This window comes from Onychostoma macrolepis, chromosome 21, assembly GCF_012432095.1.
Source record: "Onychostoma macrolepis isolate SWU-2019 chromosome 21, ASM1243209v1, whole genome shotgun sequence".
Lineage (NCBI taxonomy): Eukaryota > Metazoa > Chordata > Actinopteri > Cypriniformes > Cyprinidae > Onychostoma > Onychostoma macrolepis.
The window spans coordinates 29,075,694-29,196,570 of NC_081175.1; the positions used below are offsets into that span (position 1 = coordinate 29,075,694).

The 120,877-nt window shown below is 35.4% G+C and overlaps 4 protein-coding genes across 8 annotated transcripts; 3 read left to right on the forward strand and 1 right to left on the reverse strand.

The window, feature by feature from the left end:
• The first annotated feature begins 6,931 nt into the window (after positions 1–6,931).
• Positions 6,932–35,252, forward strand: scarb2b (scavenger receptor class B, member 2b). 2 transcript variants are annotated; one of them, XM_058757410.1, is made up of 13 exons: positions 6,932–7,265; positions 14,596–14,756; positions 19,569–19,716; positions 20,114–20,308; positions 20,439–20,530; positions 20,616–20,735; positions 25,229–25,407; positions 27,849–27,967; positions 28,123–28,196; positions 28,319–28,370; positions 28,456–28,608; positions 31,914–31,946; positions 32,063–35,252. In XM_058757410.1, exons 1-13 carry the CDS (start codon positions 7,143–7,145, stop codon positions 32,105–32,107), a joined length of 1,494 nt encoding a protein of 497 aa, XP_058613393.1. In that variant the 5' UTR covers positions 6,932–7,142; the 3' UTR covers positions 32,108–35,252. The 2 variants fall into 2 exon arrangements, with proteins under 2 accessions (XP_058613393.1, XP_058613391.1); XM_058757408.1 differs by having other exon boundaries at positions 31,914–35,252.
• Positions 35,253–37,508: 2,256 nt separating this feature from the next.
• On the forward strand, positions 37,509–39,669 carry LOC131528873 (UPF0729 protein C18orf32 homolog). Its single transcript, XM_058758313.1, has 3 exons — positions 37,509–37,628; positions 38,214–38,376; positions 39,330–39,669. Exons 2-3 carry the CDS (start codon positions 38,227–38,229, stop codon positions 39,402–39,404), a joined length of 225 nt encoding a protein of 74 aa, XP_058614296.1. The 5' UTR covers positions 37,509–37,628; positions 38,214–38,226; the 3' UTR covers positions 39,405–39,669.
• A 1,111-nt stretch (positions 39,670–40,780) lies between these two features.
• Positions 40,781–90,363, forward strand: ric1 (RIC1 homolog, RAB6A GEF complex partner 1). 2 transcript variants are annotated; one of them, XM_058758312.1, is made up of 26 exons: positions 40,781–41,341; positions 51,644–51,751; positions 67,773–67,852; positions 68,544–68,651; positions 69,569–69,711; positions 70,876–71,009; positions 71,246–71,337; positions 72,787–72,875; positions 74,237–74,381; positions 74,528–74,576; positions 75,980–76,132; positions 76,238–76,435; positions 76,522–76,560; positions 77,582–77,692; positions 77,780–77,869; positions 77,961–78,121; positions 79,274–79,412; positions 79,535–79,651; positions 80,737–81,450; positions 84,324–84,482; positions 84,576–84,712; positions 85,522–85,817; positions 86,370–86,570; positions 86,647–86,824; positions 86,958–87,146; positions 88,130–90,363. In XM_058758312.1, the coding sequence occupies exons 1-26, from the start codon at positions 41,201–41,203 to the stop codon at positions 88,410–88,412; spliced, it is 4,254 nt and encodes a 1,417-aa protein (XP_058614295.1). In that variant the 5' UTR covers positions 40,781–41,200; the 3' UTR covers positions 88,413–90,363. The 2 variants fall into 2 exon arrangements, with proteins under 2 accessions (XP_058614295.1, XP_058614294.1); XM_058758311.1 differs by having other exon boundaries at positions 40,782–41,341; positions 70,873–71,009.
• Positions 90,364–91,021: 658 nt separating this feature from the next.
• On the reverse strand, positions 91,022–111,397 carry LOC131529390 (endoplasmic reticulum metallopeptidase 1). Of its 3 annotated transcripts, XM_058759074.1 has the most exons (17): positions 111,048–111,165; positions 109,938–109,999; positions 108,788–109,092; positions 105,968–106,095; positions 105,298–105,403; positions 104,054–104,200; positions 103,805–103,897; positions 102,019–102,231; positions 100,679–100,899; positions 96,272–96,446; positions 95,967–96,157; positions 95,074–95,226; positions 94,791–94,993; positions 94,601–94,716; positions 93,263–93,426; positions 93,044–93,184; positions 91,022–92,164 (listed from the first exon to the last, which is right to left on the reverse strand). In XM_058759074.1, exons 3-17 carry the CDS (start codon positions 108,828–108,830, stop codon positions 92,087–92,089), a joined length of 2,172 nt encoding a protein of 723 aa, XP_058615057.1. In that variant the 5' UTR covers positions 108,831–109,092; positions 109,938–109,999; positions 111,048–111,165; the 3' UTR covers positions 91,022–92,086. The 3 variants fall into 3 exon arrangements, with proteins under 3 accessions (XP_058615057.1, XP_058615055.1, XP_058615056.1); XM_058759072.1 differs by lacking the exon at positions 109,938–109,999 and having other exon boundaries at positions 111,048–111,397; XM_058759073.1 differs by lacking the exon at positions 109,938–109,999 and having other exon boundaries at positions 91,022–93,184; positions 111,048–111,397.
• Positions 111,398–120,877: the final 9,480 nt, after the last annotated feature.

Genomic DNA, 120,877 nt, shown 5'->3' on the forward strand with positions numbered 1-120,877 from the left:
GCCGGGAAACACTTCCCAAAATTAACCCCAGAAGCACTGGACCCCCTGAAGCCCTCCAGCAGTGTGTGTGTGTGTGAATTGTTGTCTGGGATTGTGGGTATAGAGTTGTTCCTGTCCGTGGCTTGAACACACGGGCCCTTGTTTGTTTCACGTATGTGTGTGTGCTCATCTGGGCCCCTGAGCGTCTGCTGTTGTTTCAGTCACGAATGAATCAAAGCGACGCGTCTCCTTCTGAAAGCAAACACACAATGGAGGATCTGATCCGGCCCTCCTTCAGCATAAAGCTGGGAAGGCCCCATCCTCCGGCACAGGGGCCCGTCTGCATTCATTATCTGCTCCTTTGATTGAAACACTCAAGGAAAACCTTCAGTAAATGAATGCAAGTTAAAATAATCTTAATAATATATATATATATATATATATATATATATATATATATATATATATATATATATATATATATAACTTTATTGTAATTTGTCATTTTATATATTTTATTTAAATATATTAAATGTAATAAATAATGATTAAATAATAATTTAAATAATATACATTTATATAGTTTAATTTAATAATTTATATTTTTAATGTTTATTTAATTGTCATTTTGTATATACTATAAAAATATAAAAATATTATTTACTAAATTATATAAAATGTAATAAATAATAATTAAATTATTTTAATTTAATTTAATAATTTTGTCCTGTTTTGGCCACTTGATTAATTAATTAATTTCATTAAATCATTTTTATGAAATAACTTTATTATTTTATTTAATTTTTGTGTATTTATATTTACTTTATTATTATTATTACTGCCTTTTATTAGCAAATGTTTTGCTCTTTTGACAGTATGCTTGTTTTGCTGTGATTCCTGTATTTTATTTTTTCTTTACTATACTACTGTTTTTATTGAGGAACACTTGGAATTAGAATCGTGAATATTTTTGAAGCATAAAATCATGGTCATTTCATTTAATGCATAACTTCTCAAAGTTTCTATTAATGAAAATTTTAAAAACGAACAGTGTTGCCATAATTACAGTAAAAATGGAAATACCAGAGCAGATATCTTAGTCCATATGGGCTCCTAAAGTATATTGTGTTGGACAGCAGGGGGCCTTTGAGTTCAAACACTGATGCTTTCCATGAAAGAATGAAAACAACCAGTGAACTCAAAGAAATCAACGCTGTTATTCATTAAGGATACATTAAATTGATGAAAAGTGGAAGTAAAGACATGTAAAATGTTACAAAAGATTTTTATTTCAAATAAAAATGATGTTCTTTTGAACTTTCTAATCATCTGTGAATCCTGGAAAATAAAATGTATCCCATTTTCCACAAAAATATTGGGCAGCACAAGTATTTTCAACATTGATCATAATCAGAAATGTTTGTTGAGCAGCAAATCAGCATATTAAAATGATTTCTGAAGGATCATGTGACACTGAAGACTGGAGTAATGATGCTGAAAATACAGATTTGATCACAGAAATCAATTACAGTTTAACAGATGATTCACATAGAAAACAGCATTTTACATTAGAATAATATTTCACAATTTTTACTATATTGTTCATCAAATAAATGCAGCTTTGCTGAGCAGAAGAGACTTCTTTCAGACTCATTACTATGGGACTCCTCCTGCGGCCAGTAATCTGTCTGTACTGTAAAGGACCTTAGTGAGGCCCCTCATCACGGGACCTGGGACATTCCTGTTCGTCTCCGTGACGACGGCGCTGGATTCTTTGAATAAAGGAGCCTGTGGCTTCACACACCACGAACAGCATACAAACACCTCTGAGCTGCAGCTTCTAGATAAATCAGCAGATGAATCACTAACATACACATTTTTGTGGCTGTTATGAATGGAAATACTCAATATAGTAACCCACTAATCTCTTGTTCTCTCATGTGCACCAGCAGGAGGCGTCAGACGTCACAACATTAACCTGTTCCTCCTCGTCTGAAGGTCAGATGTTTCTCCACACACCTTTCACCCAGAGCTGAGAGCGATTATGGGCTGTATGGAGGTCAAGCGTAAGCACGGAAACAGCTTCTTGCTGTTCTGGAATGTGTGATTGTGAAGAGGAAGTGCTGCATCACATGATCTGAGAGAATGCAGGTAAAAGGGCGAGTGCAGGGTGTGACCTCTGATCTGACCTTTCACTGCTCACACACACGACCTCTGATACACAGTCCAAAACCACAAACCAGAAAGACACAATGCCAGCTTGACCTTAATCATCGTGTAACTGATGTCACAAGGGGAAAAAATGTCTTGATCCTTGAAATTGTTTTTCTTTGTGTGGAAATATAATTTATACACATACATGCATTATTTGTCATATCCTCTATATTCTAGGGGTTAATTCAGGGTAAATGGCAAAAAGGGGCCCAACTGACCTTGATCCTATATGTATTATTTTATTTTTAAAACTATTTACTTTTTATTTAAAACAAAATTTTAAATAGACACTGTCAGGATCTTGCGATAATTTTTTTTTTTTATTACATTTTGATTCGATTTGATTTTTTTAATTAGATTTGATTTTTTTATGTGATTTTTTTTATTTCGTTTTTTTTTTTGTCTAAACATCTTTTTTATTTAAAAGTTTACTTTAAATTATTAAGAAATAGACATGATCAGGATCTTGCAACCAATTTTATGATGTGATTATTAATTTTATTTCTGATTTGATTATTTATACATGCACGCAAACACAAACAGACACACACTTAATAATATCTAAATATATTTATATAAATATTTTGATTACATATTTTCTTTATTTTTAATTAACATGTTGATATATACAGTATATATATATATATATATATATATAAAATCAATTTATCAATTATAAATAAATAAAATATATAATAAACATATTTATGTATATTTTTGTGTTTTATATGTTTTCTGTGTATTTTATAAAATTAATGAAAACATTTATGAAACACATTTTTGCAAAAACATCTATCTATCTATCTATCTATCTATCTATCTATCTATCTATCTATCTATCTATCTATCTATCTATCTATCTATCTATCTATCTATCTATCTATCTATCTATCTAATCTATCTAATCTATCTATCTATCTATCTATCTATCTATCTATTTGTTTTTGTTAGTGTTTACATGCAAAAATGGCAAACTGTGTGTTGATAACTGTAATGTCTTGGGTGATCAGCGGCTGCAGTATCAAGCGTGTGTTGTTTGTTATGAGTGTGCGCTGCTTTAACATCTGCAGGCGTTGACTCTTTAACTACTGTAACTTTATGCTGACTGACCTGTACATGCAGATCTGGAACAAACACTGCGTTCCTCCTCTCGCTCTCTCTCCGAGCGGCCCGTCCACGCCCGGATCCGCAGATGTTTTCCTATGACCCCTCGAGTGTCCGGCGTGGATAGGTCACAGGTCAGCTTTCTTCTTTAGTCTGTATGACACATGAAGGTCACATACTTCCCCTTTACTGCCTGTGATGCACTTAAAACACACCCTTGTTTCTGAATAAAGACTCGCGTGACCAGCAGAGTACAGCAGGGTCATGAAAAATGGGGATGTAAGATGTAAGGAAATAGAGAGGTTGTGATTGTTGTGCCATCAGAGAGAGAGAGAGAGAAAGAGAGCGAGCAAGTGTCCTTGACTTACACAGGGTTTGTTTGTGATGTTTGCAGCTGTTTTGTCTTCATGAACAGCTCTGTGTGGAAAACAGGTATTTTAGTGTGTTTTGCTAAATATTTGAGGATTTTCTCTTCAAACATTTAAAGATTTTTGCCCCGGTAAAAGAAACAGGAAAATACATCACACAATACTGCACATTTTTCCCAAATGCATGAATATAAACACACATTGTCCTTATCAAAACATTAAGAATCATTTTAGCTTAAAATCAAAGAAAGAAAAAATTTATTATATTTTACACATTGTCTTTATCCAAACTTTATCAAAGTTGTCACGAAACATCAAGGACCATTTCACCTCAAAATCATTATATATGTGTGTACACACACACACACACACACACACACACACACACACACACACACACACACACATATCAAATTAAAAAATACATATATATATATATATATATATAACAAAATATAATAAATATAAAATATAATGTAATTTATTATATAAAATATAATAAATTATAAAAAAGGATAATATTTACTGAGTAATCCACAATTTTCTAGAGTCTAGATTCAGAGCCAAATTACAGGACGGAAAAATGACTTCAGAAAGATGCCAGCATCATACTGTTACTTTCTCACAGAGATTGGTTGCTTTATTAGTAAAATCTGCTGACTTTAGCAATCTTTGTTGCATTATGTGTCAATGGGGACCATTCAAAAACGAGGAAAGAGCACTTTTCAAGCTTTTTTTCCAAAGTTTGCAGGCCTGTAACTCAAGAAGTATTAAAGATGTCTTAATGCCCTTTTAGATATTGGGTCTTAACAAACTTTTATTTTGGCATCTTCATTTGTAAGGCCCTATATTGTTCAGTTCCAGAGATATTGGAATTTCAATATGGCTCCAGGGGTAAATAATTGTACACATTTTCAGTGGTCAAAAACCAAATGTTGGTCACGTTGTATACAGCTGATACTTATTGTATTTAAAGCAGAATATCTGAAGTATAAATAATGCTGAAACCATAGGAGTGCATCTTGTTTCCCTCTATCAAAACAATTGCATTGGACATTGGACCTGTGTGAGTGTCATTAATATTCTTTTTTCCAATATTTGCATGCCTGTAACTCAAGAAGTATTATAGATATCTTAATGTGATTTCAGATTCTGCTGCTAAATAAACTTTTCTTTTGGAATCTTCATTTTTAAGGCCCTGAAAGGTTTAATCCTAGAGATATTGAGATTTCAGTGCAGCTCCATGTCCAAAATGTTGTATCCTACTCATTTTCAATGGTCAAAAACCAAATGTGGTTTTGTGTTTATCTAGTCGTCACTGTTGTCACTGTCAAATATGCAAATAATAACAGTAACCCTGGGTTGATGAATGTACAGTGTGACGCATCAGATTATGAATTACCACAATTAATTGTTAACTCTAGGTAAAGTATGAACAGTGTGAAATGTAAAATAAGATTACCCAGGATCCCATTAGAATTACCCAGTGTTAAGTGGGAGAAATCTTAAATGTTTGAGGTACTATCAGTGATTCTGCCAAATACTGTATGCCATTTAGCAGTAGATACTACTTGATGACTATGCTTCACATAGCAATAAAAAAAGAAAAAAGGAAATTTTAATAATTAATCCAGGTTAGGCAAATCTTGGTTTAGTGATGTGAATGCAATGTGTTGCGAAAGCAACCACTTTTTCCTAGGAGACGTGGGATTTCTGTCAAACATGTTACAACACTGCATATCTGAACTCTTGGAAGCTTCAGACGCTGTTAAAATGAACAAAATCCTTCTTCAAAATATCCCTGAAACTGATTCGAATATATAATCTTATGAACAGACTACTGAGAGCAAGGTAATGTGCCTCAACTTGACCATTTCAGAGCATTTTTAGCACCCAGACAGGTCTGTTCTATACGTATTGTTTTGATAGAGGGAAACAAGATGCAGTTTTAATTCCAACAATATCTATTCTTCAGACATTGTTCTTTAAATTAAATAAGTATTAGCTGTATACAGAGTGACCAACATTTGGTTTTGACCAACGAAAATGGGTAATATTCAACAATCTGGAGCCTCATTGAGACCCCATATCTCTGGGACTGAACGATGTAGGGCCTTGAAAATGAGGTTTCCAAAAGAAAAGTTTATTAAGAACTATAATCTAAAAGCATATTGTGATATCTTTAATACTTCTTGAGTTTTAGGCACACAAACTTTGGAAAAATAATATTTATGGCACTCAATACTCAGGTATTTTCAATGCAGCTTTTTTGACAAAAGGAAACAAGGTACATCTCTATTTTCAACATTATTAGTTCTTCAGACTCTCCTCTTTAAAAGTAAAGAAGTATCATATGTTTTGCAAAGTGACCCATGTTTGGTTTTAGCACTGAAAATGTGTAGAATTAAACGATTTACTCCTGGAGCCATATTGAAATTCCAATATCTCTGGAACCGAACCATATGGGGCCTTAAAAATTAAGATACCAAAAGGAAAGTTTCTTTAATACTTCATAAGTTACAGGCCTGCAAACGTTGGAGAAAAAGCTTGAAAAGTGCTCTTTCCTCGTTTTTGAATGGTCCCCATTGACACATAATGCAACAAAGATTGCTAAAGTCAGCAGATTTTACTAACAGACCAATCTCTGAGGGAAAGTAACAGTATGATGCTGCCAGCTTTCTCAAGTCATTTTTAACCCCCTCCACAAATAAGTGGATTACTCCGTAAATATTCATCCACGACATTTAATATTTTGGCTTTTATCACTTAACATGTTTATCTTTAACATGCTTATCTTAACATGAAGAAATATTTCAAATTCAGAAATTTGAGTCGGGGACCTCTGGTTGAGTTGACACGGAATGATATATATATATGAAATAAATATAAATACACACACACACACACACACACACACACACATATATATTGTGAATTTATATTGTGTGTGCATGTTTCTATGTTTTCTTTTTAATTGTAAAATTAACACAGATTTCTATCTTTTATTTTTTACATGTTCTTTCTATTTTTATTTCTGTCTTTTGATTTTTGATGTGAAATGTGTTTATATAGTTGTGAATTTAGTTTAATCTGGTTAAAGCACTAAAACAGTCGTCGGTCACCTTCAAGCACAAGAATCCAAACACACAGCCCTCCTACTCTCTCTCTCTCTCTCACTCACGCTCTCTCTCACGCTCTCTCTCGCTCTCTGTCTCTCACCCTCAGTCCCGCCCACTCCAGTCTGGCCCCTCCACACTGCAGTCATTCATTCAAATAGTGAGCCGGCCGCTGGATCGAGTTTACTCTTCTGAGGAGCTCCAGGATCAAATACCGTGAGAGGAGTGGCACGATCTGAGCTCAGGATCTGATTGATTACCTCCTGCAGATCCGCTGAACTTTCAGTGCTGTGTGTGTTGAGGAGGAGACGCTCTGCTGACTCAGTCTCTCAGTTCTCTGGGCTTTATTGACACCTGCACCATGAGGAAGGGCTCCTGCTGCATGTTCACGTCTGGAGTCGTCGGCGCTGTTCTCCTGATTATGGGAATCGGCTTGTTTGTGTCCGGACTCTTCCAGACCTTGATCCACAACAAGCTGAAGCGGGTAAGAGTCTGTTTTCAACTCACTCTTCAGCTGTCATGAGGACTGGCAAGTTTATTATAGCTTGAGTCACTGTGGAATATTACTTTTCATTTTTACATTATTTTTTAAAATATTTTATATGTTATTATTATTATTGTGTTATAATTTTGTAATATATAATTTTACATGAAAGTAATTATTTTTTTATAACATTTATACTTTATATTTTATATATACATTTAATATATTCACACCAATACTGTTTTATTTCAATTTTAAGTTTTTATGATTTATTTAATTTTCAGTGTTTTTATTTTTATTTATTTTTATTTTTGCATTTAACATTTTTAACATTTTTGGTATGTGTTACTATTTTTACTATTATACTCTACTATTATACACTATTTTTTAAAATAATTGTATAATTTATTTTTAATAAATATTTTATATTAATTATTTTAATTAATTAATTTATTTATTTATATTAATTTCACATTTTATATTTACATTTTAATAAATGTTCTATGTTGATTATATTTATTCTTAAATTGTTTTTATTTAATTTTACATTTTATAATTGAACTTTTAGTAAGTGTTATACATTGATTTTTTTATTGTTTTGTTTTAATTTTACATTTTCATAATTTATTTTTAGTAAATGTTCTTTATTGAAATTATATATATTTTTTTTGTACATTTTTATGATTTATATAATTTTTAGTAAATAAAAATTAATTATTGATTTAATTCATTTTAAATATTTTTACATTTAAATTTTATTTTTGTCTGATTTATTTAATTTTCATTAATTGATTTAAAACTCCAGTTTTTTTTAAAGCGTGCAGTGGCGGGAAACGAGCATGTTTTTTGTGCAGCATGTGCTCGGTGTAATCAGAGTGACGTGTAACATGCGCTCTTTGTTTCTGTCTTCACTGCGGTCGGCATGTGCTCCGATTTCTCTTCCTCTTATGGAGCAGAAAACACATGATGCTGTGTCAGATGATGTAGAGAACGAAGAGATTGTAGCAGTGAATCACCTGCTGGAACATAAACTTTTGAAAGTGAAAACTCTGCATTGCATTAATGTGAAATCAGCCGATTTTTGTGCTTTAACAGCGAATCCAAATGCTCTGTTTGTGTGTAAATGTGAGAGAGATGTGTGTAAATGTCTGCAGAGACTAGCGCTGAACAGGAAACACATTGTGTGGATTTGCTGAATGTGATGCTTGTGTGTGTGTGTGTGTGTGTGTGTGTGTGTGAGTGCATGTGAGTGTGTATGATGTGTGAGTGTGTGTGTGTGTGTGCGAGTGCGTGTGAGTGTGTATGATGTGTGAGTGTGTGTGTGTGTGTGTGAGTGCGTGTGAGTGTATATGATGTGTGAGTGTGTGTGTGTGTGTGAGAGAGAGAGTGTGTGAGAGAGAGTGTGTGAGAGAGTGTGTGTGAGAGAGTGTGTGTGTGAGAGAGAGAGTGTGTGTGTGAGAGAGTGTGTGTGAGAGAGTGTGTGTGTGAGAGAGTGTGTGTGTGAGAGAGTGTGTGCGCGCGTTTTTGTGAAAAGTCAGGACACAGATTTGTATAATGACAAAGGTATGACAGGGTGAAGGTGACATCTCAGGACATTGACAATTGTCCCCACTTTTCAAAACGCTTATAAATCACTCAGAATGAGGTTTTTTTGGGGAAAGTTGACATGCACAGTCTCCTGTAAGGGGTAGGTTTAGGTGTAGGGTTGGTGTAGGGCAATAGCACATACAGTAAGTACACTATAAAAACCATTACGCCTATGGGTTGTCCCCACTTTTCACAAAAACGAACGTGTGTGCGTGTGTATGATGTGTATGATGTGTGAGTGAGTGAGTGTGTGTGTATGTGTGAGTGTGTATGATGAGTGTGTGTGTGTGTGTGTGTGTGTGTGTGTGTGTTTCTCCTCTTCACGGCTGCACATCTGTTCAGCTGGACAGTCTTCAGTTCTTGTATTGCATTTCAGCTCAATCTGCAGCTCCAGAACTACAAGCACAGGCTGTTTTTAGTGTAGATGAAGTTCTTTTAGCAGGGTAGTAATTTAGCATCACAGCCCAGAGCCAGGAATAACGGCGGCTGATTGAAGCGGTCAGACGGCTCCAGGAATGGGTTCGGTTTGTGCCGCCCGTGTTTACAGGCGTCTGCAAACAATTGATTATACTGTGTATATGAGACAGATCAGCCTAGCCTGCTTTCATCTGCGGATCACACACAAGCTTCTGACTGCTGCTCCTACAGAGTTTGGATTACAGGAGGAAAATGGGAAAATGCAGGAAATTCTGAGCCCAATTTACATTGTTTTGTTTTTGTTTTTTAATTAATGAATACTTCATCAAGGATGCATTAAATTGATCAAAAGTGACGATAAATGCATCTGTAATGTTACAAATAAATGCTGTTCTTTTGAACTTAAAATGTATCACAGTTTCCACAAAAAATACTGTGCAGCACAACTGTTTTCAACATTGATAATACTCAGAAATGTTTCATGAGCAGCAAATCAGAATATTAGAATGATTTCTGAAGATCATGTGACACTGAAGACTGGAGTAATGATGCTGAATATTCAGCTTTGATCGAATAAATTAACAGATATTCACATAGAAAATAGCTGTTTTTAATTAGAAATAATATTTCACTTCCTTTGGTCTTTTTTGGTCAGATAAACGCAGAATTGGTGAGTAAAAGAGACATCTTTCTAAAGCATAATTTAAATTTTTCATAAAAAAACGATTATTTAATATTTATTTTTATTTATTTATTTACTTATTTTTATTTGCCAAGATAATATTTCTTATTTTTGTTGAGTTTGTCATGAAGTAAAATAACAAAAAATAATTAATAAAAATTAGTAAAAACTTTTTTTTAAATAAAAAAAATAAATAAATAACAATACAACAAAATGAACACTTTCACTACACTTTCAAAAACAATAAAACATTAATGTTTTTAAATAAATAAATAAATAAATAAATAAATAAATAGATAATGTTATTTAGAAATAATATATATCTATTTTTTTTTTTTTTAGCTAGTTGCCAATATTTTATTTTCACTAATAAATAAAAATATTTTATAAATGTTTTGACAAAAAGAACACTAAAGTTAAAGTGAAAGCATTACATTACATTTATTCATTTAGCAGACACTTTTATCCAAAGCGACTTACAAATGAGTCTAAAAGTCTAAATTAAAAAAAAATTTTTTTAAAGAATAGAAATAGAATAGAGAGTGCTAGATAGAGTTAGAGGGTCAAATAAAGATGGAAGAGATGTGTTTTTAGCCGATTCTTGAAGATTGAGTTGGGCAGGTCACTCCACCAGGAGGGAACAGTTAATGAAAAAGTCTGTGAAAGTGATTGTGTGCCTCAAAAGCAGAAAATAGAAAAATAAAAATTAGTTTAAAATATTACTTTGTAGAAGAAATATGTAGTTTTAGGGCTGCAGATTTAGTCAGAAGAGCAATCAAGCAATTGTCAGACTTAGATATTATGCAGAATAATTGGGCATCAGGACGACTATAGTGCCGCCACACAGTCAGTCTGAGTCTGGTTTGTGTCTGACCTCATTCCTTCAGTTCTCCAGATCATCAAACCCTATCCACAAACTACACATGAAAACAAACATTCTGAGTCCCACATCCGTCTGAGAAAACACACACCTCCTAATTAGTGTGGTTTGCTAAGCTGTATCTTCAGTTGACATCAGCATCCGAAGATTGAGGCTTTTCTGTTTATTTCACTAACTATGCTTGATTGTGCGGTCAGATTAAATGCAGTTTCTCATCATGTTTTTCTCTGCTGGTACCAAACAAACAATTCTACTCTGGCTTTGTTTTGTTGAATAATCGGGTTCAGTGCTTGTGAAAACAGAAGGAAAACAGGGAAATCATGCTGATGACAGGAGAGGGTGCATCTTTCTTCAGTGTGTCAGCAGCAGCAGCATTAATGCAGCAAGAACCCAGTTTACACTACCGTTCACGGTTTCCTCAGAAATATTGTGCAGCACAACTGTTTTCAACATTGCTAATAATCAGAAATGTTTCTTGAGCAGCAAATTAGCATATTAAACTGATTTCTGAAGATCATGTGACACTGAAGACTGGAGCAATGATGCAGAAAATTCTGATTTGAACACAGAAATAAATGACAGTTTAACAGATATTCACATAGAAAATAGCTATTTTAAATTATAATAATATTTCACAATTTTTACTGTATTTTTATATCAAATAAATGCAGATTTGGTGAGCAGAAGTGACCATAAATAAATAAATAAATGAATAAAATCATTATGATTCCAAACCTCTGAATGGTAGTGTGTATGTATTTTTGTATGATTCTTAGCATGTGTAGATGTAGTTTGACACATAAATAATCTTTTGGCTATTAAAAGTGTCTTAAATGCCAGTGAAGATTAGATATAAACACCTCATTGTTCTGCTCGAGCATTTTTTCTAGACGTCTTGGCTGGTGGCTGCTGGATTTTTACATGAGAAAAGACGAGAGGAAAAGAAAAGTTGTGGCAGTTGATTCGAGGAACGAGTGTGAGCCGATGGTCATGTGATCTGTGAGAGGTGTGTGTGTATGTTAATGAGGGTGATTCAGTCCAGCCTTGCATTTGTGAGTGTGTGCGTGCGTGAGTGTGTGTGTGTTTGTGAGTGAGTGTGAGTTTCAGGTTTGGAAGTTAAATGTGATTTAGATGTTGAATGCAGTGACGTCTGTTCATTATCACTGATGTCAATCAATATATCAAACATTTTGCGATTATGAGCCCATAACTGTGCCTGATTAACAGAAGATCGGTATATATCTGCATCATATCAGCCTGAAGGTCTGCTGATATCAGTATCATTGGTCAAACCCGAGCCACTCCGTTATATTCTGATGAATCAGAGCATTCAGTGACAGTGATTCATTCACACTGAGGCATATGGTATGTAAGGTTTATGGCGGGTCATTTAGTTTTATCTGAACATTTATGAATGTGTTTGGTTTATATGAGAGTAAATGATTTTATAATGTGTGGACTGAAATGAGCAACTTAAAATGATTAAATTAAAAACTGTAATACAATACTTATACTTCTTTCAATTAATATATATATATATATATATATATATATATATATATATATATGAAAAAATATTCATATAAATATATCGTTATTATATATTAATATATTATTATTATTAATTATTTATATTATCATTAATTATTATATATCAGATTTGTAACATAAGAATCAGTTATTGAAATATAATTATTGTATATAATATATCATGTTTTATATATAATATCAAATCATTAATAATAATAATAATAATACACATATATATATATATATATATATATATATATATTTAATTATTATTATTATTGTAATGATAACGATAATAAATGAAGTACAAAAATATAAATGCCGTGAAATTGAATATAAATATTTAATAACATCTGAAATATTTAATTAAAACAATAATAATATAAAGAAAATTATATAAAAATACATATGAAATAATTTATGCAAATATGTTTGTGTAAATGTATTATTATTACTAATAATACTTTAAACATATATCAACATATCTGGAATACTTGAGTGAAATAATAATAATGATAATAAATACAATAAACGTGAATATAAATGCATCAAATTACATTTAGAAATTATGTATATATAATGAGTATTATAGTTAATGAAGTTCATATTATTGTTGTTATGAAGTGTTCAGTGGTTATTTAAGCTGTCTTGTATATCAGTTCTGTTTTCCAAGAAATGTCTCTAGTTCTATAAGTGAATAACGGCTGTTAACAGCATTATTATGGTATACTGTCAGTGGTTAACCGTCTTTATTTACAGTTTCTGCTCAAGTGAGGAGAAAAGCGTCTTTAACTGGTTCCTCACACGATCCGATCCTCCTCCATCCTCAGTCGAAACAGTCGTGTTTAAGCTGCTACATTGACTCTTCTGAGCATCAGCTAGTCCTCATCACGTCTCTTTCTGTCTGAATGGATAATCGTTGGTCAGAATGAGTTGCAAAGCGAAGCAGATTGATGCTGACGGTCGGACTGATGATAGTGCTGAGTCACTAGTTAAAGCCGTGCTGTTTGTGATCTCTGTCCTGCTCCATGATCAATGTCTCAAACACACCTCAAGGGTCCAGTTACCCCAAACGCGGCGCCAGCGCTCGGCCGGTGAGAGGTTATCTGCGTTTGACCGATTCAGAGTATCTAATAGTTACTGTCTTTCATACTTCTCGTAATACTCCTGCATGTTTCTGCTGCTGGCTGAACTTATTATGATCCGATTGAGCCAGAACAACTTTATCAGCGTCTGAGGAATTTAGAAATGTTACATTTGAGCTGGCAATAATGTAGCGCTGGAGGTCAGAGGTCGTGACCTCAGGTGAACCGGAATGACCTAAACACTTTTTTAATTTAATTAAATATGTAAATAATATAACTTAACAAAACATAAAACGTGACATACCTCAAAACATGTCATATGTTTTTGTTATAAAATATAACAGCATAACTTAGCAAAACATAATATAACAAAACAACATAAAACTTAACATGCTTCCTTTTATTATGTTATGTTGTTTTATTTTTTATAAACATATATACAAAACATACAGTACACGTATAACAACAAAATATAACAGCATCACATAAAACATAACATTCTGTTTTGCTGATATGTTTTATGTTATTTATTGTTACAAAACAACGTAAAACAATATCATGTAAATAATAACATAATGAAAGGACATATCAAATCAACATAAAATATTGATCCAGAACAAATTAAGTTTATCAGCATCTGAGGAATTTGAAATGTTACATTTGAGTATCAGCAGTAATGTAGCGCTGGAGGTCAGAGGTCATGACCTCAGGAGAACCGGAATGACCTAAATACTTGACCTTTTCCATTTCCAGTGTGATGAATGAAGCAGGAGTCATGTTGGCTGATAATGACATCAATATAAAAGTTAATTTGTCAAATTTCCTATACACTGAAAACAGTTTGGTGTAGGGTTTAATTTTCATTCAGAAATTGCTTGTAAATATCACAAATAATTGTAAAAAAAAAAAAAAAAGCAAATAACAAACTGACTTTGGAAGTAGAAAAACTAAAGCAGTGTTTTAATTCTAAATCATACTCTAATAATCTTTATTTTATTTGCAGCTTTTAAAAAAAATCAGTTTTCAGCGAATGAGCTCAAAGCTGATAGACTTGACCCGAAGCCAAAACCTTTGATTGGGTCTCAAACCGAACAGATGTTTGTGCTGTGATATTTAATATCCCTGTTGTGTTGTGTGTTTTGTGTTCAGGAGGTCACGCTGACGGAAGGCAGTAAAGTTTTCGCCTCGTGGAAGAGTCCACCTCCTCCAGTCTACATTCAGTTCTTCTTCTTCAACGTCACCAACCCTGAAGAGTTCGTGAAAGGAGAAGCCAAACCTCGTCTTACTGAAATGGGGCCGTACACCTTCAGGTACATCACACACACACACACACACTCACTCACTCTAGCAGGGTCACAAAGTTGGTTTTCATGAAATAATAAAATCTTAGTTTTTGTTCTTTTTTGTTAGTCACATTATTGGCTGTTTTAATGGCATTGCACTGATTAGCTCCGCTAATTGGTCTAAAATCCCACTCCACAACTGCATACCATGTGTCATGTTATATTATGTACTGTTATGTTATGCTATTTCAGGTTTTGTATGTTATGTAAATGCATAACGTTATGTTTTGCTATGTTATTTTATGAATTTTGATATAAAGCAGCATCAAACAACAAAAAACAAAATATGACATATTGTAGGAAATTATCTCAAAAGGGAAAATATAGCTGAGTTTACAAGTATGTTGATGCATCCAGACGTTACAATATTGTTTTATGTCATGTTTTGTTATTTTGTTACAAAACAACATAAAACACATTTTATAAAAATAATATAAAACACAACATGCATTGTAACGTGTTGTTTTGCTGTTTCGTTTTATGTTTTTGTTATAAAATATAGCATAACAAAATAAAAATGTAATATAACATAACTTAACGTTGTGTTGTTTTGTTATAAAACAGCATAACATACCGAAACAAAGCGTAACAGCAAAAGATAACAATACATAACAGTTTATTAACAAAACAACATATCAAAACATAAACCAACAAAACTCATAACAAGTTATGTTTTTGTTATCAAATATAGCAGCAAAACATGACATAAAATGTAATATATGGTAACTAAACAACAACAAAAGTATATTTCATTTTGTTATCTTTTATGTTATTGTTATAAAACAATATAATTAAATAAAACAACAAACAATAACAAAACACAGCATACTATGTTTTAAGTTATATTTTGTCATGAAACAATGTAAAAATTACTAAAACTTGATATAACAAAACAAAACATAACATAACACCATCAAATAAAACATAACATAATATGTTTTGCTGTTCTGCTTTGTTTTTGTTATTAAATATTACAAAACAGCATACAGTAGCATAACTTAGCAAAGCATAATATAACACATAACATAATATAGTAAAACAACATAAAAAAATATACCAAAACAAACAACAACAGGACATAGCATAACATAACTAGTTATGTTTGTTATGCTATACTACCTCTTGTTGTTTATTATGTATTATGTATTTTTATTTTTTGTTCTGTTTTATCATGTAAGAGAAAACTGACAGTAGAAGTTACAGTAAAAATCTAATGCACAATCACAGTACATTAGAAATAACGTTTGGGAGCACAGTGACTCGTAGAACCTGAGCTTGTGTAGCTATAATGCATTCATTCATGCTCTTGCACGTGTACGATTTAGACTGCCGTCTTAAGATGCAAAATGCTTATTCCTGCGTAAGCCATTCATGACAGTCCGCTTTACTGAGTCATCTGCTGCGTCGGGAAGATTCAGACATCCACTCACACAGGACGGGAGAGACTGATCGCCAGTGTGAAGCAGGAGGATTTCAATCGTCTTCCAGCTTTTTATTGCTCTCTAATTTAAGAAAGAGAGCAAAACTAATAAAACCTCATAATGTTACCAGTAGTTATGTTGTAAAACAGCTGCTATCTAAAGATATTGTTGGGCTAATATCGCAACACATGTGTAATCTCCGGAAATTACTCTCTCAGCATTATGTAACTCTTTAATCTTGTTTCTTTAGCATCGATCCCATCATGCATCTGAACATAGATGTATTTAAAAGGGCCCCAAAAATGTTCAAATATGCAACATTAAGCGTTCAAATATACAAATTTATAATATATATAAAAATACAAATTGTATTTATGAATAAATATATACGTTTTAAATATATAAAAATATAGGATATCATAGGATATGTTTATATTAATAATATATATATATATATATATATATATATATATATATATATATATTATTAAATAAATATTAAATAATTATTTATTAAAAATAAATCATTGTATTCATCAAACATATTTTTAATATAAATATTAAAATAATATTTTTAAATAATTAATGTTTTTTTTTTTAAATTAATAATAATGCCAAAGTTTACTTCAGCCACCTCTGGTAATTTGCATATACTGAATGTCTCTATACTATAGAATGTGTATGTGTGTGTTATTAAACGCAGAGTTGTGCTGGTTGTCATGTTTGATCAGCATGTCTGCAGAATCATTCATGTCACACCCTAAACAAATATCAAAGTCTGTGCCGTTAACGCTCTCCACCGCTTAACCAAGGACAGTTCAGCGGCCTGACCTGTATTCCTCTGCATGGCTTGTTTGCACTGAACTTGGGTAACTCAGAGCAAACAGACAACACTCCGGCAGGAATCGATACGCTCTGGAAACATCTGATGTTGACCATAGAGAGTGAAACATAAATTATTTTCATGCAAATATCATGTATTATGCATCACATCCTGTACTCTTACATCATTGCTTCGGTCCTGCAATCATCATTTGCATTATACATCCATTTGTACATTATACATCAAACTCACACAATGCCAATATACAAGTCAATCTCATGCCAAATAATTGTGTAGTTTGCACTCAACTAAATAGCATTTTGGTTGGTTTATATGCATATATAAGAAATGTGTGTGTGTGTGTGTGTGTGTGTGTGTGTGTGACCCAGGACCACAAAATCAGTCATAAGGGTCAGTTTTTTTAAATTGAGATTTGAATAAATAATCTTTCCATTGATGTATGGTTTGTTAGGATCGGACAATATTTGTCTGAGATACAACTATTTGAAAATCTGGAATCTGAGGGTGCAAAAAAATCAAAATACTGAGAAAATCACCTTTAAAGTTATCCAAATGAAGTTCTTAGCAATGCATATTACTAATCAAAAAAGTTTTGAGATAATTACGCTATGAAATTTACAAAATATTTTCATGGAACATGATCTTTACTTAATATACTAATGATTTTTGGCATAAAAGAAAAACGATAATTTTGACCCATACAATGTATTGTTGGCCATATATTTGTATATTTATATATGTAGTCTTTGCTACAAATATGCCTGTGCTACTTAAGACTGGTGTTGTGGTCCAGGGTCATATATTTGTAATTATATTTAAATATTTTAATATATAATATAATATAATATTTATATGATATGTATGTACTTATAGATAATTTAAATAGTATTTTGGTTGGTTTATATATGTGTGTGTGTGTGTGTGTGTGTATTTGTATTTGTAATTAATTATATTTAAATATTTTATTATATAATATCATATAATGTTATGTAATATGATATGTATTTATAGATAATTTATAAATAGCATTTTGGTTGTTTTAAATTACAATATTAAGATGTATAAATATACATATATAAAATGTGTACATATTTTAAATTTATAACATAAAATACAGTCATTTTAATATAAACATTTTCTATATTATATTATATTATATTATATTATATTATATTATATTATGTTATGTTATATTATGTTATGTTATATTATGTTATGTTATGTTATGTTATGTTATGTTATATTATGTTATGTTATGTTATGTTATGTTATGTTATGTTATGTTATGTTATGTTATGTTATGTTATGTTATGTTATGTTATGTTATGTTATGTTATGTTATGTTCAGTGTTGGGTAAGTTACTAAAAAAAAAAGTAATCCACTACAAATTATTAATTACTTCTTTAAAATTGTAATTTGATTACATTACTGATTACTGCATTTGAAAAGTAATCAGATTACTAATTACTTTACTTTCAAGTTACTTTCAATTTACTTTACTTTTCACTTATCAAACCTAAAACATACACTACAAAGAGAAACTCATAGTTATTTCATTAATTTCATATTGACTGAAAAAAATACATAAGTAGGTCTATTATTTGTATACCCTGATTCACTCCCAATATCAACAAAACTTTTTCGTCTCCGTGAATATCTTCCTGAAACGAGTCACAAGAATTAATGGAAATGACATGAGAAATACAGTATATCTAAAGAAAGCTTGAAGAGAAATATTCTCTGATGAAATAATCCGTATGTGAGGAATAAGCCTTGAATTGTGATGCCAACGTGGAATAATCCAGCGGATGATCTCATTCTGATTAGTAATTTATTTTTTACTTTATTAGTGTTACTGTGACATAACCTTGTACACATTCACTTGTTGAACTTTTCCCAAACTATAATGCCAGACTAAAATATGTCGAGTGCAACATTTTGAAATATGATAGGCAAACTTTCATTACATCTAAATGTTGTAGGACTCTTATTTTAGCTCGCAACATTCTCCGGTGATTTATTAAAGGGCATTTAACTGACGCGCTTTACTTCATATTTTTTAACACTGCATTTGTGACTTAAGTAACGTAATTTTATTGACATAAGTAACTGTAATCAAATTACATAAATTTAAATGTAACTCATTACTTTACTGCGTTACCAGGAAAAGTAATTAGATTACAGTAAGGATTACTGAGTTGTTATTATATTATATTATATTATATTATATTATATTATATTATATTATATTATATTATATTATATTATATTATATTATATTATATTATATTATATTATATTATATTATATTATATTATATTATATTATATTATATTATATCAATTGCTTTATCCAGCCATTTGTGCCTCATTTTCCTCTGTCATGATTTTCATTGAAGTGCTGTTTTACTGGTTTCAAGCTCATTTTCATTCATGGGTTCTGTACACAATGCCATCAAAGATGTAATGGTATTATTTGCAATCAACTCAGTGGCGTTTTGTCTTGTGTTCCAGACAGTACAGGCCCAAACGCAACGTGACGTTTGTGGACAACGGGACGAAGGTCTCAGCTTATACAGTCAAGAGTTTTGTCTTTTTGCCTGAGAAATCAGTTGGAGACCCGAAAGTGGATATGGTGACGACAGTGAACATCCCGGCCGTGGTGAGTGTGTGTGTGTGTGTGTGTGTGTGTGTGTGTGCGCGTTTTTGTGACAAATGAGGACATAGATTTGTATAATGACAAGGGTATGACAGGTATTACAAGGAGAAGGTGACTTTTCAGGACACTGAAAACGCTTATAAATCACACAGAATGGAGTGTATTGAAAATCTGAAATAGCAGAAAGTCTCCTGTAAGGGGTAGGGTTAGGTGTAGGGTTGGTGTAGAGCAATAGCACATACAGTTTGTACAGTATAAAAACCATTACGCCTATGGAGAGTCCCCACTTTTCACAAAAACAAACATGTGTGTGTGTGTGAGTCAGAGTGTGTGAGTGTGTGTGTGTGTGTGTTTTGTTTTCCAGCTGGTCTTATTGTCAGGTTCTGGTTTCCTCACTCAGGCTGTGATAAATCGGCTCAAAGGTGTGAGTTTCTGGGTTGCCTCTGGTATCTCTATGTACATGGGCTCCATCGGCACGACTCTGTTCATGACACACACCGTGGATGAGATGCTCTGGGGCTTCAAGGACCCGCTGCTCACTCGACTGAAAACCATGAGGCCAGACACAGACGAGTACTTCGGTCTCATGCTGAACGTGAGTCTCAGATCACACACGCCTCTGTGGATCCTTCTGCAGAGACACATTACACACGCACACACACACACACACACATTTTTTTTTCTGTCATATCTGTCTCATATCTGGACTGTTCTTGTGTTTTCAGAAAAACGGCAGTAATGACGGTGAGTTTGTGTATCACACCGGAGAGCAGAACTACCTGGACTTCGGCCGCATTTACACCTGGAAGGGAGAAAAGTAAAGACTCTGATTCTCCTGAATATCATATTTTCACCGAGCAGAGCTGGAGATGATTGACTTCATTGATTGCTTTGTGTCTCAGGATGCTGTCCTTCTGGAAAACCAACCAGAGTAACATGATCAACGGCAGCGACGGCAGCGCCTTCCACCCGTTCCTGAGCAAAGAAGAGCGGCTCAACGTCTTCACCTCTGACCTCTGCAGGTACATTCACAATCATCAGCAACATCTGTAATATACAGTGTCGGGTTATTAGACAGCTAGATCAGCAATGCAATCAGTGAGCGATTCAGAGCCAGAATATTAATGCAATAAAACCACCGTCTATGATATTAGTCAATCATAGCAGTGCTGTGGCGACATTAGTTCTTGTGCTAACTCTGATTTGTGAAAGAGATCATGTCGGTCCAGTTAGATTTCATAAAAAGCTGAACCTTTGTACAGGATGACCTTACGTTTGGTCGTATTAAGGACAATAAAGCACGAAGCTGTTGTTCTCATGTGTGGGTGGCTCTGCTGTACCTGTGGTTATTTCTGAAGACTGATCTCAGTGTGTGTTTGGCAGCACATGTGTTTTCTGTAGCATCTCGATAAGAACAGGATCATAAATCACACACCATCCGGACCTCCAGAACATGCTGTAATATAATGGAAAAGGCATCTGTTCAAGCTATTCCATGGGAACTTCCTGAAATTCAGCACATGCGGATGCCAGTGTCTCCACCACTGCTTATAATAATTAATATTTCATATATTTATTTATAACATTATATTTAAATATTTTTAGAATTAATATTTGATTATAATGTATATTCCGTACATTTTATATTCCAAAGTTTATTGAAATTAAATATATATATATATATATATATATATATATATATATATATATATATATATATATATATATATATATATTTTTTTTTTTTTTTTTTTAAATAACAGATAATTATTTTTAATATAGAATAGAATATATTACTTGAGTACACTATGATGGGTTTTATATGGATTTTAATCCACATATTATTCATGTTATATATAATTAAAAAATTATTATTCATTTTACTTTAATTTTTACTATCTTTTTTTTTTATGTGCTTTCGTCATTTTTGTTAGTATTTGTTATTTTGAAATATTCCTATTTAGGTTAAATTCATTTTTTATTTCAATTTATTTTTAGTTCATTTTTTAATTTCCAATTTGTAATTTTAGTGCTTTAACATAAATTTACTTAAGTTATTTAAATTTTTGTATTTTTTATTTATTTGTTTTGTCCATTTAATAATTATATTTTGTTTATTTCAGCAGTTAGCAAAAATATTTTTAATAGTTTTGGTTTTAGTTAATAATAACCCTGCTGTGGATAATTTCAGAAATTCTAGTTTCTCTTAATAAATCTTATTTAAACACAATCAGTTCTTTGAGCTTGTTCAAACAGTCCTACATGTGCATTGTTTTAACGTAGTTTATGTTTGTTTTTCATTCCTGGATAAACGCAGTTTAGAATTGAACACACTATAATACACCAGCTGCTTCTTTATAGAATATTTCTACAAGAGACATATGAAGTATTATAATTATTCTTGACATTAACACAATAATGCCAATATCTTTGTTAAAATGTCTATTTAAGCTAAGTGTGGCTGTTTTTAGAACAAGAAGTCACTGCTGATAATTTTGGATTGTTTTTAGTCACAGTAGTGATTTACTGTAACCATGGGTTGCGGAAGTGGGGGGTGGGGATGTGTGTGCGCGCGTGTGTGTGTGTGTGTGTGTGTGTAAAACCTTTGAAATCACATCCCAGCCGCTGATCCAGAGAGAGCAGCTCATCATGTAAAGGTTTATGTTTGAAACAGCTTCACAAACAGTCTACTTACACAGTAGGCTACATTTCTGTGTTGCAAACATTAAATAATTACGAAAGTATTGGGATGAAAGTTTTAAATCCAGATATAGACTCTAATGTTGCGGCAGCCGTGATCAAAACGAGTAACCTAATAAAGCAATAATCCCCATGAAGCCATGGTTTACAGTGAATTTATAACAGCTAAGGGGCGTTGTCTAAAACCCCCTTAGCTGTTATAAATTCACTGTAAACCACGGCTTCACGGGGATTATTGCTTTTATAAAACGGTTATTCGATATACTTAGTAAGGTTTCACAAAATAAAACAGAGCAAATAAAGTGTAATATTTTTCCACCAAACAATGAAGTTCCTCAGAAACAGTTGTGGTTGGAACCTATGGTTGGAACAAAGTGGTTGCCGAGCAACACACAAAGTAAACGAAGGTGTAGGTTTGTTGTGTAATTTACAACGGCTTCGAACGCGGCTCAACCAATCAGAATCAAGGACCGGAACTATACGTTTTATAATTAACCTTTGGAACTAAAGATATGCTTCAAAAAAAGATGATGTTACATTATGCCAGTAGGTGGCAAAAAGTGACTATTAAATGTATTTGATGCCTGAATCATTCAAGAGATTCGTTCAAAAACTCGAAACAAGTCTTCATTTATTTTTTTTCGATGGACTTTTTTTTTTTTTTACATAGGCTAGCCTAATTAATTATTTAATTTAATACATATTTTTAAATAGATTCATTTATAACATTTTAGACATGTATAGACTCATTTATAACATTAAATAAAAAATAAATAAATTTAGTCAGGAACTCAAGCAAATTACAACCGTGGGAGAATCATGGCATAAAAATACATAGACTGACATATGATCTAACTAATACCATTAGTACTGTTTATAGCCTATTATGTTATATGTTATTATATATGTTTATGAACCCCCAGAGGTTCTTTGTAAAAACCACCGTGAGTGGAAATGCAGCAGTCGTGAGTCCGTAGATCTGTATTCCTCTGCTCGACCTCTCCTCCACTGATGTGAAATCAGCATCAAATTGAACCAAAGGTCCGAACCTCTCGAATTCCTGCACGACATCAGCGTTCGCCTCAGACTCACACTCAGTGTGGGAACAGAACTTTACTCCAATTATCTGTAATATCATTACAGGAATATACTGTGGGATGGGACATTTTACAATATGCATGCAGTTTTAAGCAAGAGAATAAATTGCTATGGAGCTCACGGCTGGACACTTTACACATGGGAATTAAGGAGTTTATCTTTTTTATTACTTTTCATTTAACTTATACATTTCACAAATATTCAAAGTATTATCAATAATTTATTATTTAAATCAAATTTCAAATTTATTTTTAATTTATTTGAGGTAATGCGGTTAAGTTTTTAATCCCCGGTATGTTAAATTTTTTTATTACCTGTTTGTTTCTTTTTTTAATGAATAATTTCATAAAATGTATAGACTTAATTATGTAATTTTGTATAATGCATTATTTATTTAATATTTCAGTTTTATTTTTATTTATTTAGTGTACTGTTGTTAACAATTTAGTTTCCCCTCTGTTCTTTTTTTTTTTTTTTTTTTACAGGTACTTTTTACTTTATAAAATTCATTTGTAAATATGTAATGTGTTTTATATATAAATATATAAACATTTATTTATTATTTATAATATTATTTCAAATTTCAAGTCAATTATATTTATTTATGTATGTATGTATTTATTTATTATTTATGTAAAGCAATGCAGTTCAGTTTTTAATTCCCCCTCTGTATTTTAGAGGGGTTTTTTAACATTAAAACCTTTTTTTTTTTTTGTTACTTTGACCTTTTTTTTTTTTCTTTTTTTTTTGCATTTAAAAACTTTTTAAATAACTTTATAAAATGTATGTTATATTTAATGGTGTATAATCTATTATCAGCTACTTGTATTGCTTATTTATTTATTTAGCATTTCAATTTTATTTTAAATTTTTAATTAAGAGTAATGTGCTCAGTTTTATTTTCTGTATGTTTGGTTTTTTGGAATCTTTTCTAAAAAATATGTATATGCTAATTAATATAATTTTATACAATGGATTGTCATTTATTTATTTCATGATTTAACATTTGGAATGTATTTTGAGTATTTCGCTTCAGTTTCCTCTCTGCGCGCGTCAGCTGATGATGTATGGCCTGTGACGCACAACGTTATTTTAATACACCATATAATATATGTTCTGGTCTCCCTTTGACCTTTCACCTGGAGTCCAGTTGACCTGTCCGTCTCACCCTGATCTCTATTTTCAGTGGGAACTCTGCCCTAAACCGCCCGTCTTTGTTTGGAGTGGAAAGAATCCCACATGTTCTGCTGTCACACATGGTTTCTTGAGAACATACTCAGACCTGGAATGTTTTCAAGCCACTTTTAACCTAGTTGACCGTGAGTGGCGGGCCCTTGGCTTATTGTGCTGGCGGGGACAGCTGTCCTTGTCCTTTTCCCCTGACTCCTCACCCAGATTTTTAAGGGAAAGGCAGCCGCTGGAGCGGCGTGTGTAACCTTTGTACACGGATTAATCAGGCTGGGGTCGGTCTGGAAAACTCATTTCCCCTGATCAGAATCAGCTCAAAACAAACCAGCTTGATCACAAAACCGCTGTTTGTTACGGAGCTCTTTTCCTGTGACTTAAAAACAGGTTTCCGAATGCTTTCTTAACAGTGAACATCTAATAGTGAAGACAGGCTCAGGGGTCAAAGGTCGTGTTCAGGGTCACATCTGTCAGGTTAATCTGAATCTGCTGTGTTGTTATGTGATCATGTTGTCTGATGGCTTTTCTGCAGGTCCATCCACATGCGCTTCGAGAAGGAGGTGGAGGTGAAGGGCATCCCAGCGTACCGCTTCACACCGCCCCGAGCCGTGCTGGCCAGCGGCAAAAACAACCCGGAGAACGAGGGATTCTGCCTGACGCCAAAGAACTGCCTAGACGACGGCGTGCTGGATGTGTCTGTGTGTCGGAAAGGTGCGCTAATGTGTATATGTATATGTAATTTACACATGCATGAACACAGCTTACATTTATATTATAGGATTACAATTAAAGATTAAACCGGTTTAATTTAAGAGTTCATTTGATTCTAATTTCCTTTAATCGTTCATTTAATTTTATGCTTTAATTATTGCTCATTGGCTTTCTTATGCAGTTGCTATGGAGTTACTAGGCTGTTTTGAATATTTTAGGCAGTTTCAGTGCAGTTGCTAGGGTGTTGTGAGTGTTTTGGGATGTTGCTGTGCATTTGCTAGGGTGTTGTGAGTGTTTTAGGCTGTTGCTGTGCAGTTGCTAGGGTGTTGTGAGTCTTTTAGTCTGTTGCTATGCAGTTGCTAGGGCATTCTGAGTGTTTTAGGCTGTTGCTGTGCAGTTGCTAGGGTGTTGTGAGTCTTTTAGTCTGTTGCTATGCAGTTGCTAGGGCGTTGTGAGTCTTTTAGGCTGTTGCTGTGCAGTTGCTAGGGTGTTGTGAGTATTTTAGTCTGTTGCTGTGCAGTTGCTAGGGCGTTCTGAGTGTTTTAGTCTGTTTCTATGCAGTTGCTAGGGTTTTCTGAGTGTTTTGGCTTGTTGCTACGCAGTTGCTAGGGTGTTCTGAGTGATTTGGGCTGTTGCTATGCAGTTGCTAGGGCGTTCTGAGTGTTTTGGCTTGTTGTTATGCAGTTGCTTGGGTGTTCTGTGTGTTTTAGGCTGTTGCTATGGAGTTGTTAGGGTGTTCTAAAATGTTTAGGCTGTTGCTATGGAGTTGCTATGGTATTTGAGTTTGTCTTAGGCATTTCATTTTCTACTTTATTGCTCATTATCTTGTGAGCTGGAGCAGTAATATGAGTTTCTGTTCTGCACATGCACCCCCCCCCACAACTTAGTCACCTGACTCGAGCACATTCCTCATCTTGTCCTGCTGTGTGTTTTCATGTTGAACACATGCCACATTTATGACCACAGAGATCTGATGGTGTCCCAGTAGCCACTAAAACACACTCACACATTTATCAGATAAATGAGGACTTACCAGAATCTGTGTTAAAGCTCATCAGAACTAAATGTTTACTGAAGTGCTGTTTGCATGTGCAGAATTATCTGTTGCTATACAGTTGTTAAGTGGTTCTGAATGTTTTAGGCTGTTGCTAGGCAGTTGTTACTTTTTAAGCAGTTGTGAATGAGTATTTTAGTCTCTTTTCTAGGCGGTTTCTTCATGTCTGGTGTGAAGATATATTTTTGAATCTTATTTTTTCAGATCTAAATTGATTTTGAGTATTAGTTTGATCCATAAGGTGAAACATGCACTCATAATAACTGCTGACCTTCCTCTCAGATCTGTTTGTGTAGTTTTCTGTCATGCTGTGCTCATGTGAGCTTCAGCATATGATTACAATATTGTCAAAGCATCCGAGCGCTCGCATATTACAGGTGTATGAAATAACACACACACAAAGTGTGTTGCCAAACATGAGGGCTGGAAAACTCTCACCTCTGTCCCAGTAACACAGGAATCTAATTTCCCCCGCTCTGTTGAGAACAGAGGCGTTAAATCATCTGGGTTACTCGCGGTCACTCCTGATTGTTTTCATGCTCAAGGTCAGAGTTCTCTTGGTCTTCTCATGAGATGATGTTCATCTTTAACGTCACGACAGGATGAATCTCTAAGACTCTCAGGGGGCTCGTTTCAGAGAAGGCATTGTTAAGACAAAGCCAGGAGGAGACATTATTTCTGCTGTTACACAACAAAACATTCTTAATGACTGATGTTCTGTGAGTTTAGAGGACATCCCTTTATCTGATGAGGTCACTGACTTGTGAATGAAAGAAGTATCTGAAACAGTAGCCTGTGTGCTGTATGATGCTGAATGTTTCATGCATTGCTTTGTTTAATTGACTGAGTGAGTCAATTATCATCCTGGCAATGAAAAGCGTATTTTGCATTTTGAGGAGATCATGCAGAAGGTCATCTAGGTGATTAATCATATCGCACACTGCAGAAATAATGCATGTAATATGTTGTTCTGAACATGTCCACTCATGTTAAAATGTTTGAGCTTGTAATTATGCAGTGCATGAAACAAAACACTAGATTTCACTCTAAAAACACATTAAAAAATATATTTATTTTTCGTTCATTTAATAGGAACAACGCATGTTCATGAACATTAGTTACAATATGTAAACACAGGATTTATATATATATATATATATATATATCTTAAATACATTTTTTTTGTTTGAATAATTAAATTTTTTGGAACGAAGTCTCTTCTGTCTTCTGGTCACCAATATACAGTAAAAAAAAAAATACAGTAAAAAGTATTTTGATCAAATGAATCAAAAGAGTTTGATCAAATGAATGCCTTGATTGCAATGCAAGCCTCTTTGGATAAAAGCATCATAAATGCAGTGATTTTGTGGTGTAATTGTCGTCTCAGGTGCTCCTGTCGTCGTGTCGTTCCCTCACTTTCATCTGGGTGCTGAGAAGTACGCCAAAGCCATCGACGGCATTTCTCCGGTGCATGAGCTTCACCAGACGTTTCTGGATCTGAACCCTGTAAGATCTGCGGTGTTGTGATAAGACGCTTTGAAATGTTGATTTTCATGATCAGTGTCTCGTTCTCTAATGTTATTTTTTCCTGTCTGAAATGTTTTTGTGATATAATTGTTTGATTGCTGCAGTCTGGCTCAGATCTTCTGGTTTCTCCTCAGACTATGGGAGTGCCTGTTCGTGCCATGAAACGAGCCCAGATCAACATTCATCTCGAGAGAGTGAGCGGCTTTCCGTGAGTGATGCTTTCCTGCCTGATATATTTAATCGGGCTGTTTTCATAAACAGCCATGAGTGTGTGTTGTTGTTGCTTTTTCTAGCTGAAGGTCTTTTTCTTTTTGTCCTTTGTTTCCTCAGTTTGACCAGGAATCTCAATGGCACCATCTTCCCCATTGTGTTCCTGAATGAGGTGAGAGTCAGAGGTGGATGATTCAGTGACCAATGGTTTCGACTCCTGTAAAAGCACTAGATGTTTTTCTGCTGTGTTTTTGCAGTCGGTGCTGATTGACGATGCTTCGGCCGCGAGAATTCAGAAGCTGCTGCTAATCGTGACTCTGGTCTCCCATTTCCCGCTCGTCCTTGTAGCACTGGGAGTCATTCTGCTGCTCGTCTGTGTCATCCTCGTCATCCACTTCTATCAGAACAAGGTAATGCAACCACCCAGAACACCCTAGCAACCACTTAGAAACCACACAGAACACCCTAGCAGCTCTGGTCTTCTCATTTCCCAAAACATCTTAACAACTGCCTAGTAACACCTTAGCAACCACCCAGAACACCCTAACAACTGCCTGGCAACACCCTAGCAACTGCCTAGTAACCGTCCAGAACACCCTAACAACCACTTAGCAACACTGTAGCAAGTCTGGTCTTCCCTAGAACACCCTACAACTACCTAGTAACATGGTAACAACCACCCAGAACAACATAACAACCACTTAGCAACACCCTAGCAACAATAGTCTTTTCATTTCCCCAGAACATCCTAACAACTATCTAGTAACACCCTAACAGCCACTTAGCAACACCCTAGCAACTTGGTCTTCTTATTTCCCCAGAAACTCTGTAGCAACTGCCTAGTGACACCCTATTAACCACCCAGAACAGCCTAGTAACCATTCAGAACACACTAACAACTGCCTAGCAACACCCTAGCAACTTTGGTTTTCATATTTCCCCAGAACACCCTAACAGCACCCTGCCAACAACTCTAGAAACCAGTCAGAACACCTCAACAACTGCCTAGCAACATCCTTGCAACTCTGGTCTTCTCATTTCCCCAGAACACCCTAACAACCACCTAGTAACACCCTAGTAACTACCCAGAACACCCTAGCAACCACCTAGAACACATTAACTGCCTAGCAACACCCTAGCTACGTTGGTCTTCTCATTTCCCCAGAACACCCAAACAACCTCCTAGTAACACCCTAGAAACTTCCCAGAACACCATAACAACCACTCAGCAAGCCCTAGCAACACTTTGGCAAAAAACAAGGACACAATAGCAAATGTTTGGCAATGCCTTTGCTCTCACACAGAACGCCTTAGCAACCACAGTGATCAGTCTGTCTGAGAGACTTCAAAGCTTTATACTACAAGCTTGTCAAACTGCTTCAAACTTCCAGCTATTTAAACATAACATTTGTCTCGACGGTCACTAAGTGTGTGTGTGTGTGTGAGAAAGTTGAGGCTTTTCAGAAAAGTCTCCATTATTCTTCAGCTTATTCTTCACTTTCCCACCAAAGTTTGAACTGAACCACAGAAATGTGGCATTCTCTGTCAGCTCGGTTCACACGCACTAAAGCTGCCGTCAAACCATGTGTTCTGAGTGGGTTTGTTGTGGAAGCCGAACCCTATTCTTCCAGATCAGCCTTTATGAATCCACCTCCTCATTCACACGAGTCGCTGCTGTAGAGCAGAGAAAACTAAAGGATGTGTGGAGCTTGAGAAAATCAGCCAGTGCTGAGATGAAACTGATATGATTGTAACTCAATCTACACCCAGCAAACAAAAAGTTCTGATATGGTTTTTCTAGCGTTCCCATTATTTTATGAAAACATTAGTTCTGAATATACACAATGTAAAAGCATTTTAAAAGCATTTCTGTCCAGGTTTTTCAAAACATTTTTCTCAGTTATGCAAACATAAGAAAACATAAAGGGAACGCTCCATTTTATAATTTTGCAAACATTATGGGAGTGTTCTCTGAACGGTTGGTAATGTTTAGACGAACATCCGACTGCAATGTTACATGAAAAATAGTAATTAGCAGATCAAAGCAGATTGCAAAAAGTAAAAAGTGAATATGAGAAAATATGATGAATAAAACGAAATATTCTTAATAATTTAACAATTTAAAAAAAAAAAAATGTTGAATTATAGTAAACATTTCCATTTACACCAATTGAATATACTATATAAAGTAAAGAACGGTGGCGAGACTGTGACTAGTTTTCTGTATCCGATGGAGTTCTTCTGCTTTTGGTTTTTATGAATGAATTTATTTCCTGTCATAACTCATGCTTTCCTGAAGCGATTAACCGCCACATGCTGCTCTCATGATCACTTCACTAACCTAGTAACCATTCTGTGCTGTGTTTGCTTACTTATATTTTGGCTTGTTTGTTCCTCTAACCTGATGAGCATCATGTTGTGCTGATCTGCTTTTGTTTAGACTGAAGTGAAGCGCTTTGATTTCGCTGAGGCTTTCCACTGCTCGCTTGTAAGTTCAGCACTCACTAACCAGCTAACTATACTAGTTCAGGCCTGTTTCACACATCTAACGTCAGTGGTTCGATTCTCAGGAAATGCATGAACTGATCAAATGCAAACCCTAAAAGCAATGCAAGCCACTTTGGAAAAAAGCATCTGCTAAATGCATGAATAAAAAATGTAATAAATGCAACAGAAAAAGCTGAAATGCACTATATACAATCTTTTAATCATATAAACGGTTTATGGCTTCACTTTGTGCTCTGGATTATTAGATTAACTAGCATTTGGATGTAAATGTGATCTGCCTAATGTCGTTTGGTTGTTTCCATACAGAAATGTAATATATGACATTTATTGCTCTATATCAAGAGTCATATTGCCATATACCTGTATGTTGCCTAAAAGGCAATTGTGTAATTTTCTCATTCTCTGGGTAGATGAAGATATAAAAACATATGTATCATTCCCATAGTAAAATGTACAATATATGTGTTAATAATATCTATATGATGATTTTATATGTAGCAGCCATGTATGTCAACAATATATATATATATATATATATATATATATTATTTTTATATGCAACTTTATTAAGGCAACATATACACACACAAAAAACTGTTTTTGTAATGCTTTTCTTAAATGCATGTCTCTTATTTATATTTTCTTATATAATATCATCGTTATGACAAGTTTTAGAATTAATATACATGTATACATGTATTATATGAATATATATGTCCAAAAATGTATTACACACATAAACATACATATTTGTTTATTTTAATATGTTTCCTGTTTTTACTTCATATGGCAATCTATTTCATACAAGTAAATTGAATATATTTACATACTGTATATTACATTTTTGTATGGGAATTGGTTCACTTCCAATAACCATTTTAATATTAAGAGTTTGAGTTTATTTGCTTATTTATAATACAATGAGTGTATCCCAAAGTGCAATTTAATGGTCAAAAATGAAACAAATCTACAATAAAAACCAGAATTTAGTCTCTCCCGAGTCAGAACTAAAAGCCAGGTATGTAAATATACATGCATTTACATGCATTATTAATGTAAATACTCAGAGATGTGTGAAACAGGCTTAATCATGTGATGCTTGCAAACTAGGACTTAACGTGCTGTACTCAAGAACATGAACTTGTTGTATGAAGTGTATTTCACGCACACATACTAAATTAATCTTATTGTATTTTCTTTCTTGCAGCCGTCTGCGAAGAAAGACACGTCATACGCTCCTGTGAGTGCCAAAGCAGATGATCAAGATGAGAAAAACGGCACTTATATCGGCATGACACCCGTGGACAAGTCTTAAACAGCTGTGTGTGTGTGTGTGTGTGTGTGTGTGTCTCACAGATGCTGTCACTCTCAGTAGAGCGGTGTGTGTGTCAGTCGTCATGATTCACACACTGACTCCTCCTCAGGACTGATGCCGTGAGCAAAGGAGCATTTGAATGAACGACTGAATAACACACACACTTCAGGCTCAATCAGCATCTGTTTCCTTTCATATTTAAACACTTTGAGTGACATTAAAGCTGCTGTCAGTGATTTTTTTAGGAGCATCACACATCAAATGCTGAGAGATCACATCACACTCAATTCTGACCCAAGTGACACCCGCATCCCTCGCTGTCCGTCTGATTAAATCAAGATTTATGTGTTTGAATTCAATGTAAAATTTGGCTTACAGTGTTTTAACATAAATTAATAAACTTAATGTGATGCATAATTTGTTGGTCATACATAATGAGGTCCGATTTCTAAAAGCAAAAAAACAACAACATAATAGTAATAATCAACTATTTGCATTTATTTTATTTTATTTAAATAATCAAATAAATGCATTTATACAAATGGCTTAGAATCAGCATAAGTTTATTGTGAAAACAATTACATATATTCCAAAAGTATAACCATAGTTTAAATATGACTATAGCTGTGGAACAAGCAATATTCAGTTAGTTCAAATGCATGAGATTTAAACAAGTTGGATTTATTGATGTTAAAGCTGGTTATGTGTGTATTTAGAACACATTCTGTTTATTAGTGCTATTACAGAAATCTGACCGGTTTCATTTATACATGACAGACAACTATGCATCACATTAAGTTTTGAAGTTTGGTAAAACTGGGTAATTCAAATGTTAAATGCAATTTATATACTTAAAAATTAAATTTAGGCCTTTTTTTTTTTTTTTTTTGAGTGAAGGGGAGCGGCCTGTTTTTAGCCAATCAGAAACCTTGTCAGTCATTTTGCATGTTTAGATTTGCAGACCTCGGTTTGGTGGGCGGGGTTTGATACAGAGGGTGTGTCTGTCTTAGTGGGTGGAGTTTGGCATAAAAGGTGTGTGTGACTTTAAGTGGGTGGAGTTTAATAGGGGGCGTGTGCGATTTAAGCTGAAAAAAATCCTGAAATCACTTGCAGCACCTTTAAAAATCAGACACTATGTTCAGAGTTTATAACCTCTTAAAAGGCCAAACAAAACAACTTTATATTTGTGTTACCAAATGGTCCGTTCACACAGGACGTGTTCCAGCATTTAAACACCTGGACTGAGATCAGTGCAACAGAACAGAAGCAGTAATACACAAACAATAACGCAACCGTCCTGTGTGAACGACCCACATGTGACTGAACCTGCTGTGCCTTTAGTTACAAACCATTGCGTTGTTTTATTTCAGTCCAGAGCTGACATCACATCACTGTGCCTTCATTTCATAAGTGTAAAATGCTAAAGTTAACATTTAATAATTCAGTATTTGTTGATCTGATGTTGTAGAATATGCACTCTACCAGTCAAAAGTTTTTGAACAGTAAGATTTTTAATGTTTTTAAAAAAAGTCTCTTCTGCTCACCAAGCCTACATTTATTTGATCCAAAGTACAGCAAAAACAGTAAAAGTTTGAAATATGATTATTTTTTTTTTTAGAATTTATTTAAAATAACTGTTTTCTATTTGAATATATTTTATAATGTAATATATTCCTGTGATTTCAAAGCTGAATTTTTAGCATCATTACTCCAGTCACATGATCCTTCAGAAATCATTCTGACATTCTGATTTTCTGCTCAAAAACATTTATTATTATTATTACTTTGAAAACAGCTGAGAATATTTTTTTCAGGTTTCTTTGATGAATAGCAAGTTCAGAAGAACAGCATTTATCTGAAATAGAAGTCTTTTGTAACATTATAAATGTCTTTATCATCACTTTTGATCAATTTAAAGCATCCTTGCTAAATAAAAGTAATAATTTCTATGATACTGACTAAAATGATACTGACTCCAAGCTTTTGAATGGTATGGTGTATAATGTTACAAAAGCGTTTTATTTCAGATAAATGCTGATCTTTGGATCTTTCTATTCACTCGACTCTTTTAAATATTAATAATAATAATAATAAGCGGTAAATCAGCATGTTAGAATGATTTCTGAAGGATCATGTGACACTGAAGACTGGAGTAATGATGCTGAAAATACAGCTTTGATCACAGAATAAATTACATTTGAACATATATTCAAATGGAAAGCAGTTATTTTAAATAGTAAAAATATTTCACAACATTACTGCTTTTGCTGTACTTTGGATGAAATAAATGCAGGCTTGGTGAGCAGAAGAGACTTCTTAAAAATCTTAGCGCTCAGAAACGTTTGACTGTAATCTCACGTCTGCAGTCGGTAGATGTGATCTTTGATCCTCAAACACTGCTCGCAGACGCATGTCTGAATGATTTTAGATGAGAGTTGTTCTGAATGAAGATCATCTTGTTAGTATTATTAGATTGTGGGATTGCAAAGAGATTGCAGTTCTCTTAGTGTTACTGAACTAATATTTCAGGATGTTTTCTGGAATATGAACAGAAGTATTTTCAGAGGTTCAATCTGTATATTTTCGTGGTTTTAGCGGACAGGATCACATGTTACCGTTTAATGTGTTTGTACTGCCTTTCCTTAAACTAGATGCTTCGGTGCAAAATCATAACAAAATAACCTCTTATCATAACTCAAGGTATGTATTATCATATTGCACTAAAATTCTAACTTTAATTCTGAAGCTGCACGTTTAACGCACTGTGTTTTTCGAGATGGTCACTGGTTTCAATCTCTGAGCCATTTTATTTGAGTTTTACGATTTCTTTACTGTTGTTATATTGATGTGCCAGACATGATTGAGATCAATCAAAAAAAACAAATATTGCACTAAATGAGTTTGATTCGCTTGGATGTCAATGGGGGAAAAAATATGTTTAGTTCAATTGACAGTGTTTGAGACTGAATGTAACGTGGTTTAAAAGCCTTTGGTGTCTTTCAGCATTTCAGGTGTTAAATGATGCAGAATCTTGCCTTCATCAGTGTATAAACTAGAAAACTCAGTGGCCTTCCATCTTTCAACACAGACTGTTTAATGTCTTCTGCATCTGTCCGGCTCTTAGATTTCTATATTCAGACTGCACAAATAATTGTACAGTTTTGTATATAAATGAAGCCTTTTTCCTGTGGATTTATAAGAAAATACAATAAAAAGTCTTTTTGAAAGGCATTTCTTTGGTCAGTTTATTCTCTATTCCATATGTTTCAGAATAGCTTTTTATCATAATTATTTACAATAACTCCTTTTCTGAATTTTAAAAATCTTAAATTAACTGGTTTTATTTAAGTCACATCATGCACTGAATCAACCTAAACACATTCATTTATACCAGAAAAACGAATGGTTATGGGTTAAATTGGGTAAAAATAACTCTTTAAGGCAGGGACGGATTAAAGGCCCCCCTCAGTTGATGAAAGTGTATAATGCCATGCACTTGCTGCCTGACAGACAAAACACAGATCTCCGTCATTCACTGGTCAAAAACCTTAACTCCATCTGAGCCTGATTTTCATATAATGTTAAGTGCAAGTGTCTGATACAATACCAACACTGACGATGCAGTGTTTAATTATTGATTCCCCATACCCCATGGTTTTGTGAAACGCCGCTGAAAAGCTACATGACATTTCTCAGTAGCGAGGTTCTTGAAGCAGTTCAACTTAAAGATTCGCTATTAGCAGTGTTGGGGGTAACGCAAGTTACGTAATCAGATTACTTTTTTTCAAGTAACTAGTAAAGTAATGCATTACTTTTGAATTTCTAAGGAAATATCTGAGTTACTTTTTTCAAATAAGTAACGCCAGTTACTTTTTCCCCCATTTATTGACTGACAAGTCTCCTGTTGGCAAATCGGGAGAATGATGTTACTGTAGTTCTAGACTAAATGTGAACATGCATTAATTCATCTTACTCAAAATTAATAAAAACAGTGAAATGCAAACTCAGAATATGACGCAAACCTGCAATAATTAAATAGGTTAAATAATACAAATATCCTTTATGTATTTAATCCCATTTTATTAACCAGTGTCTTTGCTGCTGACCTTTGATGATGCAATTCAACCATATACAAATAAGCAAAAATTACTTTAGATAAACTAACATTTGTGCTTCATTTTCTTTTATAGCTGAGGAGTGATCTTCTCCTGCATGAATGTAATTTTCTTTCAGCCTGAGGTGAATTAAGTTCACTTATGGTGAAAAAGGGCTTTTACATTAGAATTTTTTATATTAAAAACAAAGAAGCAAGCCATTCCCAGATTTAAAAAGTAACGCAAAAGTAATGTAACACATTACTTTCCATAAAAAGTAACTAAGTACCGTAATTAGTTACTTTTTCAGGGAGTAACGCACAATTGTAATGCATTACTTTTAAAAGTTGAGAGACGCACAAACGCTGGTATTCATACGCGCTTAATCTCTCTCTCTCTCTAATAACTGCATTAGCCTGCATATCAATGGCTCAAGCCCCTCTCTAAAATGACGTTTTGGAAATTGCAATGGAAGGTTTATGAGGTGCGCAAAAAATTAGATAAACACACAAGATTTCAGGATGGAAACATGACAAATATCTTGAAATAAATCATCTTAACAATGTCTTGATGTGTGGTTCTGACTCCAGGCCGACTTCACATTATTACAGAAATAATGCACTCCCAAAGTGGTAATGCGGCTGCGATGCTGGAGCCTGTTAATGGAACGGTCTTCTCAAACTAATTAAGACGTTCGATTTTTATCGACTGAACGCAACAAAACATTGCAGATTACGAAATATTTGTGTTTGCTGGGGTGGTACTATTATATGGCCTATGACTAAGGAAGGGGGGCCCAAAATATCCTAAATCCGGCCCTGTTTATTGTACAGAAAGAGAGCAAAATAGCATTTACATTAACAAAGAACATTATCACTGACTTTAGTCTAGCCAGAATTCAAGCACTCTCAAAAACTCCCATTAATCATTAAAGTTGCTTACATTGTGAAATGAATATCTTGCTTACATCGCACGCACATATGCACTTAGTTGTTTCTGATGAGAGAAATCAGCAGAGAGCTGAATTCATTCAGGGAGCACTCACACTGAATAAAACATGGTGTAATTACTTTCTATAGTCAGATCAGCTAAATATGATATCTTTGTAATTACTGTATACAGCCAGAACTGTTTGGCTTTTATTTTATTTTATTTTATTTTATTTTATTTTATTTTATTTTATTTTATTTTATTTTATTTTATTTTATTTTATTTTATTTTATTTTATTTTATTTTATTTTATTTTATTTTATTTTATTTTATTTTATTTTATTTTATTTTATTTTATTTTATTTTATTTTATTTTATTTTATTTTATTTTATTTTATTTTATTTTATTTTATTTTATTTTATTTTAATGTTGCTGTTCTGTGGGTGTCGTTGCTCCTCCGCGCCGCTGGGTGGCGACAGCAGCAGTAACAGCAGCGCCAGCGGCGTCACTCTGACAGTGACACCACAAACTCAGCGTCGTTCCGCGTTACAGACAATATTAGTTCAGCTCACGCAGAACAAGGTGAGTTTTACACAGATTTACTGCGTTTTAGCGTATTTTTCAATGAAATATGTGATTTTCTGCTCTTATATATGATAAGAACATAAGAATGAAGCGTGTGTTTGTTTATAGATCAGATTTGTGATTGTAAACAGGAAGAGAGCAGCGATCATCAAGCTAACAGACCGAGTTAATCATTTTTAATCATATTTAAAATGACTGTGAAGATTCAGATAAACATTTATAAAAAAATCAGGCTTTATATATTCTGATTATATACGTCAGGAAATATAATACAAACATAAGAAGGTTATACTACTGCTGCTATGTTTTGGTCAAATACCATGTTAGAGCCACGTAAATATATTAGTACTATATTATAATACAATTATAATAAAACATTATATGTAATTATAGTAAAAAGTGCTGTGCTGGTACTATATATATAGTACCAGCACAGCACTTTTTATTACAATTGTATAATTGTATGCATATTTGTAATCATAAGCTTGCGGAATAATAGAGAGAATGGCAACTTGAGTTGAACATTTGAAAGATTCGTGCATGTGCTGAAATCTGAATAATCTGACTGTGTTTTGTGTTCAGTGTGCTGTCAGATATGGTTTGTATTCCCTGCATCGTTATTCCTGTGCTGCTGTGGGTTTATAAGCGCTTCCTGGAGCCCATCATCTATCCGTTCATCTCTCCCTTCATCAGCCGCTTCTGGAGTAAAGCAGCTGTGCAGGAGACACAGAAACACGAGAACACTGTAAATCACAATCCCTTCAGCTCCAGCTGTGTTTACAGTACAATAGAGATATGATATATTTAATCGTATTGTTATATGTAAATATTTATAGAAATATTATTTTAAATAATATATTAATATACATTTAATAATATAAATGCTTTTATAGACTCCTGGTTTCACAGGCAAGGCTTAAGCCTAGTCCTAGACTAAAATGTAAGTCTCAGCTGTTTCAAATGAAAGAAACTTTCCTAAAATATATCAGTGCCTTTGTTTGGTCTCAAGATGCACACTAGTAGTGTTTTTTTTTTTTTCCTAAGGTACATTTATTAAAAAAAATACTTAAGTGTTCTAATTGAACTATGGCCTAATCCTGGCTTGGGCTAAACCCTGTCTGTGAAACCAGGCCATAATGTTGTATATTAAGTCATAATTATTATTTAATTAATATTAACTATTATTTTAATATATACATTTAATTATATATTGTTAACATTGAATATAAATATTAAACATTAATAAATAAATATATATATCATTTTAATAGTATACATTTAATTATACATTGTTATATGTTCATATAAGTATTTAATATTAATATATATATTTTTAATAATGTAATAGTATATTATTTTTAAACAATAAATGTCATTTATATAATTAAATAATACATATTATATAATTTACATTATTAATTGTTATATGCTCATATAAATATCAATTATAAATATATAATGTCATGTAATTTTGTATTATTTTAATAATATAAACATTACAATAATTTTCACAGAATAATTAACCCCAAAATGAAACTTCTCTGATTATTTACTCTCATGTCATTACAAACTTCTTGTTATTTATTTATTTTCTATGAAACGTGGAGTGATTTTTCCAGTAAGTTTATGATCAGCAGTAAGTGTTTAGACGAGAGTTCATGTTCACAGTCCTTCATTCTGTCCATCGTTGTCTTTCAGGCTGAATGTAATGGAACGGCAAACGGATCCACAGCAAACAGGCCGAAGACGGTGGCCGATAAAAAAGCCGACTGACCGATCTCACATCTCTGCAATCAACTGATTGATATTTTAAAATGTAGATATTTTAAAATGTAAACTAATATATGGACACACACTCTGATCCTGTCTCATTGCTTACATGAAATACTTTAATATGTTTAATAAAAATGAAGGTAGTAATCTGTAGATTAATTTTTATCATTCCATGATCATTTACTTATGTTTACCTTCCACTCAGAGCAGATTTTCTGTGTATAATTTATGATGCTTCATTTAAAATAAATGCTGAATTATTTTATTTGTGGCTGGTTGTTTATTTTCATGAGGCTTTCAATGGTGAATCATTTTAGTGACATAAAATACTATGGCTCCAATTATGATTACATATCAGGAAACAATGCAAATATACAATGTTGTTCAAAAGTTTGAAGAATCACGTGATGCTGAAGACTGGAGTAATGATGCTGAAAATTCAGCTTTGATCACAGCAATAAATTATATTTTAAAGCACATTAAAATAGAAAACCTGTAGTTTAAATTGCAATAATATTTCACAACATTACTGTTTTTTTTTTCTGTATTTTTGTTCAAATATATGCAGCCTTGAGAAGAAGAGACTTCTTTAAAAACATTAAAAATCTCACTGATCCCAAACGTTTGATCAGCAGCGTACAACAAATAAAATAATATAAAGAAATATGGTGCTAAAATTGCTTATTCTTTTATTAATACCTAAGACAAGTATAACTTACATTTTTTATGTTTACATACATCTCAAGAAAGAACTGAATCAAAACCAAGCTTTTTACATTCATTTAGTTTATGAATATATATTTTTATAAGTATTTAGAAAGGTTATATTTAGTTTTATACATTTGAGCTATTTATAATTATTATAGCTGTTACATAATTTTTCATAGCTCTTATTTATATGAGAGTTGCTCACTTTCACCGGCAGGAGGCGCCGGAGTTCTGAACATCGAACCGAACGCGTTTATTCGAGCTCCGAGGAACTGACGTTTTACGCCAACCTGTTATGTTACGTCACGAATATCAGAAATCCAGCGGGACCGAGAGCACGCGACACGCTTGTTCTGAAGATAACAACTTCCGGTCGTCATGCTAATCCACTATTGGCTCCAAAACAGTATTATTCAGTGGTTCGTAAGTGTTTTAAAGCTAAAACAAAACAAAAAGCTAAATAAAAATAATTTGTATATCTTAATATATATATTAGGTCAAAATATAAACCAAACAAATTAAATAAAATTAAGGTCATGTGCAAATTTCTGTTTGTAAAAATCGTTCCAATCCCTGTCAGTCCGTTTTAAATGAGTTTTCTGTTAACCGCAATGTATTGTGGGCCGCGTCGCGCCCCCTTCAGGCGGTAACGGCCATAACCGCGCCTTTAAATGCCGTTCCCGCTCTAAAGCGTTTGGAAGCAGTGAGCAGATCGGGGATAAATAAGAGACTAAAGATGGCGACGGTGGAGGATTCATGGGACAAATTCGGATCCAAAACTTCCCTTTGGAATACAGAGTCCAGCGATCCAGTCGCGCAGTGAGAGCCGCGAACCCCCGCGACACCCGGTTCCGCTTCCGTGGCTCCGTTACTGGGCTTTTCTTCTACACTTTCTCGCTTGCAGTAGCAAATAAAGCGGATTTTGGATTCAGATCATCCGAACTGACACCGGATCCCGCTGATATGATCCCGGACTGAACGCGAACCGAGTCCGTGTCGAACTGTAGTTTGGTTCTGGTGAATGGAGGCCGCTGGAGGGAGGCTGTCTGCCCCGGTGTCGCAGTGATTTGGGTCGGAACCGGATCGTGATGTATTTTCTGAGCGGCTGGCCGCGGAGGCTCCTCTGCCCGCTCCGGAGCAGCGAGCGGCCCTTCCTGGTCGAGCCCAGCGCGCAACGGTTCTACCTGGCGGTGCTGTCCGAGACCCAGATCAGCATCTGGTTCAGCAGGGTAAGAAACACCACAAACTCACACGTAAACAGTGCTTTGAATCATTAGATGTTTACATGCTGGGTAACCCAAAGGTCGTTGGTTCGAATCCCAACGTCAAACTCACTCCAAATCAGGCCATTGTGTCTTTAAAGGTGAGCTGATGTGGCTTAGTGGTTAAAGAGCAGGAAGGTTTAAGGTACAGGCATGATGTGGTTTAGTGGTAAAGGATCTGGGTTTGTGACCCAAAGATTCGAATTTAAGAATGGATGATTCAAAAGAATCAGGATTAAGTTGACTTTAAACCAGCTGGTTAAGGGTTTAAAAGCTTATAAACTGGTTTAAATGGTTCAAAACTAAGAACTGTGAACTTTTAGCACCTGGTTAATCTAGTTAAACACTTGCTGCATGGACTGTTTTCATTTTTAAATGCTGGATGCTGTGGTTTATTGGTAAATGATCAGGCTTGGTGAGCCAAAGGTTCAAACCTCAGAATATATTAATCCTGCATTGTTTAGTAGTGTTATCCAGTGGCTTAGTGGTTAAAGACTTAAGATATGACCACATTCAGCATCTGATTAATCTAGTTAAACAATTGCTTAGAGTTTTACGTGTGGTGTTTAGTGGTTAAAATGAGAGCCCAGTGGATATAGGTTTGAATCCCGTCTGTTTTAGATGGCTGTAAATATACAAAATAGCTCGCATGTGAAGTGCTGTCGTTTAGTGGTTGAGTATCAGTGTTTACTCGGAGTCTACAGGTTCAAATCCCAAAAGGGTGATTCGTGTGAATCGGTTTCAGCAGGGTAAAAACATAAACTGGTTACGCAAAGGTTGTGGGTTTTAGTCCATGATGCATTAATTCCTGAACATCACTGGTTCGTCAAGGTAAAAAAATTAAAGTAAAAGACCGTCCCAATGTCAGCATTAAGGGTCTAATATATGGGTGCTGTGGTTACAGTTCTGTGGCGATAGTCAGGTTCGAACCTCATAATGATCTTATTTTGTTTAGATTAAAATCATACGTGTACATTTCAACTAACTGAATCTTAAACAGCTAGTCATATTTAATCCATGTCTAATTTAATTGTTTTGAACAATTATACTGATTCAAAGCAATTTTGAGTATTTAAACAAAATCAGATGGATAATAAATCAATTAATAATGTGGTATGTTAAGAAGATTGATTTTTCTGCGTGTATGTGCTGTTTGTTATTGACAGCTGTCACGTTTGGATGTCGTTGCTCAGTGGGTCAAAGTACAGAAATGCCCCTAGTTTTCCAGAGTTCACAGCATCTCGTTTGAGTTTTCAGTTTCAGTTTAACTCGTCTTGAACATTTGAGGGTTTGTGTCTCACCTGTGTGAGGTGATGTTTGATGTTAGAGACTCTCACCTGTGTGTCAGACGCTCTGTCTGTCTCCAGCGGTGCTGGTGTGGAAACACTGTCCTGATGGTTTATATGAGCGTTCAATGGCACCAGGAGATTCAGGAGACGAGAACATCAGTTGCAAAAAGCAAACTAGGACTCACTGCAAATGCTTGCATGAACGTGCATACTTTTGCTTCATTTTCACAAGTAGAGTGAGATCTCAGTGTTATGCAGGAGTGTGAACTGTGGTCACTGATGTCACAGACAGTCTTTCTCGGTGTTGCTGATAATTTCTTAACCCTGAGAAAAGAGAGTTTGAAATCTGACCAGATCTGCTTTTCACTGACACTTCAGTTTGATTCAGAAAATATTGTTTGAATGACAGTTGAAGATTTAATGTATGTCCTAATTAGCTGAAAATGTGCTCACCCTCAGGCCATTCAGGATTAGGATGAGTTTGTTTCTTTATCAGATTTGGAGAAATGTGTCTCTGCATCAGTGTCTCAGCAATGGATGCTCTGCAGTGAATGGGTGCCGTCAGAATCAGTCCAAACAGCTGATTAAAAACATCACAATAATCCACACCAGTCCATCAGTTAACATCTTCAGAAGACAAAAGCTGAAACTAATCCATCATTATAAGATGTTTTTTTACTAAAACTGAGTCCATTATGATGTGTCCTCCAGTGAAAAAGTCCATCTGTCGTCTCTCACATCAAAATCCAGCCACATATTTGTTTAGAACCGTTTTGGCTTGTAAACGGTGCTTGATCTGTGCAGATTTCTCTCCGATTCAGACCAGACCACTTTTTTCACTGGAGGAAGCGTTATTATGGATTATGGTTAACTGATGGACTGGAGTGGTGTGGATTATTATGTTGTTTTTATCAGCTGTTTGGACTCTCATTCTGACGGCACCCATTCACCACAGAGGATCCATTTCTTAGCAAGTGATGGAATGATACATTTGTCCAAATCTGATGAAGAAACAAACTCATGAGAGAGTCAGTTTTCAGCAATAAATTGCTCGTTTAATATCAATTACATGTTTTATTATGTAGAGCTTATGTAACTAATGTAGAAATAGTTTTTTACAATGTATGTCCACATGATTGTAAAGCGCTTTGAGTGTACGGCAATACACAATAAAAGCGCTATATAAATGCCTCATTCATTCTCATTCGTTACATGACCTCAAGTGCCTCATATTCATCAAGTGCATTAGATGTTTTCATCATATTTTCTTACAATGCTTATTGTTTTGTGTTCAGTTCCTGGGTAAATCAATTTACAAAAGAACAGTCTGTACATTCATGCGCAGACAGATTTTGACTGATAATCCCCCGTGAGGTCAGACTTTTTGCCACTTGAATTTAGTCAGTCTGTCTGGGAAAATACTTCTAGGTGCTCCTTTATACTTCCTGTCCAACAGGAAGTGCCCCCCCATGTACTTTCTGCAATTTAATGCCAGGCTGTTCTGTAGCGAGTGTGTAGAGCGTCTCAGACAATCCGAGGGAAAAAGAAAGGAATGTGTCTGGAATGTGTGTGTGAAGGTGGAGTTACGCAGCTGGAGAGGAAGAGTTCCTTTTATGACACACACACACACACACACACTCGACAGAAGTGCTGAGATCATGCATATCAAAGCGTCAGGTCTTGACACGTCTGTGCATCTCACACACACACACTCATCTCAAAGCGTCTTTATCGCTGAACTGACACCTGGTTTGATTCCTGTGATCTGCTGCTGTTCTTCCTGTCATTGTGAGATCACACAGCCGCACATATAACATCACACACATCTGTTTAACTTACGGATTTTGTTTGTCACTAACAACAGTATCAGAAACAAGATTTAAAGGATCGTTCAGCCAAATAAAAAAAATCATTCTATCATCATTTACTCTATTTTGTTCCAAATCTGAATGACTTTCATTCTTTTGTGAAACAGATATTTTGAAGAACTTTGGAAACTAAGCTAAACTGAACCCCACTGACTTTCATTACATGAGCAAAACACACAGCAGAAAGAAACAAACTCATAGAGGTTTGAATGAGATGAGGGAGAGAACACAGAAAGAGCATTTTTGGGTGAACTATCCCTTTAAGCAAGTCAGTAGAGTTGACTTATTTATATATTTAACATTTTCAGTATTTTGACTAATTTGTTCATCTAGAAACAAGATTTTCGCAGATTTTTTCCTTTGGTTTTTGCTTTGCTATATTTCTCAATTGTAAGTAGCTTTGGATAAAACCATCTGCTAAATCAGTACATCAGTGCACAAAAATATTGTTGACCTTTGTTTGGAACCATTTTATGGACTATATTGACAGTATTGTGTAAAATATAACTTGATTGTTTGAACTTCTCATTAAAATTAATATTACATAAATACTACTTTAAGGAAATATTTGTGGCCATTTGTTGTGCGTGAATTTAAGATGAACTGCGATTTAGAAAAAAGAATGCATTTAGGAACATTTTTTTGTGCATATGGACGTTTTGTGAATCGTTCAGGAATTTTCATACGTTCATATGTAGAATCATTCTGCACATGGGTTTGTAAATGAGGCCTCAGCATTTGAGATCTATAAATAAACATATTTCAGACTGAGGAGATTCACACTTACAACAGCAGTGGTGAAATGAATCCTCAGTGTGTGTGTGTGTGTGTGTTTTGTAATGCTGTGAGTAGAGGTTGACCGGTTCATCGGTTTTGCCGATTAATCGGCACCGATAGTTAATTGCCACAACTATCGGTTATCGGCAAAAATCCATGCCGATAGTTTTCTGGTTTGCAACCGTTGCTGGAGTGGCTGAGAAGGGTCCGCTGGCATTATACAGTACGAGAGCGGCCTCTAGAGGCGGAAATCGCTGACAGCACGTGTTGTTTATTTTGACACGTGACACTGCGCGCTGCACAGAGCGGGAAACTCCAGATGCGCATTTAAATACAGCCGACAGAAAATCCTTCCGCGGAACAGAGCGCCATTCACATAGTTTTCTATTAAATTACATTATATTTGTCCCAAATCGTTGTGAATGTATATAATGACTTCACCCTAGGCTATAAATTATGTATTGTGCATTTTTCAGCAAAACATTTATCTTTCTGTGGCTCTAATAAAGTCTGTATGCTTCATATAGAGAGCTGTAATAGATTGCGATTTCTCTTTCCACTTGCTCTGTTTTTTTTTAAACACCGAACTTCAAACTCATTTATGCCACATTGTTCATTCTCGAAGCAAACTTATGTCCGTTTGGTGATTTAAATAAATTGTTTTAGACCGCCACTTGATTTGAATGCAAAGCGTCTGGTGTGTGTGATACCTCTGAGTTCTCCTAGACGCAGCGCTGCGCTTTTGCCCGGTGTATGACTGACTTTTCTTTTTCTTTTTTTTTTTTTTTTGATTAGATAATTATCAAGTGTTAAAAAATAGAAGCAAATAAAGTGTGTGAGTACACATACAATATCCATATGTATGTAATTTTAATGCTATGGCCTTGTGTAGATATTTAAACATGGCCATCTTTAAGCATGACTGTTGAAATTAAATGGTAATACTTAACAATAAGAGTCCATTTGTAGCATTAATGAAAACTGTAGAAGTATTGTTCCTTGTTAGAGATTGTTCATTTCAGCATTCACTATTAGCTACTAATAGGCTATGTTTTTAAATTTTAAAGTTTCTTCTTTTAACATCAGCAAATTATGAAATAACTTTAATGATCAATATAGTAAATAATATTTTTTTTATGGTATGGTTCAGTACTTTTGCTGTAGGGGTGTGCGATATGACGATTTTTGATCGTGGACGATAAAAATGTCTCCACGATCTGCTTTTGAAGAAATATCGTAGTATCGTGCTACAGCGCACATTCTATATTATTCGGATCTGCTTTAAAGCCTTGCCGGTTAAATGTTTTATTCACGTGTCGGTCTGATGTGCGCTTTTTCTGAGCCCGTACACCCGAAGCGCGCGTGCTAAAGCCTGTCAAAAAGCGCCTGATTACTGAAGTTATCTTGTGCACTAATACTGTCAAAACACACAAGGTTTATGTATAGACTCCGTTGCTTATGTCTAAAATGAGTAAGTAAACAGCTAGGAGTAAACGGATGCTTGCAGGTCTTAAAGGGGTAGTACTGAACATGCTGCCGACTGTCATTAAAGGGATAGTTCACCTTAAAATACAAACCTGTATTAATTTTTTTTCTTGTGCTGAACACAAAAGAAGATATTTTGAAGAATGTGGGTAACCAAATAGTATCTGGTCCACATTGACTTTTGATAGAAGGAAAAAAAATAAAATAAATAAATCACTGGGGACCAGCAACTGTTTGGTTTTCCATGTTCCTCAAAACAGCATTTATGTTTCGCAGAAGAAACTCATTCAGGTTTAAAGAAACTTTTGAATGAGTAAATGATGGTATAAATATAAAACACTTTTTATTTTGGGGTTAATTATTCCTTCAATGTTAATAAAACACCAAAACACAAAGAGAAAAATCACTCACTACTCTTGACTGAAAAACGCTAATACAGTTGATTTAATAGGAATCAATCTATATAGTGTTTTATTTTTATATTTGTTGATTCAATTTATTGAATGCTCCTGCTAAATACACCTATTGTACCTGAAAATAAAACACAGTTTTATTTGTATAGTATGTGTATTTGTAATGTGTATCTTTGTTCTCATTTTTTAATAACAAAGATAAAATAATGACAAAGATTTTTATCTTCGCACACTTTGGCCTAAATATCCGCCATTCTTTTTTTAATATTTTTGTTACCTTGAAAGGTTTTGTCTTTATAATAGGGAAATTAGTTTGGCTGTAATGCTCAGACAACTTGCAAAATAGTAAAACCAACATGACAAAGAATCGTGATAAAATCGTGAATCGTGATTTTTCTTAAAAATATCGTGATATAACATTTTTGCCATATCGCCCACCCCTATTTTGCTGCTTTTTTTTTCTTCTTTTTTTAAATAGTAAAACACTAGCTCTCTTTCAGTATCCATTTTGAAAACTATCGGTTGATTTAATCGGTATTGGCCAACCTAGCTATCGGTATCGGTAAAATCCACTATCGGTCGACCTCTAGCTGTGAGATCATATAGCATAGGACTAGAGGTGGGCCATAAGTGAACAATCACCATAATAATAACCTTCACAGCTGTTTGTGTGACGTTCAGATAGTTTGCTGTGTGCCTGTTGAATTAAAATCACTGTACATCAGTCATTGTGATGATTTTACAGCATTGGTCTGTTTGTTTGAGTAGCAACACATGTCAACTTCTGACTCGGTCTCAGCCAATCATGTGAGATCTGTTTGACTGACCAATGACAGACAGAGTGCTTGTAAAACCTGTTTGGAAACAGTCATTATTGTTATTTTTGAGTTCCTGAATGCTTCAGTCTGTCTTTTAGTTGTGTGTCTGCACATTTACAAATTACTGACATAAAATATCAGGTAATGGGTTTTAGTGATCATCAGTGCTGTCTCCATCCACTCGTTTCCTGTGATGTGAATCATTCAGGTCCTAATATAGGCCTCAATCAGCTCAACATTTGCTGCTTTAGATATATTGTTTTATTAATCGTTTTTCTTTCTGTGTTGTTGGAGTCGTCAGTGTAACTGTACATTACCGCGCTTTTACCATGGTTAAGGGAGTTTTAAGTGTCTGCTTGTGATCTGGTGATGATGTGACATCTGCAGAGTTGAGCTCATTTGTCTGAAGAGCTGCTGGGTCGAATAATTAACTTAAAAATAGATCATTTAATGTGCCGTGACACTGAATCTAGGTGATTTATTTGAGAGATTTGCTCACATGTACGTGACAGCAAAAACACATGCACACACATGAGAAATATGATGAAGAGAGCAGGATAGTGATGCTCGTTTTGTTACAGTAAATCAATCACACAGATAATTCACAGCAGAGCAACATGAGTTCAGTGAAGGATCGATTCATGTTTCGTTGTGACTGACACACATCTATTTGTTTTTGTGGTTTGATGTCATTCAAGGCAATGAAGATGGTGAATTTAGGCATGAAACTGAAAATAAAACCATTGCTTTTTCATGCAATGGTACATATTGAGATTTTGGTCTATTTTGCTTTCATAGCATGTCTTTTTTTCAGACTAATGGAAAACACTCATTTAAGTGTTTTATTTTATTGCACTGTATCTATTTATGCATGTAGAGTTCAATTCCAGTCCATATCTTTGAAGAGTTTTTTTTTTTTTTTTCCTCATACACCAAACTTTACCGTTTTCTTCCTCTCTATATTCTGAAGGTTAATGCATTTTTTTTTATTTATTCATATCATTCACACTGATTTATACAACATTTTACTCCTAAAAACATGGTGAACGTGGTTTGTTTTGTCTGTTGACAGTATTTTCTAAAAAGAGAAATCCAAAATCTCCTCTGGAAATACTCTGAAAATATGAGAAAAAATCAAACTAGAGCTTTGAACCTTGCATTATTCAATGTTTAGATTTATATTCTAGAAATGTATGCAAATTGCAACATATTTAATTAGATGATGACTCATTTGCCCATTAAACATAGGATAACATTTCAGAAAACATGTAATACAAACTGTGGAAAATATGGGTATATTAATTAATTTTTTAGCTTATACACTCTAAAGGTTCTGCCTTTAAAGAAACGTGCAGCTCATATTCTTTCTAAAGTTTTTGAGCTAGTCATCACAAATGAATAGATAATAGAATGTTTTGCCCAGACAGTTTGTCAAGGTTAGTCAGTGAGTGATCACACTAGACTTCAATATTGAAGTGTTAAGACTTGTTCACACCAAGAACGGTAATTATATTAGTGTTCACAAAAGAGGATGATAATGGTCTGTTTGTTATTAGCATGCTGCAGTTTTATTGTCACTTTGTCTATTCTCTTCATTTTTAAAACATATAGTTGGTTTGAACAGTCATGTTTTAATAGAGACTAAACTGCATGTTTGTCTGCTAGATGTCCATTATGTATTTACTCTAAATGTTTTACATTCATTTTCACAAGCTGTTGAAATAATTCTAGGCCTGCAAAATGATTGATCACGATTAATCACATTCAAAATAAAAGTTTGTTTACATACTGTGTATATTTATGTATAAAATAAAAAAATGTTTTGTATGTATGCATATTTATTTATACTTGTATATGATTTTTATTATATATAAATATTTTAAATCTAACATATATTTTTCCTTGATATATACCTGTATTTGTGTGTATTTATACATAATAAATATACACAATACACACACACACAGTATGTAAACCAACTATTATTTTGAACGCGATTAATCGTTTTGCAGCCTTAAGTAACTGATGATTGAACGAGCATTTATTTGCACGTGTTCTGCGCTGCACATGTTGATTATGTCATAGGACAGGAAATAACATGTTCTCTGAGTTGGATTCAGATCTCGACTGAATGTTGAGAGTGAGTTCAGTTCATCTGCTGTATGAACAACAAATCATAGTGGACTGTTATTGGTCTATGCATATGATGTATGTGTATTAATTTTTGGTGTTTTCTCTTTAGTCTATATATGAAGATACAGGCGTCATGTGGGCTGACTGGCCTGAAATTCGTAAATAAGAAAACATTAAAGTTTAAAATGTAAATATCTCAGTTGTGTTTTATCAATGCCATTGTGGGAATAGAATCAGGAAGTGATTTTGTCCGTACAAATGGTCCAATAGTAAATATGTTTGTGTCATATCACCCGCTGTGAATGTGGCCGTTGATCGCCGCTCGTTCCTCTCGTGTGGAATCTGAAGCCTGTCTGACCTTTCGTGACCCCTGAACAAAACGCAGGCTTTCACGAGGAACGTCTTTCACACACACACTGAAGGTAAACGCAGTGTGATTCTGTGACGTTAGTGTTAAATTTTCATGAGTTTTACTTACACACACACACACACACACACACACACACTTTGTGTGTGTGTGTGTGTGTTGAGGTTTCCAGCTCCCCTTTGGCTGAATGAAACCAGCACTTTGCTTCCATTTTTGGGTGTTTTTCTTTGTGGCCAAGCGCTGTTCTCATCCGCACATCCGTCTCGTTTCTCCTGATGTGTTTCCCTGCTGCTCTTCGTTTCACTCGGAGAATGTTCTGCCTTTCTGTTGAACTGTAAAATAAAGACAGAAAGGCTACATCCCTAATCCTACCCAATACCTAAACTTAACAACTACCTACTAACTATTAATAAACAGCAAATTAGGAATTTATTGAGGGAAAAGTTGTAGTTAATAGTGAATAAGTGTTCCCTATTCTAAAGTGTTACCGTGAACATTAAACTAAAATGACTTGTATAGTCATAGTAGTAGCTTCATTCTGGAGTGTCATATTCCTAGACTAGTTCAGACATGCACTGATCTAGTGTGTTTACTGCAGCTGTGAGTTAGTTCCTCTGTCGTTTGTACTGTTCATAACACTTTCACTTCTGTGCTTTATAAGACCGATTCAGTTTCAAACTGAACTATGAGTTCGGTTTTTATATTTACTTAATGTAGTTGCTGTTTGTTTTCTATATAGTTGTGCTGGTTTTTCTGTGTGGTTGCTAAGGTATTATGAGAGGTTAATAGCTGTTGCTATGCAATTACTAGGGTATTTTGAGTGTGTTTAGGCTGTTGCTTTGCAGTTGTTAAGGTGTTGCAAGTGTTATTTGAAATTATGGGATTTAGTTCAGCTGTTTTCTGGTCCAGAAGGTGAAAATGTTGCATCTGAGCACTTGGTAAGCACACGTGATCTGAGCAATCATTGAAATGCTGCAGGACCACACTCACTCAGCTTTAACTCTTAGTGCTGGAGGTTTCAGCACATCACTATCAGCACTAGTACTATTTGGCTCGGTACATAACTAAACCACACTGACTCAAATGAATGTCTAATTCTTTCTTTCTTTCTGTCTGTAGCCCAGCGTGTTGATCGTCAGTTATATCGAGTCTGGGAAAGCGGCTGCGCAGTTCGGCTTCTATCAGCAGGTGGAATGGAAGCCTGACGACTCAATGATCGCAGTGGCGGTGAGTAAAACGCATCTGTCTCTCCTGTGAGTGCACTTTATGAGGAGGTGAATAGTCTCCGTTGTGTAGTGAGAACTCATCACATCATATCATCGTCCAGCAGGTGCAACTACGATGCCAAACTGTTGCTATACAGTTGCTAGGGTGTTCGGAGTGTGTTTAGGCTGTTGCTAGGGAGTTCTAGGCATTTCAAGGTGTTGCTATACAGTTGCTAGGTTGTTCAGCGTATTTTGGACTGTTGCTATGCAGTTTGCTAGTGGGGATGTAACGATTAACTGCGAGCTGGTAGAAAATCAATTCATATATGTGATTCAAATCGGTTGAGATGAATCGGTGTTCAATTAGGTGTTCTATGCATTTCAAGGTGTTGCTTTGCAGTTGTTAGGTTGTTCAGCGTATTTTGGGCTGTTGCTATGCAGATGCTAGGGTGTTGTGAGTGTTTATTCTGTCACTATGCAGTTGCTAGGGTGTTCCGAGTGTTTATTCTGTCACTATGGAGTGTTTATTCTGTCGCTATGCAGTTGCTAGGGTGTTGTGAGTGTTTTGGGCTGTTGCTAGGGTGTTGTGAGTGTTTTGGGCTGTTGCTATGCAGTTGCTAGGGTGTTGTGAGTGACTTAGTCCCATAGTTTTGCACACCTCTAGTTAGGGCTGTGCAATTAATCAAAAAACAGTTTCATTTTCGATTTTGGCCTCCAACAATTATGAAAATACAATAATTGAGATAAAATGGTTATTGCACCCCATTCCGCCCCCTTTCCAGCGCTGCGTTTTCATTCCTCCATAAAAGCCCAATTTCACGTGCAAATCAGTAAAATCATGTACACGTGTAATGGTAAGTTGGATCCGTGCGGCTCTTAAAGTGACAGTGGGCTGTATTCCTGCTGCGACTGTGTGCTTTATATTAATCAAACAACAAAAGACAAGTTCAAAATCTCACACTGCTCTTGACTGAAGGACTTTTGTAACTTTGATAAGAAACAAAGAAAGTTTAATTCTTACAGTGAAAACTATGCTGTTCAGGGCTCGCAAAATTTAAAAATCCCTGGTAGCCCTTCGGGCAGGTACTCTTCAGATTTTGGTAGCCCGAAAATTAATTTAACTAGCCCAAATTAAAAAAAGACCACTTCTTATTCAGAATCTTATTTCACTATTTACAGGGTATCTGCAGAATTTAAAAAAAAATTGATTTAAGGAAATTTATGACCCATTTTAAGAGCGTCACAAGTGAAATGAACACAGTATGAGCGGGGTTGGACAATGTCTATGGTAACATACAGTATTGAGCCATAAAATTACATGATTTTCAGTTCAGATACAGGTTTTACAATGTTATACAACAGCATTTCAGGCTATAGACCATTTTTATGAAAAGGGATAAGTCAAGCATATAAATTGTTAATTTAAAACGTATAAATATTACTGTCTTAATTGTTTACATTTTTAGAAGGCACATTAACTTCTCTCATTTACAACTCTGTGTTTGCTGCGTAAAAAGTTGATATTTGCATTGATCTGACCATAAACAGCAAGAAAGGTTTATTGGAAATGCAAATTCATTTTCTGCCACGAGGTGGCGCTTTAGGAGTGCTGAAATATTGCGGTTTCCCCGGAAACGCTGTACACAAAGCACCTCTGCGCTCATAAACGCTGCTTTATCAGGAATTATAGGTAAAATGAAATCAAAATGCCAACGACACGTTTCTGAGGACAGTCGGTTCCCTTCAGATACATTCACATAAAGACATCCGCGCCGCGTTTTGACTTGAAACGTGCAGCGCTCATTATTTATTCAATGACATCATTGCCTTTTGACGTTTAATCCGCTGTATCGCGACTCTTGTCTTTCCATCCCCAACTGTAAGACCTCTTGAAATTATAATTAAGACATTTCTTATACCATTTAACATATTTCAAACTTTTTATGGCCTTAAGTTTGATACAACTCATTTTAAGAATTTTTAAGGACCCGCGGGAGGTCTGTATTTAAGGAGCCCGTCGGGCAGGCAGTGATACATTTTGGTAGCCCGACTGGAAAACACTATAGCCCCGGGACGTCGGGCTAGCGATTTTGCGAGCTCTGCTGTTTTATTTTACATTTGATTATTCATTTCTGTAGTAGGCTGTTAACTGCTTGAGACTTGCATAAAAAAAACCTTAAAGCAGAGTTTTTCATTTGTATCTTTTTATTCTATTGTATTTGTCCTTTGCTTTTTTTTTTTATTACTGACAGTTTAATTATTTTCAATAATTTTGAGGTCTTTGTTTGTTTCTTACTAGGCTAAGTTACCTAATACTCTGCTGTGGTATTGAGAATTTCGCTGTTCTCTACAGTGTAGATGTCAAAGCAACTCTATTTACAGGAAATATATTTGATATCACTATCTTTAAATAAATCACTCATACAAAGTTTTGGTCATATGGCCCCCTCGTAATAGTGTTAAATAATCGTGATTATGATTTTTGCCATAATCGAGCAGCCTTGCGTTTAGTCTTGTGTGTGGAGATTTGATTGATTGATTGATTGATTTGATTGATGGATGTCACCACATTTCCCTGAATGTTCTGCATGCTGACAGTTCCTCTGTCGTTGTGCAGAGCAGCGTTAACCTCAGCGCTAACAGCCCTAGTGAGTCGCCCACATCAGCGGTATTTTAAGGCATTATGGGTGAAGTTAGGCGGCATAATTACTCCAGTCACACGTGTCCTTCACAGAGGAGACGACTGTTTAAATGTTAATGTGCATTCGTGCGTCCGTCACTGTGTACAGTGAACAAAACAAACGCTGTGGTTTCTCTTTTGTTTGGCTGATGAATGCTGTCATTCTGCTGTGTGAATGCAGACAGACAGACAGAGATGAGCAGAGAGTCTTCACACGCTCACATCTGTCAATCGCACTCATACAGCGTTCAATACTGCGCTTATATTAGATTCTCTTGCATTGATCATCACAGCATCCTCTAAAATCTGGAACCCTTTCTTGATTTGGATGATTAACCCTTTCCACCATCTGGACAGTTTATGTAGAAATTTGTTTGGTGCACTTACATTTTTGTTGATGTTTTGTACATTCAAATATACGTTTTAAATTAATTATTTTGTTTTATTATTTATAATTATTTTATTTTATATTTTTATATTCTTTATTTTATCATTACCGTCCCCTTTATCAAAAAAAACATTTAATTATATTTAATTATTTTTAAATTTATTGTATTTAGTTTATCTTTATTGTAATTTCTTAATTGTAATTGAATTGTGTTTTAGTTGGTCTTTAAACAAACTGATTATTTGATTCTTTGTTGTTTTTATTTTATTATTAAAAACGTTTAGGGTTAAATTAATTCATCCTATTAAAATGTATTGTAATTTTTATTGTATTTAATATTTATTTATTTTAGTCATGTTGTAAATTACTTAATTTTTCAATTTTTTTTATTTCCTCCCATTTATTATTATTACATTTTTATTTGGAATTGTTGTAATGTAAAATAAATAAATACATTTTAGTTAGTATGTAAATAAACTGATTATTTCATTTTTACGTGGTTTCTATTTATACTTTCCTCTTATTTACATTTTTATTTTAATTTGATTAATTTTAATTATTTTTATTTAGTTTTTGCACACCCTGTAATGGAAGGCATTTTCTGCCAATTTTAAATAAATCATGTATGAAAATAAATAATGAAATTGTTAATCTGGTTTTCATTTTCATTTTTACAATTAAATTGATTTATTTAATATTGGCAGAGAATGCCTTCCATAACCTGTATGTATTTCATAAAATTATAAAACAAAACACAACTTGGTCAATAAGGGGCTGTTTCTAACGCACTTTTTAAATATTTAATTGCACACACATGTAAGAGAGATGTTTCTGGCCATTGTCTCAGCATCTTGCGCCATAAGCAGCACATTTAAGATGCTGTGTCCATTTAGAAGTACTACTTCTCAGTATGTGTCCCGAAGCTGTATTTGGGTCAAAGACGAGACGTCACCATTTTTGTGTCCGCATCAAATTAAATTTACAAAAGTGATTTTACATACAAAATAAACATATTAAATGCAAGTAAAGTGTCTACTTTCATTTTTCAAATAACTTTTGTGAAAAAACAATGACAAAATATGAGTTAAATAATGCTCCAAAGTGTCAAATTGTCATTCAGCGTAATGGTCCGGACTATGATTTTACTAATACATTTTTAAATAAACGCATAAAATACCATGTTAAAAAAATATTTGCTTCTTTGGCATGTTACCATAACTGTTGGCTGTATTATATTAAAAGGACTGTGTTATTTTTTTCGTTAAGTATTGAAATAACTAGGGGACTTTTGTCCCGAATATGCAGTTTGTCAGAGGTCATTCAGTGTAACAGGATCAGGAAGCCATTTTGAAATTAAATAAACAACCAATAGTCATCAAGCAGTCTGTGACATTATCAAAAGCCCCCCTGAAGGCCGTGTGGCACTGCAGCAAGGTACGTTTATTGCTCTTAAATATTTGATAATTTCACCTTTTTATAGTGTGGTATCTTGAGTTACAATAACGCATGTCATTCAGTGAAATGCCAAAAAACACTTTTATTGTTAGATTTTTTTGAAAAATAAGTAGATGTTGTGAATAATTATGATGAACCTTTCTGGTCAAGTTCACTGTTTGATATAGGTGGCTAGTTGTTAGCCTGCAATATTAGCTTAAGTAGAAGTCTCGTCATTCAGGGTAATGCAAATTGTCTGTTACACCACAGTGTCACCCATTACACTGAATGACAGTGTCACTGTTTAGATAACATTTTTAGCATTTTATTTATATTTCAGATAAAGGGATGTTTAGCACAAAAAAAAATATATTAAACTTTATAAATATTAATGTTTTAATGCATTTTTGTCTTTTTTTTTTACTGATTTCTTTTAGATGCCCACAAACAAAGCGAGAGTTACTAGGCACCGGCAAAAGGTTAATGCAGACCCATTAGCTAGGGCAGCGCTTTTAGCAAGGAGACGAGAAAGGTATTGAGGAGTGCAATGTCACAATAATAGGGCTGGGTTAACTGCATGCATCAAAGGCCGCATTTACACTGCATGGTTCAAGTGACCCAATTCCGATTTTTTTTTTTTCCTCCCATGTGGCACAGATCGGATATGGCCCACGACTGTGTAAGCAGGAAAAAATCACATGGATTCCGATATTCTCCGATCGGTTTCAGGCCTCATTCATATGTGGAAATAAATCAGATTTGAATCGGATACGTGCATTTGCGCCTGCCGTGTAAGCGGTCAGATCGGATATTCCCCTGTAAATGCGACTCCTACGTCATTGAAAAGTGAGGTTTTTGAAACATTTCGCAGTACAGACAAACCTGTAAAAATGAAACATCTCTAGTTGAGTAGCAGAGTATTAATTTCGTTCGTTTGTGTTAAATAAAAGGCGATTTGACGCTGAAATGTGTTGCTTTTGAAATCACGCTGAGTGCTGTTGTCAGTGACGGCGGCTCGTGCTCAGACGAGCGCTTCAGTCCAGTTCGTTCCATTGAAACCACAAAATAAAATGCACACACACATGTCCCTGCCTTTGATATACAATCACTGATGAACGCATTTAGTTTTAATTACTAAAATAACACAGCTTAATATCTACCACCTGAGTATTATTCCACTCGCAAGCTTTCAGCGGAGCTGCGTACATCACTGTCCTGAAGAATTTGTACTAGGATATATAATTATTTTGATGTATAGATGTAACTATTGCATTAAAAACGTTTCTATATGAATTACATGTCAATAAATTAAACTTAATGTACTATTCAAATTGATTTGTGATGTCATATGCTATTTTTGGCTTGTTTCACCAAGTGCAGTGTAAAATGCACACATCTGATATGGGTCACTTTTAAAAGAAATGTAAGCACGTCGTCCAAAAAATCGGATATAGTCACAAAATCGGAATTGGTCATCAAGACCTGCAGTGTAAATGCAGCCAAAGTGGAGCTGGAAAGAATGCATTTGTGTGGCCTGAGACACCAGACAAACTATTTTACTTCACATCTGATGTGAAGGCAATAGTGTCTGAACCTGAGCCATTAACCCTGAGGAAGTCCAAACTCACTACAGCAGACTGGGAGAAATTTATAGAGTAGGCATCTCTCTCTCTCTCTCTCTCTCTCTCTCTCTCTCTCATGGATGAAAGGAGAGAAATTGATTGTATTACCACCATTTGTTTCACAATTGTTAAGGTGTGTGTGTATTTGTTTGTCCTTCAAGTTCCAAGTTCTCAGTGAAATGAGGGATATTGATTATATTATCACCGGTTTGTTTCAAAATTGTTAAGGTGTTTGTCCATCAAGTTCTCAATGAAATGAAATATATGATATGTATGCATTGTGGAATAAAATTATTATTTGATTCAGCTTCTGTGATTTGCTCAGGAATTTAATGATACAAAATAATATTCAAAACATTGCAATAATGGAAACAATGACAATATTTGCTCAATTTTTGTCAAAATGTCATTCAGTTAACAAACCATGGTCATTCGGTGTAACCAATATATTTATGTAAAAATGAAACAATATACTTATTCTGAGATGTACTTATTAAAATATGTAAAATAATATGTGCTCCTTCTTAAATTTTATTAGATTTTAATTGATTTTCACTTCCTTACAAAAATGTCTTGCTGACAAATGGGTAAAACCTAATGGTTTAAAGGATATTGGCGAAGTATAAAGATTTAAAATGACAAAAAATTAGTATTTGGGGGCTGCACTGTGATCTTTAAATAGAGTCCTGTAATATGTCATCAGATTATAGTTTTTCTAAAAATGTCTGATAAGATTTTTTTGCATAAAAATATTGTTGCACTGAATGACATTTTAGTGGTTGTCTTCTGTAAAATCAAAGTAAAAATGCACAGTAGTAATTATTTTTTGCTCAGAAAAATATAAAGTTAAACAGGACATATTCTAATGTATGTGAAAAAGACAAAATTTAAAGCTCTTTTACACTTATTTTTTTATGCTTGAAACCCCATTTTCGTCTTTGACCCATTTCCATCTGTGGTGTTGTTGTTGTGGGTCTGGTTCTGTCCGTCCATGTGTGTTCAGACACCAGATCTCTGTGTTTCCACTGCCGGACGTCACAGCGGTGCAGAATTACAGCACGACCGCAGGCTTGATTTCACCGCGTCTGAATCAACCGTCAATGTTTAGTCTTGATAGCAGTGGGTTTGGGTCATCAGGGAAGGACAGATGACGGCCGGTTATTTACTTCATGCAGGTATAAATAGTCGACTGTCAGGGTTTGATTCTCCATCCTGCAGCTTCATGAGTCACTGATGAAGATGACATTAACACGGATCTGCCGCTTCTAAATGTCACGAATATAAATCACGCTCACAATACAGCCTCAGCAGACTAGACATTAAAATATTCATTATGCATTACAATAATACATGTGCTGTTTGTAGTTATAGTTCAAAAGAAATAAACCTATAATTAATGAGTTTAACACTAATTTTGTTATCCAGGGTAGTAAATACTCCCGAATATTCCAGAGAGAAGTGCTCTGATTTCCTATGTTTATACTGTAAATGAGAGCACAGAGGATCATGGGATATCTGTGTTTACCAAATGATTCTGAAGCGGTTTTTCCTTTTTATCAAGAGCCTGTTCCAGATCACTTTTCACGAAATAATAGAAGTTAAAAGAAGGAAACTGCACGAAGAAATTGTCCTTTTCAGTTTTGGACACTTAATCAGGTTTTCAAAATTTTCTATGAAAAAAATAAATAAATAAATAAATGATTTTGATTATTATTTAACTTTTTCCATGTTTGTCATGGAAATGTAACAATGTGAAATCGCAATGGTCACAAATATTGCGCAATTATATTAAGTAAAAAGTATGTATATATATATATATATGTATGTGTGTTTATTAACATAAATAAAAAAATATTAAATTAATTAATAAAATTATATTTTCAATATAAAATATTAAGTGTCTACAGTGTAAAATGTGTATATTTTAATATAAATAAAATAGTATTTGTATTAATATTTTATTTTTTATTTATTTTGTGTGACCTGTGACCTGGCAACATGTTTCTAAATGCTTCTTCTATCTGAATGGAAGATACAGACGTGTGCTCTAGCCAGTGTTTTATCAGTGAAGTTGTAGATGAAACGGTACAAGCAGTTTCTTTGATGTGCTCGTAAAATCTGATGCTCCACACAGAGAACGTGAGTCTGTGAGTCTGAGGATTCTCTCTCTTGTGCTTTAATCTTTCGCTGGTGTCTCGTGAAAATCTCTTCTCAGCACAGAGGTTTACAGAGCGAAGGCAGATAGCAGCGGCCCGCTGTGGGATGTTTAGTCTGTTCTCCGACACACCAGACGCCTCCACACAGCCTGTGAGCTTCTGCCACTATGATCGATGGAGCATCATGGGTAATACTGGCGGCGCTGTGTCCAAAATGTTCCCAGGAGTTCAGTGATTGGCTGGAGCTTCAGTGAACTTCATTCACCTCAGAAAAACGTCCCACGAACAGAGCTGTGTGGGCTGCAAGTGATAAAACCTGCATGAAGATTCCCACAATCCTAAAAATAATGGATGTCTTTCTCACCGCCTGCAGCGTCTTCATCTGCTGTCTAGTGCAGTCTCTGTCTGTTCTGATATTGTGTTAGCGGTCTTTTGGGCTGCAGACTTTGGCCAGAAATTTGTGAATACGTATCAATATGGCGATAATAATAACCTTTCTTGTATAATAATTACCTTTTATGTATATGTTTTTATTTAATATTTTATATGTATAAAATAATAATAATAATAATTATTATTATTATTATTTGCTAAATAAAAAAATATAAAAAGTACAAAGTACAAAATAAAAATAAATAAAACCATGTTAAAGACAATAATATAATATAAGAACAATTTTATTTTGCATTACAATACTAATATTTTTAGCTTTCAGTTTGACAAATAAATAAAGGACAAAATAACCCAGACATTTGTCATTGGGCTTGACAATTTGGCCAAACTTTTGTGACCTATATTTCAGAATGGCTATAATAATACATATTCATTAATAGTAATATAATTAAATAGTAATTAAAATATTACTATAAAAATTAAATAAAATTAAATATAAAAATTGCTAAAAAGAAATGCATAAAATAAAAATAAAACAGTTGTAATATTTCACTGTATTTAAGATCAAATATTATGATAGAGTTGTTTTAGATTACAACTGTATAATTACAATACCAATATTTATGTCTGTCGTTTTTATGGAAATGCGTTGTTTTTGTTTTTGTTTTTTTGTCCTTACAGTAAAAGTCAATGGTGTGGTCTCGTCTAGTCTGTGTCTGTGCAGAGACTGTTACTGATTTCAGAATGATTTCGAGCTGAAGTTTAGTTGAGTATCAGTTGAATCTGATAAGTTTTGTTGTGGTTGCTGTGCTTCGCTCCGTCTCGTCGGTCAGATCTCAGGACTTTGTTTGTTTCCTGCAGGTAAATGAGGACCTGACGACATGCTTTAATCAAACCGTGAGTGTTTCTGCTCTGGATTATTTCCTGGGACTGAAACGCTCGACACGCATGTGAAATGTGTCTGACATCAGACACGGATCCAGTTTAACAGCACTGCTGAGATGCATTCGTGTCTGTGTTTGTGTTTTGGACTCATTTATCAGTTTGGAGTTTGTTTGCATGCGAGGAACACAAAAGATCAGCAGAGAGGAAGTCAGAAACATGCAGCGGTTTGATGGAGAATGGTGTGCGTCTCAAATCTGAGCTGGTTTGTTGTCACCACATCAACAGCCCGAGAGAACGGCTGACTGCAGCGTTTTTAATGCGTTTTCACGCTTTTATCTTCCTGTCTGTATGTAAATGTGCTGAGCGCTCAACCTGATGCCTTTCTAAAAACCACAACCACAAACACTTTGATTATTCAAGTGTGACAGTTTAAGTGCAGATTAATTTTTTAAATTATCGCATTTTTATTTTTTATATGAAACCAGTGCCATGTACAGCTTCAGAGGGAATGTTAGAGAGCTGTATGCTGGGATGATTGATTTCAGTGCATCTCTCCTGCTGTGACAGATGACTGAAGACTGTAATCTGAATTCATAAGGCACTTGGAAACTATCCATTATCCTGTGTGTACATAACGGATCAGATCCGCTGCTGGTCCGGTTCACTCCTGCAATCATCCTTCAGCAAACAAACGGTTCAGGACACTCAAAGAGACGCAGTTAATGACAGTGTTGTGTGGAAACACCGCAGACTGTAGTGTTAGACAGTTAAAGCCTGTTCACAGAGGGGTAATCTGAACCCTCTTACAATGATGCAAGCTTTTCCCCCTCCACAATAGTATTTTATTTTATTCTACACTTTTATTTTAGATGATCTTTTCTAGTTTTTTGTTTGATAAATAAGGATAATATCCTTTCCATTTTTAAGGGTAGTGTACTCCCCCATTGCTCATGTCAGCACTGATCAATGCATTTATTTCTATAAAGTGAAGCATGAGCTTCAGCTTTCCCCCTGTCGTTTACCCCTTACGTCACTAGCTCCGCCCTTGCGCCATCGCTCGTGACCAGAAGAGAAGGTGAGTCATTTTGAGGGGGAGGGGAGGTTAACATATTTGATTAAAGATTACAAAGACACATGAATTTTAACAAAATATTAAAGCGCACAGATAATTTATTTATAATAAACACTACAGTATTCCATTTAAAAAATAAGAGTTTTCAATTTTGAATTCATGCCGACTTTAAGGTATTTAAGGTCCAGAATCTGTACTCCACACATTGCTCAATTGATATTGTTTGTTTGATATGAACTGATATGTAAAGCACTTTCACTCAGGTATGCAAATGTTTCTCTGAACAGGATTTGAATTGTCATCAAAAGAGCAGTGTAAATGGATGCGATGCAAAACGTCAGCCGGCGTCTCTCGCCATGTTTTGCGTTACGGGAGCGTTTTCTTCAGCTGTGTTCTGGAATGCTGCTGTTTGAACAGCGACTTCCGTGCGATTCCTCCATCGTTAAGCAACCAGCAATAACAGGAAGGAGTGGCATTCCGAGAGGCTTTGTGAGAGTTTGTGGCTGCTTCATGTTATCAGACGTCTGCATGAATGATTCAGATGATGACAGATGTTCGTCTGCTCTCACAGCGCTAAATATTAAAGTCTGTCTAGTTAGTTTGTTGAAATAAACATCTGTCTTGTGAGACTAGAATGATTGCGTGTGTTTGAGATGGTGTAGATCTGCTCAAACCCTTGTGAGCTTGTATTTTTTTATTTTAGTCTTTCTACGCAAATTCCTTGTTTAGTTCAGTGCGTTTCTTGGTTTTTTTGGGGGGGTATGACATTTCTGAAAGAAAACTATGTAAATTATTTATTTATTGAATTATGTATGGCCCATTTATTTTTAAATATGCATAATGTAAATGTTTATATAGTACAAATTGTGTTTTAAGATTGAATTATTATTATTATTATTATTATTATTATTATTATTATTTATTTATTTTTTGGCCCAAATAATTACTATATAAATTGTGGCCCATTTTAAAAATATATTTAATGTAAATATTTATATTTTCCAAATGTATTTTTAAAAATACATTTTACATGCACCCAAAATGTGTTTTATGATTGGAAGTTTTTTTCCCCACTCATGCTCTAATATATTTAGAGATTTGTAACAAAATAAAAATACATTTTAAAATATATTTTCTTAAGCTGTGCTGTTTCTGACTTATATTTAGCACATATTCCACATATATTTAGTGCATTTTGCACTCTTCAGTCTGTATGTCTGTGTTTGGCTGCTGACGGGTGCGTTTAGTTGAGCAGTCTGCAGCCGCTCACAGGTTCAGACCTGGAGGAGTGGAGTCTGGTGCTGATCTCTGTGAGATCTGATGTCACTCACCGTTACGTGACTCGTTAAGAAAGTCAAGTAGACTGAGTCTTGATGAGATCACTCTCATCAGTCTGTTTGATGAAAGCTGTCACTCAGAGATGCATCATCAGAATCCATGACGACTGACTGCATTGATCGTTGATTTGGTGTGTGTGTGTGTGTATGTGACAAATGAGGACATATATTAGTATAATGACAAGGGAATGACAGGTATTACAAGGAGAAGGTGACTTTTCAGGACATTACCTCCCCACTTTTCAAAACGCTTATAAATCACACAGAATGGAGTGTATTGCAAATCTGAAATAGCAGAAAGTTTCCTGTAAGGGGTAGGTTTAGGTGTAGGATTGGTATAGGGCAATACGCCTATGGGATGTCCCCACTTTTCACAAAAACAAACGTGTGTGTGTGAGACCTGATCAGACCCGGTGGTGAGGAAGATCACAGCAGTAATCAGTGATGTGTGACCGAGGATCGATGTTTGGGGAACAAGCAATAATCAATAATCAAACATATTGCACTCATGGAGCATCTAGACCTTACTGTTATTTATATGCTATTATTGTTTTTATTAATATTTTGAAATAGCTTTTATTATTATTATATTTTTCTATTTTTTTTTATTCTAAATAGTTTTAATTTATTATTTTTAGTTTATTTCAGTTTCATTTCAATTAGTAATTTTATTACTTCAGCTTGAACTTATATCTGCTGCCGAGGCAAAATTACTTAGTTAATAATAACACTGTTTGTGAGTTGTATTCAATATAACTCTTTCCAACTAATTTGAAATAATTAGAGTTAGTGACTCAGTTCACTGATTGATTATATTGCAAAGCATTTGTGAGTAATGTTATATTAGTATTGTTTATATACAAGTGCAATTTTTATTAATATTTTGATTAAGCTTTTCATTTTTGAAGTTTTCATTTTAGCTCATATTTTAGTAATTGTATGTGCTTTTGTAATTTTTATTATTTTTTTAGAAATATTTCTAAATGGTTTTAATTCATTTTAATTTAATGTTTTATTTCAATTAATTTTCAACTCATTTCAGTTGGTTGCAAAGGCAACTTTTAAAATTTTTATAGTTTTTCATTAAGGTTCAGATCTACAATTTGTAATTTGTTTTATTTCAACTTTCAGTTAACAAAAATGTTTTTTGTTTAACTGTAACAACACTGCTTGTTACTTTTTTTTTAAATTTCCTTTTGAGTTTTTTTTTTTTTTTCGAAAAGGTTGCGACTCATTTGAAACAATTCATTGAGAAAATGCGTTCTCTAAATGATTCAGTCCATTAAGAACCACTTTAATCGAGCGATTTGTTCAAAACCTAGACAGAGTCTCACATTGTATGTTTGTTTTTGCATTTATACAAATCATTTCTTTCGTTATTTAATGAAGTGAACCATCTAAACGAAGTGATTCACTAAAATCCATCAGACTAGGGCTGGGCAAAAAAAATAGATTTTTCGATTAATCGTGTTTTTTTTTTTTTTTTTTATGACGTCGATTTGATTCTCAAAAGCCGTGAATCGATCTTTTCCGGTATTTATTTCAGCACATTTAAAACAAGATCTGATTAATGTGATTCTTATCATTAGTCTTCTCCACTAGATGTCAGCCTTATTTACCGATGCGCGATGTTAAAACAGAAAGCCTGTCATTCATTCATTCAGTGCTCATCATGGCGGAGATATTGTTGATGAGAACCAAGAACAAAGCCATACGCGTGATTCTTAATGCTCAGGTGAAATGCTATAGTAATACTATAAATCCGTGGAAGCATTTGATATCACGCACAAGGCGCCATGATTTCCGCAATTAATGAATGAATGATTGAATGGCGGATGGTGCGACACACTGTTTTGTTTACTACACGCATACTAAATTGCGAATGACGCTTGCGGTGTTTTCATCATCTCCCGTCTCGCTATATGATGATATTAACATGCTGCTGCTCTGAGAGTCACTTCATTAGCATTTTACGGTTTAATATTTGAGAAAACTACCATCATATCACATGATACACAGCAGCTGCAAATTCCTCACGGCAACCTGTCAAAATAAAAGTTTAGTTTAACGTTAAGAGCAGTCTTAAGACTCAATGCTACTACTACTAATAAATATTAATAAATCTTTATTTTTAAAGGAATGATCCCATTTGTTTTCCTTTATATTTTAACAGTAAACCTCTGTTGTGCAGCACTTTGTTTGCCAAAAATAAAAGGGTTTAATTTTCATTTGATTATGTTTTATGCCTTCATCTGATTACCAGAAAAATTAGGAAGAACATTTTATAAGGCCCTATTATTGTTTAAAAAAGAATAGGTTTAAAATACAGGCCTGTGGTTCTTCATTTTTTTTTATTAATTCACCATTTGTAAACTGATGTTTACTGTTTTTTTTTAGAAATATCAATAGCTTTTTTATTAAAACTATATTCACTGAATGTAATCAAAAAATGGAGAATCGAATCGAGAGTCGGGACATCTGAATCGATACCCAGCCCTAGTCTCGACACAGTGCAGAAGCAGAAACTGAGATTGACTTATCTGCCACATAATGGTGTTTTAAGGAACGCATCACTTCCTCTTCTCCACTTGAAGCGGCGTTCAGGAGGAAGAGAAGAGCGTTGAGCTCAGCACTTTCTTCAGACGCATCGCTGCGTTTGAGGGGAGTTCTGGGAGTTTTGGCTGCGTCTCGCTCCAGCTGTAGAAAACAATCCGTCCCGAGCGCTGAACTCTACAGGAAGTTCATCTGTCTCTCTCTCTCTCTTTCTGTGCTTCCACATTCTTCACTGCGTCTCCTTCCAGTGTTTCCATCATCTGTGCTGCCTGAAGCTCTCGCTTGCAGCCTTTTCCACTTGTTTTGAACCTCTCAGTCTTTCCACGTGTGTCTGAAGTATTTTGAGTCCTCTGAGCAGCGCGTGTCTGCGACATTCAGACCATCAGCACATTTAGAAAAATACGGGAAAAGAGAAAAGGACACCAGCTTTTCTTAAGTTGTCTCTAGAAAACAAGTCTACGTGGTCTTTTCTGCTCACCAAGGCTGCGTTTATTTGATCAAAAATGCAGTAAAATTATGAAACATTTATAATCTAAACTAGCTGATTTCTATGTGAATGTTAAACTGTAATTTATTTCTGTGATGCAGCGCTGAATTTTCAGCATCATTGCTCCAGTCTTCAGTGTCACATGATCTTCAGAAATCATGCTAATATGCTGATTTGCTGCTCAACAAACATTTCTGATTATTATCAATGTTAAAAACAGTTGTGCTGCACAATATACCATGATGCGTTTTATTTTTCAGGATTCACAGATGAATAGAAAGTTCAGCATTTATTTGAAAAATTGTGACATTTATAAATGTCTTTACTGGCACTTTTGATCAGTTTAATGCGTTCTTGATGATCTATATACAGTACATCAGAGCAGCGTCTTGTATTGACTGGGGGATTGTAAATGTTCTTGATTTCCATCTGGATCTGTAGGCGTCGTCTTTGAGATCTGAAAGAACGACAGAAACAGTGTTCTTAATGAGTGTTTCGCAGTTTTCCCCTCCTTTTTTGCATGCGGTCGTCATGGTGACGGCTTTTCCATTCTGTTCGTCTGAAGTGTTTTGAGCGTTCTGTCATTTTTGGCATTTCTCTGAGTACAATTCATGACATTTACCGTGTGGAGCGACAGTCTGATGGAGAGCCGCTTCTGCTTCAGGACTCGGCACTGAAACACATGATAATAACACGCGTGTGCTTTACCCTTCCACCCGGCTCCTGTTTTCAGCTGACTTGTGTGGTTTTGTTGATGAGCCACCTGTTCATGTTTCATCGGTTTAATTTCAGTTGGTGAATTTGTGCCGAATTCTGTCGGGTTTGTTTGGACACACAATCTACAACAAATGTCATAGGATGTGTTTCACCTCTGTTATCTGTTTATTATGCTCTCCTTACAAACTATTCGCTTCATGAGTTTGATTATTTACATTTAGCATTATATTTCCCTGCTGTCTGTCACTTTTCAGGTAATTAGTTATTAGTAAATAAATACAATTAAACTAAAAATAACTCTTTCTCTCTCTCTCTCCAGGCTGCGAACGGTTACGTCCTGCTGTTCGACATCATCGGAGGCTCGGATGAGAAGTACCTGTACGAGCCTGTCTATCCCAAGTGAGTGATTCTTGACCTTTCCTCTTTTAGCTTCAGCAGATCCACACGCCCCAGCATCACTTCCTCTTCCTGTTACTGTTCCTCAGTCGTGCTGTCATTGTTCTTTCTCCTGTTGATGTTCCTCTTGAGAAACACTGATTTGACGTGTGGTGATCAGGAGAAGAACAGTGGCCATCATGTTTTGTTTTGGTTTTAGGCATGGCTGCCGAAACAAAATCATGATGCATCCTAATGTTTGAACGACAGAATCAGACTCTGGAAATGTTTTTTCTTTTCCAGAACAATGAGCTCATGTGATGTTTCTCTAGTAGAACATGCATTTGTCGACTTTCCTGCAAAGACATGCACTCACACTCACTCACACTCATTCTCTCACACACACACACACACACACACACACACGTACTGCTGAGAGCTGCAGTTCCTCAGGTCTCAGCGTTCAGGTCGGTGTTGGTCATGTCAGGACGTGTCTGACACAGTCTGTCTGTGTCTCTGTGTGTCGATGTGCTCTTGTTGTTTGCAGGTTTCCTGTAATCATCCATCAATAAGAGTGAGCAGGGAATGATTCTGAGTGTGTTTATAATGTGTGTAATGAAGCATTATGAGCTCTCAGACTAAACGGATTATGTTGTTCTTCTCTCTCTCTCTCTCTCTCTCTGTGTGTGTGTGTGTGTGTGTGTGTGTGTTATAGGGGCAGCGCTCGTGTTAAGGTGACTCCTGGTTATAAGGAGGAACAGTGTGCTCCTGCTCTGACCCTAGAGATGAAGAAACCCGTCGACCTGGAGGCTCCAATCAGCTGGTACACAAACAAACACACAAACACACACACACACACACACACTCACTCTCTGAATGAGCCAAAGAGCATCTTGAGCTTCATTGGAAGAACATTTGACCGTCTGTACAAAGTGTCACATGATCAGTGACACTCATTAACTTTTTGATTAGTCCCAGAGAAATAGAGCACAAGCTGCTGAATCAATCTGGGGAAAAAATACACGTCTATATATCTGTGTAATATATTATAAACCATCTGTATGCATATGTGTGTGTCCAGTGTTATTTTTTTAATACATACACATTTATACATTTATACATTTTTATACAAGTTAAACTAAAAAAAAGAACATGACAAATTACGCCTTTGGCAACATGCCGAAAATAACATTTTTATTTCAGCATTTTGTGTATATGCTATTAGTATTTATTAATATTTTGAATTAGCATTTATCTTTTTAGATTTTTTTTTTTATTACTTTTTTTTAGAATTTATATTATTTAATATTAATAATATTAAGGGTTTACATTTTATTGATTTATTTTTTTAGTTCAGTTTTAGTTTTTATTGTAGTTTCAGTATTGAATTTCAGTAATTTTAATGCTAATCCTAAACACATTTCAGTTTATTTCCAGTACAACATTTCTAATTTTCATTTAGTTTTTAATATTTAGATTTTATCTTCTTTCAGGAAACAAAATAATTTAGTAGTTTTAGTTTTAGTTCACAATAAGAATCCTGGAGTGAGCAGAGCTGGAATTGAGACGAAGAAGCAGCTCAGATATGAGAGGTTTCATTTGTGTTGCTTTCACCTCATCATTCCTAATTGGTCTTATTTTAGAGTTCACATTAATGCACTGTAATGTGGAATATATATTTTTGTAAATGTGATGTGTGTTGGTGATCTAGTGACTGATTTGTGTGTGTGTGTGTGTCAGTCTGCAGACGCTGCAGGAGGATCTGTTAGTGGCGACAGCAGACGGTTATCTGCACATGCTGCACTGGGACAGTGTGAGTAACGGCCGGAGAGCAGTGAACCTGTGCACCATCCCGTTCTCCCTCGACCTGCAGTCCTCCAGAGGTCAGACACACTTCTCAATCACTCTCCAGACTAGGGGTGGGCGATATCTTATCATTTGCGATATACCTGTAAACTTATACCTGGAGCTGGTTTGGTTTGGGCTGTACAGTGCTACAAAAAATTTATGTTTGTGCGATGAATAAATGTACTACAGTAGCACGTGTGCAATACAGTTTTGCATGTTTATGAGCCCGTTTACAAATATGTGACCCTGGAGCACAAAAGCAGTCATAAGCAGCACAGGTATATTTGTAGCAATAGCCAAAAAAATCATTGTATGGGTCAAAATTATCAAATTTTTTTTTTTAATGCCAAAAATCATTAGGTTATTAAGTAAAGATCATGTTCCATGAAGATATTTTGTAAATTTCCTTGCATAAATATATCAAAACTTTTTGATTAGTAATATGCATTGCTAAGAACTTCATTTGGACAACTTTTAAAGGTGATTTTCTCAATATTTAGATTTTTTTGCACCCTCAGATTCCAGATTTTCAAATAGTTGTATCTCAGCCAAATATTGTCCGATCCTAACAAACCATACATCAATTTCCAAAAATGAACCCTTATGACTGGTTTTGTGGTCCAGGGTCTCACACATCATTTATTGACATGCATTTTCTCCAAATTAACTTCATAACATCAGTCGAGTGTTTGAAATAATAACTTTTTGTGATCAGATGTGGTTTCATATCACAGAATGAGGCAGAAATCCTACTATTTTGTAGTATTATATACAGTGATAAAGGCTATGTCAATTAGCATTGCATTAGAAATATACATTATCCTCATAAAAATACCCAAGATTGCTTGAAGAACACAGATAAACCATATATTGTCGCAGTTGTATATTTATCGTCTTCAGGTTTCATCAGTTATAATTTCTCTAGCTATATTAGGGATTTCCTGGAGCGTCTTCAGTGATGCAGTATGAGTTAAACACTCATTACATTACATGTGTACTCAGTAATACACTCACAACACTGTTCTCATAATACCTCTCTCTAAAGAAACAACAGGATTTTTTTTTGTCTCTTAGTGGATGCATAAGATTCCCTGATATATTTTTAAGCCCATATCGCCCATCCCTACTCCAGACGCTCCTGACTGATTAACACACGTGTGTTTGACTTGCGTGACGTGTCTGTGTGTTTGCGTTAGGAGGGCCGTGTTTAGATCTGGACGGTGTTCACATTCGGGATATGGAGTACTGCGCTACGCTGGACGGATTTGCAGTCGTGTTTGATGACGGGCGAATCGGATTCATCACGCCAACCGCAAACAGACTCGCCACAGATGTAAGAGAGAGTTTATTATTAAATAATTATTATTATTCTGGTAGCTGCTGCTGTATATGTCAGGCAACTTGAACTATTCAGCAAGATGCTGTAGCTGATCTGACCGCAGAAGAAGAGTTCACGCTCATGTCTGCCGTAGCGCCTCTTGTGGCAGCGCTGAGAACGCGACACGTGGGTAGTTTGTGTAATGTTTGTGTTGATGTGGTAATATTGCGTTTGTGTGTGTTTCTGTGCAGCAGCTGCAGGGTGTTTGGGCCGCAGATGTCTCTGATGGCACGTGTGTCGCCGTCAACAACAAATACAGACTCATGGCATTCGGATGCGCAAGGTGTGTGTGTGTATCAGGTGTGATGTGTGTCGTTTGTGTGTAGTTTGTGAAGTGCAGTTATCATTTCAAAGTGTTGTGTTTATGTCAGTCGTGTGTATCTTTGTATATTTCTGTGGCTGTTGTTTGCTTTTTGAGGATTTTACAGCGTTTTATTTAGGAAATCTGGAAATATCAGGATTTTAAAGGGTTAGTTCACCCAAAAATGAAAATTAGCCCATGTTTCACTCACTGTCAAAGCATCCTAGGTGTATATGACTTTCTTCTTTCAGAAGAATCCAATCGGAGTTATATAAAACATTTTTCTTGCTCTTTCAAGCTTTATAATGGGCGTAGGTGGGTGTTTTTGTTCAGCAGTCCAAAAGTAGTTAAAGCAAGTACGAGCATCCATAATAAATCATGCCTCACACGGCTCCGGGGGGTGAATAAAGGCCTCATTGCACCCATGACAGTCAGCAGAAGTAAGAAAAAAGTATTTATAAAATTTTAAATATGGATATTTTTCTTACAAAAACGCATGGATTCGCTACAGGAGTCCTTTATTCTCCCCCGGAGCCGCGTGAGGCGCGATTTATTATGCATGCTCGCTTTATTTTACTACTGTTGAACAAAAACACCCGCCTACTCCCATTCTAATGCTTAGAAGAGCAAGGAATTTATATTATGTTTTTAATATAACTCCAATTGGATTCTTCTCAAAGAAGAAAGTTATACACCTAGGATGCTTTGAGGGTGAGTAAAACATGGGCTAATTTTCATTTATGGGTGAACTAACCCTTTAAAGCTGTGAAAAGTCATGAAAAGTAATGCAACATTCAAAATGATTGGAAATACACTAGCATTCAAATTTGGATAATTGAGATTTTTTTAAATGTTTTTGAAGGAAGTCTCTTCTGGTCTACAAAGCTTTGTGTGTTTGATCAAAAAAACGTAAAAAATGTGAAATATTATTACAATTTACAACAGCTGTTTTCTATGTGAATATCTGTTCAAATTTAATTTACTTCTGTGATCAAAGCTGTATTTTCAGCATCATTACTCCAGTCTTCAGTGTCACATGATCTTCAGAAATCATTCTAATATGCTGATTTACTGCTCAACAAACATTTCTGATTATGATCAATGTTGAAAACAGTTGTGCTGCCCAATATTTTTGTGGAAACCACGATACATTTTATTTTTCAGGATTCACAGATGATTAGAAAGTTAAAAAAAAACAGCATTTATTTGAAATCAAAATGTTTTGGAATATTATAAATGTCTGTACTGTCACTTTTGATCAATTTAATGCGTCCTTGATGAATAAAGGTAGTACTTTCTTTACCAAAAAAAAAAATGAACCCCAAACTTTTGAACAGTAGTATTTTTGTGTAGTTATTCTCAAACTTTTTATCCAGTCCAAAGTGTGTGAACCCTGTTTATTGTGTGTGTGTGTGTGTGTGTGTGTTGCAGCGGGTCAGTGTTGGTGTACATGATTGACAGCTCTACAGGATCGATGCAGCTCTCTCATAAACTGGAGTTAACCCCGAAACACTACCCAGGTGAGAGACACACTCAGCACTCATGATGTTTACACTTTAAACAGCAGTCAAGCCACAGGAAGTGGCATCAGTCCAACCCACAATCCACAGAAGCCACGCAGCCTTTGGCGCACACAGGATGATCCTTTTATTTGCTGTTAGTATGTTTGACCTCAGATCCACAATCCTCTCTGATTGAGTGTTGTGTTCTGGTCCTCTGATGCCCCCTGATGGTTTCTGTTGGAACATGAACATCTGACACATCTGATGAGTCAAATCAGTGACTAGCTGCTTTTAGCTTTTAACCTGATGAACTGATATAAAACACCGTAACAAAGCAGCCAATTAGATTCCAGCTAGTGCTGTTATATAGATAACAAATGTCTTATTTTTCTCTGTATCATCTATTAGACAGTTTGAATGGTCCTTAGATATGATGTCTAAGGTTGAAACACTTTTCCTGCCTTTTTTTTAGGATTTTTAACTAAATTCCAGATTATTTTAAGTCTTTCAGAAGTTCTTGATTTTTTTTATTAAATGTTGTCTGATTTAGTTTTAGCTTTTGTTTAATAGTGGTGATTCATTTATTTATTTTTTAATTTTGAAAGGTTTTATTTTTCTTTTCATATTTTACTAGCCATGAAAATATCCAATATGAATATTCAGTGCAGTGTTATTTTAGTATTATTTATTATAGTGTTATAGTATTTATTAATATTTTGGATTTGCATTTTTTTGTAATGTATTGTAATATGCTTCAATATTTTTAAGAAATTTTTATAAATTTTTGTTTCATTTGTTTCAATTTTATCTTCAGTTTTAGTTTTATTTATTTTCAATTTAATTTACACACAACAACATTTTTGTTTCATTTATTTTTCTTTAAATTTTATTTTTGCTTTTAGTTAAGTTTTAGGTCAACAACAAAGCTACATTTTAAAGGGTTAGTTCACCTAAAACTGAAAATTCTGTCATTAATTACTCCGCCTCATATTGTTCCAAACTCGTGAGACTTTCGTTCATCTTCAGAACACAAATTAAGATATCGTTGATGAAATCCGAGAGCTCTCTGACCCTGCATAGACAGCAAGGATCCTTACACGATCAAGGCTCCGAAACGTATCAAGGACATTGTTAAATTAATAATTTTGTATTACATTTTATATATATGTGTGTTTGTGTGTATAATATTGGAGCAGTTTTTTTATTCTTTGAATGTATTTTTGTTGTTGGGTTCAATTAGCATTTGAACAGTCATTTGTATATTTTGTCTGTGTTCATTGGTAATAAAGATATTGGGGAAAAGCAACACAAAGAAAGCAGAATCCCAGAATATTTCCCATGATTCAGTCTCTGTGTTGTTCTCTCTGCTCTCGTGGCAGATATCTGGAATAAGACAGGTGCTGTGAAGATGATCCGATGGTCTCCGGACTGCAGTGTTGCGATGGTGACGTGGGACTGTGGCGGTCTGTCTCTGTGGAGTGTGTTTGGAGCTCATCTCATCTGCACGCTCGGGGAAGACTTCGCGTGAGTTGCACAAACACACTCGCGCCACTGCTTTACTGCCTCAGCAATACCATTAAATAGAAAGTTCACTCCAGCAGCGGCAGCACTAATGATGAGTTTTCAATGTTGACGTTTCTGCTTGGTTTTTCTTTGTTTTCCTGATGCAGCTATCGCTCGGATGGCACTAAGAAAGAGCCTCTGAAGATCAGCTCTATGGTGAGTGTGCAAACATGGTCTTTTATTCACAATCTCATGTGACACGATCTAGGAAAACCTGTCGGATGTCGGAAATTCAAAAAATAGGTTGAATGTCAATTTTTTTTTTTTTCAATCTCCATGCAAAATTCACTTGTTTAGTGCAGAAAAATAACAGTTTATACACGAGCTGCAGAGGTGCTTTCCCTTAACACTACAAAGACAGTTCACCAGCACCATTTTCATATTAACGCTATGCATTACTTTCATTTAGTTCAAAACAGTTCTGAACTGTGTATGGTTATGTATTATAAATCCAGAGCTGTAGAACAGGAGAAGAATTGGAGATGCATGCTGTAATCTGTGATGTTTTATGAACCGATATATACTTAATGTTCAAATGTTTGCAAGTGTTGTGTATTCCTTGGGGTTATTTTGTATCTTTTACAACATGTACAGTGACTAAAATAAGTCTTTTACCACAGTAAAGTGACTTTTACTTGTGATACTTGACTGTTGTGCTTTTATTTTCATTGCTTCTCTTTAAACCAGTTTTTCTCAAAACTCTGTTCCTGAAAATCATGGTGATCAGCCAACTTCAGATAACCATAACTTTTGTTACGTTCAAGCTATGGACGAAATAAACCATTTTGGAAATGGCTTGAACCCTGCTTTTATATGGTTTTATCCTATAATAGGTCAAATTTCACCATGTGGTGGGTTTTCCTAGAATGCATCACATATAGAAGATTCAAAATCAGCACTTTTTTCTTGATTCTGCATGTTTTTTGTACTGTATCAATCTTATTTTAGGATCATTTATATATTTTAGTTTTTGTTAATATTTTGAATTGGATTTTATAATTGTCTTAGTTAATGCCATCTATATAGTTTTTATTAAGTTTTAGTGTATTTAGTTATTGTTATTTTAGTATTCAACTTAAACTAAATAAAAATGATAAATGTTGCCTTGGAACTTGGAAATATTTAATAATCAGTAAATGCTTATTTTGTTTCAAGTAATGAATGGATTTTTTCTTTAAGGTTTTAGTTAATGATAATAACATGGTAGTGGTCAACCAATATGTTGACAAGGCCAATATATCATCGTATTTTTTTTAATTATCAGCATTTAAATTTAAGTTCTTAGCAATGCATATTACCCTAACCCTAACCCAAGTTTTGATATATTTACGGTAGGAAATTTACAAAATATCTTCATGGAACATGATCTTTACTTAATATCCTAATGATTTTTGGCACAAAAAAAAAGGATAATTTTGACCCATACAATGTATTGTTGGCTATTGCTACAAATATACCTGTGCTGCTTATGACTGCTTTTGTGCTGCAGGGTCACATATACCATGTAAGTCAGTTTTGAGAACCGTGTCTGTTAATGCCTGTGTGTGATTGTGTTTCAGAGCTGGGGTGTGGAGGGATATCATCTGTGGGTGATCAGCTGCACAGATGCGACTCCTGTTCCCAACGGAGCGGAAGGAGACGAGAAACTCCAGCAGGCCGGCATTCTGCAGTTTCAGTTCATTAAGAGCGCACTGACCGTCAACCCGTGCACAGTGAGAGAAACGCCCACATGAGTGTTTTTGCTGTTTACGCACATGCAACATGATCAGATGTGTGTCAGATATCAGTGAGTGAGAAGGTTTTGTCTGTGTGATCAGAGTAATCAGGAGCAGGTGTTGCTCCACGGAGAGGATCGTCTGTATCTGACCTGTGGAGACCCGACTCAGGCTCACGGTGTGTCGGATAAGAGCCCGTCTCGGGACAGCGGCAGTCCGGTGTGCCAGCCGTCAACGTCCACCCCTCTCTCTCAGGGTCTCAGCACTTTACTGGGCCACAAGCACTGGCAGGTGGTTCAGGTACATGATCGCACGCATTGAGCTCATTCACTGTAGAAAATCAGACTCGCTGTAGAGTCTGACATGTGTTTCTCCTCTCTCTGCAGATTCACAGCACATATCTAGAGACAAACTGGCCCATCAGGGTAAGAACCAACTCTTAAAGGATTAGTTCAGTTTAGCTAACATTAGCTGAAAATGTGCTCACCCTCAGGTCATACAAGATTAGGATGAGTTTGTTTCTTCATCAGGTTTGTAGAAATGTGTCACTGCATCAGTGTCTCAGCAATGGATGCTCTGCAGTGAATGGGTGCCATCAGAAAGAGAGTCCAAACAGCTTATTAAAAACATCACAATAATCCACACACTCCAGTCCATCAGTTAACATCTTCAGAAGACAAAAGCTAAAACAAATCCATCATTATCTAAAATACGAGTCCATAATCCATAATAACGCTTCCTCCAGTGAAAAAGTGGTCTGGTCTGAATCAGGAGAGAAATCTGCAGATCAAGCACTGTTTACAAGCCAAAACGGCTCTAAACAAATATGTGGCTGGATTTTGATGTGCGAGACGACAGGAGATGCACTTTTACACTGGAGGAAGCGTTATTATAGACTCGGATTTGAGTTAAAAATGTCTTAATTATGGATTTGTTTCAGCTTTTCCCTTCACAAGACATTACTTTTTGCACTAGAGTCATGCTGATTACTCGTGGATTATTGAGATGTTTTTATCAGCTGTTTGGACTCTCATTATGACCTCACCCATTCACTGCCATCCAAGATGTAGATGAGTTTGTCAATATTTAGCAAATTTTTGTGTGAACAATTTCTTTAAGTCTGTGTATGTTAGTACAGCTTTCTTGTCTTGCAGTTTAGTTTCTGGTAACTATTTCTCCATCCTCTCTGACTCTCAAACACAAACACACTGATGCTGCTGTACCTTTAAAACTTGTACATGTAAATGACCTCTTTTTTGATTTGTTAACCTCTGTATACTTGTGTAGTTCACTTTGTCAATCAGCAGTGCTGGTGATGTTGCTGTACAATGAATATGTGATTATGTAAATGTGGGCGGGCATATGTTAATGAGCATTTCAATAAATGTCAACTAAAAACTCAGTTTCTAATGAGATGAGTCATTTAATCTTTGTGCGTGTGTGTAGTTCGCAGCTATAGACTGGTCTGGTCAGTGTGTGGCCGTAGCTGGCCGACGTGGATTTGCACATTACTCCTTATATACCAGAAAATGGAAACTGTTTGGTAACGTCACACAGGTAAACGCGCCTGCATCACCGTCTTTTCATTTGAAAGAAAAATAACTTGTGTGATGGAAACTTTCTAACATTAAGTGTGTGTTTCAGGAGCAGAATATGATGGTGACAGGAGGTCTCGCGTGGTGGGACGACTTTGTTGTTGTTGCCTGTTACAATTTCATTGACCGGCAGGAAGAGGCAAGAACGATTAAATAAACATTCCTCTGATTTATCAGTGTTGATTGAACCGTTCATTGATTAATTGACTCCTGTTTTTCTTGGTTTGCAGCTGAGGTTATACGTGCGCACATCTAACCTGGATAACGCGTTTGCCAGCGTCACTAAACTTCACGCCGACACGCTGCTGCTGAACGTGTTTCGTAACGTGGTGATTCTGTTCCGGGCCGACTGCTCCATCTGCCTGTACAGCATCGAGAGACGACATGACAGGTGACACACATTCATACATGCACATACATGGAGCAACAATAATTAAATAGCTTAAAAAGCTTTCCTGTAGCTCAAATAGTAGAGCATGGCGCTAGCAACGCCAAGATCATGGGTTCGATTCCCAGGGAAAGCAAGAGCTGATAAAAAATGAAAAAACAGTAACTTGAATGCAATGTAAGTCGCTTTGGATAAAAGCGTCTGCCAAATGCATTAAAAATAAAAAAAAAAAATAAATAGATAATCAGAAATTAATTGTACTTTAATTTATGTTGTAGTAATTTATGAAAACACTACACATATTATTAAACCGTGTCAAAACATTCACTTTCACAAAACTTGTGCTACATTTAAATTATTAAATTAAGAAATTAATTTTATATATTTATATAAGAGACTAACTTCTGACCTTGTTGCATGTGTAAAAAGCAAAAACTCTAATATATTTTTTTCCCTTTTTTTTTCTTTTATTACTTGGATATTTGCAGATTATATACTTGTCAGATTGTTAGTGGTTTTGCTTTTTACACGCATGCAACAAGATTTACACACACAATTCAGCATTCCCAAATTTGACTTCATGTGTATGTATATTTATTTATTTTTATTTTTGATTTTGTTTGTTTCATTTTTAATAATAAACATTTCCAAAGTCACTCTGTGTATGTTTTTTATTTACAATTTTATTTATTGTTTTTATATTTGTTTAATATATTTATTTTCTTTAGTAATAAAAATGACCTAAAGACTCTGTATGTATATGTAGGTGTATTATTTGATTTTGATTTATTGATATTTTTTTTATCTTATTGGGGGTTTGTTTATTTTATTTTTATTTTTGTATTTATATAGCAATAATTAGCATTTCATAATGTGTATTTTCTTTTTTGAATGAGCTAATGCATCAATCATGATTTTCTAAACCCTGATTTTCCTAAACAGCTTTTTTTTTCTTTTTTTTTTCCTTTTTTTTGTGATGGAGAGTATCTGATTTGAATAATTTGATTTAATTCTATTACTTCAAGTTTGGTGCTTCATAGATACGACTCAGACTGTTTCATGTTCCTCATATAGGATGAGCGGTTTGGAAGATGTGCGGATGTCTCTTGTATTTATCTTGAACATTTCTTGATTGTTATCGGTCTCTGTCATCAGTCCGAACCCGTCGGCCAGTGTGGAGCTGCTGCAGGAGGTCTCCATGTCCCGGTATATTCCTCACCCCGGTCTGGTGGTGTCTGTGACCCTCACGTCAGTCCGGACAGAGACCGGCATCACGCTCAAAGCCCCGCAGCAGGTACTCACACACTCCCACACACAGTCACACAGTACATAAACACACATGCATACATACAGTACATAAACACACACACATATGTATCTATACTCATGAGGCGTCTGTGTGTGTTTTTGTGTCAGGCCTGTTCGGCTGAGAGTATCCTGTTGAATTTGGCCGGTCAGCTGATCATGCTGCAGAGAGACCGATCCGGCCCACAGGTACGAGAGAAGGACACGCCGGCCAATCAAGCGAAGCTGGTGAGTTTAATGCCCCGCCCCTCATCCTGATCCTATAGAGTGCAATAGTTGGGTTACAGAAATAAAAATCCCGTTCATTTTCTCCATAGAGGGACCACTCATAAACCATTAAAGACAGACCTACTGTGAGCTACAAGGCTGTTAATCATCCATCAACCTGCATTATTTCAACTTCTTTTAAAATAATCACATTTAACAGCAGAATTCCTGGTGGATAAACTACATTACTCGGAATTCTGCAGGGAAAACCCCACTCTCTGTGTTCTCAAACTCGCTTTAAATATTTACTTTATTTGTTATATATTTTTTATTATTTTATATAATTTATATACATTTTTACAAAAATTGGTCTGCACTCTAAAATCTTTTAAGACACTGACTCGTCATCTCCGCAGTAGTGATGCGCCTGTACGCATGTTTCATACAAATGACATAATCTGAGAATATTTGTCTTCCATTTGAATTGATTTATTTGAAAGTAGACATTTCACACTCTCTATATTTTTATGTCTGTAAGGCAATCATACACAGAGTTTCAGAGTTTCGCGCTCAAGTTCACAGAGACCAAGACGGCAGAAAGTGCATCCTGATTGCTTTCATTATTTTAACAAAAGTGCAATGTTTTGTTGTTATTGTGGGTGCACACAAATAAATGTAGAGCCTTTACAGATTTGAAATATGTATTATTCTTATCTGTCTGAGCAAAAATGAGTATTTTAAGAGCAAGTGAGTGCACCAGCACCTCCATCTGTCCTGCAGTGAGCGCTATTAAGCTTTCACGCTCCTCGCAAACACTTCAATAGCAATAGATGATAAGCCATATTTGAGGTCAATGAATGATAGGCGAGCGTTTGGAAGTCCTGCACGATGTACTGTATTAGCCTACCACATAGATCAGCTGTTAACGATCTGCATGACTTTGCCAATGTGGATTTATACTTTTTTCTTTCTGCGACTAATAAAATTTTGGTCAACCAAGCCTCTTCTGGTTGACTAACGGTTAGTTGACTTTTAGAGGGCAGCCCTATTAATGACGCCCTATTATTTTTGGGTGAGCTAACAGTTTACCTGTCCTCTTCCGGCAGCTTCCGTTCTGTCCGCCGGTGGTTCTGGCTCAGTGCGTAGAGAACGTCTGGACCACTTGCCGCAGCAACCGCAAGAAACGCCACCTGATGGAGGCTCTATGGCTCTCATGCGGTGAGGCGGGGATGAAGGTGTGGCTTCCTCTCTTCCCGAGAGACCACCGCAAGCCGCACTCATTCCTGTCGCGCCGGATCATGCTGCCCTTCCACATCAACATCTACCCGCTCACCGTGCTCTTCGAGGACGCTCTGATCCTGGGCGCCTCCAACGAGACAGTGCTGTTCGACGGGCCCGGCTCGTCCTCGCTGGAGGCGCTCTTCCCCTTTTGCACGGTGGAGCGGACATCTCAGATCTACCTCCACCACATCCTGAGACAGCTGCTGGTGCGCAATCTGGGAGAGCAGGCGCTGATGTTGGCACAGTCCTGTGCCACGCTGCCTTACTTCCCTCACGTTCTGGAGCTGATGGTGCATGTGGTGCTGGAGGAGGAGGCCACGTCCAGAGAGCCCATCCCCGACCCGCTGCTGCCCACCGTCGCCAAGTTCGTGACCGAGTTCCCGCTCTTCCTGCAGACCATTGTGCACTGCGCGCGCAAGACCGAATACGCGCTGTGGAACTACCTGTTCGCCGCTGTGGGGAACCCCAAAGACCTGTTCGAGGAGTGCCTGATGGCGCAGGATCTGGACACAGCCGCATCCTACCTGATCATCCTGCAGGTCAGGCGGAAACTTCAAGAGATGCACAACATTCATAACATATACTTAAAAATATTGGGTTTGAAATAAGTCACTTAAAATCACTCTTAATTGTAGCTGCTCACCATTTATATGTGACCCCGGAGCACAAAAGCAGTCATAAGCAGCACAGGTATATTTGTAGCAATAGCCAACAATACATTATAGGAGTCAAAATCATCCATTTTTCTTTTATGCCAAAAATCATTAGGATATTAAGTAAAGATCATGTTCCATGAAGATATTTTGTAAATTTCCTACTGTAAATATATCGAAACTTAATTTTTGATTAGTAATATGCATTGCTAAGAACTTTATTTGGACAATTTTAAAGGCGATTTTCTCTATATTTTTTTTTTTTTTTTTGCACCCTCAGATTCCAGATTTTCAAGTAGTCATATCTCAGCCAAATATTGTCCTATCATAACAAATCATGCATCAATGGAAAGATTATTTATTCAGCTTTCAGACGATGTATAAATCTTAATTTCGAAAAATTGACACTTAAGACTGGTTTTGTAGTCACACATTCGTATCTTTTCTGTCTTCGGTAGTTCAACCCACTTGAAGCGTTTCTGTGGTGTGATACGTGAATTCAATTCAAATGTTCAACTTTTTACAAACTTATATGAATATGAGCTCAAAAAAGCACTTTAAAAAGCTTGGTTTAAGCTTAAATTATGTAAAAGTAGCTTTGGGATGTCTGATTCTTTTTTTAGTTCAATTGATTCAATTGAATCGATTCAGAAAATGAAGATTCTTTAAAGGGGTCATATGATGCGATTTCATGTTTTACAGGTTTACATGTTTAAAGTGTTACAAGCTGTTTGTGCACACATAAGATCTGTAAAGTTTCAAAGATTAAAGTCTCAAACCCAAAGAGATATCCTTTTAAAAGTGAAGACTGCCACGCCTTCCTAAAACAGCTCATTCAAACACGCCCCCACATGTCTACATCACGGTGTGGGAAGATTTTCAAAACACCGCCCAAACGTACACGCAATGAAAGAAGGCGTAACTTTTAATCTCGCTGTAGTATTGTTGCTGCCGCTGTTGCCATGTCCTGGAGATGCTATGTTTCGTTGTGAAAGCGAAACTACTTTGTTTGACCTTCCAAACTAGTACACAACTAGAAATCAGTGGTTAAGTTATATTTACAACACTGTTCCAGAACAGTACAACGCAAATATTTGAGTGTGTGCAGCGCATTTTACAGAGGACTATTTCCTTATCCTGGGAGAGAGTAGCCTGCAGTGTGAACACTATGAATGGCTGTGAACACTATAAAGTGGGGCAATTCCAACGTCGCAAGGACAGTCTTGCTCTTCTGATTCACAGCCTGTAAGTACGTTTCGATTATTTATTTAAAGAATTTGCTACTGACGATTCAAACGTGAGTTTTGAGCAGTGTAGAGTAATGCTTTTTGTTTATTTCTCCGATCACAAATGCAGACATGTTATGTTTACACGGCGTGATGCAACACGTAAAAAGACAGTACAAGTCATTATAATCCGTAATTATGTCCTCCCTGAATGCAACAAATGCCTCGTTTGTAATGGGTTTTATTGTTTTAGTCTCATCGCGCACACAGCATCACCACATGGTAAGGGTCGTAACATTTCCGTCACACGCTTGAGATATTAGGCCAATCACAACGCACTGGATAGAGCCAATCAGAGCACACCTCGCTTCTCAGAACGATGAGCTTTGTAAAAATCTGTGCATTTCAGAAAGGCGGGGCATAGAGGAGCAACAATAATGTACAGCATGTGGAAAATAATTTGTTTTTTGAACCTCGAACAGCGTAAACACATTGCATTGCACCAAATACACAAAATAATGTTCTTTTTAGCAACATCATATGACCCCTTTAATTCTGGTCCATGAACTGCATCGTTACATTACTAGTAGGGATGTACGATTAATCAAAAATAAAACACGAGTCACGATATGGCTTAGTATAATTGTCAAATCACAAAGGCTGTAATATGTTAAATATTTTTTTTTTTTTTTTTAAGTTTTACATTTTTAAAATTCATTTTAAAATTCCTAGAAGTGTGTATGAATTTTTTTAAAAGGATGAATTCTCACAAATTAATATGCATTTTTATGAATTATTGTGAACTTTAAAACTTAAATTACATGATTTCTGACTTGTAAAAATAGTGAATATTTCTGCAAATCAAAATTAAGTGCAATCAAAAATAAATGTTTAATGTTACCTTTTAATCTTAAATTTTGAACTCTAGGCTCCTGGTGGGGAAAAATACTGAATCTGTAAAGAACTTAATTTGTAAACAACATTTATTGTTTTTACATTTGAGCCATATGTTGAATAAAAGGTGACCTTTAAATCTACCTTGGATGCAATTCTTAAATCAAGCAATGTAACTTTTTATTTAACGTTATTATTTAATTTAATAATATAATTAATCATTTAATTACCTATTTTTAATCAATTATTTATGTTAAGGAGAATGTGAAGTAGCTTCATTATCTGTAATGCAGCTTGTTTTACCAGTTAAAAATTCAATTTTAAGATGGTCTAGTCAACACAAAATATAGATATTTTCAAATTGAGTATAATTATCAATATTAGTCAGTTAAAATTTAATCAAGATGTATAACAATATATTATTATTATTATTATTATATATTATTACATTTATTTATTATTAAAAATGTTTTATGATGAATTTGCATTTCCAAATATCTTTTTCTTGTCTGAATTAATGTAACAATCGTGATTCTAAACCCTGGTTTTCCTAAACAGCTTTTTCATAATGATGGAAGATCATTAATCATTTTGTTTATTTCTTTTTTTTATTATTGCATTTGCATGTTTTTCTCTCAGAATATGGAGGTTCCAGCAGTCAGCCGTCAACACGCCACTCTGCTCTTCAACACGGCTCTGGAACAGGGCAAATGGGATCTGTGTCGTCACATGATCCGCTTCCTGAAGGCCATTGGTTCAGGGGAGAGCGAGACTCCGCCCAGCACACCCACCCCTCAGGTGAGATGATGATGGTGTGTGAGGCTGAGATGCTGCGTGCTGAAGCTCCTGTGCTGATCTGTGTGTGTGTGTGTGTGTGTGTGTGTGTTGCAGGAGCAGAGCTCCACGGGCGGCTTCGAGTTCTTCAGGAACCGCAGCATCAGTCTGTCTCAGTCGGCTGACAGCATCGCTGGAGGAAAGTTCAACCTGCAGAAGACCCTGAGCGTGCCGTCTGGACCGTCCTCCAAAGGGTAACACAACATACGTGATTTAAATCTGTCTCAGACAGTAACACACTCGCTCTCTCTGATTCATTTGAGTGAATCAGTTTGTTTGGACAGTTCATTCAATTGAACCTGTTCCTTTATTCTCGTCAAAATATGTAGTTAAATGCTGCTGGTCAACACTGTTTTAGCTCTGATATAGAAATGAGAGGACCTTGACTGTATTTTACCTACTTTGCAATCAATCATACAGCCATATTAGTAATGTAAATAAAACTGGAATCGAAACAAAGGATTTAATAAAATAAACCATTTTCCCAAACTTGCAATAAGAAGCACTTCTAAACCAGCTGTTGTCAACAAAAGGGAAGCTTTTTTGAAAATAAAAAAATTAAGACAGCCATAAATATTAGTATTGTTGTTTTACAGTTGTGCTGTAAAATAAAATAAAATAAAAATGTATTATTATTATTATTATTATTATTATATTTTCCTGAAATACTACTAATTTATTTTCCATTAAAAAAATTATAATAAACATTATAATATATTCTAGTGATTTTTGTTTTAAATAAATAGTAGTATATCATATTTGGTTTAATTTTAAAGATAATAATATTAATTATTATTATTAGAATTAGAGTTAGAATTACTATTATTGTTGTTGCTTTTTTATTTTTTGCTTTTTTCCCCATTGCAATCACAATTAGATTTTCTCTAAATCACGCAGCCCTAATTACTAGTACCTTGTACTTTGAAGTAACTTGACCAACGCTGTGAGACACAACATGGTTCAGTTTAAATGATGATGATGATGATGGTGTGTGTGTCATCAGTGGAGAGCGCTGGTGTAAGGACAGTGACTCTGCGGAGAATCTCTACATTGATATGATGCTGTGGCGTCACGCGCGACACCTGCTGGAACAGATCAGACTGCGTGATCTGGGCTGTTTCTCCGCTCAGCTGGGCTTCGAGCTGATTGGCTGGCTGTGTCGGGAGCGCATGCGGGTTGCACGGATCGACGACTTCGTTACTGCCCTCAAATGCCTGCACAAGGACTTCCTGTGGCCATTTCCTGTAATCCCAGCATGCTCCATTAGCTCGCCGCTGAAGAACGGACGCTGCCGCCCAGGTGTGTGAAAATCACAGAATATATATTTACACACACACACATAATTTTTTTTTTCTCTCTCTCTCTCTCTAAATTTTATATCTAAATATAAATAAAAAGTTAAAAATAAAAATGTATGTTTTATTTTTTTTAAATAAAATACATCATTTTATTTTTTAGATTTTTACATATATTTAAATAGAATTATTTTTAATAAATAAAAATAAATTTTTATTTTCTAAATGTTACATATAAATAAAACAAAAATCTAACTCAATATATTTTCTATATATATATATATATATATATATATATATATATATATATATATATATATATATATATATATATATATATATATATATAATATATATATATTAATATAAATTAATATAATATAATATAATATAAATAAATATAAATGATTCTTTTTATTTTAAGTGTTTTTTTTTTTTGTTTTTTTTAACTAAAGTTTACCTGTATATTTTCACAGGCTGTGTTTGTAACTGCTGCAGACTATATGTAAATGAGTTATGACGACTGATCAATCACATGATCTCTCTCTCTCATTAGTGTTGAGTTCTCGTTTGCTAAAGTCTCAGTCTGCGGACAGTTTGCTGAACAGTGACATGGACACCACGCCCCCTCAGGTCACCACAGCCAATCACAGCTGGCTGGACAGTTTGGGGGCGGTCTCAAAGGAACTGGACTCCGCCTCCTCTCACGGAGGGCCGCAGACGCAGGAGGCGTTTCTCTCTCCTCTCATCAACAAAGGTTTGCGTAAAACCAGTCTGTGTGTCTGTATCTCTCTCTTTCTGTCTGTCTCATGATATTTTTCTCTGTTTATCAGGAGAGGAGTGCAGCATCGGTTCAGCCACGGACCTGACTGAGACCAGCTCAATGGTGGATGGTGATTGGACGATGGTCGACGAGAATTTCTCCTCCCTCAGTCTCAGCCAATCAGAGCTGGAGCACATCTCCATGGAGCTGGCCAATAAAGGGCCACATAAGAGTCAGGTGCAGCTGCGGTGAGTCACTCCAGTCTGATGAATGTAATGCAAGCGACCACAGACGACTTCTTCTCCACTCATTATTTGGCAGGAGTTGAGTGTTTTGCGCAGCAGTCTGATAACGAGATGCTGACGTGAGTGTGATTGACAGGTATCTGCTGCACGTCTTCATGGAGGCCGGCTGTCTGGAGTGGTGCGTCATCGTTGGTCTGATCTTACGAGACGCCGGCGTCATTAAGCAGGTTGTGGGGTTTTTGGACAGTCCAGAAGTGCCACCAGAAACGGTCCAGAGCATCCGGGCCGGTCTGAAAGCTGTCGACCTGTGGGCCTCGTCTGATTGGTCAGTATCAGTGGACAGGGTTTGAATGGCAGATTTAATGTATTAAATGTCTTAAAATATAAATTTAATGAGAAAATCATTTTTTTTTTTTATTAATTTTTTCCTCCAAATTTTGAAAGTTTGGAGTCTGTAAGAGTTTTGAGTGGTTCTGAAAGAAGTCTCTTCTTACCAAGGCTGCATTTATTTGATCAAAAATGCAGTATAAGTTGTGAAATATTATTGGAATTTAAAACGGCTGTTTTCTGTGTGAATATAATGTAAACTGTAATTTATTTCTGTGACGCAGTGCTGAATTTTCAGTATCATTACTCCAGTCTTCAGTGTCACATGATCTTCAGAAATCATTCTAATATCCTGTTTTGCTGCTCAAGAAACATTTCTGATTATTATCAATGTTAAAAACAGTTGTGCTGCACAATATTTTTGTGGAAACTGTGATGCATTTTATTTTTCAGGATTCACAAATGAATAGAAAGTTCAAAAGAACAGCATTTATTTGAAATAGAACATCTAAACAATAAAATAATAACTAAACAAAATATAACAAATAAATTATAATTAATATATGACCCCATGATTTTCAATATGTATTTTTATATATATAGTGAAAACTATATTAAACCATAAAAATATTAATAACTATATATAAATGTATATTCCTAAATGTGAGGTCAGATGTGTGTGTGTGTATGTATGTATATATGTATATATGTGTATATATATATATATATATATATATAATTATTATTTATTTTTTTTCATATCAGTATATAATATATAAATATATATTCAAAAGTGTGGGGGTCAGATATTATTTATTTATTTTCTTATTTTTGTTTTTTTTTCACACTAATGTCCATATGTGGTGTCAGTCATTGTTTCTTACAACAAAAACAAAAGTCTTGTTTTGAACCTGTTTACATTATGCCATCAAATCAGTATTTCTTCTTTCTCTCTCTCTCTCTCTCTCTCTCTGCTGTCAGTCTGGGCTACAAGCCGTTCCTGAACCTGATTCGTCCGCAGCTGCTGAAGCTGCTGGAGGTTCCTGTGGAGCAGGTTCAGCCCGAAGCCTTCCAGCCGACCGGAGCGTCCAAACTGAGCGAGCCTCCGCTGCTGCTGCTGCCCCGAGCCGAGGAGCTGACCGCCGCTCATCCGCTGCCCTCGGACGGCCCCGCCGGAGCCAGCGCCCGGCCCCTGGACGACACACCGCCGGAGCCGGAGGACGAGCCGCTGGAGGAGGGATCCTACGACTGCACGCTGTCCTGACACCTCCAGTGTGTGTGTGTGTGTGTGTGTGTGTGTGTTCCTGCTCGTCCACACTGCAGTGTCCTGTGTGTTTTGCTGTGTTTTCAACATCCTGTGGTCAACAGCATCATGTTTTGCTCTCTTCACCTCCACACTGCAAAAAAATCTTTCTTAGTATTTTTGTCTTTTGTTTTTATCTTTTCCAGTACAAACATTCTGAAATCAAGATACATTTCCTTGAGAAATAAAATCTTTCTGATAAACAATCAAAATTAATTGAGTTAAAAAAAAATATATATGTATATATTATATATATGTTTTGGGTATTTTTGGCAAAAAATTATTTATTAAATGACAAAATGAAATAAATTTATGCTTAAAACAAGAACAAATATCTGCCAGTGGGGTTAAAAAAATAAACATAATTCACATGGAAAATTAGATTTTTTTTAATGGACCCCAAAATGACAGATTTATTTTTCTTGTTTTAAGACAAAACTCACTTTATTTTGATCAGTTTTTAGACTGTTGATGTAATCAAACACATGCATAATTTATTTTGCAATTAAGATGATAAATTCATAATTAATGGTGTTTTTTTTTTTTGTTCTTTTTTTTAAATCACTATTTTTTTCATTCACTCTCTCTCTCTCTCTCTCTCTCTCTCTCTCTCTCTCTCTCTCTCTATATATATATATCATCTTCATTTATTTTTTATTTAATTGAATAATATTTATATATTTGTACTGGGAAAAAAATAAAAACCAAATTCAAAAGACAAAAATACTAAGAAAGCATTTTCTTGCAGTGCATGAGAATCTGACGTGGCCCGACAGCGCTGTCATTCACTCTTCACACCGAATCATGAGATCTGTGGGAATCTGAGGATTATTGATCAGCGTGTTTTTATTGGTTTGAGTTTGTGTTTGAACGACGGCTTCATGTTTTAATGTTAATGGTGAACTATCAGCCTGGCACCTGTTTTATTGGATGCAGGTTCTTTGAGATCGTCTCCAGTCTGATCCGGATCATGTTTGGCAGGTTTTATCAGTTTTTAAGCTGCGAGTCGTGTTGCTTCAGCGCTTCTCTGTGATCCGTGAACTGTTGAGCGTTCATTTACCAAACATCAGAGCTGCTCTTCAAGACAAACACATGCATTATTTATTTCCCAATCTTATTTTACAGCCATGATATTAATCTCAAATAAGCAGTTTTTCATCACTAGATCTCGGCTGACTGCATTATTGCAATGACTTTTTTGTTTGTTTTTCTGAATTGAATTATTGCAGGTTTGTGTATTTATTTGAGCAGCAGGACAAAGAGACGTGAACGGATCGTCAGTATTAATGTGTTCAGTGTTTGTCTCGTAAGCGCTGCCTTCACAACGGACCAAATCATCTACATGTATCAATGCCTTTGTATTATTATTATTATTATTATTCTACTTGTAGTTCTTATGCGTTATTGACAGTCGGTCTCGGAGTATTTAGCAGCTTTAATGAGATGCATCTTTATTTTATTGTTTTGTTTTTTCCCCCCCCGAATGGCTCAAACAAGCAGCTTAGATCTGGTCTGATCTGGTTTAATCTGGTTCAGTGACTCCCAAACCAGCTGACAAGTGCCCAAAACCCCATAAAACCAGCTCAACGGAGCGGTTTCTGCGGTTTCTCCTCCTCGCAGTATTCCTGATGATCATGTTCACAAACCAAAGAGCTTCATGGACGCGTTCATGGTACAGATTACCCACAATCCCTCTGACGTCACAGGACTGATGATGTGGTTTCATGTGGACTGAGGGTTTGATCTGGTTTCTGCGGGTTTGTGTGTGAGTCGGTACTCTTGAGTTGTTCATCTGTACAGTTTAAAGTTTCTTCTCAATGCAGTGTACAGAGAGTTTCCTGGACAATAACTTTTCTACTCTGTTTTCTATATTTCCTGTACATAAAGAACAATAAATTATTTTTTAAACGTGTGCTGGTTTTTTTTTTTTTTTTTTTTTTTTCTTTAATCTGTTTGAGCTGTGTTGGGGAAAATATTTTTATAAGTTAAAGCATTTTTACTGTGGGATTTTTTTGAAGAAAATATTTGTATTCATCAAGAATGCATTAAATTGATCAAAAGTGCCAGTAAAGATATTTATAATGTTACAAAAGATTTCTATTTCAAATGAATGAATATTGTGCAGCACAAGTGTTTTTAACATTGATAATAATCAGAAATGTTTGTTGAGCAGCAAATCGGCATATTAGCATGGTTTCTGAAGATCATGTGACACTGAAGACTGGAGTAATGATGCTGAAAATACAGCGCTGCATCACAGAAATAAATTACAGTTTAACAGATATACACAATGAAAGCAGCTGTTTTAAACTAATAATTTTTCATTATTTTTACTGTATTTTTGATCAAATAACTGCAGCTCTGGTGATCAGAAGAGACTTCTTTCAAAAACATTGCAAAGTCTTACAGATACAAACTTTTAAACATCAGCTGAAGAAAAAAAACTGAAAAATAGTTTGAAAACAATTTTTCAGTTGACTGATGGTGATTTTTAATGTTTGTTCACATTTTTCTCTTTCAAAAACATTTAAAAAATCTTTAGTTTAACAAAAGACAAGAAAAAAATGACAGGAGAGCAAAAGTGATTTTTGTAATAGAAAGATGATTCATCTCAGAAGAACAATTCAGTACAGCAAATGACATAAACATGAACAAGACTTAAAATTACACAAACAATTAAATCAACCTCTAAAAGACATTAATGAACAATCAATCAAGTGATTCTTATGTGACAAGAAATGAGTTTCATTCAGTTTGTGTCACAAAACATTTCGGAATATGACTAGTTTGAGAAATGTTATCAAAAATATTTACAGATTTGTCACGTGATCACAGTTATTATGACTGTATTTTACAGTGATGTGCAGATTTTCTGTCTCATTGCTTTTGTTTGCTCAAGTCAGACATGCAGCTGTCAGTGAAGTTAGTAACAGCGTAACGACGACAGGTTATTGTGAAATAAAGATCAGCCTGTCGTTCATAAATAATGCTCATTGAACATTCTCCCAAACGCATGTCGACTTTCATTACAAAACAAAAAGACTAACGCAGAGTAATTAAACATTCATTAACAGTCATATTTCCACATTCATCTGAAATCTGGGACGGAGAAACATTCATCAGTTCTTAAGTTTGAATTAGTTTATGGATCTCAACCTCAACAAAACAGAAATGCACAGAAAAAGAGAAAAAAAAGCAATGTCTTTATCCAACCATCATATCATAAAAGGACAAAGATTCTGAAGCTCAAATTTTACATGAGATCTACAAGAATTAACATCTTTTTACTGTAGTAATAATATTCATTTTTAAGGCTTCAAATCCAGTTCAGTCCAGAAGAACATTTAAACCGTATTCACTCACGCAATAATACAAACATGAATAAGCAAACAAGCAGCTGGACTTTGAGCACATTGACGATTGTTTACTGCGATTATACCATGCTTCTGTAGCTGAGTGATCAGAACTCAATCTGAAAACAGTTGCATAAAACAGAGAGAACGAGGTATAAACAGCTTGAAATTGGCATTGGTCATTTTGTTAATGCTGCATTCACATCATGTCAGAACGGCCATCGACACAAGATCACGGACAGGAAATGACATCACCAGCGCATGAGCATGACGTGATCTCGGTCATCTGAAAGCACCAAGTCTGTCGCTGTGAAGCAGAATCTCTCCGTCTAAGACGCCGATATCAGTCCAGATCTCACACTTCACAACAAAATCAAAACCTTTCAGATTTTGCATTATTTTCATGACAATTAAACACAATACTCAATTCACATTGCTTGTGTAAAAAAAATAAGTACAAAAAAAAAAAGAATCATTATATTAATAGAAATATTAATTTACATTTTCGTAATTCTCATTCTTTCTGATTTTTAGCAATAAAATACATTTCATTATTTTATTATTTTTAAATATATTAAAAGACAGTATTTCATTAGTAAGAATCAGAAATGAAAAACAAGAATGAGAATTACAAAAACAAACCAAAAGTAAATTAAATAATATTTGGGGGGAAGAAATTCAATTAATCATTGTATCTCATTGTCTTATTAAAACAATGATGATTCTAAAATAAGTACATAATTCAAATAAAATGCCACATGAGAATTTAGGGTGAAATGTGTTTAATTGTCATAAAAAATAATGGCATAATGTAAAATCTGATTCTAAGGCTTAATTTTCTTAATCCAAAATGTAATTTAACACTTTTTTTCTTTTTGTGTTGAAATAAGACCCAGACAAATAAAAATAAAATAAAATATAAAGAAATAAAAATGAAACATAATAAAATAAGTAAGAAATTAAATGAAAAAATAAAACAATAATGAAATGAAAAAATAAATAAAATAAAATAAATAATAATAAAATAACCACTGTCAGTTGGTTTGTGAATGAAGAAGTTGGTGTGGAGTTGATTGTGTGTGTGCGTGACTGAGTGAGTGAGTGTGTGTGTGTGTGTGTGTGTGTGTGTGTGTGTGTGTGAGTGAGTGAGTGAGTGAGTGAGTGAGAGTGTGTGTGTGTGTGTGTGTGTCAGGGGTCCGCTCGTGTCTCTCAGTATCTGTACATGTGATAAGTGCTGACCCAGGATGAAGGAAAGGCCCAGGCCGGGAATCTCTTGAGTAAAGCCTCCAGCGGCTCGGAGCGGCGGTCCGGACCGGAGAAGTAATGAGAGGAGACGGCCATAGAGATCAGATCCTCGTCTGGAGACGCGTCTGAGGACCGCTAAAGAAGCACAAACACACACACACTCAGATAATGAATGCTTCCTCACTCGTCCGGTCACACACGTCTCACACTCACCTGGATCTCGAACCAGAAGCTCCAGGCCGGAGCGTCGAGGCCGTGAGAGTAGAAGATGAAGTACTCTCCGCTCAGATCGAAGCGTGGTGTCCCGTCACCAAACGACCAGCCAATCAGAGACGCTCCAGCCTCAGGACGCACATACAGAGACATGTGACTCGGACCTGAAGGAGAACAGCCTCACATCAGCTGATCACACACACAGTCTGATCTAAACCAGTCAAATATCACACACAGTTACTGCATTATTAAATGCAAATGAAACAAATAAAGGTAACTGTTTATTTAGAAAGTAGTTTATAATACAGTTAGCTATATATATATATATATATATATAGATAGATAGATAGATAGATAGATAGATAGATAGATAGATAGATAGATAGATAGATAGATAGATAGATAGATAAAACTGAAGTAATAAAATAATTTTTCATTGTTTTATATTACATTACAAAATAAATTCTATACTACAATAAAACTATAAAAACAACTTTTTTAAATATGTGTCAAATTTATAAAAGTTAAAAATGTTAATATTTGTAATAAATCATTTTAAACAAAGCTTTTTATTAGATTATTGACAGCCATCATTCTTCTAAATAATCAATGTATATTTATATGTATAATAAATATGAACATATATATGTATACAATTTCAGGTATGTTTACAATAATATGTAAATATATACTATTTATATAATTTATATAACATATATTTCTATATAAATATGTAAATAAAAATTATAATTATATACAATTAAAAACTTAAAAATATTAATGTAAATTAAAATATATTAAGCAAAATTATTAATATTAGTTGCATGTTTGTTATATATGCAATATAATTTATATATATAACAAACTAGATCAAAAATTAAACATTAAATATTTGCAATATAATATTTCCTTAATATTGTTTATTGACAATCATTACTATTATATTTTGATAATGCATATATATATATATATATATATATATATTTGCATGCTATATATATATGACAGATGGTCTACACTTATTAGCTTATTTTTATTTAATTAAATATAATAATATAATATACAATTATAAATCTAGTCTTTAAACTTTTGTAATATTTCAAAGTTTCAGTAATTTAAAAAAATGCTTTTGAAGAATAAAGTCTTCAACATTATTGATTATTATTTTTAATTTTATATACAGTATATGACAAATGTTAATATTTGCATTCATTTTTATTAACAAATTTGTATTAATGTTAAACTAAAATTAGTTTTATGATGTAAAAAACTGTTTTTGATGAATAGAGTTATCAACAGTTCTCTTAGGCTCATGATGAAATGCCCCTGAACTCTGACCTTTGGCCTGGAAGCTCATTCTAACGCTTCCCCACTCGTTCTCCTGTCTGGATAAGAGCTGGAACTCCAGCGGAGCTTGAGGAGAGACTGGAGGAGCAGGAAGATACCAGTTCTTCCTGTAATCAGAGGAAGCTGAGGTTCACTGATAGTCTAAAGCACACAGAGAGCAGCAGTGATCTCCGTCACTCACTTGACCAGGAACTTGACCGGAAGGAACCATGGGAAGCCGCAGTAGGGCAGCTGCTCGGAGCAGCGCGAGCGGATGCTGTCGTTGATCTGCGGGATGAGAGGCGTGATGTGCTGCATGCCGCTGTAATCCAGACTGTTGATCCACAAACCGGAGTCGGAGCGCTCGACCGAGCCGTCCGGAGCGTGAAACACGCGTGTGCTGTGCTGGATCACACACAACAAACACTGCCCTCACTGGAATGTAAACACATTAATATAAACATATCAACCGGTGACGGCGGTACCTGGACAAACACGCGTTTGGGTCGCGGGCTGGACGGGTCAGCAGAATACGGGAAGAACAGACCACAGCAGACCAGAACAAACATCAGCGTAAACACTGATCCCAGACCAGCCAAGATCCGCTTCGTGCTGCGGCTCAGATAGATGAAATGCATCTGTGGAGAGACAGGGACAGAGAGAGATAAACGGGTATAAGGAAGTGTATGCTGGAAGAAGTAGAATTTTTTAAGTTTCTGAATTTGAAATTTTTAATATTTGAAATTAGAATTCCTTTATTTGAATTTTTAAATTTGAATGTTTTAATCTGAATTTTTGCCTATGAATTTTTAAAACCTAAATTAGTATTTTTGAATCTGAATTTTTGGATCTGAATTTTAAAATCTGAATTAGTATTTTTGTATTTGAATTTGTAAATTTACATTTTTTAATTTTTTAATCAGAAATGTTGAATTTGAATTTCTGAATTTGATGTTTTTTTCCATCATAATTTCTGAATCCAAATATTTCAAGTTTTGAATCAGAATTTTTTTGGATTGTAATTTCTGGATTTGAAGCTTTGAATTTGAATTTTTCAATCAGACTTTTTAAATTTGAATATTTAGATTCGAATTGGTGAATCAATTTTGGGACTTGAAGTTTTGAATTTGAATGTTTGAATCAGAATTATTACATTTTGAATATTTGGACTTGAATTTTTGAATTAGAATTTTTAAATTAGATTTTTTAAAAATCAGAATTAGAATTTTTTTTTTTTTTTTTTTTATTGGAATTTACATTTTAAATTCAAATGTCTGAATTAGAATTTCAGAATTAGAATTGTTTTAATTTGAATCATTAAATTTGAATTTTTTTAACATTTGTATGTCCTATGTTACAGTTAGTCTGTATGACTCACAAAGTATGAAGACAGAGTGACAGTTGCGAGGGTGATGAGTGAGGCCAGAACAACATCAGGCGGGATCTCGGTTCCGCTGCGGCCCAGGATGGGTGTGAAGATCTCAAACACCACCCAGATGAGGAACATGATGTGGACATATGGCACGGCGAGACCCATCAGATACAGGACAGAGTACTGCAGAGATGCTCCTGAACACACACACACACACAGAGATGAAGGGCAGCACTGATGTCTGCTGGACTCAAACACGGGACAATCAAACACCCTGAAAACACAGTCCAGAATGATGCTGTGTGTCTGACCTCTGGCTCTGAAGTGTTTGGTGAGCAGCAGTTTGCTGGCGAGAGGGAAGACGACCATCATCATGGGCACATACGCCGAACACAAGCCTCGCTGAGTGAGGAAGAGCAGCGCACTGCACCACAACAGCAGACTGACGTCAAAGAAGCGCTCCGACAGATCCACGCCGCTCACACCCTGACAGAGAGACCAAACACCAGCATATTCTCATTAATAACCATACACACTTATACCATATTCACATAGAAATATATACAAATCAGATGTTGTAACTGGTTCAACACACACACAGACAGACAGACAGACAGACAGACAGAAATACACTCACACACACGTTTGTTTTTGTAAATTGTGGGGACATCCCATAGGTGTAATGGTTTTTATACTGTACAAACCATATTTTCTATCGCCCTACACCAACCCTACACCTAACCCTACCCCTTACAGGAAACTTTCTGCATTTTTACTTTCTCAAAAAAACTAATTCTGTATGATTTATAAGCCTTTTGAAATATGGGGACATGGGGAAATGTCCTCCAGTGTTGCCAAGGACTACATTAATGCTCTTTCCGTTTTTCATGTCCGCGGGTTGAAGCGACCCCAGTAACGTGATATTTAGCCCCTACGACTTTTATCAGGGGGACTCCACCAAAAAAAACATGTATTTTACCCCACCGGAACGCGATTTTTACTGGGAAACCCCACTGAAAAGTTGAGTAGCAATTAGGCAGGTTTTGCTGAGAAAACCTGGCAACCCTGATGTCCTCATAAATCACCTTCTCCTTGTAATATCTGTCATAGCCACGTCATTATACAAATGTGTGTCCTCATATGTCACAAAAACGTGCACACTCACTCACTCACTCACTCACTCACACACACACACACACACACACACACACACACACACACACACACACACACACACACACACACACACAGGCATAATGGTTTTTATACTGTACAAACTGTATGTGCTATTGCCCTACACCAACCCTACACCTAAACCTACCCCTTACAGGAGACTTGTAACCATTTAGTATGTTTTTTAAGCCTTTTGAATTACGGGGACATAGGCAGTGTCCTCATAAACCACCTTCAAATTGTAATACCTCTGTCATACCCATGTCATTATACAAATTTTGTCCCCATAAACCACAAAAACCAGTATACACACACCTGTGAGTACACTCACACACCCACACACACACACACACACACAGACAAACACACACACACACACACACACACACAGACAAACACACACACACGCACACACACACACACACACACACACACACACACACACACAGACAAACACACACACACACACACACACACACACACACACAGACAAACACACACACACACACACACACCGACAAACACAGACACACAGACGCAGACGCAGACACAGACAGACAGACAAACACACACACACACACACACACACACATACTGTCTCAGCCAATGAGAGCGGAGCAGCAGATGGATGGACATAAGCAGAAAAACAACTTGAGCAGATATTTATGCATCAGCACAAACATTTGGTGTTAAAATAAATAAAATGTTATTTTATTTAATTTATCAATAAATAATGCTATGATTTGGCATTGCATAAATAACTTGTTTATTTAATTTTTAAATAATGCATGGAGAAACAATAAATTAATTAATTAAAATGTGTATGTTTATTTGTTGTAAAAATATATATTTATTTATATTTATATAATGCTATGATTTGGTGTTAAAAAATAATAAATACAAAAATGTGTTTATTATAAACAATTTTTTAAAATTGATTTTATTTATAAATAATACTCAAATTTGGTGTTATAATGCTATGATTCTATTGAACTAGTAGCAGTTACGTTTGTTTGTTTGTATTATCATGACAAGATGTTGAATGTTTCAATGTAGTAAAATAAGGTTTGTAAAGTTTATCTAATCTCAAACTAACTCTGGTCTCACGTTATTAATATTTTATATATTTGTCTATATTTCACTAAGTTAAAAAAAAAGAGAGTCCTAGAGGAGTTAAAACCATCAAATGTCTTTAAACTTTCCATTCATCTGTGAATCCTGATGAATTAAAATGTATGACCGTTTTCCACAAAAATATTGGGCAGCACAACTGTTTTCAACATTGATAATAATCAGAAATGTTTGTTGAGCAGCAAATCAGCATATTAGAATGATTTCTGAAGATCATGTGACACTGAAGACTGGAGTAATGATGCTGAAAATACAGCTTTGATCACAGAAATAAATTACAGTTTAACAGATATTCACATAGAAAACAGCTATTTTACACTTAAGTAATAATTCAAATTTTTTACTGTATTTTTGATCAAATAAATGCAGCCTTGATGAGCAGAAGAGACTTCTTTAAAAAAAAACAGTAAAAAATCGTACTGACCCAAACAGTAATATATCTGAAATAATAAATCTGTCGTGAGAAATCCATCCAAGATCACAGAGAAATGCACAGAATGAGGAAATATTGTGCTATTGTGTGAGCTGAATATATTCTAATAACTAATCCTAAATTTAAAGCGTAACTATACAAACACACAAGAACAGAGCTGCAGCATTTGACAAATAATGTAATATTGTAAAAACCACGACAGCATGAACAAACACACATTTTTTTCATTCTTTTATAATATTTCTTGAGTTTTCTTGAGCTCATATTAACTAAGAGACTAAATGGAATATTTGTACTTTTACTGCATGACTGCTTACATGGACTAAAAAAAGCTTACATTTAATGATTAAAATCTTCAAAAGAGCTTATGAAAAGTTACATTAATAAAGAATGAAATGAATGACAAAGAGTATTTCCATCAGTGGTGTTAATGAGACACAGCAGTGAACTCTGGGTCTTTAGGCTGATTAATTAGTCATTAGTAACCGGACGCGCAGGTAAAGACCCTCGGTGACATTCACAGAACACCAGCCGCGGGTGACTGTAATAATCAACATTACTGATCATATGAGTGGAAACACAAACCCATAAGAAAAACCCTTTCATGTGACTCGAGGCACTCAGTAACTAGTCCTTACAGACGCTCATCTGTTTCAAAGACGTCCTACAAACATCTCAAACCTTACAAATGTCATTTAGAAATTGATCATGTAAGTAAACAAATTAAAATATGATTTTTTTAATTTTTTATTTTAAAAAAATAATAAAAATAATTTTAATAGTAAATAATTTCACTTGATTTAAAAAAAATATATAATAATGATATTGATTTGGAATAAATAAATAAAATAAACTCCTGAGCATATCAGTTATCAGTGATAATATGATTTACTAAAAATATATTTTATGCCTGTAAATGTATTTTATTGAATATTTAAATAAACAGGTATATATTTTCATACTTATTTAATAATGCAACTGATTTGGAATTAATTCATACTTTTATTATTTAATTTAATTACTATTTAAATAAAGCTACTGATATGTTGTTAAAATAATAAAAAAAATACTTTATTTTATTTAAATAATGAAACGGATAATATTCGTAATTCGTAATATTAGCCAGCAAATCGGTTACCTGTGATTTATTAAAAATTTATTTTATTAACTGAATTTTTTTAATGAATAAATAAAAGAATGAATTTTATTTAAAATTCAGTGATTTTTTATTTACTTAAATAATGATATCAATATGGAGTTAAAAATAAGTAAATAAATAAACAAACAAACTAATTCGGCATTAATTAATAAATATTTTGTTTACTAAATTAATATTTAATAAATATTTACTAAAATGAATTATTTACAATTAAAATTTACTGATGTTAAATAAATGTGGTATTATTTATTTTTAATTTGAATAATGAACAGATTTGGTGTTGAATAAATTATTTTATTGTATTATTTTTATTAGTGTTGTCAAAAACAAATTTTTGTGTGCATACTGTTTATATTTATTACGTATATATACACATACAAACACTTGCATGTATATATTCACTAAAAATGTTATGTTTATATGTTAAATATATTTAAATATAATATAAAATATAAGAATATAAAAATATATGCATGTAAATACATTACTGTATGTGTTATACTATATAATACACATACACAGTACACATACATATATTATGTAAACAAAAACTTTTATTTTGGATGCGATTATTCGCGATTAATTGTTTGAGAGCACTATTTTTTATTTAAATAATAATCAGATTAATAATATTAGCCAGCATATCAGTTATCAGTAATGACATAACTAAAACGTATTTTATGAGTACATAAATAAATTGTTGTGAATATTACAGTGCGCTCAGGTTCAGACTGGATTAGTCACATCAGCTGAGTGTAGTTCGGCCCAGAAGTGTGTTTCTGAGGGCAGATGAATGGATGTGAGGTGTGTTTTGTGTCTCACCCCATAGTACAGGTTCTTGGCGAGTGTGTGGATCAGCAGGATCTTTCCGGTGGCGGCGGATCCGTACAAACACACAGCGGCGTAGAAGTGTGTGTACCAGAACATGGAGCGACCGGCGAGAGTGACCAGCAGAGCCACGATCAGAACCGTCAGCAGAGTCACGAACCAGCTCAACACACACACACACACCGCACACGCCAGATCACGCAGGTACCGGCCGCCTGCACACACACACACACACACACACACCGCAAACATTAATACACCAGAATAATAAGAACAAAATCACATTAAATTTATGAATAAATCAGTGTTTTTGAGTGAATCTCTTAAATGAATGATTCAAAGACAAATACATTTTTAACAGCTACCTAAAAAAACAAGGCGCGCACAAAGGAATTTAAATTTAAATTTTACAAGAAGTATCCCGTGCCTGACCTTAAGCCTCCGATTCTGGAATTGGAATTGATTTTCGATTCCCAACCCTACTTCCTCCTGTTTTATATTGTTCATTACTCGCATTACAAAATCATGATGCCTGTTTGTACTCGTAGCATTCAACAGAATAGACTTTAATTAAACAGATATATTAGCATATCAGTTATCATGGTTTATTACAAGTTTATTTTAATCCATTTTAAAATTCCGTATGGAATAAATTATTATTTTTTTTAAATTTGAATAATCTTACAGTTTGGCATTAAAATAAATAAATAAATAAAATGTATTTAAATAATGCTGTTATTTGGTGTTAAAACAAACAAATGAATAAATAAATAAAATTATCATTGTTTATTTAAATAATGCTACGATTTGGAATGAAATAGATAAATAAATGTACTTTATTTAAATAACGCTAAAATTTGGTGTTAAAATAATAAATGAACTAATAACAAATGTTCTTTAAATAATGCTACGATGTGGCATTAAAATAAATAAATAGTTTTATTTTATTTAAATAATGCTATGATTTTGTGTTAAACTAAATAAATAAATAAACAAATAAATGGTTTTATTTTATTTAAATAATGCTATGATGTGGCATTAAAATAAATAAATAAAATGTATTACATTTTTTGTTAAAATAAATAAATAAAATACTATTTTGTATAAATTAATTAATTCATTCATTCATTCATTCGCAGCAAAGGCTATTTCAAAACTTTTTATATACAATACTTATCCTTCCAAAAATTCTAACCCTACTAAAAAATTATATAGCAATCATATAAGCTCTTTTACTTTGATATTTGATAGAAATATTCTTAAAAATCCCTATCAATGAAATTTCTGAATAAACCATTGAGTGATAATAAATATGATTGGTTAGCGTCACGCACCTGCATTGCTACTTATCATGTACTTCTTGCCCAGGTAGATCACCGTGGCAACGGCGGCCAGTAAGTTGATGATGGTGCCGACACGAGCGGGATACGCTACCACGGTAACGCCCAGCAGATCAAAGAACACCATGTTACCGTGGCGATACGCTGATGAGTCAGCCAGCTGCTCTGACATCAGCAGGTGTGTGAGCACAGACAGGATGTTGTCACCTGGAGACCACAGGAACAGGAAACAGAATCAACACACATCTGTCTGTACTGTCAATATATGATTGTAGGAAAAATAGTGCTACTGTTTTGTAGATAATTATATTCATTTATTGAATTTTTAGACTTCATATGATTATTTTATAGCAATCATATTTTCACATTCGTGTGGTTTCTATGCATCTGTCCTGATGCCTGAGGTTGATTTGCTGAAACACACAGCTACTGTTGTTCTACAGCAGAGAGTTTAAACTTTAAACCTTTACAGTCTGTTAACTCTGACTCGATCAGGATATCAGCAAACACTCACATACTGAGCCACTGACGCAGTCGACACAGCAGAACCAACACTGACACACACTACATTCATCCAGTACAGCAGCACTGACCTCTGATCAGCCCAACAACTGTATTCATACTATATCATAAAACACAGCACTGAGTCTAAATTCTGATTGGATGAGTCACATTTAAAATAAACTATGTACAGTAAACACACACGTGACGTGACGCACATCAGTGTAATACTAGATTAATGCAACAAGTTCCGTTTGCATATTGATCATAAACTGCCTACGGCTGGGCTAATGCATTATTCATTTGGATAATAATAATAATAATAATAATAATAAATTTGTATATGTTTATTTCATAATAATAATTAAAATATAATATAATACAATAAAATATAATTATATCATATTTTATATAATAATATTTAAAACAACAATAGTAATTAGATAATAATAGTAATAATTCTTTCATTATTATGGCTATATTTTATTAGCAATAATTACATGTATTCATATTAATATTTTTATTATTGAAATGACATGAGTAACAATATTAAAACTAAATAATAATAATAATAATAATATGTTGTTATTAATAATACTAATTTCAATGTAAAAGTATTATAGTACGTTAGTGATGATTATTATGTTATTATTAGTAATTACATGTATTGTTACTCTTCACAATAATATTACCAAGTATTAATAATTTTAATTTAATACAATAACTTAAGAAAATAACTTAAAAATAATACAAATTTTTAAAATCAAATTTTTATCATCAAAACAACTTTTTATTTACAAAACTATTATTAAAATAAACAATGATAATAATAAGTACTTATTATTATTATTTTCACAGAATTATTTACTGAACATTGGTATCTTTAACGGAGTCTGTTTAGTGATTCAGTTTAACTGAATTCAGCAGCACAGAAATAAAGTATATGAACTTATGAAAGTGTTTATATAAGATGATCTTAAGCAGCAAGAGACAGATGATATTTTCCAATTATTCCCCAAGTTATAAGATTTAGCCTTTTTTTAATTTATTTTTTATTTGTATTCATAAAGACCCTCTGAAACAGACACATCTGGGTTTGGATCAGTCTACTGCTGATCTTCTTAAACTCACAGGAGTGTGAGGCTGCTGATCTGAGCAATAACACACACAGATGAGTGTGTGTGTGTGTGTGTGTGTGTGTGTGTGTTTTCTGGTCAGCATCTAGATGTCTTCATTCTCTCGTTTATTCCTGTATTTGAGGAATCATCAAGCGTCTCACCTGCTCTCTGGATGGAGTCGGTGTGGATTCGCTCCGGAGTGTCATATTTAGTGTGATAGATGAAACCGTTCTCTATGAACGCCAGATCAATCCCTGCAGAATGGCACAGAGAGGACAAACACTTCACACACCACTGGATGAAAAACTGAATAATGTTATTTTAAATATTATCGTGATTTGACTGAATAAAAGCATCACCGGTGCAGATGAATCTGAGTGTATCAGACTGTGTGAATGAGTATCTCATACCAGGAATATTTCCAAAGTCCCTGTAGATGCGGAAGTCTGTGTCTGAGGGAATAACGCCGCTCTGGAAAACCTCCTGACCCACGACTGAAGCGAACGGATGGACAGCAGCGCGGACATACGCCTGCACCAGCCACGGGTTCTCCGGACCTGACACAATCACATTTAGACGTTTAGCAGAATGTTCAGCTTTCCATATAATGAAAGTGAATGTAAACAGACATGAACAATCTGATAAACATCTGCTATTGTGTTGCACTGATTAAACATCAAGGCCTGATGTAGGTTAATAAATAAGCTGTCCATTGATGTATGGTTTGTTAGGATCGGACAATATTTGGTTGAGATACAACTATTTGAAAATCTGGAATCTGAGGGTGCAAAACAATCTAAATATTGAGAAAATCTCCTTTAAAGTTGTCCAAATGAAGTTCTTAGCAATGCATATTACTAATCAAAAATTAAGTTTTTGATATATTTACGGTAGGAAATTTACAAAATATCTTCATGGAACATGATCTTTACTTAATATCCTAATGATTTTTGACATAAAAGAAAAATGGATAATTTTGACCCATACAATGTATTGTTGGCTATTGCTACAAATATACCTGTGCAGCTTATGACTGCTTTTGTGCTCCAGGGTCACATATATGGTATATTTGCTGTAATGACAGTTTTGTTTTCAAAACTTTACTGTACAGAAACTAGGAGTGTCCATAGATTAAAATAAGTAACTTGAATAATTATAATTAAAATTATATAATTTTCAATTATATAAAAAATAGTTTATTAATTTAATGAGTTTTCAGAGTCTAGAAATCTAGAAGACAGTGTGAATCCTGCTTATCCTGTTAGAATTAGCTTAAAAAAACAGTTGCTGAGGGGGTGAATTTAAATAAACAAATAGGGGTGAATTTGAATAAACTGGGACTCTTTTTGCCATTTATATGACTGGAAAAAATGTTAATTTTTAGGTTTTTTTAGCTGATTTCAATGCTTTTTTCCATGCTTTTTATCAAATCATTTGAGCCATTTTGAGGCTACAAGATTATTTAATATTATTTGAGAAGCGGTTGAGACCCGCTGGTTTATAGTGACATGAGCGTGAGTGAATGGAGAGTGAATACAGGAGACGCTGGCCCTTTAATTCTGGGACCTGCTCTGCCCAGCAACAGAGGAAATGTATTGATGTGCTGCAGGTGTTGAGCTCTGACACACACACACACACAGGTATGAGTGTTTACCTGTCTGAAACACCACCTCTTTCCCGCCCACTCCTGCTGCCTCCAGGTTAATGAACGCTCGCACCTGCTGAGCCCAGGCATGCTGGGTAATAAAGCCGTGACTGGCCTGAGAGAGAGAAAGAGACAGACGCTTTCAAACTCATCTGTGTGTGCCAGAGGGTTATTATAGTTAACTAACACTATAAGGAAAAAAACATTTCCATTACTTGAAATAAAGTGTTAAGTGAAATAAAATAAAACATAAAAAAATCTTATTTAAAAACTTATAAAATTATAATATACATTATAAACTTATAAGGCAACATTCAAATTTTTCAGTTTTACTTGATGCACTAAAATAACAAACTAAAACTAAGATAAAAATTAATAAAAGCTATATAGACATATTTTAAAAAATGTAAAAAATAATAATAAATGACAATTTGTTCTGTGCAAAAAACAACAACAAATTACTAAAAAATGTACCAAATTAAAATGAAACAGAAAACATTAAAATTAATTCAAAATATTAATAAAAACTATAATAATATCTCAACAATAGTTAAATAACACCATGCTGAACACATGAAAATCAGTCCTGAATTACTACTGCTGCAAACACACAGTGAGAATGACAGTCCGACCCCTCTGAGGTCAGAGGTCAAAGGTCAGATGTGCCGTGACCTCTCACCTGCAGGATGTTCTCCTCGGCTCCGTTAAACAGGAAGATGACGCCGTGTGTGAGCGGCGTGGAGAGATTCGCCAGAGAATGTAAAACCTCCAACATCACAGAGCAGCTGACGGCGTCATCGCTGGCTCCTGAAACACACACACACACACACACACACACGTACGTTATTAGTTCATTGCACACAAACCTCGAAACACAATTCAAATAAAGTTTGATAAACAAATGTGTAATAAATATATAAAACCACTACTATGCAGGATGCATAAAGAATGGATGATATAATGCATGATGCATAATGCATGTGTGAATGTAAAATACAGTTTTCTTAGAAACAACTTTCCCATCAATCAAACTCATTCACAAATGGCCAATAAAGTCAGTCCAGGCCTGAGATATCCACAGCACTGCAAACCTGAATCACTAACTGCAGTCTGTTAGACACTCGTGCATCTTTTCCATCATCAGCAGCAGATCTTCAGAGCAGACTGAGAGCTTGTGAGGATTTACTTATTCTCCCTCTATAACTCAAATCATTCACTGAGGTTTGTCGTCCTGTGGTCGGGGTTTGTGGTGTGAATTTGACTGAGAGCAGCAATAAAGCTCAGGAAAAACAGATACCAGGCCTGCTCAGCATGCAAATACACACACACACACACACACACACACACACACACACATAATCCTGCTGTTCAGTTTCACTTCCTCATTCTCTAAGGATCAGGAATTCAGAACAAAGGTGACTGAACAGCGCTGATATTAATGTTGCTTTAGTAATAAGGACGAAATAATGCAAATAATGTAATATGCTCATCCATATGCAACCAACATCAGACACAAACACAGTGAAAAATGAGAAAGATGTGAAACACGAGTCAAAGAACAGCGACACCAAACACAAGGAAACCTTAAACTGCTCGATCTGATCACTGTCACTCCGAACAACAGCAAACACAACAAGCAAACAGAGACAAACGGCACGATGAAGAAATATGGATTTCCACAGCAGCCTTCACTGGTTATTACATCACGTCAAGATAACTGCCATGAATAATTTCTCAAGAGTCAAAGAACAGTGTGTCCTAGACTCCCAGTCACACGAGATCTCGCTAATATCTCAGTTATAAACAAGATTGAGATTAAACCGAGTCTCCTGCATCTCAGACGATTCTCCTAAAAAAGACCCCAATAATCTCACGCTTCAGAAAAGATCTCAACGTCTCAAACTGTGCTCAGATACAGAAACCTGGAATCAAAAATCAGATTTGCTGTATATGAACTCAAACATTTCTCATCAAATCATCTGAGCTGCTAGACATTCATTTTACAGCTCTTACTGGACAGCTAGTGACCTACTCGTGGTTCTCAACAAGATCACGTTTAAGTCTCATAAGAGCAAATTCTGAGCAATAACAATTTACTGAGTTAACTCTTCAACTTCATGAAGCTTTATGATTTTCATTCCAGGTTTTTTAGGAGAAACATCAGAGACAATGTTAAAGTCTCATTTAAGACTCATAAGTTATGAAAGGGCAACTTATGGGCAATAACATTTTATTTAGTTAACTCTTTGCTTTCAGGACGCTGATTTTCAGGACTTTTATGAAAAATATCTGAGACAAAGGTAAACACTTAATGTGATTCTCAATAAAGTCTCATTTGCATCTCATAGGTTATAAAAGACCATCTTCTGAGAAATATCATTTTATTGAGTGAGCTCTTTGACTTCATGAAGCTTCATTATTTTCAGTACAGGATTCTGGGGAGAAACGTCTGAGACAGTTAAATACTTTATGTGGTTCTCGTTTAAGTCTTATTTAGGACTCATAAGATATATATATAAAAAAAGCTAATTCTGTGCAATGCAATTCCATTGAATTAACTCTTTGCCTTAATGAAGCGTCATGATTTTCAGAAGTTTTTTAAGGAGAAACAGCTGAGACAAATGTAAAGATTTAATGTAGTTCTCAATTATGACTCATTTGGGTCTCATAAATTATGAAAGAGTGACTTCTGAACAATGACATTTTACGGAGTTACCTGTTTCCCTTAATGAAGCTTCATTACTTCAGTGCAGTGTTTTTAGGAGACACAGGTTCTCACAGGTTATAAAAGAGTGACTTATCTTTTATTATCTTTAACTTAATGAAGCTTCATAGTTTTTACTGAAAGAAACTTAAGCAAAAACATGTTGATGCTTCAGACATGAAGCTGATATTGTATCAGAGTTGAAACTTAAATGAGACGTAACTGAGATCTCCATTAAGTCTCACCAGCACTGAAACTGTGACCCAGGAGCACAAAACTAGTCATGAGGGTACATTTTTAAATTGACTGAATAAATAATCTTTCCATTGATGTATGGTTTGTTAGGATCGGACAATATTTGTCTGAGATGCAACTATTTGAAAATCTGGAATCTGAGGGTGCAAAAAAAATCAAAGTATTGAGAAAATCACCTTTAAAGTTTTCCAAATTAAGTTCTTAGCAATGCATATTACTAATCAAATATTAAGTTTTAATATATTTACGGTAGGAAATTTACAAAATATCTTCATGGAACATGATATTTACTTAATATACTAATGATTTTTGGCATAAAATAAAAATTTCTAATTTTGACCCATACAATGTATTGTTGGCTATTGCTACAAATATACCCGTGCTGCTTATGACTGCTTTTGTGCTCCAGGGTCACAATTAAGGAAAAAATCTGAGACAAAACATTAAATCATAAAAACTCAACAAGCTCTCCTGATCTATGAAACTACATCTCCTCTCGGTTGGTTAGTGAAGCGTTGATTAAACGTTGTAATTACGTACCCGGGCTGTTGGCCACTGAATCAAAGTGGCAGTTAGCGAGCATGAAGTGCTGCGCGGTTGTCTTCGGCTCGAGTTTGACCGCGATGTTGGTCACACGGTCGTAATAGCTGGTGAATCCGCCGAGGAAGTCGATGCTGAAGGATCCGGTGGGCCGCTGGACGTCCACAGTGATGGAGTGAGGACCGGTTCGGCTCTCAGTCCGGATCTGCTCGATCTGGTCCAGCAGGTAGTTCACAGTCTTGATCTCGTTCTCTGGACTTCCGACGGTCCGCGGCCCGACGCTCGTGATCTGCTCCAGATGCTTCCTATCACACACAAATATCATCATAACACAAACTTAATTACATGTACTGTTTTTTATTTATTTTATTGTTATTTATTTAGTTATTTTAATTTATTTACTTAAAGGTTACGAGTTTTGTTCTTAATGAGTTCTCTTATTTAATTGCAGCGAAAAAGCCAAATAGAGTTTCATTGTAGCGGTTTATAATGACAATAAAGATTATTCTATTCTATTCAATTCCATTCTATATGCACGGATGTAATGCTCACAATAAGATCATGAACTTTCATTTAATACCAACTTTAAGCATCATTAGAAGAGAGATTTGCAGAATATGTAAAAAATAATACTGAAAATATCCTTGTTACCACCTAAATTTTATATTTTTATTTTAAAATTAGATTTTTTTTTAATATTACATTTATTTGGATATATTTATTTATATTACAGTTTATTTATAATATACCATTTATTTTATTTTATTCAATAATTATATTTACTTTATATACTAATGAAAATTCATATGAATTTTATTTAATAATTCATATTTATTCATATTTATTTTCAATAAAAACAATTATATTACAATATCTTTTACAATGTTCCTCTAATCAAATTCAAACAAACAGATATTGTTGATGTTGTAATCCTCATATTATTAAGTTGAAAGCTTATTGATAAGTATTTATCCTAAGCATAACACTTACATTTTTTTACTATTGGTTGGAAGATAAACACATTTTATGCACTTTTAAAGTTTTTTTTTTTAAAGTCTTGTTATATGCAAACAACTCATTAAATTAGATAACGTTTTATTAAATTCAAGCTTAAAACAATAAACAATTAGTTTCACATTTTGCAACTTACTTAAAAGATCTTCAAACTTCATTTTCTTTTCATTTGACTTTCTTTGTTTGTAGAGATAGTTGCTGTATGACATGAAAAATAATACAAGTTATACTGAAATTAACCTCTTATTCCCTCAATATTTAAATGTTTTTTTTTTTGTTGTTGTTGTTGTTGTTTTTTTTCTGGTATACTCAAACCCAGCAGACAGATATTATGCATGCTTTAAAGTTGATAAAAAGTTCTCATAAGTCATAAAGCCATAGTTAATCCAATAAATCAGAGTTACTAGCTACTGTTCTCACAGTAACACGGTAATAAATTGTATCAGCCACAATTGACATCAAATAAACAATAGTAGCATCAGTAACTGTAGCAACAACAACAGTAGTAACTACAGTAAACAAACGACTTGAATAATTTGTTTCTAAATATTACAAATTAAAATATAATTATTAACTTACTTATTTTTTAATATATGTGACCCTGGACCACAAAACTAGTCATATAAGGGTCCATTTTTTTTTTTTTTTTAATTGATTTATATGGTTTGTTATGATAGAACAATATTTGGCCGAGATACAACTATTTGAAAATCTGGAATCTGAGGGTGCAAAAAATAAATAAATAAAAATCTAAATATTGAGAAAATCGCCTTTAAAGTTGTCCAAATGAAGTTCTAAGCAATGCATATTACTGATCAAAAATTACGGTAGGAAATTTACAAAATATCTTCATGGAACATGATCTTTAATTAATATCCTAATGATTTTTAGCATAAAAGAAAAATGTATAATTTTGACCCATACAATGTATTGTTGGCTATTGCTACTAATATACCTGTGCTGCTTATGACTGCTTCTGTGCTCAGGGTCACATATAAAAGTACACATATAAAGAGCTTTAAAATGTTACTTACAATGTGCATTGTTATTGTGTATTAAAGTTTATAATAGACTATATTACACCATAAACAATCATGATATATTATAAAAACACTAGTTGTTTTTAACCATGGCATTATGCTAATTTACCATGGTATTACCATAGTATTCATTAAAGGTATTCCTGAAGATTCATGTAATACCATAGTAAACAGCACAGCACCCTGGTATTCTTGGTCAAGTGTACCTGGCCCGCAGCGCGTTGAAGTGTCCTGGGCTGCTGATGATGAGCTGCTGCAGTGAGAGCAGAACCAGAACCCACAGCAGAATCACGAACCCCAGCAGCAGCAGCACAGCGGAACTCTCGCCCAGCAGCCCGCTCACTTCCGGCTTGAGCTTGCGCTTGCGGAGCCCGTTCAGCGCGGCCGCTTCATCGCGAAAGTCCAGCTGGATCTGCTGCTGGTTCTGGTACTGTTGGGCTCTGATTCTGCGGACCGTAGAGTCTCTGTCCATCTTTACCGCTGCTGCTGCTGTCAGCGAGAACGGAAGCAACGGAGGGATAAACTTCACCTGACACGCGCAGCGCTGCTGTGATGGGAGGGGCCAGAGTCACAAACCCCGCCCACATTAACAGAGGTCCCGCCCTTTCTCCGTTATTAGTGCAGTACCGCCACCCACTGAGCAGCTTCACACACCATGCACCATTATTAAAATAATAAATAATTAAAACAACTGCTCTTATAATAAATTAACTGATTAATAATAACTTTAATTTTATAAAAGTGCAGTCTTCTAAATAGGACATTTTTGTTTTAAACATATATATTTCCATGCAAATCTATACACATTCATGTATAAAATAAATAAATAAATAAAAGTAATATCCTATTATCTTTCATTACTTTTCTAAATTTTTGACACGAAAACATAAGTGAGGATGATATATTTGTGGCAGCTGTAAATCCTTTCAATGCACACAAAAATAATCATTTAAAGCCTATACAATTGTGCTACACATAAAGAACACTGTATTGTTGGATTATATACACAGTAGATTAAAGTATAGATTCAAATTATGAATCAAGCTACCCCACAATCCATGTACTTTATAAGGGTGTGCTTTCATTCACACTTTCGTTTCAGCTGCCAGAACAAAGAGATACATTTCAGCAAAATAATTTTAGAACTTTTTTTTTAAGATGGTTAATTCTTAAAATTTATTTAATTTGATACTGCGGAAAATCACTTGCATTAAATAGAATTTAAGATGACTCGATAGCATTTTATATTATACACTGGAAAAAAAATGATTCATTGAATTCACAAAAAAAAATTTAAGGTAAGCGGTTGAAATCAATTTATTTTAGCTACATTTAAATAAACAAATTTATTGACTAACTATCAACATTTTTTTTTTATTAAATGTGGCTAATATAAATTTGCAACCACTTACCTTAAAAAAATAGAATCATTTTTTTCAGTGTATATTGAAAATGAATGTATTAAAAATGACAAACAGTTGTCATCATCTTCGTACACTAGATGGTACAACTGAATTCGCTGCAAATTCAAAAACTGCATGAGGAGAACCTGTCAGAGACCCGATATGAAGCTGAATGAGGAAGGATCATCATGCATCACACAGGAGTCCACACAGGACGCAGCAGCCAGGAGTGCTAGTTCATTTTCTTTCTTTTTATTTGCTTATTTCGGTGTTTTGCCTTTATTGTGTCAGGACAGTGGAGATCAGACAGGAAGCAAAGTGGGGACGGGATCGGGAAAGGTCCTCCAGCCGGGATTCGAACTCGGGACGCCTGTAACATAACAGCGCTATTCCTTGGCTCACTGCCCACTAGGCTATTTGCATCGAAAGAGGTCATTTTCAATAGGAGACACGCGACAAACGGTTACACTTATGTTTACATGGACAAAAAAAAAAATATTCGGATTTTAATGCGATTAAGACAATACTCTGATTAAGAATCTACCATGTAAACAGAGATTTTGGATTACCTTATTCCAGCTAAAGTCATATTCGAAGTAAACAGAAATCAAATGAAGACGTGGAGTATTCCTATTTTAGTCGCATCGTTGAAGTGCAGTATAGACATGTACATACCTGAATCACACTCTTACCGTCGTGTAAGTTTTGTAGATGCATTTTGCGACAGGATACACACGGCAGTGGTCAACCGTTTGACGGCAAACAGAAGAGCATGGCTTCAACAACGTCTGTTTACGTAGCATGACTAATAATCAGTGTTGGGCACATTACTTTAAAAAAGTAATTAGTTATAGTTACTAGTTACTTCTCACAAATAGTAACTGAGTTAGTAACTGAGTTACAGCATTATAAAAGTAACTAATTACCAGGGAAAGTAACTATTGCGTTACTTTTAAAAAAATGTTCAAATGTCAAATAACTTTGGATGCCCCCAATATTAAATATGTTAAATTAATGAAATGGACACCAAAAAGAATAAATTATTATTATAAAACATTCTACATTAATCTACACTATTTATCTACTGACACTTAGTACCAGTCAGTCAAGCATTATAATATAATATTATGATAATTTAATGTTATATGATGATAGAACTTTAGTAATTAGAATAACCAAGTGTGAAGGCCTATTTGTCATCAATATAAAACGCACTAAGGATTAATGAGCTGCTGGGTTCATGAATATTAATCACGTTGTCTGCGTTCGCTTGAATTGATTTGCTGAAATCAAAACAAGGACGATAATAGGTGACCGCCAGCCAATGAGATTGTTGTTTGCGCATTAGTTCCGCCCACTAAGAGTTAAACCGGCAGTTCTTAAAAGCTGAAGAATTCCAAAGGAACTCCATTATTTTTACAGGAAAATGCAACAAAGGATATAGTTTACATGTAGCGCGTCACTTCTGCATGTTATGAAAGACTCTCTTGCTCTGTATCTTTCTTTGCGTGCGTGTATGTGAGAGAAAGCGACGGGAGCGTGCGCTTCACACTAGAGTTTATGGTACATCAAATACAGCTACACTGTGAATCCATTCAGATGAACTGAAAAATTAAATTCTAATAATATAATATAGTAACGCCACATTTTATTGTCAGTAACGGTAACGGCGTTGTAACGGGGAAACAGTAATTCGTTTGATTACTCGTTACTGAAAAAAAATAACGCCGTTAGTAACGCCGTTTATTTATAACGCCGTTATTCCCATCACTGCTAATAATTAACTGCACTTGAAGCTTTTGTAAAATTAAAAATGAAGCACCCAAAACTGTATGTGGCATACATTCAAGACGAACTATAAGTGTTTTTTTTTTTTTAATTATTAATTCAAAGTTAACATCAAATTTCAACAAATATACATAAAGAATGTTCACGTTATAACATGACCATAAACAATCAGAGATGTTTATTTCCTTTCCCTGAAGACATATTCAAAGAATACATTAAATTTAAAATACATAGCGTGGATATTACTTTACAAAATATTTCTCCATGAAATTTAACAAAATTCCATTCTTTTTGTTATTAATTAGGCTAACATTGAGGACTTTTTTAAACAATTCCATCTCTATTAAGAATAATTCACAATTGGGTATACGGTTTGCAAATTTTAGTTTATGGATGTAATATTTACCATGCAAAATGTAAAAGTTCACAAAGTTAATTTATACATTTTGCTTTTGTGTGTGTAAGAGCATATAACTTCTTATAAGGATAATTTATTAACATCTCTTGGGGCAAATACAAAAAAACTAACATCAGACCAAAATTTCAAAAGTTTATCCTATACATGAAATTCTGGAGGGGACGTAATGATGTGTGCCATTAATCGATCTATGTACTATAACATGAAAAACAGCAGCATGAAAGGATTATTCTAAAAGCAACTCATGTAAACACCTTAATCACAATATTGTCTTATTTATAATAAGGTAAATAATTAGATTACTGATGTCCATGTAAACGTCACTGGCAGAGCGGAGGCGGTGCTTGTGCATGTGCTGCCTAAGATAAAAAATATTTTATGTGAGCGTCAGCCGCATTGGTTTCAGTGTAACAGATTTTCCCCAGAACTGTAGGCTTTGACTCATCTAAAATATCTTAGAGACATAGGCCTATAGTCCAGAGTCTGTGAACTTGTGGTTAGTTTGCCAGGTAAAAAATGCAAATGTTTACAATGATTATTAATATTGAAAACAGTTTTGCTGAGTAGTCTTATCATTTTTGTAAAATCTTTATTTTCTTTATTATCTTTATTTCTCTGGATAGTTGAAGAAGTTAGGAAAAAAATGAAAAACCTTACTGATAAATACACAAAAGAGAGGAGAGCCATGAAAGTCATTCCTTGAGCCCCATGTGAGAGAGAGACTGACAAGTGATAACATGTTATGAAGAAGAAGTCACACTTGAGCCACAGTACAGATAGAACAGGAAGTGAGTGATCTCAGTACAACAGGAGAAACACAAAACAGTTCAAAACAAAACATGCCTAAGCAAAGTACATCAGTTTGTCAGAGGCAAATTTCCAAGCAGCTTAACACTCCTTTCTAAAAATAGAATCACAAATCATCAAATTTAGCAACAAAACAGCAAAGAAAACAAAAAAAAACCAATTACTGGATAAATTGGTATTGGGGAAAAAAACTAACATTATTAGATGACAACAAACCTGGGCTGCTGGGGTCTGTCCTGCACAACTGCACGTAGTGCATCTAGAAATGCAATGATCTGTCCTGTATTGTAGGGACCTAGAGTGGCAGGGTGATGCAGGACTCCTTGGACACTAACTGCAGCACACAAGGTGATATTTCCCCCACACTGCCCATCTGCCCGACGCCTGGTTTTGGCCAGATTGAAGCCTGCCTCATCCACATAGATGAACTCATGTGGCAGTTCACCGGCATCAAAATCCAGAACTGTCTGTAACAGAAAATATTGAATAGTGTTACTGAAAACACATACAGTAACTACAATCCCAGGTGAAAAAGAAATATATTTAAATTGTGCTTTTTCAGACACACTTAATATATTTATATTATACTATACTAAGTGCATATTAAATGTATTATTTTGAAACAACTTTAAGTATATTAAGTGTATTTCAAGTTCCCTATCTGTTGGTCACTACGAGTTATGTCGTGACGACATAGGGGATTTACTTGGGAGCCCCAATCATCTCTGATTTAAGACAAAACGCCAATGAATATTGGCTAGTGGATTTTGCATACCTGCGCCACTCCGTCTGGTTGGCGTCACGGTGCAGTCAGCGGAGTCCCTACCAGCAGCGATTCCCCTGGGCACTTCAACTGAGAGAGCAAATTCTAAAAGAGCAAAATCACGAATGGTCGCGTCTTTTTCAAGATGTTGTTCCGTTCGTGTATTCTTGGTTGCGGTCGTTACCTGTCTGCGGATGACGGACACGATCGTTGTCTTCGGTGTCTGGGTCTCCAGCACACCGAAGCTGCGTGGATGACTCATGCGCCTGTTGTGGCGCATGAGCATGACATCACTGCGATCTCGCCTTTCTTTTCTGAAAAGATTGGCACCCTCTGCCGCCACCCGTCCCGATCTCTCTAGCTCGAGTAGAGGATCGCCGGCTGGCGCTCTGGGAGATCTGAGGGTTACAGTAAGAGCTTCTCCGCCGGGTACGTTCCCACGGACCTCTTACTCCTCACGCAGCGAATGTCCCGTCCGGCTCCCGGGTGATTTCGCTGGTTCGTCCACGGGCGCCCAGCATTTCATTCGTGCGCCGCCCGAAGATACGATGTCGATCGCAGCATCGGGGGATGGGCTTACGTCCTCTGAGGATGACGGTGCGTCGGAGCTGCCCCCTTCGGGTGTGGTCATATGAGACCACTTCAGCACTGGTTGCACTCCCGAGTCCCGAGGTGGGCATGGCGTCGCGGAACACTTCGTGTGAACATCACACAGGAGTGTCGCCGCTCCTTCAGCCCCTGGACTGACCTTGCCTTTCTACGGGCCGGGGTGCCCCTAGAACAAGTGTCCCGGCATGTCGTTGTCACGACGGATGCCTCCAGTACGGGTTGGGGCGCTACATGCAATGGGCAGGCAGCCTCGGGGCCCTGGACAGGGCCTCGACTGCTTTGGCACATCAACTGCCTAGAGTTGTTGACAGTGCATCTAGCTTTGCGGCATTTCCGGCCACTGCTGCTCGGCAAGCACGTGTTGGTCCGTACGGACAACACTGCAACTGTTTCGTACATCAACCGGTTGGGAGGTGTACGATCACGTCGCATGTCTCAGCTCGCCCGCCATCTCCTCCTCTGGAGTCAGACGCGGCTCAAGTCGCTGCGTGCTGTCCATATTCCGGGGGAGCTCAATCGTGCGGCCGACGCGCTCTCACGACAGCTCATGTTCCCCGGAGAATGGCTCAGGTAGACCTGTTTGCTTCCCGCGAGTCCTCCCACTGCCAGCTGTATTACTCCCTGACCGAGGGCCCCCTCGGCACGGATGCACTGGCACACAGCTGGCCTCGGGCTCTGCGCAAGTATGCGTTTCCCCCAGTGAGCCTGCTCGCACAGACACTGTGCAAGGTCAGGGAAGACAAGGAGCAGGTCCTGCTGGTCGCACCGTACTGGCCCACCCGGACCTGGTTTCCCGAACTCATACTCCTTGCGACAGCTCTTCCCTGGCGCATCCCTCTGAGGAAGGACCTCCTTTCTCAGGGGCTTGGCACCATATGGCACCCGCATCCAGATCTGTGGAACCTCCACGTGTGGCTCCTGGACGGGACGCGGCAGACTTGAGCGGTCTCCCACGGACTGTGGTAGAGACCATCACTCAGGCTAGAGCTCCTTCAACAAGGCAAGCCTATGCACTGAAATGGAGTCTGTTCGCGAACTGGTGTTCTTCTCACGAGAAGACCCCGAAGATGCACGATTGGAGTAGTGCTTTCTTTCCTGCAAGAAAGGTTGGGCGTAGGCTGTCACCCTCCACCTTGAAGGTGTATGTGGCTGCTATTGCGGCCCATCACGATGCAGTGGACGGCCGGTCCCTGGGAAAGCACGATCTCATCGTGAGGTTCCTGAGGGGTGCCAGGAGGTTGAACCCTCCTAGGCCACCCCTGATGCCCCCCTGGGATCTCTCTATTGTCCTGGCTGGGCTTCAGAGGGGTCCCTTTGAGCCGCTGGACTCAGTTGAGCTTAAGTTCCTGTCTGCTAAGACAGCGCTCCTGACCGCGCTCACTTCCATCAAGAGGGTCGGGGACCTCCAAGCATTTTCGGTGAGCGAAGAGTGCCTGGTGTTCGGGCCGGTCTACTCTCACGTTGTCCTGAGACCCCGGCCTGGATCGTGCCTAAGGTTCCCACCACGCCCTTCCGCGATCAGGTGGTGAACCTGCAAGCCCTGCCCTCGGAGGAGGCAGATCCAGCCTTGGCGTTGCTGTGTCCCGTAAGGCGTTGCGCATATCGTGGACCGCACCCAGAGCTTTAGAAGCTCTGAGCAGCTCTTTGTCTGCCACGGAGGTCAGCAGAAAGGGAAGGCTGTCTCCAAGCAGAGGTTGGCCCACTGGATAGTGGATGCCATCGCCTTGGCGTACCAATCCCAAGGCGAGCCGTGCCCCTAGGGGTGAGGGCTCACTCACACGGAGTGTTGCCTCCTCCTATGCGTTGGCGCACGGCGCCTCTCTGGCAGACATCTGTAGAGCTGCGGGCTGGGCGACACCGAACACCTTCGCAAGATTTTACAATCTCGCGTCGAGCCAGTTTTCTTCCGTGTGTTGGGTAACAGGTAAGTGGCGGGAAGAGCTGGCGGTGTCACGCTTGCTGCGCCATTCCCCCTCACCCGGGGATGTGAGCGCTGGTTTCCTCCTCCAGTTCAGTTCCCCGGACGGCGAACACTGGTGGAGTTCCTCCAGCACCCCCGGCAGTCAGACTGGGCGGAGCAGTCTGACGCCAGGCCCAGTACTTGTGTTAGCTCGCCCGGGTCTCCGGTCAGCCCCTGTACTGGGCTAGGTGTCCGTATGGCTTGATTCGCCGGGTAATCCCATATGTGTATTCTACCACGGTAAGGTTTCCCTCACGGTAAACCCGTGTCTTCCCTTTGACAGAGCCTTCTGTCAGGCCCTGCTGGCAGCTCTCCTCCCTACCCCTAGGTAGGATCTGCCCCAGGGTCCAGTCGTATGTAGTACTGCCCCAGGCCTGGGTCAGTCCATATCAGTGTCTCCACATGTTACCTCCCTTCGGGCAGGATGTGGCCTCCGTAGCGCCCTTCTCTGGAAGGCTCGCTTCCCTGTCGTTACTGCCAAGCTGTAACAACAAATAGGAAAGACTTGAAGCTATCTTTCATTGAAGGTCGAAATCCCTTCCGACTTCTGTGGGGAAAGGAACAGCGGCTTGGCTATCTCCAGCAGCGATGTACTCAGTGGTCCCTGCGGGCACCAAGGTTAGCGAATTTGCGCTGGGGCGATGGGAAGGTTGCGACCTTCGCATGGCATTTGTCTGTCACGCGCTCGCTTGTCAGCATCTGCATGCCACAAGGTTGTGACGGGGTTCAGGTTGTGGCGCTTTCCATAAGACCCCTATGTCGTCACGACATAACTCGTAGTGACCGACAGATAGGGAACGTCTCGGTTACGTACGTAACCCTCGTTCCCTGATGGAGGGAACAGAAACGTTATGTCCCCATGCCACAATCTTGCACCATCGCTGGTTGCCAGGGACTCGTTCTCGGCTCCTCAGCGTAAAACCTAATGAGTGGACGCACCTGCCGCCTATTTATACCCGTGTGCACGGGGAGTGGCGCAGGTATGCAAAATCCACTAGCCAATATTCATTGGCGTTTTCTCTTAAATCAGAGATGATTGGGGCTCCCAAGTAAATCCCCTATGTCGTCACGACATAACGTCTCCGTTCCCTCCATCAGGGAACGAGGGTTACGCACGTAACCGAGACGATATGTTTAAGTTCGATTTTAATCTATTTGTAATATATTTAATATATTGAAATTGTGTTAAATTGAAACCACTTTAAGTATATTTAGTGCAATTTGAGTGTATTTATTAAAATACATTTAAAATGTACATTTAATACTTCATGAACTACAGTTAGAGTATATTTGAAGCATCGTTTTAATGTGCTTCAAGTACATTTCAATTGTATTTCAGCTCATTAGAAATGCATTAGTATTACACTACTAGTATATTATATTTTTCAGTATATACACACGTACACTTTGATGTCTAGAAAACTTTACTGTATTATATATTGTGTACATTACAAATATTCATAAAGTACATTTAAAAAGTACAGCAGCATATATACTTTGGTGAAAAACAAAAAAGTAGTGCTGGGCAACGATTAATCGCGATTAATCGCATCCAAAATAAAAGTTTTTGTTTATATAATATATCTGTGTGTACTGTGTATATTCATTATGTGTATGTAAAGACACACACATACAGTATATATTTTGAAAAGATTTACATGTATTTACACGTATATATTTATTAATATAATTTATATGATATATAAATATATTTAATATATAAACATAACACATTTTTCTTAAATATATACATACATGGGTGTGTATTCATATATACATAATAAATACACACAATACACACACATATATTATGTACACAAAAACTTTTATTTTGGATGCGATTAATCGCGGTTAATTGTTGCCCAGCACTACAAAAAACATACTATTAAATATACCATTAACAACATACTCAAGTACATTTTAAAACATTATACAAAAAACATTATAATAAATGAAAAAAAGACAGAAATGCTATGGCAGAGCTGTCTTATCCATTTGTAGAACATTTCAGTTATACCTGTATTACTGAAAAGTACATAATTTTACATCAATGAATAAATACAAATTACAATGCAATTTTCGAAAGAAAAAAAAAAATGTACTGAAAAACAAAGTGCATGAGTTCAGGCATACAATATTTTGCACAAGTGCCTTTAGAAAAAAACAAAACAGAAACAAAATTAGATAACAGATTTTTACACGAATGACTGAAAGGAAGCACAAATTAGCCACCTGGAATGGACACACTGCTAACATTTTTCTTCCAAGATTGACCGAATCCCCCTCCT

Excerpts from the sequence above, each read along its gene's own strand:
- ric1 (XM_058758311.1), top strand. The coding sequence starts at position 41,201 with ATGTATTTTCTGAGCGGCTGGCCGCGGAGGCTCCTCTGCCCGCTCCGG. Across the intron at positions 51,752-67,772 it reads ACTCAATGATCGCAGTGGCG|GCTGCGAACGGTTACGTCCT; the intron begins GTGAGTAAAACG and ends CTCTCTCTCCAG. Across the intron at positions 77,693-77,779 it reads TGTTTGGTAACGTCACACAG|GAGCAGAATATGATGGTGAC; the intron begins GTAAACGCGCCT and ends TGTGTGTTTCAG.
- LOC131529390 (XM_058759072.1), bottom strand. The coding sequence starts at position 111,313 with ATGGACAGAGACTCTACGGTCCGCAGAATCAGAGCCCAACAGTACCAG. Across the intron at positions 102,232-103,804 it reads CGACTCCATCCAGAGAGCAG|GTGACAACATCCTGTCTGTG; the intron begins GTGAGACGCTTG and ends TGTGGTCTCCAG. Across the intron at positions 93,427-94,600 it reads AATGAGCTTCCAGGCCAAAG|GTCCGAGTCACATGTCTCTG; the intron begins GTCAGAGTTCAG and ends GTTCTCCTTCAG.
- LOC131528873 (XM_058758313.1), top strand. The coding sequence starts at position 38,227 with ATGGTTTGTATTCCCTGCATCGTTATTCCTGTGCTGCTGTGGGTTTAT. Across the intron at positions 38,377-39,329 it reads CACAGAAACACGAGAACACT|GCTGAATGTAATGGAACGGC; the intron begins GTAAATCACAAT and ends GTTGTCTTTCAG.
- scarb2b (XM_058757408.1), top strand. The coding sequence starts at position 7,143 with ATGAGGAAGGGCTCCTGCTGCATGTTCACGTCTGGAGTCGTCGGCGCT. Across the intron at positions 20,309-20,438 it reads ACTTCGGTCTCATGCTGAAC|AAAAACGGCAGTAATGACGG; the intron begins GTGAGTCTCAGA and ends TTGTGTTTTCAG. Across the intron at positions 28,197-28,318 it reads GAGAGAGTGAGCGGCTTTCC|TTTGACCAGGAATCTCAATG; the intron begins GTGAGTGATGCT and ends TTGTTTCCTCAG.